At 40.9% G+C, this 129,111-nt stretch overlaps 2 protein-coding genes across 5 annotated transcripts; both read right to left on the minus strand.

Annotated features, from left to right (window-relative positions):
- Positions 1-25,404: 25,404 nt before the first annotated feature.
- Positions 25,405-81,054, minus strand: DERA (deoxyribose-phosphate aldolase). Of its 4 annotated transcripts, none has more exons than XM_065646528.1 (9): positions 80,988-81,054; positions 71,280-71,377; positions 67,739-67,886; positions 65,973-66,068; positions 64,521-64,655; positions 56,509-56,637; positions 33,252-33,364; positions 29,384-29,533; positions 25,405-27,656 (listed from the first exon to the last, which is right to left on the minus strand). In XM_065646528.1, exons 1-9 carry the CDS (start codon positions 81,016-81,018, stop codon positions 27,600-27,602), a joined length of 957 nt encoding a protein of 318 aa, XP_065502600.1. In that variant the 5' UTR covers positions 81,019-81,054; the 3' UTR covers positions 25,405-27,599. The 4 variants fall into 4 exon arrangements, with proteins under 4 accessions (XP_065502600.1, XP_065502609.1, XP_065502619.1 ...); XM_065646537.1 differs by lacking the exon at positions 25,405-27,656 and adding an exon at positions 28,725-28,857; XM_065646547.1 differs by lacking the exons at positions 25,405-27,656; positions 29,384-29,533 and adding an exon at positions 32,545-32,568.
- Positions 81,055-83,279: 2,225 nt separating this feature from the next.
- Positions 83,280-91,240, minus strand: STRAP (serine/threonine kinase receptor associated protein). The gene is made up of 10 exons (XM_065643259.1): positions 91,047-91,240; positions 89,778-89,913; positions 88,947-89,028; positions 88,624-88,696; positions 87,942-88,038; positions 86,404-86,541; positions 85,684-85,820; positions 84,791-84,940; positions 84,160-84,225; positions 83,280-83,835 (listed from the first exon to the last, which is right to left on the minus strand). The coding sequence occupies exons 1-10, from the start codon at positions 91,156-91,158 to the stop codon at positions 83,774-83,776; spliced, it is 1,053 nt and encodes a 350-aa protein (XP_065499331.1). The 5' UTR covers positions 91,159-91,240; the 3' UTR covers positions 83,280-83,773.
- Between the last annotated feature and the right edge of the window lie 37,871 nt (positions 91,241-129,111).

Here is a 129,111-nt window from a genome sequence, read left to right on the forward strand (position 1 = left end):
TACAGGGGGACAATCCCTTCCCTAGTCCTGCTGGCCACACTATTCCTCATACAAGCCAGGATGCTCTTGGCCTTTTTGGCCACCTGGGCACACTGCTGGATCATATCCAACTGCCTGTCAATCAGCACCCCCAGATCTTTTTCTGCCAGGCAGCTTCCCAGCCACTCTTCCCCAAGGCTGTAGCGCTGCCTGGGGTTGTTGTGACCCAAGTGCAGGACCCAGCACTTGGCCTTATTGAACCTCATACAATTGGCCTTGGCCCAAGGATCCAGCTGGTCCAGATCCCTCTGTATGGCCTTCCTACCCTGGAGCAGATGATCAACATTCCCATCCAACTTGGTGTTGTGCAAAAACTTATTAAGGGTGCACTCAATCCCCTCATCCAGATCATTGATAAAGAGATTAAACAGAACTGGCTCCAATACTGAGCCCTGGGGAACACCACTCGTGACCGGCCACCGACTGGATTTGGCTCCATTCACCACAACTCTTTGGCCCTGGCCCTCCAGCCAGTTCTTTATCCATTGAAGAGTACACCCATCCAGGCCATGAGCTGCCACCTTCTCCAGGAGAATGCTGTGGGTTACGGTGTCAAAGGACTTACTGAAGTCTAAGTGCACAACATCCACAGCCTTTTCCTCATCTACTAGGTGGGTCACCTTGTCATAGAAGGAGATCAGGTTGGTCAAACAGGACCTGCCTTTCATAAACCCATGTTGACTGGGCCTGATCGCATGGTTTTCTTGTATGTACCATCTGATGTCACTCAAGATGATCTGCTCCATGATGTTACCCAGCACCGAGATCAGCCTGACAGGTCTGTAGTTCCCCAGATCCTCCTTCTGGCCTTTCTTGTAGATGGACATCACATTAACCAACTTCCAGTCTACTGGGACCTTCCCAGTTAGCCAAGATTGCTGATAAATGATGGAAAGTGGCTTCGTGATCACATCTGCCAGCTTCCTCAGCACACTTGGGTGTATCCCATCTGGCCCAATAGACTTGCGGGTGTCCAAGTGGTGTAGCAGGTCACTAAGCATTTCCCCTTGGATTATTTGGCCTTCATTCTGTTCCCCATCCCTGTCTTCTGGCTCAGGGGGCTGGGTACCTGGAGCACAACTGTTCTGACTATTAAAGACTGAGGTGAAGAAGGCTTTTAGTACCTCAGCCTTTCCCTCATCTTCTGTCACTGTGTTTCCCTATGCATCCATCAAGGGATGGAGATTCTCCTTAGCCCTCCTCTTGTGGCTAATATATTTATAGAGACTTCTCTTGTTGCCTTTCACAGCAGTGGCCAGGCTCAGCTCTAGTTGGGCTTCGGCCCTTCTAATTTTCTCCCTGCATAACCTCACAGAATTCTTGTATTCCTCTTGAGTAGCCTGCCCCTCCTTCCAAAGCTTATAAATTCCCTTTTTATTCTTAAGTTCCAGCCACAGCTCTCTATTCAGCCAGGTAGGCCTTCTTCCCCACCAGCTTGCCTTCCAGCATACGGGGACAGCCTTCTCCTGCACCTCTACAATTACCTTCTTGAAGAGAGACCACCCTTTCTGGACTCCTTTGTCCTTCAGGACTACCTCCCGAGGGACTCCGCCAAACAGCCTTCTGAACAGGTCAAAGTCTGCCCTTCGGAAGTCCAAAGTAGAAGTTCTGCTGACCACCCTTCTAACTTCTCCAAGGATAGTAAACTCAATCATTTCATGGTTACTATACCCAAGGTGGCTTCCAGCCAACACATTGCCCATGAGTCCTCCTCTATTTTACAAACAGATGCAGTGGGGCTCCTTCCCTGGTAGGCTCACCAACCAGCTGTGTCAGGAAGTTGTCTTCCATGCACTCCAGGAATCTCCTAGACTGCTTCCTCTCTGCTATGCTGTACTTCCAGCAGACATCTGGTAGGCTGAAGTCCCTCATAAGAACAAGGGCTAATGATCAGGAGACTTCTCCCAGCTGCTTGCAAAATATTTCCTCTGCCTCTTTATCCGGGTTGGGTGGTCTGTAACAGAGTCCCACCAGGATGTCTGCCTTGTTGCCCTTCCCCTTGATTCTCATCCATAGACACTCAACCCTATCATCACCCTCATCAAGTTCCAGACAATCAAAATCCTCTCTAACATACATGGCTACCTCACCTCCTCTCCTTCCTCGCCTATCCCTTCTGAAGAGTTTATACACTTGACTTGCTGCCATTTCCCCTTGTTCCTGAAGTTGCTGCATTCCACATCCTGAGCCTCATGCCTGTTTGACAGAGGCACCTGGGAAGGTGGAGTGGGTAGGGGGGTGTTTCTCCTGCCACCCCGACTGTGGACTTTCTTCCATTCACCCCTTTCCCTTGACCTGCCTTCTTCAATCGGGCAACGGGAGAATACAGGAATCCCTTGATCTTCATTTCTTGCTGGTGGTCTTACCTGCCCCCAGGACGCCAGAGCTTGATCCCACCAGTCAATTTCCTTTTCCGGCTCCCTGATACTTTTCAACCTTTCCACCTCCTTTCTCAGCTCTACAACCAGGCTGAGCAGGTCATCCACCTGCTCACACCTCACACGACTGTTTTCTCTGCTGCCACTCCATACCAGTGAAAGGTTCTGACATTCTCTGCTGCCTGAGGTCTGGGTGGTAGCTGTGTCTGAGTTGCTGCCTCCTTCCCGTTGAGTGCAGAGTATTTACCTTTCCCCCGAGTGGATACCATAGTCGGCTCCTTCTGCGAGGGTGACAACAACCAAGTGAGGTAAATTACACGAGTGTGCCGAGCTTCCTTGCCCTGCCTGCACAGACTGCTGCGCTAACTGCTTCACCCCTGTTTGCTGGCCCTGTTCGCTGCGCTCCTGGTCGCCTGTGCTCCCTAGGAGGGTGCGTAAATCGCCTCTGGTTGCTCCTGGCAACGTCCCTGCCACATCAGCCCCTCTCACGGGATCAGCCGCTTTCACGGCAATTCTCTTGGCAGGACCATGGCTCCAGGATCTCCTCCTTGTCTCCTCAATCCGTGCCCAAGCTCAGCTCTTACTGTAGCCACTGCTGTGCACGTCGCTTCACCCCATTTAATCCTCCCTCAGTTGCTCATTAGCCACTGCTGTGCTTGTCACTCATCACTCGTCACTTCCTGTGGCAATAGCTCACCTTGATTTCTAATTAGAGTATATGACGTGAAATTTAAAAGTGGTTATTCTCTTTTCTTATATACGTTAAGCAAAATGATCATTGTATGAAATAAAAATACCTAGATAGTCATTCATATGTTCTAGACAATCATTTCTTCCATTTTTTTCAAGCCAAAAAAGGGATATTAATGTCCTGAAGATATAGGAGGAGCCATTTGTTTGATAAGAGTTTGAGGCCCTTTGCAAAATTTAGAACTAACTGCTAGTTTTAATTTTCAGTTCTCTGAAGGTGATCAACTGTTGCTGTGCCCTCCTAAGGAAGAGAAAGCCAGAGGAAGGTGTTGCTTACTGCTTCCCCAGGCTCCCAGGAAGTCACCAGTTAACTGGAAGGTGCGACCTGCTCGGATGGGAGGAGGAGGAGGTTGATCCATGGGCAGAGCATTGCCTGGCCAAAGGAGAGCGAAAGCCAAAGCTTCCTTGTATTTTTTCACACCGAAAAGGTAAATAGCTCCCACTACTTCCTGTTTAACTTGCGCACTCAAATTTGAAAGATGCTTTTCTTGATTTCACATTCTAATTTTTAGTATGAAATAAAGGCTAAATGCCTTTCATCTGTTCAAGGCATTTATAGTATCCTTAGCAAAAGGATTTTTTTACAGCAAAGGATAATTCTGGAATTGTTAAACTCGTCTCCCTTAAAATAAGTTACTTTTGTCCTCAGTTTGAACAGACATGTTTCTTGCTGGGTGTAATCAACAACTTAATTCTCTCCCTAAGCGAAGGAAAGAATGACTATCTGCAGAGACCTATCATTCTGTCTTCCATCCATAAAGGAATATAAAAAGCAGCTGTTGCATTTATCTTAAGAAGATGATAGCTGTAAATTGCCTTGTCTCACAGGTACTTCTCCTGCAGATGTCCATAATTCCTCCATCATGATGATGACCATGAAAAAGCAGGGAAAATCCCAAATATATGAGGCCAGACTCCTTTCACACAAGACTAGATTTCTCAGCCTCAGTGATGAGAATAGATTACTTAACGTCAGAGATATGTTAGGATCCTAGTATCTGAGAGTTTTTGGACCGAAATGTTTAAATTTACTTTTTAAAAAGGCCTAGCCACATATAGAAGAACTCATTTTATTCCTGAGAGGAGGTGATGGGGTGCTTTGTGATTTAGTCTCCTTATAGCCCACTCCATCTACCCGCAAGCTGGGTTTGATGGCTTCACTCTGATGGGAAATATGGCTGTGGCTCTCCAGTTACATGAGATGATGTAGGGAGTTATTATTTAATTATGACAACTACACACATACAAGACATTGCATTAAGAAACACACATACACCATCTGCTAGATACCATGATTTAGCTGTAGGCGTACAAGAGCAGAGTCTTATGAGCATTAACTTTATTCTAGGAGACTATAAATGTGGGTCTCCTTGCACAGCACTGCCAAGGGAGGCATTCAGGGGAAGAACATTCCTCGATGATATAGTCATTACTGTTTCAGCAAGACGCTAATTTTTACAATAAATAAGCTTAATCCTTTTATGCAGATCGTTTTAGAAAATAAACAGGCCATTTTTATGAGGTACTTAGAACTGGGGCTGGAATGGGATTTGCAGTAAGATCCTGCATATGCTACAAATTGTAAGCAATTTTTAATTCCTGGGGAACTACTGCAGATCATTATTTGTTGTTGTTTTTTAAATAACTTATAAATGCAACATTTTTGTGTGTTTCAAAGCATTTAGAAAGCAGAAACATTGCCTGGTGGAACTAAATTGCTGATTACTAAAGAAAGACAGCAACTGCGATCTATGTTCTGAGCAGGTAGTTTTAATGCACCACCTTTCTTTGATTTCTTCTAGAGAACTTATGTGAAAGACAGGGCATGTGCGAGCTGGCAGAGGAGAGCCTGACCACTGGCCTTGGAAGCACAAACCCCCTTGGGCTTCAGCCTGGTCCTCTCTGCTAGCCACCTTTATAATTTCAGCAGAGGTTAGCAAATGGCAGGCAATTCAATTCTGGTATCTTTAACCACTGACCTCATTTGTAGAAAGAAAGTAATAATGCAATTTGGACTCCCGAGAATATGACTATCCTGCCTTACATGTGCTGTGATTAGTAATGTAAAATGAATGCATGATTCTGATATGAACTGTTGATTAATGTTTGCTGGAGAAATAATGTGGCTGTTATCTAGAGGATGACAAAGATATCTTTGTGACGATATATTAAAGAAAGAATATTACCAGCCATAGTTAGTCATTTAATGTCTCAAGAGCAAATCTTGAGAGGGTACTGATTTTGACTTCTGGCCAGCCCTGAGATGAATGCATTTACATGACAGTCTCTATTTTGACACTGGATATGATATCTTGTCCTGGCCAGGAGGTTTCACAGGTTTGGTGAGATTCTGTGAAGGGTCCAAACCATTCCAGCCAAAACCAGCCTGGCCTGTGTTTTGGGATGCTGCTGTTGACGTGGTGCGATGTGGGCTCAGTTCACTATTCTGCCATGTGTTTGCCTGTGAGACTGGACAAGCCTGTGTAGCCTGAGCTTCCATTCCTTTCTTGTGAATAAGCTGATCTCATTTTCTTAGGAAATCTCATTTGCTCTTTAACTACAAAAACAATGCTTGGGCATCGTGAAAAAAGAGGATCAGTTAACTCCCAGAAGCATCCTCATTTCAACAGCTACAAGTTTATGTAAAATACTTCCATTCCCCATGGCACAAAATTTGCTGTGGGATTGTGTTCCTCTTCTCACTACCCACTGAGCCAAGCAGTTGTGTCTCACTATTACAGAAAAAAAAAGTAATGTAAAGTCTGGCTTTATTAGTGGAGCCTAAGGAAATTGCTGTGTGACCCCGACCTTCACCTGTCCCCTCCTGCCAGTGTCCCTTCTGCAAGATATGGGATCCCACATTACATCAGGCAGCAGCCCAAGTTTGCCTGTCTAGCTCTAGATACACCACCCCCTAACACAAGCACAAACATCAGGTAAGGAGTTGTGTTAGCAACCCAAGCCACGAAACCAGGGTTTGCATAAACTGGCAGCAAACTGAAGCCATTTCTGTGTCTACTGACCCCAGGGACATACCTGTTATGTGCTGAATGAACAATGCTCCCTCCACACCCTTGGGCAGAGTCATCCTGGGTTCTTTAAACTGTGCAACTGTCCAAAACACTTATTTTAAAACATTTGGTTTAAAACAAATCAAATTATAGGCAAAAGAACAAGCACATGAAAACATCGTCAGTTCTGTTTGGTAAGGTAGGTAGAACAGGGTTGTGGGGTTTTTTTAAAGCTTGTTTTATAATGTAAATATAACCTGGATGAGAAAGAGAAAAAATGTTTTCATCACAAAAGTGACTGTAATTTCCAATTAAACAACGCCTAATAAATGTTGGTATTGTTCAGTCGCGGTGGAGGCCACCACTAACATCACGCAGTGTATAGGGCCCCAAAGCTCTTGTTTGTTTCTAAAGCGATCAGGTCACACCACTCAGTTCCCCCCAATTTATTTAAATCTGTTACTTTATTTCAAGTGCTAATTATCTCTCACAACAAACAGAGCCTTGTCAGCTGCAATTACTGGCATTACAATAGATTATCAACAGAAAAGTGTATCTTGAAGCAAGAAGTGTTGCCTTGGTTACCAACCCAAAATGCTCCTGGTTTGCATCTGTAACCACAATTTCCTGATTATACCTGAAATATTTCATGAGCGAGGCCCCTCTTTTCCTCCTAAATTAGTACGGGGCATCATGAGCCAGATTTTACCCTACAGAATTGTGATTTAAATCAGCAGGCAGTGCAAGTTTGGAGCTGGCAGTAGATTATCCTAAAGGTGAAAGAAAGGGTCTATGTTTTGCATGAATAGAGGGGGATGTATTTTGCTCCTGGAGTTGGCATACAAAGGAATAATTCCTTTGTCTTCACAAGTGTTATGCCTGGCTCATAAATGAGAATAGGGTCTTGTCCAGTAAACCAAAGCAGGTGTGTTTCATATGTCTATTCTCCTTCTTACCAAACACTCTGAGGCATGTGAAGAACTGGCACCAGCTAAGGAGCCTTGGACTGGTTGTAAATGCAGTTTTCAGGATAGTTGCGAGATGGAGTTTTGACTTGACTTGGCAGAAGGAGAAATGTCAGCCGTGAAGGAAGTGTGAGTTCAGGCGAGAAGTTGGGAGGTTGGGTACATCTCTCATCCTGTGTCACACAGCCAACAGTTAAATGCCTCTGATTGCCTAAGAAATTTGTGCTTGTCTTTCGTTCCATGTACGGTTGCTTAAAATAGGAAGGAATCAAAGCCAGCAGAGATACGGTGCCGAAACTCTGTGACCTTGTCAGTTGAACGAGGTTTCAGGACTGCTCAAGGAGGTGTATCAGCCTCTAAAAGGGAAGACTGAAAAAGGAGTGGGATGCCTAAGTGGTACTTCCATTAAATGTAGTCAACTATATCCTAAAATGCATTCCTACAAAGCATCATTTGTTTGGACCCCCAGCTTGTCACTCATAATCTTTTATGGGTAGTTTTCTCTTTATAGGCTTTCCAAAAACTGACGATCAACTTTAATGCACAGGGAGTCTTGAAATGGCTGAACAGCTTGTTGCCTATCTTTATGCCTAAGCCTGATCACGATCTTCAAACAATATATTAGTAAATTTGCTGCTCACGGAGGAGTCTGAAAATTTTGGGAGTGCCTACCAGATTGGGTGAAATGTGGTAGAAACCACTGCTTTCATTTAAAATCTGTCTTAAGCTGGAGCTTTTCTGATCCTGTGCAGTGGCTCAGTGTTAGGTCATTTGGCCAGAAAGGAGGAGCTCTGAGTAAGTTACCTCCCCTGCCTGAACCATTCTCTCTCATCTCCCTGTGTGTGCCCATATTACCAGGAGAGGGGCTGAGCCTTCCAGCTTCCCCATGGGAGCTATGCCATGGCACAGAGAGGACGCAGCAATGATTTAGGCCACAGGAAAGGAGGGAGACCATAACCAGCTGTGTAGCTGTAGCGTTTAGTTTATAAGAGGGAGTCCTGAGTTCCAGTCCCAGCTCTTTCTGTATTTTATCTGTGTAAAATCCACGCAATGTAAAACGGATCACTTTCTGGGAGTGTGCACTGGGACCAAAGAATCTCACTTTCAGAGGAAAGATAGCAACAATAATCTGAAGAGTCATGGTCCCTCTTGCTTATGCACACTCTTCCTCCTCTCTCGCTGGCCCAGTTAGTACTGAAGCTCTGGCTTTTTGAAAGAGGACTCAAGTCCAAGCTCCCGCCTTCACTCCCAGCTCTGTTATGGCACACAAGCATGTACCCGTGCACCTGTATAGGCACGGTGACACTACTGGCCTGTTGCCTGGTAAATCTGAGTTCCCTTAGGGCAAGAAAAGATGCCTGGATGTGCTGGATCTCAACCAAGTACCGTAATGCTGCAAAACCCTACTGATGGTGTTGGCAAGTGAGGATAAGCCAAATTTGCCTCTTTCAGGCATGAGGTGGAGTTAGCAGAGCCCAGCTGTGCACTGCACGGAGGTCCGTGCTCCCCCGTATTGATGGTCCTCTGTCACCTAGCTCTTGGTTAGCTGCTCATCTAGGGTGCTGCTGGTGTTTTGTGGATAGTACTCTGATACATGTCACTCTTCTGGCCATGTTAAAGGGAGGATGGGTACGTAAGTGTCAGGCAGTTGAGGATGAGTTATGCAGCCTGAGAGACACTGTGTGCAGCTCCTTTTCCTGCAGCAGCCACACAAGCCAGGGAAATTAGTCCTATTTTGCTTAAATCCATGTATGCATGTGAGCCTCAAATTCTTAACACAGGTGGACTGGCACTGCCTTACATAGCTGATTTATTCCGTGTTCATAAGTAACGTCTCACCTGCCGAAATGAGTGTTGAAAGATAACCCTTTGTGTTCGTACTCCACTTAGTACTGCAGTGCCAACACAACTCAAAGAGAGCAAACATTGTTCAGCTCCCCCTTGTGTGCCACCACAGAAGCCATTTGGGATGCTCCAAGTGTGTTGCGTTGGATGACGGGAATGTGCAGCCATTGCTGGGAGCCGGCATGGCCAGCAGGTCTCCAGTGGCCGCACAAACACACAAGACTGAGACTGGGACTGGAACAGGAACTGGGACTGGGACTGGGACTGGGAAGGCAAAGCACAGCTGCTGGTCCAAGTCAGGTGAGGAGCTGTCATCATCAAGGGGCTGTTTATCGGCTCCGGCTGATGTTACAGAAATTATTTGTGCTATCTGGCACTTGCTTTGGTAATATCAGCAGAAACTGGAGGTTACATAGAGGCCAAGGCTATGCAGTTTCACAAGGCTATTTGGGTCTCTTTTCTCAAATTACACAGGTTTGGGGGCTCAGAGAATGGGTGTTATTTCTAAGGAAGGTTGGATCAGTGCAATGATTGAGAATAGTAAATCAGCACTGATGGAAATATCACCTTTGAACCAATCAAAAATTACTTTGAGGAATATGTTTTTATTTCAGCTTTGGAATCACTAGCTAGGAGTAAATAACGGGGTTGAGGAGGGTTCTGCAGATCACTGGGGAGCATACTCCAGAGTTCCCTCTTTGTTCGTGTTTTTCATCCAGTCAATTTTTACACCATGAGCACTGATCTGTACTCACAGCATGAGTAACTGGTTTCCGTTTATCCAAAACCAAACGTAATTATTTCCATAAAGATAAAATTTTAATGTAGGGCTTTATGACAAAGGCTGTTATTTCCAAGCTGCCATTAACAAATCCATGCTGCTGTGGTATAAATGGAAAATTTTAGAGCTGTTATAAAATGTTGAAAGCAGACACAGCTATGAAGACTTGATAACACCTCAACTGGAGCAAGAAGGTCCTATCAGGGACAAAAAAGCAGAGTGAAGGACTGGAAACCAAATACAAAAGGGCACAGCCAGTGTCCAGCATGGCAGCACCATCAGAAGAACATCATAATCAGTAGTGTAATAAGGCTTTCCCCCAGCACAATTTTCTTTGGGTTAGCCCAGGAAACGAATGGTATTGTAATACAACTCTTTCACAGATACGTTTTGGCTGCTTCAAAAATCAATAACTCGAAATAAACAGAAGTTTAAATAAAAATAGACTGCTTTAAGAGGAAGTACCCGGGATGGAGGGGGAGTGCTGGGGAGGAATAGTGGCACAGAGAGAAGCTCGGGCATCCAGACAGGGACAGGTTTAAGGTTAACCCATTACGCTCTTACTAAAATTAGATTTTTCTCACTTTTTCCTGACTTGGACTTGTTCATTGGTTTTGATAACACCCCCTCTGATATCCTAAATACATTCTTGAGAAGTAATATAGGTTAATTTCTACCAGTCCTTGATATTTTCTGTGCCTGGCAGTGCTCCACACCACAAAGGAGGAGGATAGCTGACCTCTGTGCGTGGTTTACAGGACTGCTCGCAGATGAAGTGGGCATAAGCAGGTTTGTGCGATTGTTTAGATGCGGTATTTGAGTGGTCTCTAATGCATTTTGTCTGCATGGAGCCACCCCTGGAATATGTCTAAAAGGCTCCCCTACCAGAGTGCAACAGGTTTTGACAGCCAGCAGTGCTCGAAGGAAGAGCAAATGTGTGATTTAGACCATTGTTAGGGACTTTTCTTTTGCAAAGAGAGTTGTCACAGTGCAAAATTGTGAAGCTACAGATAATAGGATGCTGACTGCAAAATATGTTACAGTCATGCTCTCCTATTATTTAACAATGTAACTATGGCTGTTTACCAATCCTAGATTGCCAAACCACAGATGAGAAAAACTACATGAAAAACTTGGCATGGCTGAAACAAAAATGTGTTCCTTCTGAGGCTGTGTTATTCTATTTTAAAATTTTATCAAGAAATAAATTTATCGTGCATTGTTTGCCTTAGAGGTGAGTGGCTCTGAAACTCTTATTTCTTGTTTCCATGTAACAATGCTTCAAAGAACTCTGAAGTTTTAAAAAGAGTTAAGGGTCAGTGTGGTCTTCTTGTAATCATACACCTAGCACCTAGCATGAGGTGGGGAAATTAGTCTGTGGTGCACCTTTAAAATAAATGGGTAAACAAACCCCAAAGAAATTAAAAGAAAGCCACAACTTTAGACTAATTCTAGAACTGCTTTTGTTTCCTGCCAACAATAGAAGTTTAGATGAGGAAGAGAGATAATAACCCTATTACAATGGACAGTTTTCCCGTCATAGACTAAAATTAAAAACATGGCACTGTGCAAGCACAGAACAAAGGGAGTTACTTTGCCCCACAGCCTTAGCAATAAGAAAAAATGCAACTAAAAATGCAGCAAGGCCTTTTGATTTTCTTATTTTTATACCCTTCTCTCAAAGTCCTTTATTTGTAATGCTTGCTTCCGCATTCCTTACAACCCCCAAATTCCTCAGCTCCAGGATTTGGGGGCACATGAGAGCTGTCAGGTCAGGCCTTCGCTCTACTTCCTATGGAATACACACTCTTCTCAGATGGGGAGCTCCTCCACAATAGAAATAACTAATGATAGTGTGACTACTTGAAAGCCACATAGAGGGAGAGAGGGAGGAAAGAGATGCTATTCACTTCAGCAGCACAAATAAAGTGAGAGCTTGCTTTCTGCAGGCATGTGTGGGAAGGGCAACAACAGAGCAATTACATAGTGGGTGGGAAAGGGGATTTTGTCACATTGGCAGTGCTGACAGACAGAAATAAACTGCTTCTAGGGGGATAGCAGGGTAAGAACTTGCACATCAAGAGCATAAGCAGAATTAAAATGGGCCCTTAAGGGGATTTATTGAGGGCTGGTTTTTTTTTTTCCCAGTGCCTAAGGCCCCTACTATTTCACTGCGAAGAATCAGGAGTGGGGAGAGAGAGTGAGCAAGTTGCATCCAAACTAGTAAGAAACAGTTTTGACTCAGAGAATATCATTGCAGCTCTTATCCAGCTGTTACAGATGTGGTGGAATGTCACATTCAGCGTGTAGGGCTGGTGAGGGAAGGACTCATGGTCAAGAAGCAGCATGGAAGAAACCCTCTCCACTTTTCAAACCAACAATGGAGTCCCTTTCCTCTTTTTTGTGTGTGAAACAATGGGACATATAGGCCATGGTGTACAGAGAGGTATAACACTGCCTTAGGGCACACCCCACATTGCCAGGATGAGGCAGTAAATTATTTGAATTAGTCTGAATTTAGATGCATGGGCACTTGACTTCCCTCTATCTGTGACAGACTTTTTCAGCAGGTGTAATTGTGCTGCTCTTACTTTTTCTTGTTCTCCCTGGAATTCTGTATTACTCGTATGAAGGCAGAAGGCAAAGTCTGCTCCAGTGCGACTGGAAGAGGGGAATGAAGCATAGCTGTTCTATGCCCACTACTGCAGGGTGCTGTTGGCCTTCTGCAGAAATAAGTAATAGTACTACCATGTGTCACAGTAACAACGGATTGTTGATATACACACTCTGGTCATGGAGGTGGTTTTGCATCTTTTCAATGTTTTTTCTCTCAAAAAGAAAGCAACTGGTGATGTCCACCAATGTAGATTGACATGGACAGATGCAATGCAATCATTCTGAACTGGAAATAGCAGGTTGCTGCAAAAGAAATATAAGAAATATGATATAAGTAATCCACAGGGAAGTGTTCATGCACCACAGGTTCATTCCATCCATCACTATCCCTTTTGCCCATCTCAGGTGGAGCCCTCTGATATAGCGAATCCAGCAACTTCCCTCTCCCTTTCCTTTCTGGAAGTGATGAAGGGGATGTCAACCTTCTCTTCGAGTACCGCAAAGGGCTGGGTAGTGGAGTTTCCCTTCACACCCGAAACATGCACTGCTATTTCACGGACCTTACGTTTCACCCAAGATGCCAACAACCCAATTTGAGTGGCTCATCGTTCAGCAGTGCCAAGACTGGGCAACTCATTACACTCATTTGGTGCAAGGCTGCTTGTAACAGCGGGCTGTGCTGCCACGCAGAGTGCTACAGCTAAAAGAGAATAAGCCTGCCTTCTGCAAGACAGTCTAGAGATTTTTTAGATGGTAGATGATTGGTGATGTCACATAAAATTGACAGCTCTTCAGACAAAAGGAAGAAGCTTGACTTAATGAGTGCTATGGGTGGGTGTATAAGCAAAGACTTTTCTAAGAATTATCACTACCTGGAAAGGCAATTTTCAGCTGAATTGACATTCCAGTAATTAAGGGCCAACGAAGAGAATCTTGGTCATTATAACTATTTAAATTTCCAAATTGCTTAGTTTAGAATTGCTTATGGTTGAACTGCTACTGACAGCTCCATCACTTTCTATTCTCAGCCTGCTTGATTGGCAAATTGATGAGGTCTGTACCACACAGTCACGGTTCCATCTTGGTGCCAAAAAGGACTACCCGGAGTAGAACAATGAATAGCAAACATGGTCAGATCAAATCACAACGAATCCAAATTTTATGTTCAGTTCTTGATAGCATATATGCATGTTAAAGGGTTCACTGGGTGGCAGATTCTTGAAAACCGTGGTGTTTTAGTTATCTAAATTTACCTTATCAGTGTATGCTTTTTATCAGGCTCATTGGAATCCACATTGCTGGGCTAATACCGAACTTAATTTTTTTTCTGGCTTCTTTCCTCTGTGTTGACAGCCTCGGGTAGACAATGCTTTTCAAATGGCAAATGCTATTTTGTGGTCATAGGAACTTTTTTCAGAGACATGGGTAAAAGAAACATCTGGACCTTCTGAGGAGATTGCATTACGTCTTGAAGCAACTTCCCTAATTTTGAAAGCGAACCATTATATGTTCTGTGTGCCAGTTGTTTTAATTTTCTTGTCATACCAAAGTCAAAGAGACTGAGAGAGAAACCATATTTTTATTTTAACAATTTAGAAGACTTCGTGCATTATTCTGCAAGAATGGTGGTGCTGGATGTCTTTTAGCTTTAGCATGTTACCCTCCTTTCTCTCCCTGTAAAAATGCATTAAGTTATCATGTACTTTGTTCTACTGACTTAGAGAGAGAAATTTTTTTTAGTCCTTCTTCCTCTGTACTGTCACTTTTGATTCACAGTTGCTAAGCATTGCAAAAGCTCACCAGAGGGACACTCTCATAGTGTGATTTGCAAACTTTGAAATAACACCCACCAGCAGAAGCACCATATGCTACGAAGTTGCACAGTAAACTGACAGCAGTATTTCATTTATAATTTGAATTTCCAAAAATGTCAGCATTTTTCACATCAACAAATGCCTCTCAGCTTGCTGTACATGACTCTTTCTTCTGAGTGGACATTAAATTATGCTAATTCTGCTTAAATTTCTACAGACTTTATTAATGACAGCCACATTAACATCAATTCAGTTTTATTATGGTAACTTGTGGTATTGAGACTAAATAAATCTGTGAATTTTCTGAATGCGTAGATAAGTCATTGGGCTTATATACTATATGAATGTGTGTGTAGTTTATGGCATGTGGACTTTGTGGCTTTCTGTAACATTGATAATCCAGTGCACCCTTTTTGATAATAAAATAAAGTACCAAGGAATATTTTTTAATCAATCAAAGGCAAACTTCACATAAAACACAAGCTGTTCCCTTTGTGGTTAATTTTCATCCAGCTGCACTTAAGTACAACAGAGCCAGCACAGAAAACTACTTGGCAACACTTCCTAATTAGGGGACGTTAATTACAGCTAAATACTATACAATTTCTATGTTATAAGAGTTCATCTAAATCAATGTTATTATGGTACTAAAGGAATTAATAATGATTTCATACTTAGAAGCTGTTGCCAAACTACCCATTAGTTCAGAGTTTAAAATGACTTTACAATGAAATCTCTAAATCTGCATTACATAAAACACTGGAGCAGTCACAGACAATCACACATGGCACTTCCATTGTGTATTAATAACTGCGCCTGATGGCATCCCGTTTTCATGCTGGAGTGTTGATGGGGTGGGTGAGAGAGAGAGGGAGGAAAAGGCCCCGCGAGACAAGGCGTACATCCCTACAAACTGTGAAAGTGAGATCTTTCTCCGAGAATGGAGATCAGTCCGCTGGGAGATTTGATGCAGGTTTCTTGGCAGGGGAACATGGGCAGAGCTGCTAACAAAACCACAGAGACTTTGTGCACAAGTGGTTCAGATTCTAATGTCGAAATACCAAACCGGGGGTGTGTAGGCTTCTGCAGTGGGATCACAGCCCCTGGGTTTGTTGAGGAACATGGCTGGCTCCCAGGCCACCGTTTCAGACATGCTCCTCCACTCAGGATGGAGAACTTGTTATGGAGCCGATACATGCTCATATTCTTGTTTTAAATAGAACACAATTATTAAATCACTTTTTGTTGCATTTTGCATTTCTAGCAGCATCTGCCTTGTTAAAATTATGGCTTAGCATTTCTATATCAATCCGAACTAGAAAAATAAGGAGGAACTTGAACCGACAAGGCAGATGAAGAATTTCTTATGGGTTATTTCTTATTATATAGGGATCTACAGGTGCATATTACTGTCATAGCAGGCACTATTCAGCAGTCAGTAAAATGGGAAGGGAGATCAAGACCAGACTAGATGCACAGAGCAAACTAACACCTGGTCTGTACAGAGTGGGGAAAGCTACCAAGCTACAAGTCTGCAGTATCTCAGCACAGGCTTTGCAAGGAGGAAGCCTGAATGGCTTAAAACCCTCCTTGTGCTCACTTGATTTGAGACGATTCCAGTCCCTCCAGTTTCCCTTGGCACAACTTGTACAACTTACAGTACTCTCCCTGTGCTGCAAGAGCGTGTTGGTCTTCTCCTCCACCCAGAGTTATCGCTAGCCTGGAAAACACTTAGCTGTGCCCTTCATTTCCAGTGCCACGGGGAACTTCTCCCTTAGTGTCCAGCTCCTTTTTATCTCATTCTACCTCTTTAGTTCAGTGTGGTGGATGAGGTATGGTACATGCAAAGAGATAGCTGCATTCAGGAGGCAGCTGTTTTATGACTTCATTGGTTTACTTCTGAGAAATGGACAGAGAAAGATTAGTGTTGTTGCAGGGAAAAGCTGCTCCATTCATATGTTTTAAAGCAAATCAGGATCAAAGCAGGTTATTGATTTATTAACGACATGTAATTAACTGGCAATCAGTGAACTATACACCCAGGGTCAATATCAGCAGTACAGCAGATAAACAATGATACTAAGATGCAAAATGTAAATAAACACTTGCAAATTCAAGAAAGGCCTTCCATAAGTAATCCCCAAAAGCCTTAAACCTCACGCCCTTCCATCACATCGACCCCACGTGAGGGTGAGAAGGGACCCCACAAGGTCACATATTCCCGCATGTGGTGCAAGTCCCCAGCGTCGTGTCCCATGCCATCAGTCACTGTCAGTGTCCTGGGCAGGAGGCACTGCCTAGCCTTTGATGGACATGGGGATGTGAGTGGGTCCAAGTGAGTGTGGGCCCCCCAAAAAGGGTGAAAGAACCTTGTGGGAGTTCAAAGCCCAGCAAAGGAAAAGTCACGTTTGGCAAACACATGCAGAATTTTATAAGACAGTTCCTCAGCTGCTGGCTTTGAAGAGCCAACCTCCAACTGAGTTATAAAAGTTGTTTTGCTGTGCTGCCCCAGGAGAGGAACATCATAAGGATCAGTAGACAGATGCAAAATCAACCCTTTCCAAGAAGTCAGCTGTGGGAACATGCAGAGGAAATGGTTTTAGATCAATACAGGTATCCGCAATCACCTAAAGAAGATAGGCAACACTGAGAGACATGTAAGCCTTTAACTGAAATAATCACCCATGCAGACGATGTTTTTAAAAATTTCGTTCCAGCTATGGACAGAAGCATTAATGATCAGGCAGGTTTGCTAACCCCGGTGTATCCAAACCAGCTGGCCCTGCTGGGTACATGTGCGTGGCACCCTGTGAGAGACACCCCAGTGCTACCCCAGAAGAACGAGAGGCACAAGGCCAAGCGCCTGAAGGCATGAGCAAAGTAGAAACCAGGAAGGCAGCAATGCTGCAGGTAGGTTTGTGTCCATAGCCCAGGGTATCACTGGCTTGAGGCAGGATTAATGGTCATGCCCGTATCTTGGATATACCAGATATCCAGGGCTTTCACTCACGTCATCACTGCTATCCTTTAGAAAGGCAACAGAGTACTCTGCCTGCAAACCACAATCTTTTGCCTTTCAGTTTATACAGAAAGCACTTTTTGCTTAAGAAAGCATATCTATATTAGTACTAAAATTGCATTTTTGTGAAACATTTAGTAATATTTAAACTAGAAGTACACTAACAGATAGTGCTGCATCTTTTTATGTATGGAGCAAAGGGTTGACTTGCAACAGACTATTTTGGTAAGAATACCTTCTGCTTAGGAACTATTCTGAAGTTTATTTTTCAAGCGTTATTCCAAATCCATGTTATAAAATGTTTATACGTGCACTTAAGAGCATGGTTATGGTACAGTTGTAAAAGAAAAAAAAAGAACACCCCATAACTGGTGTCTTTTCACATACTTAAAATGTCAGAACAGATTTGCAGTTCTCTCAGCCTTGGGCGGTGCAAAGCTAACCCTCACAACATAGGGGGGTGCTGCTGAAGTGCCCATATGCCCCCCTCCCACCCAGCATGTTCCCAGGGTGCTCACCTCCGCAGGGTAGCCCGAGAAATGCGGAGGGAAGCAGAGGGGGTCTGTCACCTTAAGGATGTGAAAGGAGATGTTCCTGTGACAATAAAAGCACTCCTAAGTGCACCTCCAATCATAAATCATTTTCAAAATTGCTCCTGGCTTTTTAATTTCTTTCATTTGGAGGATTTATAGTGTGCTGACGTGCCAGAATGTTTATTCCATGGGCTGCCTGTCACGTGGTGCCCCATTGGCAAGGTACCAGGCTCTGGTCCACGTTAATCTAAACCCCTGCAATGATCATCTGCGGTTTCTAATAAATGACTGATAACTCTCTATGTAACTCTTGCAGTGATTAAAGTTAACATCCGTACAGAGTGCAGGCTGTTTCAGCTGTTTTTTGACGGCTATTTGCCATTCTTCCTTTTTAGTATTGCCATCACTAAAACAAAAAGCTCCTTGTTTGAAAATTATTTATGGAGTGTTCCAGAGCTTTATAAGATTTTCATACACCACTCTGCGAGCTGGTATCCTTTTGGATTAGAGTGTACTCTCAATTTCAATCCATGGATGAGAACGACTTGATTTCTTTTCATAGTTTGCAGCTCCGGAAACGTCCATGAATATGTATTGCATCTTTCGACACTCCTTTGTGCCAGCTTTTGGGGAAGGCCGTGCAGAACCAGAGAAGTTTAAGGTGGAGTGGACCCATTAGACCATCCAGCCCATCTGCCTCCCCACACAGGCTCGTGATTTCTGAACGCAGCTGTCTTGTATTGGGTCAAGTCCCAGCTGAGGGGCTCCCGCTGCTTCCCCAGGGGGCTGTCAAACAGCATCACCTAACTACTTACAGAAAAACTTGTTGGTACTCATCCTAAATTTTCCACTTGTTATTTTTGTCTGGTGCACCTGATATAATCCCAGTACTTTGTATCAAACTATTCTCCTCCATTGCTGGAATTCTCATTTACCTCCATCAACATGCTATTGCCTGTTTACATTAGTGACATGGAAGGGCACCAGCCAGGAACCACAAGACATTGCAGTGAGTGCTGTATGAAAACAGAAAAAAAAAAATCAATCCCAATTGCTCAGATGAAGTAAATTTGCAAGATGCATGACAAGAAACAAGGAACAAACACTGAGGTCTGGAGGGCAAAGCACTTCAAAGTTACAAACCACTAAGTTTGCCCATGCCACTGTATCTCAACCTTTGTAAACGCCACTTTCAGTGACAATGTTGTTCCCTGGTCCATCTGTCTGTCTGTCTTCCAGCCATGCCCAAAATTAAATTCATGGATGGGAGATCCGGTCTGTGAGCCATTTTCTTTCGGTCTCAGCATTCCTCCTCTCCTGATGAGGCACCGTGTTTCTGGCAGGTCCACTCCCACTCTTCTTGCCCAGATCTCCTCACTCTTGCTGTGCAGCTGCCAGTTCTTCCTTCTGGTCTTCTGAGGCACCTTCCCCTCCAAGGCCTTTCCTTCCACTTTCCCTGCTCATGCTGGCACTCCCCGTTTCCTTGATTTCTCTATGCTGTGCCAGTATATTTCTCTCCCCCTAGTCCACCTTTTGCCTGCCGTGTCATTGCAGTCCTGCTGGCACCACGCGCCGCACTAACACCAGGAGAAGCAGGTGCGGACGATCAGGACCATTCTCCCCCTTGCCACAGGTTCACGCTCTGCAATGTGGGAATTTCACAGAGCTCAATTCGCAAAGTTTCTAGGTGTAGGCTAAAAACCCTCAGCCCACTCCATATTTTTATTCAGGTTTATTTTCTGACTCTTTTTTAGAATAAAGTTCAACTGAGGAAGATATCTACCTAGATAATTTCAGTCCAAGCAATTAGCTCGCCAACGCCACAATTGGAGCATAAAGGAGAATATAACGTTTATGACTCTTATTAAGTGCTAGAGACTCTAACTTCTGCCTAGAATAAGCATAGTTTCTAAGGAAGGATTTAAAGCTCTACTCGTGCTTTGCTCATTCACTTCACTACTCTTCTCTGTAACCGTACCCTATTGACCAATTACGCTGTGTTCAAACACACAAGCAGCAATTAACTTACTCATCTGCCTCACCTGTCACACGTGTATTTAAAATTCTGTCTTAGCAACTTGGCGTTTCTTAATCTCATCAGCAAAACCCAAGGCACTGATGTATTCCGAGGCACTGCACATTTTTTTCTCTCCGTGTGTTGCACCAGTTTTATACCCCATTGAGTTCAGGAAAGCTGCACAGTAGGAAATTAGGCCCAAAGTACATATACAGGTTTAAATCCGATTCTAAAACACTGTAACACACTGCTCTGCAGCCCTCTAATGGAGAAAATGGCAGACACGCTCAGCAAAATAAAATGGAATTAACGCTTAACAAAGAAATTTTCTCTGGAAGAGGCAGCTCTGAAAACACACACTCAATTAAGAGCAGATAGATATTTTCCTGCAGTTGAAGTGACTTTTATTTATGCGTTTATTTGTTTATCCAGAGCGGAAGGTCATGAGTTTTCTTTTTAGTGAGAAGCAGGGCTGGGGGGTGAATTGAATGAGACGGAACCTCCTGGAGACCTTCGCTGGGGAAGTCCTTGCTACTGCGGGTCGTCCGTGCTGCTCTGCTGTGTCTCTGAGCGGGAGCCTCTGGGCAGAGGCAGCACGTGTCCCGCCAGCGGCCACTGATACCTAGCGATCCTCTCTGATAATGTTACGTGTTGCTCACACCATCTCATTTTTACTGTGGTCTAATACAACACATTTAACAAGGGGAGTGCTCTCTCGTGTTGCTAACGTACCCGTTTCACCCTGACGGGCTCCATGGAGTTGCTTCGGGCTACATCTGCTCTTTCCTCTCCAGCAAATCCTAAACCACCACAGTGCCACGCTGGTCCTGCTTGTCAGTGGTTCTCGTTAGGAGGACTCTCCATTGGGATCTTATCTGGCATTTTCAGGACAAGCTTCAGAAAAGTTTCAGAAATTGTGAAACAGCTTTGCCTTCCATCTGCTGGGGACACCTTTTAGGATGCCTTTTACTTCTGTTTCTGCTGCCTCCTCCTTAGCTTAAGTATCTGGAAGAAATAGTAGCTGTGGGAATTTGCTCAAGATGATGGTAGGGAGAAGTAACAACATTTTTCTGAAATTGTGGAAATACGCCTGCTCTGGACCTCATTGAGTTTTTTGAGTATGTTGGACATTCACGTTGTAATGGCAGCCCAAGATATCTGCCATTTCTGACGCTTCCTGCAAGCTGAGACACTAGGCACAGAGACCTGTGCGTTTTTTCTTGGTTTTTTTTGTTGTTGTTTTTTTTTTTTTAAACCTCCATCTCAAACTCAGGAATAAAAGAGGAAGCCATATAAAGATTATTCTCATTTCGTTAGCTAACCTGAACAAGCCAAATGATCCATGCAACTCTGCAAGAAAGGTAGTGGTTCCCAGTCCAGCCTCAGTGTGTCTTCAAGGCATTTATTTAAAGCTCCTTGAGCTTTAAATGACCGCAGGGCATTTTTCAGACCATGAATTTCAAGGAGCCATTCTGGAGCACGTTTAGCAGAAGAGACCCGGGATGACACTGTTTTACCAAGTGGCATTTGTGAGTACTTGCCATCTCCAAGGACGGGTGTGGTCTGGCTGCCATGTGGCGAAGAACTATGTTTTTGTGCAGATGTTCCCCACTCTGCTGTCATCAAACACTGAAATAGCCCATTTAAAAGTGCTGAAGAAACTAGAATGAAGTCCCTGATGCCTAGATCTATAGTTAGAGGGGCATTACTGGATGATGAGATCCTACCAGATTGCAGGGTTTATTTTTTTTTTTTACGACATTAGAGGACTCGCCAACCCTGAAGGGACTAAGGGAGGGAGGATGGAGAGGATGAAACCACCTGGATGTGCAGCACTGCAGGTTTGAAGCTCCGAGTCCCAGGGCTCAGCATACACAGTGCATCTGTTTAACATCATTGCTGCTTCTAGGCTTCACCCTGAGGACTGCCCCAGCACCACGTGCCGCAGAGCACCCCCCTGCGCTCACATTAGCTTCTCTTAACGTTCAGAGGGAAACAACAGAAGTTCCCCTTTCCCTTTACAGCTCTTCTACTTCCTGCCTAATGAAGGTAAAATATAAAATGTTGAAGGAAAAAGCAGTTTTTCCCCTACAGTAGAATTTCCTTTTCAGTTATTTTTAATCTGACATCTGTTTTAACATGCACTCACACACTACATTTATTTTAATTTTTTCCCTCCCTTGTGTTTTATTATTTACCTCCTGTTCCAAAGAGATCACAAAAGATTACACTTCTGTGAAGCAATAACAGCAGTGGTGATGATCTCTCTTACTTCTTACAACTTCTCTTTTTACCCCTCTGTTTTTCCTTTATCTACATCCTCCTGTCACTGCCCTCCCAGAGGTCTCATTACAGTCGCTATCAGATGGGGTGACGGCATTCACTTTTTTTTTTTTTTAAATTGAACAGATTTGTGCTAACTAGAACACAAAGCACTTCTTGTTCAGAGCCCGGATAGTCGTTCTTTGCTCTGGTTCAATTCAGGCCTTTAAATAAGTCAGAGCAAGAAATCATGTCCTGGGTGAGATGGTGCCTGTACTTTGAAGAAAGCCCAGGAGTCTGCTGAAGGCAGCAGAAAGCAGCCAGTGCTGAGATGTGCCAGCCTTCAGCCAGAGCTCTGACGTGATGCCGGCTGAATGTTTCATTTCCCCTGGAAATGAAGATAACATCCCTAATCAATTCACGTGTAATTAAATTAAATCATGGAGAATATGCATTCTCCAGCTTCTCCTTAGAAGCTGTTTGCTCAGGTCTGAATGTTAGGGGGAGGAAATAAAAGTTCTCGATGAGGCAGTAATCACTTCAGGCAGTTTTAGCACCTTTCGCCCCCAGGCAACCCCTCAGGCAGTGAGGGCAGGCAGGACGCTAAGCCTTGGCAGGCTCTTCCGCTAGCCCACTTGCTCTCTGGTCCGTGACAGCGATGGGGACCCCTAACCCAGGGGATCGCCAAAACAGCCTTGTCACTGGCCTCAGCCCACACATCAGAAGTGAACTGTTTGGCTGCTTTGCTCATTTGTTACGAGTAGTAAATAGGTGAGAACTCGTGCCAATCATCGAATAAAAACAGAGCTCATGCTATTATCGAAATGGAAAAATCAGCTTACAAAGTTTTCCCTTGTTTTTCTGGGCAAACCATCATCCAGTTTGGGGTTTGGTTTCATACAACACTGTACTATTTAGGGATGATGCTAATCTTCACCAGCTGAGCCTGCAAAGCTGATTTCTCTGCTTCTCCCATATAGAATGCAAGACTTGAAAAAACAAGTGTAGTCAATCCCAGCATTGCATCCTCGGTTTGTTAACATTCTTTAAAAATTCCTTTGTTTTCATCTCAGCTAAGGAAGCAATTCTAAACTGATGCTTTCACAATTTAGTGTTTTCAAACACTCCCTGTGATCTGAGATCTGAAACTGTTATGCCTCAAGAAAGCTTTCCAGAAGGAAATGTGTTTCCAGAAGACCATGTATTCTGCATTTTCCAAGAATCAGCAATCCACAAGCTGTCCCCAGTGCTCAACGCAGAGCTGCTTGAAGTCACTATTCATTAGGAATGGCTAGAGCATCTTGTTGGCACTCTTTTGTTGCATCAATGTTAAATTTCATTAAAGGACATTAAAACAACTTTTTTGCGCTTTCTCTTGGTACGTGGTTACTGTAGGTCCTTACAGAAAGGGGAGGACCTGTAAATTGTCTAGAACAGAGGAAGGGTCTCAACAATAGAGCTGCCTAGGACCTGATGGTCACTTATCACTTGCTCTTTTTTTTTTTTTTTTTTAAGGAGTCGAAGGCTGCAGCCCTTCCTGATGCTTCTGTCTTTCAAAGTCTTATCATCTCTTAATTTAGCACAGTTGAGGCTTTTTAGGAAATTGGTAATTTGACCCATGATGTAGCTGCATATTAAGAATACTTTTATCCTCAGCTGCTCTATTAAATAAGGACTGACCAGATGGACAATTCCCTCTCTCTCCTGGGCAGGTTACATCTAATTAAAAGCAATTCCCTCCTTCTATTGCACACTACACATATCATCCAGATGTCAGGACTGGTAATTTCAGCAAAAGCTCAACAAGATTTCGATAAAACTTGCTGTTGTTGTTTTGTGCTGATTTTTTTTACCCCAGGGGAGGGAGGGAGCCAAAGTTCCAACTGAGCAAAATAAAATTAAAAGTAGATCAGTATTCTCTGTCTCAGTAGCATATGCTATGGTATATAATGTATGTTCCCTGCTTCACAAAGGAAATGAAAGAATGAACTTATACAACTGATGAAATAAAGATATCAAAGTATTACTTGCCCCAGCTGATATGTACACTTCACATATAATTACTCTTTAATATCTTTGTTTCCTACAAACCAGAAAAAAGCTTACTCTCTCTCCCAATTCCCTCTTCTTGTAAATAAGCTGATGCAGAATCTTCCAGATCTGCAGTTTCTACTCGACTTTCTTCTTGAATTTATTCTTCTTTGCAAAGTAATGTGGCCTACAAAATGAAGCTATTTAAAATCCTAAATGAATAAGTGTTAAAAAATAATAAATTAGTATACAAGACTGACTTGCACAAAACATATGTTATACTCTGAAATATATTTAGATGAGAGTGCATAATTGCCTGTTCCTTTTCTAATGGCCTGAAGCACAGTGCTAAATCTGAACTTTATTCCCAAAGTCTATGCAGTGACAGTGTGACACCCCCTCCCTGGTTCCCGACTGAGTTCAGGTCCCCATCATCTTTCACGTGCTGTCTGCAGGAGTGATGCAGCGGCTTCCATAAATCTCAGCTCCCACTTGACCACCAGAACTAAATAGCAGCAAATGGCCATCAGCGGTGGGAAAGATGGAAGAGAGGATGGTGGAAGTGCTGGCCAAGGCCAAGGGCCACAGCTCAGGAGACCACACCGAGAGTTCCAGTTCCCAGTGGGTAGGGGTGTAGGTCCTGCCATACCAGCCTCCCACCTGAGCTCAAAATGTGTGTCTGTCCTGTGTCTGGTTTTCTCACGAGGTCAGTGCTGGAACAAGCCCAGTGACTCTTCTGGCTCTGCCAAGCCTCCCCCTACCCAGGCCAGGGCCCCGGGAGCCCCACTCCAGCTCAGTCCAGGGCCCTCAGCTATGTTGAGCTACATTGCAGGAGTGCTGGTCTCCAGCCCTACCTCTGGGATGGACCTCGGACCCACGCTGTTGGCAGCTGTCTCCTGGATAGCTGTCTTGGACATGTCTGTCACAGGTCTCCAGCCCTGTCCCCTGCTGCTCCTAACAGGACCTTGTGGCCCTGGTTCATCTCACCCCATCCGGGCTCTCAACAGACCAGCACTTGGCTGGTACCAGCAGCTTGCCCTCACTGCTCCCCAACATTATCTTCTGTAGGAGGAGCAAGAGAAGAGGCTCCGGGTCATGCTAGAGGATTACACCACAGACAGTATGGATACAACTCCCTTAAGCCGCAGAGAAGTTAACAGTGATAAAAAGTCACATTCTGTAACACTGAGCCATCTGCTTATTCCTCAAAAACCACCACCCCAAAACCAGAATCATCTTTATTTGAATGTGTTCACAGATTCTGTTACTTTTACATTTTAATTTTTTTTCCAAAAAATCTTAAAAAAAATAAACAGAAAAATGTTAAAATTACTTTCCAAGGAATCCAGCTTCTTCCAAAACACTGGTTGCATGGAGTTGCACGATATTTCACATTGCTATGTTTGTAATGTTCATGGAAAAGAGAAGTGGCTTGACTTTCCAGGAATCCAAACCTCTCCACCTGCAAAGCCTATGTGCATATCAAAATGAAGGAGGACTGACAACAGAAATATAAATAATTCTTCCTGGAAAGTTCATTAACCAACACGTAGCTCCTAAGGAAAGAAGTTGTTCTCAAACAGAGGTACTCGTGTTGAAGAGCTCGGTGGCAAAGTTGGACCTTCATTATTTTTAAAGAACTAAACAGAGTCCTTCATCTAGAAACTGAAGCACCTCCAAAAATCAGTTTCTATCTTCGTGTTAAATGTCCAAAAACAACAAAAAAGTGTACTTTTTAAGTGAGGTGTATCTTTCTGTCATGGAAGAAATACACTCTTACATTTATACAGCTAGAGCCGAACAGCAGCAAAACCCAGTGTGCAGCTACTGGGAGGGCACAGCAGAGGGTCAGCCTGACAGGCACCTGGTGGGAGGTGACCTGCTACAGCAGGCTTTGTATTTCCGAAAGCTCAGCAGCAGAATTTTCCACTAAATACACAAACAGGCACTGGATTTTTCTTTCAAGAAACTGGCAGGGATATCAGAAGTAAAACCCGTGACAAAAACCTGCCACTTTCCAGGAAAACAAACGTGAAAATACAGTCACAGCTCAGCCTCATTTTCTGCGTTGAGACCTAAACCAGAAAAAGGCTGAGAGTCTTGGATGAACTACTTCCTGGGAAAATAGGGCCTATTTTTAGTATTGAGCACTGCAGATAGGATTTTGTTTTCTGTATATGTTGTTTCTCTGATTTTTTTTCCCTATTCCACTTTCCTATCCACCCAAGGTGTTTGGTAGAGCACTAGTGATTCAGATGGTATAACCACATAAATAACTGAGTTATTATATTTATGAAGCACAGATCTCTTTGTAATAAATGTACCTTGTAGCTTGATTTACAGCAAAATCCTCCTCCTCTTACTTCCCTGATGAGACCTACTTAAGTCAGTGAGACTAGTCATGATGATAAGACAATTAAGTTTTTAGTACAACTCTGGTTAGTGAGCAGAATGCAGTTCTGAAATAATGAATCTACTAGCTCCAGTCTGATACTCAAAAGGTGTTGATGATTTTGGTATTATTCTTAATGTGCTCTGAGAAAAGTACTTTTTACATTAAAGCTGTAAACCCTGCCTAGGACACAATTCCAATTACCCTTTAAATTAAAGAATTGCTTTTAGAATGGCAAAGTTGAAGTTCAACCAGCATAGCAGTGACACCTGGAAACTGACAGTCAAACTCCCCTAGACTAAAATGCAAAGATTTGCATGAATGTGTTTTAAAATGACAGGAGACAGGAACGGGAGCTTCTAAGCAACTTAGACTAAAATTTTAAGAGTGAAATGCCTAAAAATAGGCCCCTGAATGCATAGTTAGGCACCTAGATAGAGGCTGCTTGATTTTCAGTTGTTCTGATCACCCAGAGCTCCCATTAACTTCAGGAGCAACTGTGGATACTCAGCTGTTCTGGAAATCAAGCCACTTTTATTCAAGGGTCTAAATATGGATGTCTGTGCCCAAGTTTGGGGGAAAAAATACAGAAAAAATAAGTGGCTTTTTTGCTACAGAAACATTTTATAAAAGAAAGTAATAGCCAAGTTTCATTTTCTCAGGTTACAATGCTTGAAACTGAATCAACATAACAATTAATAGCGCAACACATTTGTGGCAGAAGACTTTGTCTGAGGTGAATAGAAAGCTATTCCAAGATCTGTAGCTCTTAATTAGCAATCTGAAACGTTTCATAGATATTTCACATACTGAAACTGCCAAGTGTTACCAGGCCACCTAAATCTTTTTCATAGTATTTCAGTGTTGCCATTAATAAGCTTTTCAGGCTGGTCTGGGGAAGACTTTGCAAGATTAACTTTGCAAATCTGTAACTATTAACTATTTAACTATTTCAGAATTACCATTTTTTCTGCTTTTGGATCAAGTACAACCAGCAGACTTGAGCATATTTTTAAACACTATAAAATATGAAGAAGGGGGAATTAGGCCTTTAATTCTGTCATATGCACTTGGTTGTCAGAAGACTTCTGAATGCTCTTTGCTTAAAGACCTATTTTGAAAAGTAATCCTGAGTTGATTTTGTGTCTAAACCGTTGCCAGGTCATGCGGAAGTGGATAAGTGCCAGTCACATGATAGAAAATCTGCAAGAAAAAAGAAAATTTATGATGGAATTATATATGACTATAAATCTGAGAGTGTCAAGGAAGTAACAAATTAAAGGCATGCCAGATGAAGACGATGGATATTTGTATGTGTGTGTGTGCATAGAATACGATGTAATATACCTTTATATAGTCGTTTATAGGATCTGAACTAAGGGTCCTTGCTGTTTTGTTTGGAAAAAAAGAAAAAAGCAAAGACTCTTGTTGGTTTTAACTAAGCTTTCAAAAAAAGCCAGGTAGAAGAAAATGCTTTACTCTCACTGTAATCTGATTTTGGTGATTTCAGTATTATTTTGTAATATTAAAAGTATCCAAAATTGCTTACAGTTTTATATGGCTCATTTCACACTATTCTTTTAACTGTACTGTCTTGGGGATGGGGGATTGTTCTCCTCATTTTCTGTGTTTGAGTCTTTCTATTTAAATACCTGTTTGTTTTATTGAATATAATGATTGGAATATTTTATCTTAGATGTTTTTCAATGGCACAGTATAGCAGAGCTTTGGTCATGACTGGGGCCTTTGTGCAATCCCGGGCAGATAGAAGGATGACACTGTTAAGAAATCAGAACAAATTGTGCAACACAATCACTGGCTGTGTTGTAAGACTTGGCAGCGACGGCAGTGGCAACAAGAAAGCTCATGCTGCTTTGTCATCGCCAGGGACATGATTTTAGGTCAAGAGTGAGGCAGAGGCAGTCTGGCAGTGAAACAAGCCAATATTATTCTCATTGCAGGAGGGAACCAGGGGTTTTCAACAGTCATATTCACCTGACATCTCTCAGCTGTTCTATATTTCTTAAGATATGTCAGTATTTTAGTTGCTAGGAAAGGTGGGAAAAGGGAACAGACTGATGCTTTTTTTTCTTCCCCCAAACCCTTTACATCTCATGTTCTCCTACCAGAAGCAACAGCACAAGGATTCTCAAACTATTTTCTTGGTTAAAGCTAATAATCTCCTCGCTTTAAGAATGTGAGAGTGAAGTTCAGCAGCCCTAATGGTTTAGTAGTTCCTGTGACACTACACTGTTCTCAGCTCTGCTGTATCCTCTGGGGTTGATCCCCTACAACAGTGGGGTAGGTTATGGGTAGGCAGGTCAGAACTCTTCTTCCCACCAGGAATACACATTGCCAGGGAACCTCATACACTATTTGTCTGTCAGGAAACACAGCGACCAGCCTGCACAAAAATAAAAACAATTAGAAAAATGAGGCTTTGTAGGGAGCAATTGCTTTTCTTCCCCAGGAAATAATCAATATGAAAAAACTTCCCTATCAGCAGTACCGTATGCAGGAGGAGACGTGCCCTTCTCCACAGCATGGAAATGTGTTGTGAACAGTTGCAGCACAGTGACACAAAGGGTCTGCGAGGGTCAGCCAAGCTGGCAACAGCTAGGAGTGCAAGAGAGCGGACTACCATGCATTTGCAAAAGACTCTGTATACGTACAAATGGAACCTCTTTGCTCTATCCATTGCAAACCTGGCCCAGGCTGCTGGAACACCAGAGTTCCAGATGCCTGCAATGACAGGCCAAATTTAAAGAAATACTGGGCTGGAAGTGAACCTGTCATTAATAATGACTTAGATGTATGTTCTATTATCTTTTAAACAGCACCTAAAAGCATGTTCTGCAAAACCAGTAAGCCAGCACATTTAGAAAGATAACTTCTTCTCTCCACAAAGCTGAAAACTGTTAACAACTAACCTGTTTTTCAATGTCTTCCAACAAAATACTGGCACCCAGGCGGAAGAGCTCTGGTTTTAGCCACTCCACTCCCAGTTCATCCTTCACCAGCATAAGCCAAGTAATAGCATCTTTTGCTGTCCGAATGCCCCCAGCAGGTTTAAATCCAACCTTTATAGAGAAAAAAAAAGAAGTGCAACACACATTTTCATTCATCAGCAACCCTGGAAGAGCAATCAGCATTTGCACACCTGCAGTCTCAAAGTGCCTGTGGTATATGTAACAGCTCTAGTCTAGGAAGTATCAGACTGCAAACAGTATACGCTCTGGACTAGTGCTGAGAGCTATCATGCCTCAGACATCACTGCAAAAGACAAATTTTTGTCCCGAGGGACAGCAAGTGAAGAAGTAACACTTTAAACCCCAGTGCACTTTCTCAGGAGCTGGGTTTGAGGCCCAATGGGAGTTCTTTGCCCTTTACATATTAGGCCAAGGGATCTCGGCAGGACATGGGATATCTGCCTATGATCTACTGCTCATGTCGCAATCTAATTCCAAAGAACAAATACATGTGCAATAACATACCACCAAAAATGCTGAAATAAAGCATGTGACACAGCTGACTCATGGGGAGGGCAGTGAGAGATGGTTGTACTTTATAAAAGCCTGTGCACCAGAGTTATACATGATCGGGCTGTACATTCAAACCTATCAGAGGTTTAATTTTCACTGAACTTTTCTAAATGGGGATTAAATTAGGTCTGTCTTTACCAAAAATTAAAAGTTTTGTGCTTCACAGGAACCGCCAAACTTCTCTCCCAACAATGCTGGATAAGCTTTCAGTCACTTGATATGAGATACAAGTCATATTTGGCCAGGTGAATTGCCATGTATGTAGAGGCACACACCCCAAGAAAAAATTGTCTTTGAGGTGAAGCATGTCTTGAATCCCATGGTAAACCTGCAGTGCAGAGCCAGCACTGAGGTGACTTGGCGTGCACCCCTAGTGCCAGTCTTTCAGTTACATGCCACTTAAACACATCTCATTCTGAGACAGAGCTTGTGACATGCATCTATCAGATCCCTCATCAAAAATTTTGTCACCTGCATTAGCCAAAATATTGGCCAGCAGCAGCTTACTAAACTCTTGAAAACCAAGCAGAATTCGGAAAAAAAAAAAATTGTACTGTAGCATACAGTGATTCTCTCTACATTCTCTCTGCCATAAACCTTTACCTCGGGTGCTCCTTCCTATCAGCCTCCTTCAGCAAGAATTACTGTTCTGATTTCTGTATATACATTCCTGAAACCTCACTGCATTGAGGATTTCTTTGTATCTTACAGATATAATAGTGGAAACAAAAAATCTGGTTTGAAATGTTTCTTTTTTTTTTTTTTTTTAATAGAGATTTCAGGACATACGAACACAGAATAAATCCTTCTCTCACACTGAAGCATTCTGATAACAGCATATTTCCAATAAGACAGGAAAAAGCTTGATAAATCCAAAACATGAAGACTGTGTTTTTTGTGGATGGATGCATGGATGGATGCATACATGCATGCATGACTGTATGCATAAATCTGTTAACATCAGATTTCCAAAAGGAATTTAAACCACAGCAATTGGAAAAGCATTTTCTAGACAATAAATTAAAATAGTGGGAATGTGTTTTCCCTCAGAAAGAAAAATTCTAAAAAAAAATCAAATTTAGATTTCTTCCTAGAAATATTACAACTCTCCGAGACAATCTATGGCAAACCCAAGCAAAATATAGTTAGTAAGAGAATTAAAAACACCATGCAGAATTCCTTGTTCTTTTAGCAAATTCTGAAAGCTTTTTTCTTCGCAAAAAAGCTGACAAAGACAAGCCTGTCCTCTCCTCCATTTACCAGCTTTCCAAACGGCACATCTGACTGCCACAAAAATGCAAAAAGGAAGGGGGGGGTTGGATTTAATTCAAGAGCAGTACAAAGTCCAGCTACCACTTTCCTGCTATTTCACAGCATTTCATTATTTTGCTTAATAAGTTCATCTCCTCAAGAATTTTCTCTTCACCTTATATTATTAAAAGTAATAAGTTTTTCTGGATTGGGGGTTTTCCCAACAGAAAAACCAATTTATGTATGTCCTTCAATAATGACAGGAAAAGATTATTTCCCATTATATTGCACACTTTTCATATCACCACCACAGCTTATCATTCAATAAATGTTACTCCGCAACTTGTTCCTTTCCTTGAAGAAGTTTAAATTCTATATTAAGCTGTTTTTCCCAGCCAATGCCTTGCTAGGCAGCACCCCTACAGCAGCAAAATTAGTTTGTTAAAGAAACCATTTAGAAATCTCATCACTGATAATATTGTCTTCAGTTAATACAAGCACATAAAGTCAGTTTACATCTAATTCACTGACACACACATGCACACAGACATAAGTACTCAATAACACATTCCATACAGTGAATGCATCCTTTTAAAGCAAAAGGTGAATTCAACATTTATATCCAATTATAGGTACAAAGCTGTGTTAATGCAGCAGAGCCCAACCTCCGGCGCACAGCTCGCTTTAGCAGCATTGGTGCCAAGGTGAGTCACCCGGCCCCAGGGATCTGCCTCAGGTTGGCAGCAGCCAGGATGCTCCTGCAGAAGCACAACTATCCAGGCTGCCTGAGCTGTTGTGTGGCAGAGGGACATGCAGGCTGGGGAAGGGAGGAGTCAGAACAGCTCAAGGATCCATGTTGGCCTCATCTGGATGACTACAGAGAGCAGACAGACACACGTCTAACCTGCTGTCACATCCTCCCCAAGCTCCAAAAGCCCCTGAAGCCATCTCAGATCCTATCCCACTGCTCATCCCATGCCCTAACGCCACACCTCAAAAGGCCACCTGCAGAAGGGACAGAAGGGTGAGCTGGAGAGGATGGAAAGGTGACCCAGAAACAGGGAGAGAGCGCCTTAGCTTAAGATACAGTCTCCTTGCCAGAGGCTGTAGGTGAGGACAAAGCCCACTGCTAAACACCAGCTCCAGATCTAACTGGCAGCTCCCACTTGCCAGTGGATAGAGGAGGTGAGGGGTGGCTTAAGCCTTCAGGGATGACCTTCTCACTGCTCCAGTGCAAGGATGGACAGACAGACAGCTCACCACTGGCTCTGTTGTATGCTCCGCGCTGTTCCTCACCTCCACCGACCTCACTTGACAGCAACCTGACGGATAAATGGTGTGTCCCAGGACATAACGTTCTCTTGGGCCCTGTCCCTCCCTCCCGCCACCCCAGACAATAGGATCCAACTGGATCTGCCTTCTTGTCCCCTTGGAAAGTCCCCCTGGCAAGGGAGGAAAGAACAGAATTTATCTCTTGTGTTGACAGAACAGAGTCAGAAAATACAGTTGTGTACACCGGACAGACTCTTGATGGCCATAAATTTGTACAGCTCCACCAAGGTTTATGCGAGTATGCCAATCACTGTCAGCTTGAGATCTGCGCTGGTACGGAGATAACCATGTAAATACCTTAAATGGTGAAACAAAACTCAAATCCAAATGCAGCAGGGTATGCATCAAGTTATTCAAGGGAAGAAAGCAGAAAGTGTTTACTTTTTGGGTTTGGTTTGGTTTTTGTGGGGTTTTTTTTTGGTTTTGTTTTTCATTTTTTGTTTGTTTGTTGGTTTTGGGGTTTTTGGAAGGTGTTTGTTTGTTTTTTTAAAGTATACAATTATTAGCAAATCAAGTGAGGAATACAAGAAAGAAGTCCCCTTATCTATTGCTCATACAGCCACAAAAGTTATATAAGTGGATTTATATGTTCTGCATTTTGAAACTTATTCCAGTCTTCCTTCCTTCTGAGTGAGCCTGTTTGGTTAATTTTTATAAAGGTAGCAAGAATTACCTTGTTGCCAGTTTGCCAGTAGTACTCTCTAATGGCTCGCATCATGACTACTCCTACTGGAAAGGTCGCATTTTCCACTTCCTTTCCCGTAGATGTCTTTATAAAATCAGAACCTGAAAGGAAGTAAAAAGCTTTATGGTAGTTTCAGAAGACAAGCCACTCTGCACATATATAAATCACATGCTCCAACAACGCCCTCATGTTTCATAGTAATTATGAAGCATTTCTATACACGTATGTCCCCTTGGTGTTGGTGCTGATCTTGCTTTGGTTGAGACTAGAGCAGGAAGGTGAGATACCCATTCAGTTTCAGAGCAAGTTCGACATCCCAGGGGCTAAATGAACACCCCAGCTCTTAATTCTTTGCTCTAGCTGTCAGACCAACAATCTCTTCTGGATAGTCCAATGTAATGTATGTTCCTGTATGGACACTGAATCTATGTGTAAATATACATTAATAGGAATGTGTCTGACTAACCACAACAATGGAAATTGTTTCCTCTGAACAAATTTTGCTTATAAATCAACATTTTAGTATTTCCACAATGATCCTTCTGAACGAAAAAAAATTTAATCAGTTTCTCTAATTTAACTTTGCATCCATTTAGTCTGGCATTTGACAGTCTAGTATTGTATTTCCCACAGCTGTTTAAAGTGAAAGGAAAAAAATCCCACATGTATTTATGAAACCAGCTGTGAAATACTGTAAACAGGGGAAAAACTCCCTCCTTATGCATTTTGCAATTGTAACATTGCAAATTACTATACTTAAAGCCATGGTATAATGCAGTAACAAGGTCAAAACATCTGTGTTATTTAAAGAAAGAGAGCCTTGGTCTTTTTTTTTTGCCTGTTTTCTCACTTGTGAACAATACTCTTCACCACCTATCACTTGTGTAGTGTTCTTGTGCATTCTTGCTCTTCTGAGTTGGCTTAAAACAAATCCTGCAGCACGATATAACAAAAAGCTAAGAAATTAACAAAAAAATTTGCTTTGCAGTGTCTGATCCTGCATTGACACCATACAATGACAAAATTTCTTCAATTGCACTAGGGCACACTTCATCCCTGGGAATCCACTTCTTAGAAAAGGTGTACTGTGGGATCATTAATTATCAAAAGTAATCGGGAGAAGGAGAGGGATAATTCAAACATCATGTAGTAGTGCATCATCCACTTAAGTCAATTGGAACTGCATCTGCTTCCACTTCAAATTTGGCGTAGGGTCCATTTTGTCTCTTACTTGAATGATGATGCCTCTGTAACATCTCCTAGAGGCAGCAAGGGAGGTTTCACTACTGGCCCAAATTAACGAGTAGCCCAGACTACTAATACATTTGGAGGGTGTGCGGCAGCACACTCCAGAGACCCATCTTCCTCATGAATGCTGGCACACAGGTAGGGCTCGGCCTGATGGGAAGTTAAGACAAAGCCAGGCGTGTTTCTGCATCCTGTAATTTAAACATAATCGAACAGTGCCACTAACACTGTGCCTTGTAAGATCACAATTTTCTCTGTAGGCTTCCTGTCTAGGCACTAAGGAAGCCATTTGTGATTCGACTGCACCATCCTATGACAATTCCCATTCTAAATGGAAAGAGTTATTCAAGGAAAAAAGTTCCAACTCCAGAGAAGGTGCAATGTGCAAAAGAGGCAATTAATAGTTGATTGAGCTTTGCAAAGAATGGAGCACATATAAGAGACAATTGAGTTACATATTTCAGAGCAACTCCCCTCTAGAGAGACGCTATGGACATCTGATAGTCACATTAAAACAAATAGCAGTGGAAGCGGAACTTTAACATTGCCAAATTATATTTTTAATTTCCTTTTCGAAATCTAGCACTTAAAGTCCTTCAGCGCAATACTTTTCATTTTTTCTAGTATAAGGTAAGTCAAAGCTTTTATAAGTCTTATAATTACAAGTCTCTATGGTACAGTTTCATTAAAAACTTTCATTAAACAACAGCTGCCCTTGTATATGGTCTTCTAATCAATTTGGTCAAACAGAATGACTTCTAATCAGCTGTTGATAAAAATAGAAGATGAAATTTTAATTCTAATAGATTAACCACAAACTCAAGATAGTCTTCAAAATCCATCTAGCTCTATTCTCCAGTGGATTTAACGACTATTCAGCAACTCATTACTAAATAGAACAAGATGAACATTTTCCAGTTCATTAAAGAAATGTACTATGTATTTTTGCATTGTCCTCATGATTCGTTACAGGGAGTCTTAATTACAAGATAATGGATAATGGTTATTAAATGCAGACTCCAGTAATGAAGCTCTATTCATTTGTGAGCCTCAGAGACTGCAAAGAGGGGAAAATAAAATTACTAGCTTCAAAAGATTAACGGATCAAATTATTATTCAATTTTGAAAATCTCATTCAGACTTCATAGAAACAAGAAGAGATTAAAAACTAGTATTAGTACAAAAGTAGTGCATTTATATATTTATTTTTAAATAATATCTTAAGGCTATTACCAGAATAATCAGCTTTAGATGTGATTATTAGACAAACATACAGCCAATTTAGTAGCATCCTCTAACAATGAAAACACTACATTTTTATTTCCTGAACAAATTCTATTTACGACACAAGATCTTGCTAGCAGGACTGCATGCAGCCTCTTGCTGAAGATGAAGATGCACACTAGCAGAGAGCGCCACAATGCAAGGCGCTATTAACGTTTAGATTTCAGGAGTGAAAAGGGGGATTCAAAAATCAACCACTGCCACAAAAAGCACCTCATTAAGTAGACTTTATGCCAACCTTGTAATAACAAAGGAGTTTCACCAAGTCTATTTCTTACGGAAGTTTTCAAAAACAAGTCTAAGGAATATTCAGCAGGAGTTTCATCTGGAAATTTATGCGATGATTTAGAAACTTATCACCCATCCTCCCATCTTCTTACAAATGTACACACTCGAAAAAGTAAAGGCTAGTGTTAAACAAATCCTGGATGGCTTTCTCCTTCCTCAGGGAGAATGACACAATTCAGTGAAACACTGACTTGAAAAAAAATGAGTTTGCCAGGGTAGATGTCTAGGCCCAGTGAGCCTGGAAGAGCTCACACCGCTCTTTTGCAGCGTGTAACCACAACACTACATTGCCTTTCAAGGCAGCAAGTCATGTAAGACTCATTGAATCAGTAAAGAGTGGAGACATCAAAGACTGTTTGAAACACAGAAGCATTAGAAGCCTGTTTCAGGTGGGCTTTCTGCCAACCTAGTAAGCTACCAAGGCCTAGCAAGCACAAATTGCATCATCTTACTTTAACCAGAGATGGAAACCCTGAGTAAAACTTAAGAAATGTGAACAGTGCCACAGTCTGTTGAGAACACCCAAGCTCTCAGTGCCACTGGGAGCCAGACCACTTGGGCTGCAGCCATCTGCCTTGTGAAATCAGGACGAGTTTTTTAAGATATTAAATTCCTTCTTCCCTAACTCTCGCCCTCCATACACACACAACCCTCAGTCATCAGACTACACCAAAGATCACTCAAAATAAGCCAGCTGAATGTGCACAGGCTAAAAAGAAAAGCGGTGTCTTCATGGCCTGTTGCCTGACTCCAGACCTAAAGGTTAAGATGAAGTCCATTAAATTACTTCTAGTCTAGATACCCACAGAGCCCTATTTACTGTGGCACCTGAGCAGAGGTGCGGAGCTGAGGTATACAGAAGCTGAGTGACTTGCCCAAATGCTCAGCAAATATGTGGCAGGGAAGGACCTGGATGTCCTGGTCTCCTGAAGGCCAGAAGCGCTGCCATGACTGGCCCACACTACTGCTACCCCCTACAACATCTCAAAACGCTACGAAGCTTCCCAGTCCATGTAACACTGAAGCGGAGCATGAGAACTGGAGAATCTTATTTAGATGACAGCATCCAACAAACACGCTCTGGTTCCATAATTAAGCAATAAGGAATAATAAGCAGTATAGCAGTCGTGGAATAATCACAACCTTTTGGTAGCGAAGTGCTTCAAATGCCCTTGGGGAATGATTATCTCCTGATAACTACAGACTGTGTTGCTGCCTTACTCTTAATAAAGAACAAAGACACGTCTGGCAGTTTTAAACAATAGTTTAGAGAGAGATGCTTGCAGAGGGACAATTACGCCATGCTACTTTGTAAGCACGTGCAATGAGCACAAATATATCTTTGTTGCTGCAACTCAGATGTAAGAATATGTGGCAACACAGAGCGAACACATACTCTTGCAAGAGTTCCAGGACTGGTGGCAAAAAGAAGGATGCTGCTGAGGGGACCTGCATAAGCCCCTGCTGCTTGTGCTGACAAGGTGGCAGTGATAAAATAGTACATTATCAAATGTGCATAAAGTTCCATGTGCAAGTCATCTTTCTATTTTATGAGTACCTAAAATAAGGGTCTTAAGATTCACACACAATTAGCCTGACTTGGGGTGACCAGGTTATCAACCCTCTGAAAATGAAAGGCAGGGCAAGATATAAAAGGCTAACGCGGTAGCTAATTCTTGTCAGTTGAGTCATCGTAATTGTTCACTTACATGTCGTTATCATACTTCAGTTGCAAGATAAAATATATTTCCTGGAGCTTAAATTTGCCATTGAGAAGGAGAAAAGAATACACAGCTGTGACAATTTACTTTAGCAGTAGCTCACCGAGCAGTTTTAACTCCATCCCACATGGCTATGTTGCCAGACCACTTGGTTATGTGCCTATGCCATGTTCTCACATGCCTGTGTCTGTCTGAAAAACACTGGCTTGCAACTTTGTCTTTTCTGAACTGCCTGGTTTTTGCAATTCTTTTCAGAACAGTGCCTCTATGGAGGAAAAAAAAAAAGGGGGGCGGGGAGCGGAATCATAAGGGTCCATGTTTAATGTCTGTTTACGAATAAGACAACTTTTCTAATGACCCATCCTATCATCTCAGCTTTGTTTTCAAGACTCAAAATGGATGCTTCCTCACTTGTACACCACCTTCAGTAATAGGTGTTCTGTGGGCCAAATGATGCCCTTAGGAACTCTTCTGCATGCACACAAAGGGACAAATTATGAAGTTCATACTTATGCAAAATTCCCTGTAGATGATGTTTGAAAGAATACAGCACTGCTGAATTATGCATAGCTTGCTAATGCACTATTATAGTGTCTACCACAGGTCTCCATAGGATACTATTACCTAATTAGTATTAGTTTCTTGTGTGTTCATTTGAAATGTGTTTCTCTAGAAGGTTCAACAGAAAGATCCTTACCACCTTCTGTTGCTCTGCTATATAACATGGGTGCTTGCTGTTTGTAGAGCATTCCTTCTAATCCAATCCCTATTTGATATGGCAAAGGAGAAGATGAGTAACTGACGTGTTGCAGGCTCAAGGGCCACAGCTGGAATCCCTGTCAATGCTGGCTCTTGTCTTTAGGCTTCAAACAACAGTAAAGTGCAGGAGAAAACATGCTCCCAGTCCCCTCCCATATTGCCAGGCAGAGCAGTGTTGGGAGATGCATGGATGCAGGAGCAGTTCAGGCAATTACGTGCTGCTGGAACAGCCATTTCTCTTCCTCTCCAAAGAGGAAACAGCAGGATATACTCCCAAGAGCAACTAGTAGGACCACAAGGAAGCATAAGGAATCTCTGTATTGTTATCTGCTGGTTAAATTTAATGTTTCTTCACCAAGATCTCATTTTCCTTTCTTAAAACTGTGTACCATGCATTACACTCAAGGGTTTTACAGTCTATGACCTATATTAACCTTTTTTAATTTTGCAGATGGCATTACTGAAACTGGTTAAACAGTTTGCCTAATGACATGACGAGCCAAGGGTAGAAAGAAGAAATGAATCAATGCATTCCAACACCTAATCCTAACCTTACTATAATCACTGAGAAAAAAATACAACTTTCCTCTCAGCTTATCCACTCAGAATGCTGTTTTCCTTTACAGGGTACTCTGAGGGCTACTTTTTGCCACTCCCCTCCTGACTCTGAGCAAGACCCAAAATACGAAGAGACACCAGTGCAGATCTCCTCCCTCCTCTAGCATCAGCTCAGCTTGAGAGTTCACCTCAGTGAACTCAGGGCAGGAAATAGTGCTGGTGACACAGCTCTGGCCCCAGATGCCCAAACCCATGGCCTCCTCCAGCATGATACCTATGACAAAACAGAAGCTTTAAGATGTGGCTGTTCCATCAGCTACCAAAATACCTGGGGAAGGGAGTAGAAGAACCACAAACAACTGAAAAAAGCATGGATAGTGTGCTAGTGGTAAGAGTAGCCGCAGCACCTGCATAAAAATCTAGTGGAAGTGCTCCAGAGCATGCTTGGAGGCACAAAGCAGCAGACCTGCTCCCCCTCATAGCCCCAACCACCACCATCTCCACAATTACACAGTGGCTATGTACAAAAAAAGGCAGTCACATCTTTCAACACCTCACCCCGACTCTTCGCTGCAAAGATAGTGAAGGCTGAATTCTGCAGATTGCCCTGATGTCCAAATGTCATCATTTGCATAAAAAAAGCTAAACGTTATAAAATAACACGTTGTTTCTGTACATGGTTATGGATGTGGCCAGGGGCTAAGAGGGGGGTGGTGGCTTTCCCTGCTTTGGCAGAGCGTTAGTGTCCCACATACAACAGCCAAAGGCATGCTGGGTGTTTGAGAAGGAACCACGACACTCATTCTCTTCACTTTACCAGTAACACACAGGTTGCTGCTACAACAGGTTGTTGCTCCTTTCTGGAGCAACATAAAGGTTCGTCTCTCCTTTCAGATTAGATGCAGGCACTCAGGTTCTCAGCACTGAGCCACGTGCTCCTGCTGGGCTGGGTGAAAAAGCAAAATGTTGTTGGAGAAACTAAACTCGATTTCAAAATCCCACCCATTAAGCTTCCTTTACAGACACTCAATTGCATTGCATTGTTTACTTGTTCACACTTGAAGTAATCTAAACAATGATAAACCATCCTAAACTATAAAATAATTAAAACAGCACTGATCTAGGTCAGGCTTCTTCCCTCTTGGCATTCTTGGTTTTGGATCAATACATCTCAGTCTATCAAAGTGTTGTCCAGTGCATGACATATTACAGACCGAGGCTAAAACTCTGCTATATCTAGCAGTAATGGAGCTGCAATTTGGAAGAAAATAATAAATATGCATGACTGCTTAGAATCACAGCACTACATGCATATTGCATATCATATTTTAGCAAACATTTAGCTTTGTGCATTTTAATGTTGATAGCAACTTCGAAACAAATACGGTAACACTAAAACTCAGGTATGCTTATGTATTTTCTATTAGCTTGTAACAAAATTACTCAAATTGAAGAAATAGCTGTTTAAAATCCATCTGGAAAAACTCCACACTGAACAAAGCAAGTAGAAAATCAGTCTACTTTATCAAGAAGGTGCTATGAATTTTAAAGGTTTTTTTTTTAAAAATACATAATACAGCCAAAATCATGACACTTCAATATAATTTTGAGTGTTTTTCAACACTCCGTGATAAAAGCATTTTAAGATTCTATTCTGACTCTAACCCAGAGAAAGACAGGATTGATTTTTGAGATTTAAAATCATGTCTTAATGCCACAGTCACAATCTGTCCAGCATCCAGCCTCTTTGTCATGCAGAGGACAAACAGCCAGAACTAGCCCCTCTTCCACACTGTTCCCTACGCATAAGAAGGCAGCTGGCACAGGTGGAGGCTTCAGCACTGGGAGGATTTCCAGTATCAAAGGCATTTCCCAAAAACACTTTGTGGCATTGTCAAGCTTTTGGCTTTGTCTGAAAAAAAAAAAAAAAAAAAAAATCTCACCAGACTCATCTGTGATGTGTTTGGTGTTTGTCTCCTCCTGGCTTTTACAAATCAGCTAGAACAGGTTCCTTAGGGGCTTGCATAGAGGGCTAAATATTCCACTTCCAGTAATCATGTGATTACCAGGAAAATGTTAGGGACTTTTAATTTTTATCATACTTGAAAGCCTTCAATACAATCAACTTACATAGATTCTATCACGGACTTCCTGGGTGCAGGTGTTGGGCATTCTCTTGATACAACAAATATCCAAAGGGTAACACCCTGGAAGGCCTTACCTACACATAAAGCAGCATAGTAAAATGGCAAGCTATGGTTGGTTTTGAAAGGTACTGATCTTACTTGCAGCTCCTACTTCCCAGAAGTTTTTGGCCCTCAGAGTGTTTCCTTCTTTCCCCACCTTGATAATTTGACATCTGGCAAAACTGTAAAAGTCCATGTGTGTAAGCTGCAATGTGGGCAAGAACTTCCAGGTACTGACAGATATTTTCACCACTGCCAGTAGGGTTGTTTTAAAAATGTTTCTTAGCTCTTCAGGTAGCCTGAATACCAAAAAGCCTACCAGTCTCCTTCAATAAAAAACCAAGCAAAACCCCTGACTGTGCAGCCACACTGCAAGCAGGAGGCACCTCTCTGCTGGGGGTCAGGGAAAGACACACTTCAGGTTTTTTAAAAAAATCTTTTTTCCTCCCCTACTGTATTATTAATGATGCTTACATGGCAAAACTAACAATTTTATTTCAAAGGGATGCTTTATGAAGGCGTGTTGCTGATAAATTCAGTCAGACTTTTCTGGCATAACAATCTACTGAGCACTACTTTAAAAAAAGAAAGCAAATCAAAAAGACCCTTAAGCGCTGTCAGAAATAGGCAGCAACTCATAAAAAGGTATATAATAGGCTGGGGCACTGTTTCTCTACGTCCATTTGTCAACAGCCTCTGTGCTGCTCTGGTCATGGACTGCAATCACAGTGAGCATCTCAAACCAAGAGTACTAACAATCTGATTAAACAAATGCCCCTGTTTTGGTTAAAAATAATTGAAACATATAGAAATGCACATTTGGTTAGCCTACTGGCAGAATTAAGACATTATTTCAATCTTCGAATCTACATTTTATATTTAGGTTTTATATTTTTAAAACCTACACTAAATATATATTATCATTTTGTACTTTGGCATTCCACTCTTTTTAGTGAAATACTGTGAATGAAAGAAATTGAGTATCAAACTCTCTTTGTGTTCGATGTGTATATATATCTTCATAGGTATTTAGTGGCAAGTTACTAAATGTCACTATTCATTGAGACAGTACATTTTATGTCTATCTTACAGAAAAAAATTTTAAAACTTGTCTGAAGTTTGTAGTTTTGCGTGGCAATATTTCAGCACCTCACTTGGGTATCAATGGCTTCTTCATCCACACTTACGCATTCAGAAATAGATGTGGTCAAGCAAAACATTAGCTGTGTTTTACTGACTTGTCACTTGTCAAACTGAAGTGGTAGTGACGGTGTCACCATGACAGCCTGGTCTATACCTTTCCTTCTGTAATCCTAAACTTCTGCCAAAAAGAGTAAAAAGTTGCAGTCCTGCCTCTCCATTTGAGCTGGGTCCTAAGCATGCTCTGTTTAGGTCATATAGAGCATAACAGTAAGCAAAGTTGCACCCTAAAGAAACAGGTGTTTGATGCGGACAGACCCCACCCTGATAAAAGTAAAGGCTTGCAAAATCCACGCTTCTAACTATGACTTCTAACAATATCTAAATTGGTATTAATATTTTCTGTAGCGAGCATTATGAGTGGGATCATGAGACATACTCCCACGTTTTGTGCTTCATACGTGATCCAAAAGAAAACTATGAAGTTTAAACACAATCTGTGGGGTTTTTGTTTTTAATAGCAGTCAGTTTTAATTTAGTAAACCTTGATCAGGCCATGGGACTAAAAATCAGGAAGTTTAAAAACCTGTAATTTGGCTCTTATCTCTCCAACCCAATAGCAATGTGTACACTTCAATAAAGCAGCTGATTCAGATACTGAATCACAGCAAAAGTTATGAGGAATTAAGTGTTCAGCATTTATCTACATGTAATCAGAAGCAAAGGTATCTAATAAGTATTTACATTGGAAAACAGTGGACTGAAGTGGAGTCTAGCAGTGTTGCATATCCCTTATCTATCAACTAAGCACAGTATCCACTTTGCTAGACATCTGCTGCAGAGTGCTCTAAGGCCCCCAGCCATTAGCTCAAAGCAAAAAAAAGGCATTGTCTCCATTTAATCACCTATCTTTTCAAACTTACTCTGATCTAAATGACAGAGTTAAACAAAATGGTTACTAGCAACAGGAGACAGTTGTTAACCAGCAAGCTAAGGTGGGTGTGTGTGCATAGAGTTCAGGAGGAAAACATGCTGCTGCATGCTGTTTGCTTCTACAATGTGAATTTATAAAGAGGAGTGAAAGTGCAGTACCAAGTGAATTAACAAGAATTAAAGGATTAAAATCCCGGGAACCAATCAAGACAAAGAGAAATGGAAAATGGATTCAGCCCTAAAAAGATAAAATTATTTAACAACTTATTAAAACAGTTCATCATTGTAATTAAAATCCAAGTGCCTAGAAAAAAGTGGCACAAGAAAGGTAATTATTTATGAGGAGACTTTAAAAAGCCATTTATTGTGAACTTGAAGAAGAATCAGCCTGAAAGAGCTGGTAGTAAAAAGAAATTGTTTGTTTATTCATAAAACTTATTTTGGGTCTAGCATACCACTAAGAATCCCTAACATCTGCTCAATGGCAGCTGTAAGTAACATTAGGAACACTCAGCCAATGTATATCTTTCTTTTTTATTAAAAAATAAACAGATCTTTTTAAATTATTCACTAGTAAATTAACATAAAAATCAGTGCTGTAGCAACTCACATTTTGTGGAAAAGTGTCTGCAAGATTTGTATGATCATGATGATCTAAACCTTTCTGTGTTTTACTGACTAGTATTCTCTTTATGCGATGTCTCACCTAATTGGGCAAATGAAAACGTAGAAAACCTACAGGCCACACTGGAGTAACAGCTGTGAATAATACAGAACATATCACTGGTACCTCAAATGCCGCATTAGTTGCCTCCTTCCAGCTTGAACGGATTCTGTTCTTTCCTTCCACCATTTAAAAATTCCACTCAAATAATCTCAGATTCTCTCCTGCTTCTGTCTTTCGTGAACCAGACATTAGACAATAACCCCAACCGGCAGAAACCCTCTCCAAATTACTTCTGAGTAACCAAATGCAGTGGTGTTACTAATTAATAATTATTTGTACTCATCTGCAGCCTTTTCATACATATAACAGATTGCAAAGTGCTCTGCATAATTCTGTATTTCACTCCAAAATTGTGTTCTTAAAATAGTAAAAAAGGCACAGGAACCCTTCAAACCTAAAGGCTTCTCTTCACTCTCACTAACACTGTTTTTTTTACTTAATCTCTTGAACATTTTGGCAGAAAAATATATTAATTTCTTCCTAGGTTTCTCTCCTGCCTACAGTTCTTACTCACTAATACAGGCAACTCCCTGCAAATGAACTTGCTAAGAAGTTGTTCAAAAGCATAGAGTAGCTCTGTTTATTTTACTAGGGTTTTTGTGGGGTTTTTTGCTTTATTTCTAAGCAACAAACCAGCATTTTTGCAGTACGCTCCGGAGACAGTTAAAGCTGAGCTGTAATTCTAACCCAGGTGCTGGAAATCGCTGGAAATGGCATTGCTACAATAGCACAGGGTCCCTCCAGCTGAAGCTCCTGGAGGAACCTGCCTTGAAGCCCCAACCGTGCTGCAACTGACAACCAAGGAAACCGCTGTGAATTTGCTTACATCCAGAGAAGCTGCAAACACAGTACCTGATGACAACACAAACATAACCAGTTAGCTATCAACAGCATGTTATCGCATTATCAGAGCATCACCTGAAAATGCTACCCATCCTCTCACTGGGGACCAGAAGCCATGAGAAATGTGGCACCCCCTTCCATCACACCTTAACAAGGTGCTTTCTCATGCTGGGGCTTGGGCTCACTTCAAATCTCCATTTATGTATAAAGCTTTCTGTTTCCTTTGAGCTCTCTACACATCCATTTTCCAAGACCTGTGGGAGGCAGGCTTTTGAAGATATATGATTCATAATTTTGCATTGCATAATTCAAGTTTAATGTGCTGCACAGAATATGGAACAGCATCATCTGTTTCCTTTTTGGTCCATTAGAGATGAATTAACAAATCTTCTTGATAACTACAAGATTTCACCTCTGCAGTTTTTGGGATACACTCATAAGCTGGATATTGGATTGGCAGTGTAACTGTAAAGGTGATGGAAGGAAGACTTTTTGCTTACAAAAAAGTCCTGGCATCATTGAGGAGGAAGTTTTTCTACATCTTAGATTTAAGAACTCAACTTGAGAAATCAGCTGCAGTTGTACACTGCAGGGAAATCACTTTATAGCACAAATGCTAGAGGGGAAGAAACATGAAAGGTGCAAATGACAATCAGATGTCAGATCCCTGTTGACTTGCAGTGAAGACCATGGACTTTGCTGTCATCTTTGCCTTTGAAAAAACCCTCTCAAAAGCAGGACTATTACAGGCAGCTCTGGGGAAGCTATTGTCTCTGGTAACTATAAAGTAAGCAAAGTCAGAAACTAGAAATTGTCTTATCTGAGAGATGCTGAAATTAGTTTCAGAAAAGGAATTAAAAATATATACAAATCAGGAACATTTCCCAGGGTTATAGTATCAAAGAAGGGGATATCTTCCATTCTTTTCAATATCTTCCCAACACAGTTTGCACCTTGGCAACATGAATCAAAGGAGCTGGGAAAGCGTGGGAGATGAGCTTCAGGTACCTACCAAGGAAGTTCAAGTCCTGCGTGCAACTCACCAAAAATACAGCAAGCAACCATAAAGGCAAGCTGGGAAAAGCCATGAAGCTCAACTTCCAAACACTGCTAAAATGAGCACATTCCTGAAGAATACTGCTGCATCGCATGGTAATATTCTGACAGAAATATTTTACTTCGAGAAAAGACTGGCAGTCTAATACGAAGACATTTTCAATTCTGCTTAAAAACTTAGATTTATAAAGAAGCAAAAATGTTAAACACAAGCTTAAATGTTTGCATTTGAGTAGTCTGTCTGGTTTACTCAGTGAGGAATGTGTTTGTAGCACCATGAACTCAACAGCTAGCTTGGGTATCCAGCCTGTTTCTCTGCCATTAATGAAGTACTACTTTGAAATACAGTGTGAGCATCATTAGGATATGAGCTGTTAAAAGCTAGTAGATATCTTTATATTGATCTCAGTGTGTTTTAAGATTCAGTTTATCAGTAAACTATCCATAACCTCCTTTATGACTAACTTGTTTCATAGGACTAATTTTTGTCCCACTTTTATGTCTCAATATGTATTTCACTTATGTTTGTGGCCATCTTGTTATGCTTCTTTGTTTTCTACTGCATTCCTGTTCCTTATGATTAAGTGAGTTTATTCAAATGAGTGCCCAGAGTGTTCTAAAATAACCTACTGATGTTCAAGATCACGTATTCCTAGTGTATTTTTCCATTCAACATCTTTCTCTTTAGAAGTATAATTTCACATTTCTGCTGTAATTACCATATACCTTTAAATTAGATAGGCAAGATCACTAGGCTGTGCCACCTTAAAAAGCAACCAAAAAAATCCCAGGACCTAGAATCCTAAAAGTATTCTTAGTTTATTTCCACATTTAGATTAAGTTTCTGTTAAGGGATTGCATTTTCTAACTAGCATTCCTACTTGCTATCTCTTAAAAGATACTTTAATATTTCATAAGCCAATTTTGTATAATTGATAGATCCAGTAAATTAAATATTTATTTCTATTTTTCACTAGTTTAGTAGAATTTAACACCTGCTGCTAACACAATAAAAAAACAACCTGAAATATTAGAGAAATAAATAGTACTCTGTACATCTATTGATTTTACATAATATTTCCATGTTTTAAAATTGCATTCTCTCAAACCATTACCTTCAATACCAGAGCTTCACAGATGCAAAGTTTTTTGCTAGGAAGCTGTGTTATTTTGATGGTATGTTTGACTAAAACTATGCACTGTGCAATGATTTCTGAGTCTGAGGTGATAGGAAACTTCAGAAGTTTTAACTCAAATTCTACCAAATTATTTAACATAGAAACAAGGTTTCATTCATGGGGAAAATTAACGCAACAAGGGTGCTTTCTCACTTCTCTGCATCAGTTGTTATAAATTGAAAGTATACCTTTTAGATATTCTTTAATTAACATGCTTTGCAAAGATCTCAAATATCAGCAAAAGAAAAATGCTACTCAGGCATTTAGGGTAGTTTGTTAATAGACGGTTGACCCCTCTCAACCGTATGTTATACTGTCAGTACATGCCTACTCATGCAACCTACTATTTTACAATTAGTTTCAAAGGTTGAAGCATAAAGAATAGCCACTTTCTTACATGTCAAGAAACAGAAATCGGAAGATCAGGATTCAAACCCTCCTCTGAGATCCAGAGATGAGGCCTGGGATTTCTGGAGAGTTATCACACGCCTTCCTCTCCATGACTTCTTGTAGGGGCATTCTGCTCGTTCCATTTTGCTCAGCACAGGGAGAACACCAGAGCACAGCAATACAGGCACAGGGGCGGCACGGCAAAACTCTCTCATTTAAAATAACATTTTGGGTGGAGTGCTATGAAACAGCTGAAGGGAGGTGACCTCCCTGCTACTATGGGCAGTACCGGTCAATTTTGCAGTTCATGATACCATCAGCCTCAAGTACCACAGCAAGCTGTGCCTGCTCCCATCACCACTGTTGCTCCCAGGCTTGGTTGTACTGGTAAATCAGAGTCAGCAGCTCCCACTAGAAAATTTCCAGACTTTCTCTCGCTCCGTTTCCCAATTTCGATCGTGACCAACAGCATTCCATCTTCATGCACAGGCAGGGAAAATTTCTGCCTTCTAATAAGAGGAATACATTTCTGCTTATTTCTTAATTTACTAGACCTCGCAAAGGTCCTATAAAATGTGCAATTTTAATACTATATAAGGAAAAGCAGAGAAGCTAACTGTTGTCAAAGGTGATGACAAGTTAGGAGTCATTCTGCTACCTCAAATAATCCTACCCACCTTCTGGCTTCCTGACTTCGTATTCTTCTGGTGAGAAGTGCTTGGAAATAGCACTGTTTCTGTTAGTAAATGGGGCTGGTGGAAGGAGAAAGTCAAGCAATGCTGTGTATAACACAAAATCAAACAAACAGGTACAGAGCTAACAAATGCCATCTGTTTTACACTGGTATTTCTTCTTTGACATGAGTAGCGGGTGTATATTGCTATTTTCTGATTACAGTAGGATACCATTAATAGAATAGACCTTTGAGAAAACTAGCAAACTGAGTTGCCAGGCATCCTGGTATGACAAATATGAACAGCCCCAGATAACTATCTCCCCTCAGATATGGCTGTATAGGCTAGAACACAGTTCAGTAAGCACACAAATAAATGCATAACAAAGTGTGGCATCGCATGCACATCTGAGCTTCTAGCTTGACAAACTGCAAACAAATGAGGTTTTACTGTATACACTGTAACTCTGTTCTCCCTTCGCAGACACTTTGTTTCGGTTTTTTTCCCCCCCCAAAAAAATCTCTGTTTCTCTTACATATTACTTCTGTCATCTACCTTACCCATACAAGGTTCTGTTGCTTTTTTGACTCTACTGAAGAGATTTTTCATTAGAGCCTGCCCTAGTGTTTCTCAACCGCTTTCTGTTCCTTCATTCCTGATTCCCTATACATACATTATCGATTTCCAGAAAGATTTTTAAGTCTCGTTTTGCATTCCTTCAAGGTCTGCTTTACTCAAGCCCAACATTGGTTTTTGCATTACTGCCCTTTGTATGGACTCTCATCAGTAATTCAAACCTGAGGATATTGTGATTGCATTGTTAGAACTTTTCAACTCCAAGCTTATCTGTCATGCCTACATTATTTCTAGTGATTAGCTGCAGTATCACTGTTAAGCTTATAGGCAATTACACCATTTAAGGAAGCAGCCTTGTACTGCCTTACTAAACATGCAGTTATCGGCATTTTTATACCATTGGCTTTTTTATTCCCCCTCCGCCCTGTAGGAGAAGTCATTTCTTCCTGTAGAGGCCTTTTTTACGACGATTGTATTTAAAGACTCTCCACCTTTTGACGTAACTCCTAATTCAAAAACTTTTTTAGTCCATAATATCATTCAAAATTTTGAGACAGACTGTGTCACTCTGACCTGCTCTATATCTTGTTTTTCAAAAGCATGTTTTGTACTTGTTCCTTGCACTAAACTTTTCAGTGATGTCAACCAGAGCTCTGAATATGCAGAACAACCGCAGACTATGCAGAATGCAGGACATCTGCTGCAGCAAACAGACAGGAAAGTTATCAACTACTAATATAATTCCATAGCGTTAATTACTGTCCTGATGAGCCTCTTACAGCAGCCAACTGCAACCACTTCTACATATTCAAGACAGTAACCAAGGCTATGTTCCTAAAATGACACACAACACTGCATCTGCGTGATGCAAAGTGCTGAAGTAGTACAAACTCTGCAAGTTCAAATTTATCTAAAAATTCTGAAGGAATGGGCAAATCTTTGGACAAATGAGGTATTGTCTGCATGTATGCAGACAGAAGAGCTGACATAAACATCATTTTATGTGCTCTTGATAAACAGACAGACATTCAGAAATGTGCTTATGCTATATCTAATCTGCACTGCCAGAAGATCACAAAGAAAATTTGGATTATTCTCTGCCATTTGACAACACAGGTGGGAGAAGTCTCTCTGCACTGTGCTTTGTTCTCTGAAGATAAGCAGTCAGATGCAAGAATATGTCATGTTTCAACATCTACCTTCCTCCGCTGGCGAGCGCAGCCCAGCCAGGCTGGAACAGCAAATAATCCCCCCCACACCTGGGACTCACTTTGACTCCTGCTGGGTTGGAGGGAGAGAGGGAACGGCCACCAGACTGTGATGAGAAAGCCTTAGTCACCAGTCATGCGTGAGTCCTCTTCCTACACATTCAGAGGAGTAAGGACTTAGTATTATAGTTTGTCCCCAGCCCTAAACTGGACCTCCAGACCAGAGCTTAACATCACCTGTCACCCTGGAAAGCACCGAGCGACAGTTCACATCTGTAGAAAGGAGCTGCCACTTTTGACCCAGTCTGCTTTTAGATGGCAGCCATGCCTTGCCCCTCATTTCTGAAGGATGTTTACAGGGTAAAGTGTACCCTTTACAGATAAACTGTAAACTCAATTTCAGACGCATAAAACAAGACACAGATTAAAATCTTGTTTTATGTGTTACCAAGCCTCCTTCCTTGGTTTGCCTTTCATCTGCAAATGCTCTGGGCTCTACTAACTGGATGACAGTATCAAATTACAGCTGAAGTTGTCAACACATAATTAAATCAAACTTTTCTTTAAACATAATACGACTCACGTGCTATTGAGGGGACCCTCAATTTTTGGTTTGAGTGTGGGAATCAAAGCCTGGAACTCACAACTGATCTCAGCTTGACTCTTGACTTGGCTGTTATTATCTTTGACTCATACTTTACTGGGAAATTGTAAGACTTATTCTGCTAATGTCAGTACGTGCTTTAAAGACATAAAGTGCAATCTAAGTGCCAAATATTATTACTTATTCAGTAGTCTTGTCTCCTATGTTAGTCACATTTGCGCAAAGCATGCCTAGCTTTTCAGTCAAATTTTGCTAGTTTGGTTTCCTTTTTTCTCTTTCATTTTTCATGGAGCATTTGTTTGGTAGAAGTTCTGGATCATGGCAGTCCACATCCAGCAGTAGGAAAGTCATGCCTTGCTCCCAGACAGCTGCATGCAGGTTTTCAGACACACCACCTAACTCTGCTCAAAACAAATCTTTGCAAGACACTACTCAAAACAACAACAGCTATTGGCACCTTAGAATTTTTCTTCCAATTATTCATACTAAAAATGGATCCGCACCAATACTAAGAACACTTTAAAAACCTTATTTGGAGCTGGGGTAAAAGCTTTGTGTAGCAAAGGCATTATCCTGTGATGTTTCAAACCGCATTTCTTGGACTCCCTCTTCTTTTAATCATTAAACTATTATACCTTTTCTTAATTCAGCACTAGGCTTTTGTGTAGTTAGATGTTCCAGCCCTTGGGATTTTTGAGGAAATCTCTTCACGTAGCACTCCCATGCCCTGAGCTTTTTTTAGAGGAACTTTGTGGCACTGGTCTCTGCCTTTAGAGACAAAGACTGGATCCTACAGCCTATTTGTGCCTTTAAGTTTTGGTAGGGTTTGCTATGAAAATGATAAGTGTGTACTAACTGGAACCACTCCTGTAAAGCAGGATGAAGCCTGGAAGGATTGATAGTGGACTCTCCTGAGAACCGCAAGACACAGCTTTTCTTCACCATTTAGATATATTATTAATATGTCTGTTCACTTTGGAATTGAACAGTATAAAAGCATCTAAAAACACTTCTGCTCACACATTTAATATGTTTTAATTTTCTTCTTCTAGACTACCAATATCAGAGACCTTATTCCCTCAGCCATCTTCTGCTACTTTTTGCAGGGGTTTTTGTGCTAGAGACTTAAGAAATTATTTTGTTTCAGAACTTATTCCCTCTCTAAATTCAAATTTTACATTAGTCAGTATCTCGACATACAATTTATTTGACTAACTGCTTAATGACCTATGACAAAATTGTTTTAAACCATATGTTTCATAGAGCTGCAGAATAACATACATCACTCCCTCCTGATCTTTCCACAGGTACTTGTTTAGATATATATATAATGAAAGCAAATAACTTTCACATGTCACCGTTGTGTCTCCCTTAGCTTCCCAAGGAGTGACATGAAAAGAGCTGTACTATCAAGACCAACTTTCAGTCAAAATGGCACAGATGGAGTTTCCACTTTTAAAGTAAAGTACATTTACTTAATCTCTTCCTCCACGTCTCCCTTGGTCTGCATATCTTAATACGAATTGTTACACAGAACAAGAAAGATTTTGTAATTAGTATAGTTAAAATGTAATTTTACAAAATAAAAACCTTATACATGACTGAAATATGCAATTAAGTCATTCATAACTTTACTGAAGAATTCCTTTCCCACTGCAAGTTCATAATCTTTCCCTTCCTTGTCAGTTTCTGATCTTCGTGCCAAAAAATAAAAGTTAAAAAAATGGCCTACCTCTCACAAGAGAACTGTGTATAAGACCTGGGGCTTTTTAAGACACCATGATGAAGACACATAGAATAGTTTCCACTGGTATGGGGGAATCAGGCACTCCCATTTGTGTTCCTTAGGACTGTTTATGCCAAGAGGCTACGAAGACAGATTGGAGTATCTCCTATAGAAACAGACGTGACTTGCACAAGTATATACCAGGCAGTGAAAACCATGGATTAGTTTGCTCTATTCATTGTCCGGAAGCTGTCTGGTCGAGGCAAAGATGCAGTCAGTTTCCCTTGAGAAGCTCATATACTCAAACCACCATAGACTTCAAGAACCTCAAGAAATGGCCATGGACATTATAAACCAATGACCAAAAATTCCGTGATTCAATGCTGAGATTTTCTTTCAGTCAGCTTTCTGAAAACCATGTGCTCTGTCAGTACTGACACAGAGCCACTGATGTGCAATCCTACCTGCCATTATGTTCTCCTTAGTGCTGCAAGGATTATTCTTGCTAGGTGAGTCACTGTCCTTAGAGGGCTGTCAGCCTCTTTCACGCAGAAATAGGTTCTTAAATATTCCGTAAGAATTTATCGCGTGTCAGTCAAGGCTGTAAAGGTACAGTTAAAAGAATTTAAAAGAACTGAGTGCCTGCTCCCATTCTGACGGCTTTTTCCTTATGTGCTGTGCTAGAGAAGGAAGAAAAAGTAGTCATGGTGCTTTGGAGATAGGATTTCAGACACAGGAGGAGCCAAGAGCCACTTCTTCAAACAGAGGCAAATTATTGTCATAACTCGCTGTGAAGCAACACTTTTCCCAATTTCTTGCAGGTGCAAGCATTAATATCTCGTACACTGGCATGTTGTGCAAAGCACCGTTTCTACAACTGGCTTCCACCTCTAGCACACTGCTGGGATCTGCATGTCTCACTGGGCTCAGCCTCACCCACTGGTGTGTGGTGAGTAGCATCCGCTGAGTCCTACAAGGGCTGCGATTCAGAGTACAGATGTTTGCCTACAGAGGCAGCCAATGCAATCTGCTTTGAATATAAAAGTGCGTGGGCATACCATCCCAGCCTGAGAGTTCTTTTAAGATCCTACTCAATGTGGAGATGCACATTTTTTGGCCTTTCATCATCCCTTTTCAAGCCAGTGATCTGTGCAGTTGGCCTCACGTCCAGTGGCTGAGCCTCCATCTGCTAGCTGAATCAAACTGCATGTAACATGATGTAGAACCCAGCACACACCAAGAATTCCTCAAGCCCACACCAGGAAGACTGTATACAAATTTTGGAAAGTTATTTGGCAGAGGAGGCATCTGGGTTGTAGTCCCTGTTCAGTTAATTGCTTTACGGAAAGCAGAGCAACTTTATTGGGAGGGACTGAGATCCTTCCCAGCAAATACACTGTAAAATTGACCTCTGTGTGGGAAAAGAACCTCAGTCACAGCAACAAAGTCCCAGACATCTCAGGCAAGCTTTTTAACTACAGAGCTACTGATAAATCAGCATTGCGTCTCTCTCAGCCTTCCGAGTCTCACAAACGAGTCGCATGTGAAATACATATATTTTGTGTACATCTTGCAACACATCTAGTGGTTTTGTGCGTCAGGACCTAGGTGAATACGTGCATGCTCAGCAAGGGCAATGTAAACATCTGTAAGTCTAGAATTCTGTGCTCCCTACATGACAGGCTTTCATTACACAAAATGAAGTGAAAACACCTTAAGGACTGCAGAGCACGTCCTCAGTTGCACTGATACAATCGTGTGCAAGCCAAGGCTTTAAACCAGATTGTTGAGGCTGTGACCATTTGAAAAACAAACAAACAAACAACATTGCCAACCAATCACAAAAAAAAGACAGAGCAAACTAATAAACCTATTTCTGGAATAATTTTCAACTGTATTACTTTGAAAACTCAGCTTACAATGCAGCATGATGAGCACTTCCAACAGCACAGCTCAAGGAGCAGGAAATTTTTGTGTAAAGGACAGAAGCAACTGGCCAGAGGCAGCAAAAACTTCTAAAGCCAGTGTTGCAGTTGAATCCACTATATTGTGTAACTAAATTCCCCATATAAAACTAATTAAGTTTATCAGAGTTGTTGCTTTTTTATTTTCAGATTAAAGTTGCCAAGGCCTGCCATATCCACAAGATCATCGCTTTTTTTCTTTCTTTCTTTTAAATTATGGCACCAGATGAAAAAAAAAGATATGGATACTAAAGCTAGCATTTAAAACTACTGTGCCAAATTACTTTCTCCCACAAATGCTACAAATATACAAATCAAACAAAGTTCAAATGGAATCTGAGGTTCTCAGCAGTGCTAACAAAGTCAGACCCTGAAAATCTGGCCCCCAATACATGTATGTAGGGCACCAATAAATTCTTATTTTTACGTCTACTCACAATGAAAAAGCAAGAGACTGAAATAAGGAAATTACTGCATATATTCAGAGGGATAAGTATCTTGTAAAATGAATAACTATGCAAGGAAAATCATTAACAATAGAGCCATCTGCTGTATTTCAAAAAAACTACACCAGAAAAAATCTGAAAATGTGAAAATGCTTTACAACCTGACTTTTTCACTACTACATGTTACAAAAAGTGATCATAATGATTAGTACATCAGTTTAAATGTCAGGAAATGTGTATTTCTTACACCCCTTCTAATTAAAAGCAATATTTACTGGCATAATACTGATTCTCTGTATCTAATGGTACTAATTGACCTTGTAGCTGAGTACATAAAAAGCCTGAAATGCTTCCCATGCCATTTGAAGTAGGCAAGCAGAGTGTTGTGTAAGTAAACAAGAGGTCAGCAGCAAGTTTAATATTTATTTAAATACTGAAAAAACACTTGGATGACTATTTCTTGCTCTGAAATAAGAAGAAATACCAGATCCAAAGAGCTTACAGTAGAGAAAAAAAAAAAAGGAAAAAAAACACCGACAAAACAAAATCAAAAACCCCACAAAAACCCCACAAACAAAACCCAACGAAACAACAAAGCAAACGAAAAACCCAAACAAACAAAAAACAACAACAAAAAACACACCAAAAAAACCCACCACACACAAACCACAAAAATTAGAGACAGCTTAGAAGACATACTAACCCAAGTGGTTCTTACTATATTTTACACTTCTCTCTGTCAATACACTTGAAAAGTCCTCTTCTTTCAAGCATGGTAGAACTCAGCTTTAGCAGCCAGTTCCCAGTTTTGCATCTTAAAGATGGCAGTAAAACACAACCCTAAAATCCTGGTTAAACTAGGGAAAACTGTACCAGTGCATACCCAAAGCTGCAGAGAGTCTACTGCTGTAAATCTGGGCTCAAATGGGTGCTTCGTTACATTCAGTCCGCGATGGCTACGGCTGTGCAAAAAAGTAATACCTACAGTATATACATAGCCCCTAAAAACTCCATACTGCTCACAGGAGTGTGTTTCTTACCGGAAAGGTTCAGAATAAAAGACAGACTTCTAAACATCAGGTCAGATGTAATCGAGTTTTCAATGACAGGGAAAACTGAACATCTTTTGAAGTGCCAGTTAATTGCCAGCAGTGAGCACCACTGCTTCTGAGCATGCTAATTAAAACCAGTTATAACAGAGCCCATCCCAGCACCTGCTGGAGTGTTCAGCGTTCTTCCCCTCGCTGCGTCTCCAGTACAGTTGATTTCCTGAATCGCACTCTCATTGAGGTGGTTAGAAGAAGTGATCGCAAACCAGTAATGAGAGCTGTCAGCATGAATCTTCACAGGAAAATTCCCCCTGCATTTAAAATAAGCTTACGAGCCATCTTCCTATACCACATCTGTAGCTCAACACAATTGCCTGAATGTCTATCTGCCCCGATGTAATTGTCCTTATTAAATATACCAAGGCTCAGACATTTGACAACAAATATTTGTTCCTACAAATTTTGTCCTTTAGCATTTTTAAGTGGTATTTAACATTTCATGCAGTTTTTCTAGATTATACAAAGCAAGTGACACTTCATTACTACACCTGCAACTTCAGTAATTGCAGCATAATAGTTTTTGCCTACTATTGGCAAAACTAAACTTTCACAATTTGAATTTTTTAAGCTTCATAAATAATACAGCAAAAATATTCTTAGCTTAAAAAGAAAACCACAGATATTTACCTGCCATCATAGCTATCATACTGGCTTTGTAGACATTAGGAAGGGACCCCAGTTCACCTGTTGCCAAGATTGTTTTCATATGAGCTTCTCCGCAAGCCTCACGGCACTGACGAATCTCTTCATAGAGACCTGGGGATAAAAGCATGTGAAAATGATCAAAGTTGCCCAAGAGACATTTTCAAGTATGGCTGTAATTTCCACTTCTGGATTAATTTCCAATCTTATAATTAGTCATAGCACTCAAGAACTTAGTTTTGTAAGTTCAATAAATTACATGACTGGAGGTAATTAACAATGCCACACAGTTTCAGACTTAACTTAATAGCTATTAATGTCGATTCTCTCAAAACTAAGAATGTGCACAGTATGCCAAACACTCATGAATACATCAGGAGTAAAAAATGCTACGATAGTCAAGATTGATTTTAAAACAGTTTTTCCAGCAACACATATGGTCCTGTCCACATCGTATTACCACTATCCCCGTCCCCTTCAGCCCCATTTGCCAAAGGGTTCAGCCTAAAAGACACAAAAGGTGTGAACAAGTTGTCAAATTACAGACCTTTGTGTGACCTGAGATATCGTGACATATCTCCCTTGGCTTCCAGCTGCCACTCCTGGAGGTTCCACATCTCCCTTCGGTCTCCTGCCAAACACCATGGTACCACAGGACTACCTATCTTGGGAAGTCTGATATGCAGCTTAAGCTTGTGTTTAGGCATCTGAATCCCACTTAAAGCTCCTTGCAAATAAAAATTTCCTGAAAACATGCAGCCAAATCAATACGGTCTGCTAGGATCCCTGGTGAGGAGAGACCAAGGCCTGGCATAGAACCTCAGGGACCACTGAATCCACATGGATCTGCATTTACAAAGCAGCTCAAGTGGTTGCATTGCCCACGAGGTTACCGAGGACTTAGACCATTCCCTGTCGTGACCTCAAATGGCCCCAAGAAGGGTGGAGGGAGCACGATGGCAGGAGGGCCAGTGGGACATCTGCCCAGCGTTCTGTGGAGCTACAGCTCCCAAACCTGAACTCTGCTCCCAGGTGTGCCAGCCTTTTGGATTGCTTTTCTCCCTCTGCTGCTTGATAATCTGAATTGCTCTTTTAATGGCAGACATCCAAGGGCACAGCCGGACCCCTGCTCCTGATGCCCACGCTCACTGAGGAAGACGGCTGGAGTTCTGGAAGGACTTTCAGCTCTCCTTAGCTCTCATCTCCAAGCAGTCAGCGTGTCCCTGAGACAAACTGGCACACATCCCACCTGCTCCACGCACTGCCACTCAACCTGCTGGCCACCGGCTGCAGACAGGGGCAAGCAGGGACAGCGAGGACAGGCCAGTATTTGGCTGCTCACGGATGTCACCTAGAGCAGACCACTCCCTCAAACTCCTGCAGTGTTGTGGCCGGAGGCCATGCTTAACTTTCTAACAGTTTTATATTTTCACACACTCAGTAAGGACTAGAATAAATTTGGACATAACTGACTGCATTTTTTAAAAAGGGCTAGAACTTGCAGACCTGGTCAGGCAACACGACACAGGGAGCACGGGGAAACCCTCCCACTCTTTTTTTTTTTTGTAAAATTCAGCAGTGCTCCCAAAAAATTTTAAACATAGTGAGATTAAAAGAGCTAGACATTATCAAAATGTAGCTGTTAGAAGCTGGCCACTTGGGGATGATTAAGACTCATCCAGTGTTAATGGTGGGGATAAAAGCAGCTCTTACAGTGTACAGTCTCTATTTCTGGGATTGGAATTAAAAAAAAAAAAAAGACACAAAATAAGCAAAGAGGAGCTCTTGCAAGAGAGACATTTTCACAAATTCTGTTGAATCTTCAAACACATAACTGAGAAGTTTGTTTATGGAAGGCTAAAACACAGTTTTTAACAAATCTTTTTCGCTAATGAAATCCAGGATATGGCTACAGGGACTAGATTTTTTCAGCAACACTAGCTTTCTTTTCCTCTCAGTCTTAAAGCACGACCTGGAAATGTACAGCAGGGTTTGCCAGCTGCCGTAGAGCAGGACCTCCCCTCCACCCGCAACGCTGCTGCATCCTATTGATGCCATCGGCACACCAGGCAGCCGGGGCTGGGACCACTGGGCTGCTCCTCTGAGACACGCTACACGCATTAGTAGACAACTGGCTAATGCACTTAGCAAGTCCCTTTATAGACACCAGGCTTCACCTTGTTTCTTACTGTGTACCAAAGGTGTGAATTAATCAGTACTAGCATGCAGTCTAACATGTTTTATTGATCAATTGACGATACTCCAGAAACCTACATGAAATCGAGACTCAAAAAGGAAATACAAAGAACTTGTGCTATTTTCTTGTGCATTTGATAACACCGCTCCTGTTAGATCCAAATGCAGTCCCTTTTTGTGGAGTGATTCTTTCCTGAAGCTTTTGGAAAGCCAGAGAAAGTGGCTTTCATTTTCTTCTAGTTTCAGAAACAAGAAGAAAAGACTTGAGTTTTCTCTACCTTTAAGATACACCACCAAAAATGTCAAAATAAAATCAACAAAATGTACATTTAGGTTGGATTCCAGGAAAAGAAACTATATCCTCATAGCTGTTTTTCACTGGAGTTGGTAACACAGCTACAGCATCCTCCCTATTGTTGGAAGGTACTTTTATATGCAATTAGTGCCAAGATCATTTGAACAGTCTCACTATCTGACAGCCATGCATCAGCCCACAGACAGGAACAACTGAGGATCTTCAGTCATCCATGTCTATCAGGTTAACTGAGGTGGTGGAAAAGTGGGCATACTTTAATGGGGCAGGTGTGTAGGTAATAAATACTGCTCTTTATTCAGAGACCAATTATTGCAGACAATGGCTGGCATTCATAGCACATTCTCAACCCTACAGTAAAAGCACAAATAGAAATGCAACTACCTCTGGGACAGAGAAGATTAACCGGAGCACCCCAGCCCCAGTGCAAGCAGGGAGTGCGTTGATACAGAACAAGTCCAAAAACTCCTACTCTTTTTCAAAAATAAAGAGGTTTTGGTACTCAGACAGATTTAAATCAAGGCACAAATAACTTGATTATCTTGAAACTTCCTGGCAAGTGTCTAAAGTATGGGTGGGGTTAATCATACTTGAAAATGCACCCAGTGTTTCAAGGAGTCCTGGGCTTCTCCTGGGACAGTCTGTCCTGCCAAAAAGTCCATCTCTTAGCTACTCAGTTCCATCAAGCCAACCAGTAGCAGGAGCAGAGCCGGATGCTGCGGTTCTGGGAACATCTGCAACCTGTGCAGGAACCAGTAACTGACACAGCAGATAGAGCTCCTCTGGTTAGCACTTGTAGCAGACAGCTTTGGGAAAACACCTCTATATTACAGAAAACCCCACTGGAATAGTTTCAGCTGTGAGCTAAGACCTCCGTTAAGAGGCTGCAAGAGATTCTCCTGACTGCTAAAAACAGGAAAAAGATAATCAAGGGCTCTCAAAGAAAATGGCCAATACTGTGTAGCATCTTGAACACAGCACCAAAGAACCAAAAGTATCAATTCTAAAACAAGCCTAAGTCTTAAGCCAGGAAAAACAAGCAAACAAACAAACAAAACAGAAGCCAAAGCAAGGCAACTTACATAGAATATATTTGGAGCCAGATGCTCACTGATGTAATCTGTAGTAGCTCCACTGGCTTACTGTTAAAATGCATGTGACATAAGAACTCATCTACTTTGCACCCACTTACTTAAAATACCATACTGCTTTTATGAACTTTAGATCTGTGCTTTTAGTGGATGCATTTATAGAAGTCAGAAAAATTCAGATTTTATAGGAAATTAAAAAATACTTTATTTTTTGTTTTAATTCCACTGTTATAAAAGGGAAGTGTTGGAAGGTGGCTTTTTTTTAATATTCCTAAAATTCTAACTATTCGGTACAAACACTACATTGATTTTTAACAGCTATTAAATACACCAAAGAAAATGGTTCCCCTCCCTACACATCTCTCAAGCAAACATCCCTGACAATTACTGCTGGCTATAATCTGCCCTGGACTGTCTACACATCGTTTTGCTTTGGTATAATACATTTGTCCTAAAAATCACATAATAAGGGGGATAATCCATTTGTCCTACACAGGAAATGAAAATATTAAGGGGGAGAAAAACACAGCTTAAATTTTTACAAAACAGCTCTTCTCTAAAAACATGATGATAAAAAACCACAAATAAGCTGAATTAAAAAAAAAAATAAAGTGTTTTTATCTAGTCAGTCACATTGACTGATGTTAAGGGTAGAAACTGAAACGAGGAGGGAAGATGTTTCAATTTCTGTTAGACCAAAAGATCAAGGTAATCATGATGGGAAACTGGAAAATGATCTGGAATTCCTTCTGTCTTGCACGTTACTGGCAGGTTTGTTAACAAAATGACAAGCACACGGCTATCGGCACAACACGACTCTTTCAGTTCTGCTCTCAGCCACATATGTGCCACTCCAGGCTCCCGTGATTCACATGACACTGAAAACAGAGCTTGACTTCAGGAGTTTGAGCTGCTGCTGACAATGTAAGAAAGAAATTGTGCAACTAGACTTTGAGGTCCCAAGTCAGCTTGCACGTCTAGAAAATGTAAGTCCAACTATAATATTTCTGAACAACATGGGGAGTCTTTTCCAAGTCTCAGGTGCAGGGAGTGTGTTTCCTCTGAGCCATTTATAAAGTATGCAACACAGCTTCAGAAGGTACAGCAACTCGAACATTTTCAACAGAAAAAAAAAAGAAGAAAAATAAAACTGTTTTCTTTCAACAACTTGTTGGTGAGCTTCATCACTCTTTACATACAAGCTCCACATTCTGTGCCTAGAAACAGTATTTAAATCGTGATTTTTAGGCATAATCCATACTTTGACAAGCAATACAAGACAATGGTTGAGTAAACTATTGTAAAGTAGTATTGCTTTCAAAGCTAATAGATTGTAAAAGATATATAAGTTCACAAACTTAAATCTCATTTAATGTTATTTCCCAATGTAAATTAGCTGTCCAATGAAGTTGCTTTCATGTTCAGCACTATTAAAAAGATCTTAACAATTACTTCGTAAACACCTAGAATATATATTCTGAGTATCATAAAGAGCTCCAACAATATTTAAGAACTACTTTAAAATAACTGGACATAATTGGACATACACTAAAATATGTAATAACTAAACAAGCCTCTGAAACAAATCACAAAGCAACACTATTCTATCATGGTGACCCCAATTATTCCACAGGTTAGAAGATAAAAATATATGAATGGTAAGATAAAGCACTCCACCACATACATATTTTTGTCTATAACTCCTGAAGTTGTGAAGACAGGCAGCATGAGAAGATAACAATAAAAAATTATTAGTGTTGTAAGCATAAGCAAAGGTTCAGTCATAACTGCAAGGCAGCTCAAGCTGATGAAGCACCTTGAACATAGGCACAGTTACTGCACTAGACTTTTCAATTTTATGTAATATAGGGATCCAACATAAAAAAGACTTCTTCATCGCTTCCTTAAATGTACTTTATACATTGCTGTGTATCACATTTAATCATTAGATAGAGTTGGAAACCTGCAAGTTCACACAGGTAACATACACCTATTGAAAGCTAAAGAACAAGTCAGAACACTAGATTTTCATCAAAACATTCAAATCACCTGCTGAAGTAATTTTTTTGGATGGGCAAGTTAAATATAATTTTTCACCCTGTAGCATCATTATCTGGATGGCAAGTCAATTCTGTTCCTGAGGTAGTTTTTTTCAAGACCATGTAAATATGTGCCATACATAGATTCTTGAATAAACTTTCAGAAAACATTTGGAAATAATTTCAGTTCTGCCCTCAGTAAAAAATTGTACACTAACCAGTGCCAAAAAAAAGGATGGTGTTCAAACTTGTCATGACTTCAGCTCTAGATAAAAGAATATGGAGACCAAATCAAAAGTCATCCCTAATTTACTTATTTAGTAAACTGACAGCTTTATACTGCATCCCTTATCACTACATCTGTGTACTTATCCCCTGTAACTTGTGATCATGAAAAACACTTCATTTCCCATAAAGAAAAACCTATCAACGTATGTCCAGTTCATTTGAATCACCAATACAAACTTCCTCTCTGAATCTAGCTCTGTATTTCTACTCTGAATTCTCCTTCATGTAATCCTGGGCAATATAACATCAAGCACACATTTGCAATTGTCTGCATGCACTAACGTTCTGATCTCTGTTCTGTGCAACTTGAACTTAACAGCAGTTTGTATTAATACCATGAAGTCTGAAGCCTGGAGAAAAGGAGGCTGAGGGGAGACCTTATTGCTGTCTACAATTACCTGAAAGGAGGTTGTAGAATGGAGGGTGTTGGTCTCTTCTCCCAAGTAGCAAGTGATAGGACAAGAGGAAATGGCCTCAAGTCACACCAGGGGTGGTTTAGATTGGATATTAGGAAAAAATTCTTCATGGAAAGGGTTGTAAAGCACTGGAACAGGCTGCCCAGGGAAGTGGTTGAGTGACCATCCCTGGAGGTGTTTAAAAGCCGTATAGACAAAGTTCTTAGGGACATGGTTTAGTGTCAGATTTAGGCTACAGTTGGACTTAATGATCTTGAGGGTGTGTTCTAACCAAAATGATTCTATGATTCTGTGGTAACCAGAGTTATGTCAGAACTTGCTACCAGACAGACTTTTTCACACACAATTGCAAGTTGCTGCTCAAGTCCACTTTAGTGGTAATTTTTTAGCCTTACTGACAGATCACTGAATCAGTTCACCTTGTATCCATGCCTAATACGTGTTCCCAGTAGAATGCAGCTCCTGAAGGGGGCACCTGCTTTGTAGATCATGGTGTAGACCCTAACAAAGATACAGCATATGAAGGTGTGTGTACAGCCTTGCCACCAGCTGGTACAGAACTTGATCCATCATTCTGTATAATTTAAAACCGCTGAATCACCCAGTCTCCATATTCCAGTGATTTCCGAGGCCATACCTGAACTTAAAATAGCCACCCTGAAAGAAACAAATGTCTGCAACAACACCAATCCTTGAGAAGTCAAACATTTGTAAAGCTGCATATATTTAAGAGCAGAAGGATGGAAATGCTAAATACAACAAAAGAGGTCAAGATGTTACAGCAAGTGGAACCCAGAATATCAGTCCTGAAGACACATATGCAGAAACAAGTGCGGTTTTAGGTTCAAGTCTAACTGCTAATTGAAGCAAGGCCAAAATCAGAAAATACGATCTGTTACCACACTAATTTTATTTCCTTAACCAAACTCAGGTACCAGAGGTCCTTTATGAAGTCTTCCAAGCAAACAGGCTATTACTGCGCTGCATCATACAACTAAATGGAAAATTCATTCCAAGACAATGATGTGTTTACCTTCACATGGAGATTAGTTATAGGAGAATTGTCAACACAATGCAAATCATTAAGGAGGCAATTAGAGCAAAAACCATCTTCAGCATTATTGTTCTTACTAATTAGTAGTAGTCTACAGACACAAGAACATCAACAATAATATGAACAGTCAATTTGTACCCGCAACTTTCAGGAAAAAGAAAACAACTATAATACATATTTTTTTCAAGAATTGAAGCATGTATATTTAACAAGGTATCATCTACATCAGCAGCTCCTTGGGGGTTTTAACAAAACTGTTCAAAGAATCAGGCATCCACTTCCATTGCACTTGCTATTTTTTTAATCCTGTACACAAAATCCTCTAAAGGCATCAAAGGAATAGCCCTGAATTTTTAAAACACAAAGTCATTCTGCATGCCTGGCCTGACAGGACTTGTAACAGCATTATTTAAAAAAAACGCAACCATTCATCGTAAATTAGTAAAATAGTTTTTATTTAGTTCACTGCCCCAGATTATCAGATACTCTTAGGAGAGGGATCAAACTCTTCAAAGACTGATGTGGAGATTTGGAGAAAAGACAGAGCTTGCAGGTGCATATACAGAGGTGTAAGTTCCTTGCCAAAGGGTGGGCACTCACCTTCCCACTGGCCAGCCAGCACCAGACTCCTGCTAATGACAATGTCAATCTCTCTGGCACCATATTCCACAGCTAGCCTTATTTCAGCCAGTTTGGTTTCTAGAGGAGTTTGTCCAGATGGAAACCCAGCAGCCACTAGGAGGAAGGAAGATTCAGGCAGAGGGAAGAAATTATAAATTGACCATAAAATTACAAATACATCAAATACTCTAATACACCAAAGAGTTTGAATGTTATTCTTTTCTTATTCCTAACATGATTAAAAAAATCTAAAGGCAATTTACCCTACCCTCCATCCACAAGAAGCATTAGCTCTTCCCTCAAGAATCAATGTCCAGCAAGATACTAAGTGCATCTTGTGAAAGGGTCTCTTTCGCATGCTGCATTTTTTTTTCCAAAGCAGCCTACATAAGAAAGCACAGTATCTATTGCTTCCAGCAGAACTGAGTAAACAAGGAGTGAACTCATACAAGAAGCAATACATACATTTTTAATTCTTCCCATTTTTTTTAAGTAGTATTTCAAGTTGAATCCTAGTAATATGTTTAACAGCTAAATCACAATATAGCAAAAATTGCTTTCAATGAGATCTGCTTAAGATTACATTTATGATGTTTAAGTGCAAAACCCAAAGGTAACTCTGGAAATGGAAAAAAATAATGGCTTTGTCAGAGATCCTCTTTCTCTCTGACATATAAATGTATTTAGTATGTATTTTTCCCCTACACAACAATGAAAAATCGACAAAAAACCCCACCAGAGAACACAGATCTTAGCATTAAACACCTGATCTACCTTCAAAGTTGGACTCTGCTTTGAGTAGGAAGTTGGACCAGATGACATCCAGAGGTCCCTTCCAACCTGCATAATTCTTTGATTCTACTTGCTTATTGTAGATTCAGGACTTGTCTCTTGCATATAGTGACTGGAGAAGAGCTGGCACTATGAGATTTGTAAGTACGAGTCCTGAACCTGCAGACTGCTCAGCAGGCAATAACCTCTGCCTCTGCACACAGCTTCATTGCATTCAGCTTGTAGGATTACACTTAAACGCCAACAACTGATAGTGAAAAAAACCCTTGTATTAGAACTCCTAAAGTTCATATTGCATTATTATTATTAATATTATTATTACCATATATTTCATCTCTACTGATACTTTGTCTAGCATGCTATCTCAATTTGTTCTATTCAAGTAAAGAAAACAGTGATATATCTTAAGGATGTCTTTGAAGAGCTTCGAGCAAAACAGAATTGGCATTCCTGATTAGCTTGAAGTTGGAAAAAACCAAAAGATTATACCAGAAGCAAATCCTTCCCTCCATTCCCTTCTTTCCCCCTGCTACCTTTTTACCTTACTCTCTGAAACAAAAGCAAGTCCAGACTTCTGGATTCTTCTACATACTTTATAGTATCAAAATATTTAATTGGATATTTTTGAATAAAGCTCACCTGAAGCTACTGGTATGTCACAACCAGCAGCCATTAAGGTATTAACAGCATCGATGACTCTTGCGGGATAAACACAAACCGCTGCAACAGTAATACCTGCAAAAGCCACAGTTCACTTTTTCATATATAGATTTCCACCTTCTCAAGTACAATTCATATTATGAGCACATGTGCATCACTCTCACCTCCTGCTTCTGCATTCTCACAAGGATCTTAAGCACCTACACTAGGGATGTCTGTTATATTGCTCAAAATGTTCAGGCATTTCTCCATGATGTTACCTCCCTCATGTTCTTTCACCTGACCTTGGGAGCAAGTTTGCATTAAGAGGAGTTAAAATGCCAAGACTTTTATCAACAGCTTTCACTGGTTAATGCCAACATGTACAGTTAAGATATGCTTAGTCAGCAAATTACTGTGAGAGAAACTGCACTGCCAAGTTCTGACCTGACTTGTTGAGCCAGACTGAGCCCTACAGCAACTGAACAGTCTTTATGTTAATGCAGTCCTACTGCATTTCTAGTTAAAATGCTATTCTCTTCTAGTCTCAGATAATTGACACCATATTTAATACTTCAACTGTCAAATAGTCCATAAATCCAGGTTTTAAAAAAAGACTCATCTTCAGTATATGTATGGATTAAAACCAGAGGCCTGATTCCCCCTTTTGTTCTAAATCATGTGACTTCAATCAGTGCCCAATGCCCATGTAAAACTGAAATATTTCAACAGTAAAAGTATGCCCCAAATGTCACTGAGATTTTCTTTTTGTTAGATCATCACAAGGCCAACATGACAGGATAAAAGCCAAATGGTATTCAGTAACACATCTGGGAGCATATCTGGAAAAAATTGGAAATGCTACTTAGTTATAAAGAGGTTTTATTGATAGTTACATTGACTGTTTCAATTTGCTCCGAAGTTTTACCATGTTCAGTCTTGGGTGTAACATTGGGACTTCAGATGGAGCCTGCTTGAGTAATGTCAATGAAAGTTTTACCACTAGTTCTTAAGGGCTGTCTTCTGCCCCTTCACCTCTGTTGACTTAGCTGGGAACTCTGTGTGTGTATATGTGATACGTGCACGGCCACATACACTTACTACAAGACTGGTTCCTTGAAGTAGACTGGGCTGTAAAGACATCTCCTACCTCAACTACTGAAACAAGCAGGTAATGTTTTCAGAAGGAAAAATAACATGCTTAGCACTGTGGAATGCATCTTTTCTGACAGGCAAAGTGGCAGGCTCGGTAGTTACATACAGAAACAGTACCTAAGCATGAAATCCGAAGGAGTCATACGAACGCTGCTCCCTTTTCCAATTTACTAAGGACATCAGCAGATTAACAGAACACTCAATTACTTCCACCTTAGTGCACTGTTATTAAAAGACATACACTGAGGTTACACAACTGTGGCTTCCACATCAAATTTGCTCATTAGGTATCATAAATTACAGCATCGCCCTGAGTCCATCCTTCACTTTGGTTGCCAAACTGAGAATGGATATTTTCTCCTTGTATTCTTAGATTAACTCAAAGAAACAGATATTTTGCAGTTAGAAGTTCAGACAGTTACTTTGAATAAGACCATATAGGACCTCGTATGTTCTCACAAGACTATTAATTCTGCAACACTGCCTACCATAACTGCTTCCATTAAAGGGAGAAGAAGCCATTTTTATACCTTTCTGAAAATCGAAAAAAAAAATAATGAGGAAATGCAAACATTTTCTCTACAAAATCCACACAACAAAAACTATCATACCTTTATCATGCATGTCCAAGGCTTTCAGCAGATCCTCTCTGATGGGATGCTTTGCTTTAAAACACAGTCTGTGAACATTTGAAGGAGTATCATCGCCTGAAAGAGTGGTAAGGTCTATGCAGGTGACAGCTTTCAGCAGCCAAGCAGCCTACAAAGGGAGTGAAGCAAGGAAGACAGCGTTTCAATTTATATTTCCAAAGCCAAACTGAATTAGAAGATGCACAAAGCAGAAGCCTGGCTCTCACTCTAAGAATGAGGAAACGTATGCGATATAACATGGAGGATATGCAAAGAATGGCTAATGACAGGCAGGATTGGAAGATACTTATTCATGTTTTGAGCAGTATCTAATGGTACAGAAAGGATTTGGAATCAAAAGTCCGCTCTTTCAGAATCAAAGGATCAAATTCCAGTTTTTGTTGCAAATGCTTACAATCAAACATTTTTATCCAGACAAAAAGCAAAATTTCAAATTTAATTCTGTAAAACAAAGATAAAGACATCACTTATGTGAGGACCCTCACTGTTATAATATGCTATATAATTACAACACATGCATCGAGAGGTGCACAGGCTTGCAACTGCCAGTAACCAGATGAGTCTACACACCAGCAATTTGCACACTTGCACGTTTGCTGTGAGAGTGAAACATGGAATCAGTGGGGGGTAACAACACAGACTTCTTAAAACTTAGGGTCTAGACTCCAGATGTTTCCACTTTCTTTTGTGTGAATCAAGACTAAAAAACCAGCTGTAATTATTTCATGCAAAAACAATAGCAAGAGCTAAGTGTCAAGGCTAAAGCATTCTTTAGATGAAAATGCTAAAGAATTGCAAGAGACTTATTAAGCAGAGAATGGAACAGAAGCAGAACTAAAGTTTTTTTGAGCTTTTTTGCTGAACAAAAATTGAGCTTAAGACGTTATTTTGAAATTTTTGTTGAAGGTCTTCCAGCAAATTGTCATTCAAAGTGATGGCTTCACTAAAAGGAGACATCTCTTAGTGGGCACTTGTTCAAGAAAGTGAGAGTTTGCAACGGCAAAGTCCATTTGAGTCCATAAAGTGCCTCTCTGACTGCTCTGCTCTGTGACACAATTTGTCAGTATAGACAGCAAAACTTGTTGTATCTGCATGGAGGTATTACTCTGCAAATCTTAAGTGGCTGGCCAGCCTACTAACCTTTCACACTTTGCTGATGGGAATCTCCTTTCTGAACTTGCAGTAAATGTTACACCAAAAGCTGCCTTGGGGTGACCGAACAGAGTAATGAACCGTTACTGGCCTCTGTTACTCTAAGCTTGACTGCTTGTTTCTAACTGATTTACACTTTCACCCTATAATACCTCAAAAGGGTTCTTCACTTTAAATGGTTTTAAGGTTTTTTTACATTGATTTTTTTATCCTTAATTTGAGAGAATTTTTGTCTCATCTCTTATGACATGAATCATAAAGTCATCAAGACAGATGTAGTCATGGAGTTCTAAGAACTGCTATGAACTTCCTTTTTTAAAGGATTTTTCAAATGTGTATTTTGGGAAATGGGCTTCAAAGTTTGAGTCTGTGGTGTTACTTACATCCAAACACGTAAAGGTTCAAAATAATCTCTGTGCAATAAACAGCACATGACTGTTCTGCAATAACAGTGTTCAAATACAGGAGAGATGCTTCTGGCATTCTTCAAAGTAAAACCTTATTTGAGTAGCTCAGTACCAATGTTACTACACAGGAGAGGGGAGAAGTTTTAGTAAAAATCAAACTTTGTCCTACAGCGATGTTGAGGGAGTGACACTAAATCCCTTTCTTCCTGATGATTCTTTGTAATCAAGGCCTGTGGCTCTCTATGTCTTAGTTCTTCATACAGCAACTTCGGTCAAATCAGAAGACTTACTTTTTACATTACTGCACCTGCAGTATCTGAAGATGGCCAAGGTTCTGGAATACCCTCTGGATTTTCCCACTAACGCTATTTACCAACCCTGGGCCACTGGACTGCCAAACTTGGTATCAAGTGGCTTTCCATGCATAAGAAGCTCTTGATAAATGCTGAGCTGGTGTCTAACTTTTCTCAGTTTATGTCTATTTTTAATTCATTCATAACGTTCAAAGCACAAACTTCCAGGTTCATGTAGCAGGCAGAAAGTTGTGTTCTACCACCTTCCAGTAGGATCTTACACATCTACATCAAATTATCCCCAAACTCTCATCTGCAAGACCTGTGCTCATTGTGAACACAGCTTGAGCCACCCCAGAATGGTTGCCTGATACGCTAAGCTCAGGATGTCAAATACTTTGACCAGTTTTTTTGAAGAATTAAGTATAATTAAATTATTCTTGCTTTGTTCTACTATGTTGCACTGTTAGGATTTATCCTTTATTGTCTCCTTCCTCCCACTTCCAGGTTTTCAGTTATTCCTGCAAGCAAACGACTTATTTGGCGTACAGAGGGGAGGAATCACACACATTTGCTTGCAGAACAGTTGTCTGGTGAATGAAGAATCAATTTGTCCTTTGGACACCAGTTACAGCCCCACGGCTGAGAGCTCACCTGGACCTCTGGGTCTGCTCCACAGCATTTTTTCAGACCTTGCCCTTGGCTGAACGCCAGCAAAAACACCGGCAGCATCCTGCCGCCAGCTCTGCCCGCCGCCCCCTCTCAGCGCTTCCCCAGCGCGTGGCCGAGCCTCACCTGCTCTGCTCTGCAGAACAGATCGGCTTATGTCGCTGACCTGATGGCTTCACGTTACGATTCTCGTCTACAAACTGGAGAAACCAACTTGTATACTGGGCCAGTATCTGTCAATTCTGACAGGGGGGCTGTAACCGCAGAGGTTGAGGGTAAAGACAGTCTAAACGTTTGTGTTAAACGAATAAAAGACAGCCTTGAAGAAAAGTTCATTTGTGCCACTGGCTTTAGTAGTAGCTTACTTAAACCTATTTTATACCAAGATGGACAATAACTGATCATTTACCTTATTTCAGGACTTAAGAAATCAGTCCCCTTAACATTAATGGGCTCTTTCTTTTTTTTTCCTTTTCTTTTTCCTTTCTGTCCCCCAGTCCCATAGCCAGTGAGAATTTTTCAGTTTTAGGTAAGATCTAGTTAAGCAAAGAAATCACACATGTTGGTGATGTTTAAGTACAGAAAAATCATCCAGGTAGGTCAAACTTGACAGGGACCATGATCATATCTTACAGCTTTAAAATTAAAAAATGAGAAGGCAGCATGCAGAGAAGTCTGTCTGGGAAACAGAATAAATGTGGTGGGATAGTAACATACAATTTAATCCACTCATGAATAAAGATGACTTAAATTCATTTGCAGTTTTGCCACTCATGAGTTATAAGGTTTTTAACTTGTTTGGATAAAGGCGTCACCTTATTCCATCCCATCATCATCAAATACAAATTATTAAAATAAGACATGGACAAGCACATCTTTTAAGTTTACATGCATCTTGAAAAAAATTCAATATTGCAGCGTGGAGAGGGAGAGTGACTGCTTTAAGAATACAGGAACAGAATGCATAAAAAGAGCACTTACTTGCCAATTACCTTTCACAGTTCTCCACTTTTTAATTTGTTCTGCATGCCTCACAACCGCAGGTCGATTCACATGCACTTTTGAGATCCAGCCAAGTTCTGAGGTGGGAAAATAAGATTAAAAAAAAGTCTCATCTATTTCTGTGTTCTTTTAATAGATGGTGTGGGACTTCAGAAGAAAGGGTGGTGAGATACTGGCACAGGCTGCCCAGAGAAGCTGTGGATGCCCCATCCCTGGAAGTGTTCAAGGCCAGGCTGGACGGGGCTTTGGACAACCTGGTCTAGTGGAAGGTGTCCCTGCCCATGGCAGGGGGGTTGGAACTAGATGATCTTTAAGGTCACTTCCAACCAAAACCATTCTATGACTCTATGACTGCAGCTTGGTTTGGGATCTCTGAAGTGCATGTTGTGCTTTTATGTCCTTTTAAGGGCTTGCATATTTATCACTAGTCCAAAATATCATAATAGCATTAACTTCTGTTATGGTATGATCTGTGAACTGGATGTTTCACACAGCATGTTTTGTTTGCCATTACAGCTGGATTAATTTACTACTGATGACAGACACTGTGTTGCCAGTCCCGGACTATGAAGTTTATTACACATGTAGCATACTAAAAACCCCCACAAAACAGCCTTCTGCCATTGCTTGCACCCCACACAGTCACCAAAACCTCTGGACAGACCCTTGAAGAGCAAAAATTTGAGTTGTTATTGTCTAGAGCTAATTTTACTGAACTTGCTACTATGGCCCGACTAATTGCAAGTTTCCAAAGGCAATGAATTCCTAGGTAACATATCTGCCTGGAAGTTGCTGAGATGCACGTCTGCCTGAGAAGTGCTCACCTTCCCAAGCACACTGGAGGACTCAGGGCAACATCTTCAACGTGTGAATTCCTTCAGATGCCCACTGCAGACAGCCTGGCTCACAATTTCAAAGAGTTTCAGTATCCATAAATAATAACCAGACCCAAAGAGAAGCAGATACTCAACATTTACTAAAATAATGTAACTGTCTAAAAACAGAAGCACAAAAATTGGACACTGCTTAAGGAAGGGTGACTGATAAAGGAGAACTGAGAGTTCGGGCCCTTGAATCTTTAAATTTCTGCTTAGTATGATAAACCAAAACTGTATTTTTGAATGTTAGTAAACACAGACTGCTCACAGAAGTACACAGGAAAAAGAAATCAGAAGATGCTTAAAATCTCTCATATCCCAAAGCATAAATAATTCTTCTTAATACTAATTATATAAGCAATCCATTAAAATACTCTGAAAACAACATCAACAATCATTCACCACCAAACATCAGCAAATTACCACCATCGATCATCAAATACCATCATCAGTTTAGGTCAGTATACGGACACGGGCTCAGATACTAAGAGATAATAATTCTGGGTGACTTAATTTGTTAAGAGCATCTCATCTATATGAGTCTTCTTCACTACTGTATTAAACTTGCATTTCCCTCAAGCACATTGATTTTAAAAAGTTTAAAACTTTAAAAAAAGCCGATAGCCCAAATCACTAATTCTGTACAGAAATCTCATCCTCAAATTCTTTTCTTCCTACTTTATAGTTTTAATAGCTAAAAAAAAGTGCAGAACTAATATACTAGCTAAAGTATTTGTAAATACAAGCTTGTTTTCCTAATTAGACTTACAAAAAGCCCTGGAGAAACCAATTTAGGTAAAGATGACTCAGTGGAAATGCAGGACAAAGGCATGAAACACAGCTAAACAAAATGTTGTTCCAAGCACAGTTAAGGCACCTTGCTACCGCTTTCCTATCACCCCATACAAGTAATCGGATGAACAGTATCTGCAAGGTCAAAATGTTGGCCAAAAGCAAAAAAAGTTAAACCAAAGAAGGAATTGCAAGGGAATCCTAAGGAATTTAAGGATTTATTTAAGACTTCAGCATCAGTCTCACTATATGGTGAAAAAGTAAAGCAGGCGCTTGCAAAGTTGCAAACCATTTGAACAACAAACTCTCGTTACTTCTCTCCCCTTTCAAAGCCATGGGCTTATTCATTCTGCCCCAAAAGCAAGAAGCTCAACTGACATGTAGAAAGCAGGTGAGAAAAGCTACTGCTACAAAACTCATTGCTAGAACTTTCCTTCTTTTTGAGTATCAATAAATGCAAACCATATAAACACAGACAGCTGAAATATAATATAAGCTACCGAAACCTCTACATCCTCCGCAGTTGCTTTAAGGTTGAGGCTCCTATGTGAGCAGCAGAGACCATATATCTCTTCCCATGGGGCCATTATAGGCAACACTTGACAAAGTCCAGGAAAACACAAACAGATAGATAGATAGATAGATAGACAGACAGACAGATAGAAAGATAGAAAGAACACAAACTGTTGTGATTCTCCTACTATATGCCACATGCTCAAGTGGAATAATTTAATCATAATCCAATTTACCAAGATAACTTTTGAACCCTATTGGATGCATGGTGACGTTTTGGCCCCTTTGGAAACCACAATAAAAGCAAAACAAGCAGTTTAGATGAGGTACTCAGCTTCTTGCTCTCTAATAAGGATCCTGAAGCTTTGCCCAAAGTTACCTGGGAGAGTTACCATATACCCGCTGATCAGCAATAGCTGATTCAATGTTCTTAGCTATTTGCAAATATGATGAAATTCATTGGCATAAGCCCTTTTCACTGTATAACATGTTTTACCTTCTGTTTTTAATAGCTCAAGACTAGTCATGAAGGCAACTCACACCTGGCAACTCAATAAGGTGCAATATCTAATTTTTGTGCCTGAAACGCAAGTTTCCTTGAAAGACCATAGAATTTGGATCTTTAGGTATATTTTTGAATGTGGGATATTGAACCACTGTGCCCAGCAAAGGCAGAAAACTTTAAAAATATATAAAAATAATTAAAAAAAAATCAGAACTCCATCCTGTCTGTCCAACTTCATGTGATACATTACGCAGCTTACTAAAGGAAATAAAATGGTGTAATAAAAAAACCACACGGCAAGGAAGGACAAAGGTTCTGGTGATACGTAGCAGCAGATGGAGACTTCTATCTAACACCGACCTTTTATTCAAGCCCACTTCTCCATTAATTAAAGCAGTGGGCAAGTGAAAACAAATATGTCTCAGCGTAATTGTCTCTAAATAGACTTTCAAAGTTTGCCATGTGAGGTCTCACCAAACTGCTAAATGTGTCTCTATTCAGAAAAATCACTCACAATTCCAGGGTTTTTTTTTTCTTGCATTAAAAATCAGAATAAAACCATTATTTGAAATAGAACTGACTGCCTTTGGATTCTCCTCCTCCCCCACCCCTCCAAGCTTTATGATTTAGTATCTGGCTAAGGAAAACGATATTTAATTAGGCTCATTAACCTTGCAGTGTGAACATGTCTTTTTTTTTTTTTTAAATAAGTCATCTGCTAGTCATCTGCACAGTCATGTAGCTTCAGGGATAAAAGTAATTAAAGCAGTTACACTATAGCTAATTAGCCAATATTCTGTAATCACTCTTCAAGTTTAGTTTTTCCTCTGAAGACATTTGAAAAAATCATATTCAAAAATCTAACAGGAAATTCATCTCCTCTCTTTGAAGGACATGAATCCAAAAATACCAGCCATTTCCTCAGAATACAATAAATAAAACCACTTCATTAGTATAATTACATAAATGCCTAAGATACCTAATACATTCCTCATAAAACAGACTAAGCTTTTCAGAAGATTTTTAAAAAACTGTGTAGATGGCATCCCTTCAGATGGTGAAACAGAAAGCTCAAGAATGCCTGAGGCTGTAGTTTCACAAGTATTTTAAGGCAGCACAGTCCCCAAAAGAAGCTGCCCCCTCAAATGGTTATTTCCTCCTCTGTGCCAGAAACAGCATGTGTGCTCCTGCTCTTACCATGAACACACGATAAAATGGGAAAGGGAAGTGATGAAAGGTGTTATTTCTGGAGAAGCGAGTGAAACTGTGCCCTGAACCTTTGGTGGAGAACGGAAACATTCGGCTGGCCACAGGCTGACCCCAGCTGGCCATGCACGGCCAAGCAAAACCACTGAAGAGAGAGTAAAGGCTTCAGCGATCACACCATGTAAGCTCTCTAGAGGTTTGGGGGTTATTCAGTTTCTTGAGACAGACGCTGTAGTTATTACCCCATAGTGACTCTTGCTATGGACCTATTTTGACTTCAGATGGGTCTTCTTTATATGAGAGAAGTTCAATCCCCAAGTCATCAGCATTCAGATACTCAAAGCAGGACACTAAGGCATGAGCCCTGAACTAGAAATCAGCTCTACTATCTTGTGACATTAGTGAAATCATACAACATTGACCATGGATTGTATGAAATGGACCACAGTATCCTCCAAAGCACTTTGAAAACCCCTGACAAGCCCTCCCTCAGAAAGTGAGCTGCAGAACAACAGGAGCTTGGTTTCCTGCAGGTCCAACTCCTTTGCTGCTCCCTCTCTTCTTCCCTGGCTCCAGAGACGTCTCCTCACCCCAAAAACGCAGCTCTGATGTTATGGTCCTTACAACCATGGAGTAAAATAGGTTGTTGTTACATGCATAAAGCCCTCCTAAAAAAAGATGTAATGAAAAGTCGTAATTGTTGAGCTGTGCCTGCCTTACCCTCAACAGAGGGACTAATCTGGTCACTAATTTGGTCAGTGACTGACTTATTTCTGAGACATCTATCTGTCCTTCAAATTTGACTAAAATTATCCAGCAGATTCAAAAGGTGTTGGAAAGGAACAGTGAAGAAACGAAGCCACAGTACAGGCTAAAACCAGCTATTAATATATTAGAACAGAATTATGCTGTCTTGAAAAGGGATGCAACACTTCATTATCTAAATGCCACTTACCAAGAGGCTAGCTCTCACATGTAAATGGCTCAGAAATATCAACTATAATTAAAAATACCAATTGAAACATAATGAACATATTTCTGGCCCTCCAACTAGAGGGGCTGAGCAACACAGATGTTTTTTAAGAATCCAAGAACACACTTTGCAAAACAACTGTAACTAATTATTCATTACTCTAAATACATGTGTGTGTGTGTATACATATATATACACACATACCTAAACAGACAAACACAGGTAAAAAAAAACATATAATCATAGAATAATTTGGTTTGGAAGATCTCCAAAGGTCATTTGTCCAACCTCTTGTGCAAAGCAGGGTCAGCTCTGAGCTCAGACCAGGCTGCTGAGGGCTTTATTCACTTGTGTTTTGAGAGTCCCCAAGGATGGAGACTACACAGCATCTCGGAGAAACCTGCCCCATCACCTGACTGTCCTGCATCAAGATGTTTTTCTTATATCCAGTCTGAACGTCTCTCAAGACAAGCCTGTTGTCTTGTTTCATCTTACCATGCAATGAAGAGCCTGGCTCTGCTTCCTGGATACACTGCCCGTGATGAGCAGGGATGAGGGATGAGCAGGCTGCTGTTACGACTCCCAAAGCCATCTCTTCCCCAGGCTGAACCACCCCAGATGCCTCAGTGTCTCCTGACCAGGCAGGTGCTCCAGCCCCTGACCATCTTGGTGTCCCTCTGCTGAACTTGTGACACTTTATCAATCTCCTTATTCTATTGGGGGGCAACAAAACTGGACACAGTCTTCCAGAGACAGTCTAGCAAGTGCTGAGCAGAGGGGACGATCCCAGGAGCTGCTGGCCGTGTCCCCGCTGGTACAGCCCAGGAGGCCACCGGCCGTCTCTGCTGCCAGGGCACTGCTGGTGGTGCCCAGCTCGCTGCCCACCAGGCCCCGGGGCCTTTCGGCAGAGCTGCTCCCCAGGCAGGCAGGGCCCAGCCTGGGGCTGCCGGGGCTCGTCCTCCCGGGGCAGGGCTCTGCCTTCGGCCCTGCTGAGCATCACTGGGCTCCTGTTGACCCATTTTCCCAGCCAGTTTGTGCCCCTCTGATCTGGCTAATTTAGTGTGATCTGGAAAGCTTATGAGCAAGTAGTCTTTCACCTCCTCCAGGTCATTGAAAAAAAGCATTAAACAGGATGGGTTCCAAGCCAGACCCCTGCATTACTCTACTCGGTACCAGCCTCAAAGTAGAATACGCTATCTGCTGGGTTTTAAACATCTCACTTGCCATTTTCTGGGTCTACCCAAGGTTACCGAATGTCTTTCTTCCTCTATGAGTTCTGAAGTTGTTGCATCAAAATTCCACCTGCAGGGCACAGAAAACCCATGTGGCAGATGTCTGGATCCCCACAGTTAAACCAAAGGAGTATGCTACTAGCCTACGCTACAAAATGGATGCTCATTGATACGCTTCACTATTTTGTTGTGAAGTGGCATGTGATGCTTTTCTGAAAAGTGACAAAACATGAAGCACCTGGTCCATTATACTCCAGAGTCTCTGGGAGCAGAGCAGGAGAGGCAGACTCCTTTCAGCCCCTGCAGGCATTGTGGTGAACCTGAGTACCCAGGAATGACTCCACAAACAGTTTCTGTGGAATGACAAACTTGTAAAATTCCTTATGCACCTTCTTTACAGGACTCTTTGATGGCAAATGTGTCCATGTATTAGACTAGTGACCCTCTGACTGGTTGATGTAAATCACTAGGGTTTTTTTATCTGTACCTGTTCTTTATTCCATGTAAACACCTTGTTCTTAAGGAAGGAAGGGTTTTTGTAAAAACATATTTATTTTACCAAAAAAAAAAAAAATCACAAAGAAAAGCATTATATGCCATGATTTGAGAAGAGTTTGGCTTGTTATTGATAAACAAATAAATGCTCTCTAATGGCAGCATCAGAAATTTACTGCTTAAATAATGACATTGGGTAGCAATCACAGCAATAGAAGATACAGAGAAAAAAGGAGTCCAATAATAGATTTTTAAGTATAAGATATTTTACCACTAGGTGTCCCCGTTAGAAAACTGTAGTCCTACAGAATGCTCTGAGATACAGGGCAAATCATTTGAATTACTGCTAAAGCTGCTCGCACAAGCTGGCAAAACCTTCAAAAGCCAAAGTGCCTAAGTCACAGAAGCAGCGTGTATCATTAGCAACCATGAAAGATAAAGAAAAGGATTTAACATGTCCTTTTGAGTACTGCAAACAGCTAAGATACAGCAACTTACTTAAATACAGCACTTAATATATTTCAGATGTGTTATTTGGTGGGAGAACAAATGGCAGTGAGATTGAGGTCTCCCTTTAAAGTAGCCACCATAATGCAGCTGTTAAAACCAGACACAGTGGATATGCTGCCACTTAATACAAACATTCCCCCACTACACCTGCCCTGTGCATCTAATTCAGCTCATTTTGACTGCAATTGATTTAAACAAAGATCACTGGGAAGTGATGGCAACAAGTACCTACAAATAAGCTGAGGGCAGTGGCCTTTCCAGGTAAATCAGTTGCAGTTGGAAGAGGTCACATGGCGCAGCCCAGAAGACATCCATCTCTGTGCTTTCCGTGAATAATCTTGAGCATTAGTTGACTGCATCTTGGGTAGGGGAGGGCTACTTATGGGAGGAGAAAGAGTTATAGAAAATATTTAGAATATACTCAAAGATGGTTTTAGTGGGTGCAAAAAAAATAATTATCTTGTGCTGGTCAGCTGCACATTGAATACTTTCCCCTTGACTACATTTGTACAGCAAGAACCAGACAAATGTGAGGTTGCCTGTCTCTGCCAATAATTTCCCTACTCAGCAGCATAGCCTTCCTTACATGTAAGCTTGTCTGTCAGAGGATGACTGTTTGATAGGAACTGAACTGACTTCACAATCAAATTTCTGGACTGCCCACACATACTGACAATTAATTATAAGATTAAATTTACAGTAAGAAAAAGCATAACACATGCCTAGTTTAAAGTAACAGGGCTGCATTTGCAAACTTCTGTGCTCACCTTTTTCCTAACAGACACTGAAGTTTTGCTGCTATGTTATTATCATGTTTGTTTCAGCAAAAAGATGCAGTTCAGATGGCTACAGCGGAAACTCACCTGTCCCTGTAAGCAGCCCACAGGATAAGCACATCAGAGAGTAACTTGACAGCTCACGTTTAGGAGTTACATGTCAGTCATTTTCGAGAATGAAAACAGAGTCAAATTTCAGTTGTTCACAGGCTAATTGTTTAAACTGCATGTTAACTCTGCAAAAATGCCTATGCTTGTGCTAGAGATGGGGCACATGACACTACACAGTGTGGCCTGCTGAACTCTGCTCATGCTAAATTCCAGATCTCCCCGTTCCACACCAGCTGTCCTTTGCTTCCTGTCTTCCATGACACCATCCCTACATCTCCACCCCTTAATTGCCCACCTGCTCGCATTGACCAAATTATCATAACTTAGAGGCAGACTGTAGGAAGGCCAATCACCTTAACTCATTCCACTACTGCAGTTGGGGTTTTCTGGGTGAAGTCAGAGACCTGTAGCCATTTCTCCATCCCTACCCCCTGCCATCAGCAGAAGAGGAGCTCCATTCAGGAAATGGTAGAGAAACCCTTTCTTGGCTGCTCTCTGCCTTACCTAGGGCACAGCCACCTTTCAGGCCCAGACGCCACCTGCAAAGTCCTTATCAGCCTTCAGAGAGCAAGCGACAAAGAGAACAGCAAGAAAAGTCCTGAGTTTACAAATCAGATTTCAACTGATTAAAAATGTTTTGAACACCTTGGGGAAAAGGGAGCGGGGGAAGGTTTATCCAGTGAGAACCAGAAAGGTGCACAAGAGGGGGCCGGGCACAGCTTTGTGACAGGACTAGCGCTGCCAAGTCCCTGGAGCACCAAAGGGAAAACAAGCCTCCTACAGCCCTCCCAGCTGAAGAGAGAGCCTGAATAATATGTCATGAGTATATGCTAAAGGATCTATGGGAATCATGAGTCTATTTCCATTTTGGCTTTTTGGAAACACAAGGGTTTGCAGCAGCCTGGCTCATACACCCTGAGGCGGGTCAGCCAGGGCCGGAGAAGAGGCGAGGCCGGGCGGGCGGAGACCGCATCTGGAATATTGTGTTCAGTTCTGGGCCCCTCAGCTCAAGAAGGGCAGGGAGCTGCTGGAGAGAGTCCAGCGCAGAGCCACGAAGATCATGAAGGGTGGGGAGCACCTGCCTTATGAGGAAAGGCTGAGAGAGCTGGGTTTCTTGAGCTTGGAGGAGACTGAGGGGTGACCTCATTAATGTTTATAAATATGTAAAGGTGAGTGTCAGGAGGATGGAGCCAGGCTCTTCTCGGTGACAACCAGTGATAGGACAAGGGGCAATGGGTGCAAACTGGAACACAGGAGGTTCCACTTAAATTTGAGAAGAAACTTCTTCCCAGTGAGGGTGACGGAGCACTGGAACAGGCTGCCCAGGGAGGTTGTGGAGTCTCCTTCTCTGGAGACATTCCAAACCTGCCTGGACGCCTTCCTGTGTAGCCTCATCTGGGTGTTCCTGCTCCGGCGGGGGGATTGGACTGGATGATCTTTCGAGGTCCCTTCCAATCCCTAACATGCTGTGATTCTGTGAGTCCGGCCGCACCGCCGGGAGCCACCGGGCCCCGCCACTCACCTGCGCTCTTCCGCCCGCTCCCGGGGCGGCCGGCCCTCCCCGAGCAGCGCTGCCCGCTTTGCCGCCTGGGGAACCCTCACGCCACGGCTCCGCAGCGAACGGCGCTCGCCGCAACAGCCGGGCCCAGGCCCGCCTCCACGGCCCCGGCCCTCCCCGCAGGCCGCCGCCCCTTACCCAGCTTGGTGCCCGGGTTTCGTCCCGCCATGGTCGGCGCTGCCGCCGGCTCTCCGCCCCCCTGCGGCCGACCCGGGCGGGGCGGGCAGGCTTCGGCCTTGCCGGTCCCGCCCCGCGTGGGCGGGGAGCTCCAGCCCCGCCGCCACCATCGCGCCAGCCCCGCGCCCATCGCACCGCGGCTGCCGGTAACGACGCAGCCAAGGCCGACCCCCGCCCCTCAGCCTCCGCTGGGTAAGACACCACAGCCGTTTTGTGGCGGGAACTAGTGCGTATATTCCGTTCCTTCAGTGACAAATAACACCTCACTTCGCTGTCTTGATGGTAATGAGTCCAGGCAACTTCCAGTTTCTTCAAGTTGGATCTTCACGTAGAAACTAGTGTCTTGTATACGCAATGGGCTCTATAAACTTAGGGACTTGGAACATCTCCCTTATGAGGAAAGGCTGAGGGAGCTGGGTCTCTTTAGTTTGGAGGAGACTGAGGGGTGACCTTATTAATGTTTATAAATACATAAAGGGTGAGTGTCAGGAGGATGGAGCCAGGCTCTTCTCGGTGACAACCAGTGATAAGACAAGGGGCAATGGGTGCAAACTGGAACACAGGAGGTTCCACTTAAATATGAGAAGAAACTTCTTCACAATGACGGTGACACGGCACTGGAACAGGCTGCCCAGGGAGGTTGTGGAGTCTCCTTCTCTGGAGACATTCCAAACCCGCCTGGACGCCTTCCTGTGTAGCCTCATCTGGGTGTTCCTGCTCCGGCGGGGGGATTGGACTGGATGATCTTTATAGGTCCCTTCCAATCCCTGACATTCTGTGATTCTGTGACTTTGTAAAGCTTTCTAGTAACACCCGCAAAATGAAAGTCTGGTAACAAAGCCACAGACAACAGCCTGTACTTTTTTCCAGAGTTCTAATGATGCAAACTCACATGAAAAATGTGTTAAACATTGTTAATATGTTCATTTAGATGAGACATCTTGAAACTTTAGCCCTATTTGCTCAGTGCTAGCAAAGAAACCACAAACTCCCAACAGCACCATGTAAAGCAGCAAAGGGGCACAGCTCTGAGATCTGAGGACACTATTCCAGACTTTTTATGAAATGCTACACAACCTGCTTGAAAATACAACACAGAGACCACAGCCTGCCAGAAGTTTCACCATGGGCTGGGGTGTGTGAGTTACTTGTTTTAAACGCATCCTTCAGCTTGTAAAATGAACAGCTTTCTACGCTGAATTACTACATTTGGAGATGTTATAAGCCTTAACAGATTTAATACGGCTTAAACAATAGGTCTAAATCAGAGCGTTACAACTTGCTTGTTTTTAAATTGAAATACACAACTGCAAAAGTAATTTTAGGGTAAACTCTGAAATAACATATCCTTAGTGCTACTATTGCACTAAGAAACCATGATTTGTGATACCATTCTCTGTTTTCCTTCTTAGTTTCCCCTCGCAGCAGCTGAAGCTGGAAGGGACCTCTGTCAACCACTTGAGTTCAACCACCTGCTCCAGCAGGCTCAGCTATGGCTGCATCCAGCTGGGTTTTAAGTATCTTCAAGAATGGAGACATCACAACCTTTCCAGGCAGGCTGTTGCAGTGTTTGACTGCCCTTCACAATGGAAGTGTTTTCTAATGTTCAGACAGAATTGCCCATATTTTAATTTATACCCAAGTTTTCAAATGTTAAGCTTCAACTTTCTAAGATGATAGCATTACTGTACTCCTGGGAAAAAAGTCCTGAAGAACAGCAAGGACAAGTGTGAACATGAAAAAAAAAAAAAGTAAAAAGGTATATGAATATATATGTACACCTCTGTTTAACTTTTCCCCCTTCCATACAGAGTGCATTATGTAAACCTTTCAGCATAACATTAAAGGGAGTGACAAGTGAAAGAATGGCAATATTTTCTTTAATGAAGAAAATACTATTTGTAACCTTGAAAGAGTAACTTTTTAATCCAGTCTGGAGAACTAAACCCAAGCCTTATACATATTAATAGCCAACCTCTGAGATTTTCATGTACAATCAAATATTTCAGGCAGCACGTTTAATTTAGGAGTTTTCACTGGTTTTGATTTTAGAGACTCACATTTACATTTAAACTTTAAAGAATAAAAAGACACAAAGCTTACATATCAAAGAACTTGCCAGCCTCTGTACCAACACTAAAACATTCTTATTACTTTCCCTCTGTATAGTACAAAACCAAGATGCTAGAAAGGCTTATGTAATTAACTTGGTTGCTTTTCTATTCCACGAACCCAACACTCAACAGTAAGATACAAGTTTTGAGAGGCATTTTATTTTGACAACTAAAAACAGTTAAACATTCAGAAGCAGTGTACAATGAAACAAAACCTGAACCAAATACTTGTAGTACATAATCCCATATTTTCAACTGAGGCCACATTTTCCAACTTTCAAGAAAAAAAAAAAAATGGGTAAAAGCCATTGTATCTCTTCTCTCTAATAAAGAAAACACACTACAATGAGTCTAACTGAAATTGGAGAGACTGGATCTTGGCTTGTACACTTCTTTGAAAAGACATGAGGCAGTTATGCTAAAAAGATAGCAAAACTCTACTACTTGTCTTTTTTTTTTTTTTTTTGGATAGTCAGTTCTCTTACAGACAACACCTAGCCAGTTCCACCGCATTCTCATCAATTACTGCCCATCTTTGCCTTACGTAGAGAGCGCACTCTGGAAGGCTGCTGTTTATCACTGTTCACTTGATTTAGTCTTGTATGTCCATATGCTGTGTAACAGTTGCAATAATCAGGCCTTAACTTCAGGAGTTGAGCTGTACACTGAATCTGAGTTTTCAGAGGCAAGATCTTCTGCAATTAAATAAAAAGGGTGTTATTTAACTTCACCTTAGATATATAAACCAAAGACATGTTGCAGAGATTGCTTAAAGACCAGGTCAGTTTGTTTTCCAATTTAACCTGATCCAATTATTCCATGCCATCTGTTCAGCTCTAGTCACTAGTGTGACACCACATGGTCATCTTCAGGAAAGTGCATTCAACAATCTTTTCAGAAGAGTGAAAAATGCCAGAAGGTACTTGGGGAAAAGCACCTCGTCCATACTAAAGAATGCTACCATCTCAGCTGATCTTTTAACGCTCAGCTGAGTTGAAGCTGGCAGTTCAGTGCATTACCTATTTCCTCCTCTGCAGTTCCTGGAAGGGTGGTCCTGGCTTTTGCCACTTCTGCATTCTCCTCTTCTGTAGAGAGGAGGAGGAAAAAAATAACAAAAACCAAAAAACAGTCAGTACCTTCAGTTCCCCTCACCCACCCCAATAGAAAAAATAAAATTTTCCACTGAATTTAGTGTTGAGGAGACTTGGGTAAGGTATGCCATTAATGGATACTCACTTGCAGTCTTCTAGACATCGCTTTCACCCACCACCCCCAAATTTACACAACCTAAGTACAACATAAAATAAACCTATAATTCACACTTTTTCTAGAGATTCTTATATCCCTAAAATTTATAAAAGTGGTGTTTTTCATTTCTTCCTCTATAACATAAAAATACATCAGACTATTTGCTTAATTATCCACAAAGCATCTACATTCAACAAGCTTATAGGTTTGAAGTTAATTGCTTAAATGATGGATACAAAAGTAAATCCTTAAATCTAACAGACTTCAAGTGGATATAGAGACCCTTGGAAGACAGTACTGTTAGTATATGAAATACAGATGATGTTTAGCATGTATGACAGATGCTACTTAAAAAGAACAGGTGAAGCAGCCAAGTTTCACCAGGAACAAGCACACACTTACCAGGAACTACACACTTCCAAAGACCATAGGTTTTCCCTACTGTTGTCTGCCACAGCCTTAGTGTACCATCCTCAGAGCCACTTGCATATAACTCTCCATCAGGGCTAAACCTCACACAGTGAATGGGACCAAAGTGTCCTTTGTAAGATTCTATAAAAGAACATATCAAGACCATTAATTTCAAATTTCAGTCAACAACTGAAATTCACTGGTAAACACTGATCAGAAGATGACAAAAAATACTGATGGGGGCCACCTACTCAGTATTTAACTTCTGATGCAAAACAAAGCTTCTATTGCTATCTCAGCAATCTCAAATTTAGGTAACATATTAATGTTTTATTAACTGCAAGAAAACAGGTGCTTATTTGCTCCAGGCAAAACTACAAAGCAAGCCAGTAGCATGGAATATGCACGCTTTGTTCCTTCAACCACTCACTCCACAATATAAAATTTTAAATGAGGACAGTATCCATGAACAAACTTCAAAATACACTTTTTTTTTTAAAATATGTTTGGCCAACATGAGCAAGAACACAAACATTGCATTTTTCATAAAAGTAGCTGCAACTCATTAGACATATCTGATGAATGCTGTAGTATGACACTGCAGTTAACATACAGCTTGCTATTGCAGCAATACAGAATGACTTTTTGTTTTTTAAATATGTGCAAAGTGCTGTTTGATGGAGGCTTTAATTAGTTCTAGAGAATAACATTAGGTATACTGCAAAAGGAAAAAATGCTGAACTGATAATATGCCTTTTCATCCTCTTGCACAGCCTGCTGTTCTAAGACCTTATTTGAGTACAATGTTTTCATTTATTAGTCATTATTTCATTAATCTAATACCCATTTCAGAACTAATTTTTATTATGGAAGAAAAAACATACCTAATTCTTCTCCTGTATTATAGTCATATTTATAGAGTTTAAAATCTTCACCACCTGCAACCAAACATTCTTTTGCAGGGTGAAGTGATGCAGAATTGATTGTAGCAGGTGCCTCAAATGACTTAATTTGCTCTAGACTGAGAGGGAAAAGTTTGTTAACAAAGTTCATTAAAAAAAAAAAAATCCTGAGAACAAAGAAACTGATTCTACTAGTCACAACTGCTTTTAAGAAAATCAGAAGACACCCACACACAGTTTCTGAAACAAGTTCTAATACTTGCAAATCACACTCACCAAGTTAAAAACGAGTTCAGAATAAGCAAAACAAAAGGCTCGCACATTCAGAACTACTTAACTACTTCCTGTAATATACTTAAGTGTGTTAACTTGCTTTCTTAAAGTATCAGAGATGTAGAAATAATCTGTTCTCTGAAAAGCACTGAACAGAACCCTGGCTGAAACTTATTTAACCACAATTACAGTTAATGTGAAATATGAAAATGGCTCTGAACCTTTACAGTCTAGCATCTGATACATAATTAGGGTTCACTATTTTAGAAAAAGGTAGTTGTTTCACACTCTACCTCTGACGAGATGGCAAGCGAAGATGTCCACTAATGCCAATTCTCACAACTTGTCAATTTTGGCCTCGTACAGTCATTTTTGACACACAACCAAGCCCATTACTCAACCTGCGAAAATTCTGTGTTTCGGACTCACGTTTCTGCACTATGAAAAGCAATAGTCTTCCCATAGGTTATCACAAGTATCTGTCCTTCTGGAACATACTCCATGCTGCTCACTGACATGGCAACATTTAGTGCCTTCACTTCAGTCATGGTACTCCGGTCCCAGAGGCTTAAGAGGAAACAAAATGGCAAGAAAGACTCTCAGATTATTTCAGCGAATCAAACGGTTGTCACCTCCCATCCATGGCAAGATTTTGATTAAAAAAGCCACCTAACAAAGAACATGGTTTGATTCCACAGGTACTTCAGATTTTCAGTGGCATCCTTACCATAAAACTTTGCATAGGTGAGAATGAAGACACGCTTACTTTAAAATACTGCTACTTTTAAAGCTTAATGCAACAACATTAAATGGTTGACATATCACTTTAACTACTCAGAGATTCTCTTAGATATTAAAAACCTTGTTATAACTTCTAGAAGCAAGGCTTAAAGATCCTATTCTGCCTTTTTACCTCACAAGGTAAAGACGTACTAATGCCAAAAACCAGATTCATTTAAGATAATATGGTTTTCTATGTAGAGGTGCAAGGGGTATCTAAACAGAAAGGAAATTGTTTTGCTATGACAACTAAGAATCTTCATTCATTAGCTGACTGCTGCATTTCTGTTTCTACAATTCAGAGAAGACAAACAAGACTAGGTTCTTGCCTAACTTGAACACTAGGAAAATGAAAAGAACAGGAGCTGAAAAGAAGGCTACAGGGAAATTGCACCAGCAACTTCACCCTCCTATCCTTCCTTTCACAAAACAGAAAAGACCATTCTATTTCTCTCCCCTTTGTCCGTAAATACAAGAATGGTGAGACAGCAAGGCATGAGATGACACTGGTCAGATCAACCAAAAAGCTGAAGAAGCAGGAAGGCACATCAGCCATCCTTTCTTGACAGCTTAGTTTGAGCTTTGTCAATTCATCTCCCCAGCAGCTACATTGTCTAGGTTTCAGCACATCTACCAATTGGGCATGAAGTAAACAAAACACTTTAACAGTAACTGGATGAGCCATCTTATAAAAACAGTAAAGCCCACTGAACTTATCAGCATGGCAGAGAAAGAGGGCTATGTCTATCAACAGGGAATTGATTCCAGATACTCTTCCCAGTCTTTTATCCCAGTCCCTGGCTAGTCCATGCCTTGTGTATATTTCAAGACTGGATTGCAGAAGACATGGCAACAATACCTCAGCACAACATGCATTTACAAGACCTTATTCTATAAATTCATTTCTATAAATATTAAAGGCATAAATTTATTCTACTATGCAGTTTCTCAAAGACCATCTGTTCTTATCAGGGAGGACATGTTTATGGGGTAAATTAGAATTATTACAAAAGTTATGTCTCTAACTGCAGAAGAGAACTGTATTAGGCATGCAGCTATAATAATCTAGGATCAAATAACCTCTGTTACTTATACCCTTTACCAAAAACCATAACTATCTTCTCACATAGATTATAACAACAAATAAAAGTGAAATTCTCAGAAAACTGAAAGTTACTTTTTCTTACCGGACAGTTTTATCATCAGCTGAAAGAATCTGTTTGTCATCACTGCTCCATAAAGCCTTTTTAATGCCAGAAGTATGTCCACTGACAACATCAGGTTCTTAAAATAAAGCCAAATGTTTTAATATATGTAAGAAAATGAAATAATATCATGCAGCAGTTTGGGAACTTTCTTAAGCTCTATGGATTTCCATTTACTAGAAACTGTAAAATTACTTCAAGTGCTTGTGAATTTGTCGACTTATTCCAGCAACAAAATAAATGTAAACTGGATCTCTGATTCCCTAAATTTAAAAAGCTTCACTAGTTGAACATCAAGGATCTCTAGCTTCATATCAATCATCAGTAGTTCAGTATGGACATGAATTTAAATATACTTAAATATGTGGCACCTTCTTTCTTTCAGATGACTAAATTTTAATTAATTAGACCTATTCCTAATGAAGCTGCATTTAATTGAAATACCCTATCTTTGAAGTCCGTTACAAATAAACCCTAATCCACTTGTTAAAAGCATAAACTTTAAACATACATATTATCCCACTAGAGCAAAAGGTTATAGACACTGCACTTGTAAAACAATCCTCAACTTTATCTTCTGTGATTCTAAACAGAAAGTTGCTCATAATTTCAGAATTTTCATTTAACTCCAGGAAACAAGAATCATTTCTAAAAGCAGACTCACCTGCTTCTGGCTTGCTCAAGTCGTAGATACGCAACAGTTTATCTTGTCCACCTGTTAACAGATAATTGCTATCCTGAAACAGAAGTTATAAAGGGTCAACTCTATTTTGAATCAAAATACCAGTCTTCATCCGTGAGTCTTAAAATAACAGTTCTTTCTCTCAGACAGCCTCTAACATGCATATTGCATTTAAGTTATCATCTTAAAAACTGTAAGTTACTTGCCTGTTAAGATATACACATAAAAAGCAGAAAAGTAAGTAACAGCAAAACATACTCAAGAGCTTACTTCCCTTGTGAATGAAGTATAAAGCTTTACCATACCTGTGTAAAATCCACACTTTTGACAATGTGTTTGTGAGCCAATGTGATTAGTTCATCGCCTGTCACAGCATCCCACACTTTGCTAAATGGGAAGAGAAAACATTTATATTTTAGTAGCACCAGGACAAATCAACCTGAACAGTCGGATTAGTTTGCAAGCAATCTTTCCTGACACCACCATAGCATTTTATCATAAATGCTACATCCCTATGTTATAAACCATTTAGTCAATTAGAATACTTTATATGCTTTCACTAAAGCTTTTTTTTTTTTTTAACTATCCCACCATTTTCCTTTGTCCTCTCCTTCAGGATAACACAGACTAATTAGCATTTAGTTTTAAGACACAGATAGTTCTTCTTTGCAACTTAGTAGAGATTTCCCTCTACTAAGAGGATTCAACCTACTGAATATTAAATATGCTGCAAACAGCACAAGCAACAAAAAACAAAGAGGTAATTCACTAGAATTTTCATAAGAGTTTTATTGTAATGAAAAGAGTCTAAGCAGTGGAAGCAAAATAAAAATCACTCAATTCTTCTATAAGTACAGTGCCAGAGATTAGAGCCACATAGAAATGTTATTCTAGCAAACTGGTACAGTAATTAAGTATATTTATCAAGAAACAATCATAGTTGTTCACCATGATGGAATTAACTGTAGCTGCTTTCAAGAACTTAGAAGTCTAGGCTTTAATTTGGCTAACCACACACAAGCTAACAATTACTACAGAGAAATACAAGAATCAGTAATTTACTACAGCTGTACATCACCAAAGAGCACTATAGACTAAAATAAAAATACAGACTTCAAAGACAGTCAATCACTTACGCTGTAAAATCTGCTGCTGCTGTAGCTGCTTTAGTGGCATCCGTGTTCAAAGTGGCACCCCAAACAGCACCTTTATGACCTAGGAATGTGCCGATCCAGTCTCCTGTGTCACCCTGACGCAGCATAGGCTTACCATCTTCACAAAAACAAAACCAACATTCAGGTTACATTATAAAAAAAAAGGAAGCTGTTTAAAAAAAAAAAAAAATTCCCTTGCACCAGCATATGGAAATACCACATACTTTATGAAACTACTCTTTTCAAAAGAGTTTACCTGAAGAGCTTAGATGTGCAGCTGTACATGCTACACGCATCTAAAACTGTATAGACATTAAAATGATACTCCAAATGAGACAAGAAGTTTTCTTCAGGTTTGTGTTAAGGAAGAAGGGAGACTGAAAGGAGCACTACGTTGAGGTTTTATTTTTACTCACATTTTCTTCAGGCAGGACATGTTTGGTATTTTTTTTTTCCTTTGGAACAACATTTTCAATCTAACAGCACCCAGAAATAAGTATTGTCTTTGTAATCAGATACGTTTAAAACACATACAGAGGTGTTGTAAAAATAAAAGAGAAAACCTTTCCTGTGATTATTTTTCCTGGGAGGCTAACAAAAAGTTGTTCACACAAGATCTAGAACTGAACTGGAAGCACTCCAAGACAACAAGAAATGCTCTTTTAAACTTATGAATGTATACGTAAGATTAACATACGCATATGAAAGGGGAAAGGCTATTCACACAATGACAGCTCTCATGGGAAAGGAGGGGGACGCCACCATTCTACGTCCAGCCAGGCTGCTGCCTTGGTTAAACGGAATCTCGCTTTAACATCCACAGCATATATGCACAAGCGGTAAAAACGGGCAGTTTTAGAAATAAATATTTTCAAGGCTTCCTCCCCCGCCCCCAGTTTCGCTCCAAAGGCGGTCTTGGACACTCCCCCTCAAGGGCCAAACTGGTAATTAAGCACCACGGCAATCAGCTGCCCGCCCCCTTTTTCATTCGGTGACGCCGGCAGCCGGTGTGACCCGACGAGTACCAGCGTTTCGCGGGACGAACATGGCACTCCGGTACAACCGCCCCCCGTCCCGCCCCACAAACACCCCCTCGGAAAGCGACACGCGGCCTGCGAGCGGCGGGGCGGAGGCGCAGCCCAGCCCACCCCCCGCAACCCCACCGGGGGCGAGGGCAGCTCCGCCGGGCAGAGTACAACTAAGGGACCGGCCGCACGGGCGCAACAGCCGCCGCCTCCCGTCCCCGCTCACCCTTGCAGGCGCTGATGAGGAAATAGCCGTAGGGGGTGACGCCGCTGAAGGCCAAGTCCACCACGGGCCGCGTGTGGCCGGAGCAGGTCAGCGGGGTTTGCCTCATGGCCATGGCGGCGGCGGGGACGGGGCGCGCACGGGGCCTGGGAAACAGACACGAGTCCCCGCCGGCCGGGCAGGAAACGGCGATCGCGGTGGCGGAAGAGGAAATGACGGCACGGAAACGCTTCGGAGCGGAAGCTACGTCAGGCGGCGGCCCGGCCCGCCGCGCCTTGACCCCTTTTGCCCCCACAGCCCTGCCGGCCGGTGCTGGGCGCCTCATAACGGGCTCTGCCGCCGCGGCCTGCCCCGCCACTGGGGTAACCGCGCTCCCTCGTCCCCCTTCCTGAAGGGATAACATGGGCCAACAGTGTCCAGGGGTGCATCAAGTACAGCATTGCCAGCCGGGCGAGGGAGGTGATTGTCCCGCTCTGCTCTGCCCTGGTGCGGCCTCACCTGGGGCACTGTGTGCAGTTCTGGGTGCCACAGGATAAAAAGGATATAAAGCTACTGGAGAGTGTCCAGAGGAGGGCTACGAGGTTGGTGAAGGGTTTGGAGAGGAAGCCATATAAGGAGCAGCTAAAGTCACTTGGCTTGTTCAGCCTGGAGAAGAGGAGACTGAGGGGAGACCTCATGGCAGCTACAGCTTCCTCACAAGGGGAGCAGAAGGGGCAGGTGCTGATCTCCTCTCTGGTGACCAACGACAGAACCCAAGGGAACGGCAGGAAGATGTGCCAGGGGAGGTTTAGGTTGGACATGAGGAAAAGGTTCTTCACCCAGAGGGTGGTGGACACTGGAACAGGCTCCCCAGGGAGGTGTCACGGCCCCAAGCCTGACAGTGTTCAAGAAGAGACTGGACAATGCTCTCAGACACATGGTGTGAACTATGGGGTTGTCATATGCAGGGTCAAGAGTTGGACTCAATGATCCTTGTAGGTCCCTTCCAACTCAGGACATTCTGTGATTCTATAATGCTCTGCTGACCGCAGGATGGGGTCTCAGGCTCCTCAGTGTGCCTTCATTTTGACTAGTAGCTCTTCCACAGCAGCTCCCAGCATGCCCCAGCCCCGTACTTGCTTTTTAGTAGTTGGGGTTTTGCGTAAATTGATGCCAGCGCTGGCGTGGGCCTGCCCAGCTTCCCATGCCCAGCTCCTTCCCAGCTTGTTCTTTCTTCCCGTGTGGGTGCACACTTGGTCCCTTTTGGCTCCTAAACCAGCAGCAAATTAATTCTACCAAAAGGAAGCACTTTTTTTTTTTTTTTTTTTTTCCTGCAGGGTTGCCTCCCATCATGACTCACTGGAGGACCTGAGAAGCCTTTTCAGCCATGGAGGTGGTGGGAAGACAGATTGATGAGGTTGCAGGAGCGTCAGGATATGTAGCGGCATCCACCTGGGTCTGCATAAAAGATGAGGGAGTCATGCTGATGTGTCTAAGAAGTGTCTAGACGTGTCATCACATGTATCTAAAGATGGCATTTGAAGATGTATCAACAGCTTTACTTAAAAATTAAGAAAGTAGCATTGTCTCTTCTTTCAACAGGCTAAAAAGTCAGAATGGTGTGTCTGTTACTCCTTTTTATCTTTCAAGTCTTAGAACTAGAAAAAAACATTTAAATCATCAACAGATAATTGAAGTTTAAGGTTTAAACTTCAGTCTTTCACAGCTTCTCTTTACAGGATTGACACTCAGTCTCTGACCTTCTGATGTTTCTTTTACTGTTCCAGAGTTCTCAAAAGTAACTCCTAATGATTTTGTAATTTCATGACCCATTTTCGTGCATATTGCCACTGTAACTGACATTTCCAATTTTTCCACAAACAGCCACAGACTACCACATAGACCTTCTCAGTATCTTTAAGGTTTTCCAGATTTTTTCCTAGCAGTGATGCCATACTTCGACATAGGCCTCTAGCTGAATCTAGCAAGTGTCAGACTACAGATTATAATCATGGGGAATTCAAATGCACCAGTGAAAGCTTTTGAAGTAACATTAGAAGTCATACTTAAATAGAATTCCTGAAAGGTATGTTTCCCTTGATGAAGCTGTTCGTGACTGAGGAATTTTATATATTTTATCCCATTCTTAGAAATACTTAGAGAGCTTAATATAAAATATTTTTATTGAGTAGAATGGCTGAAACTTCAGAGTGCAACAGCCAAACGCTGGTTTATTCTACTTTATTTTATAGCAACATTTCCAAAATTTCATGGTATATTAGTGTTCTAAACCTTGCGTGTATGTTCTCTGTGCTATTCCTTGTAATTTTTTTTCTTCATTCCTAACTGTGTGTCTGGTTTTGTCCCCAGAAGAGCCATTGCACACCAAAAGGTACATTTATAGGAACAGGGCAGAGCTTAGGTGGACGGACAAAGATCCCGTGTCTGAGTTTATATTTAAAACAGGACTAAACAAAAGATTTATCACTTCGACATTTACTTTTTTCAAAGCCTAATATACATGTAGAATTACGTCTCCTAGTTAGCATTGCTGTTTGGGTTTACATTTTAAAACCTGTTCTGGTAACTGATGTTACCAACTTTTTTAGTGAGTGGAAAAAAAGAAAAAAAACTAGAGGTCAGTAAATATAGAAACTTAGCATTAAATTTAAGTTACCTGCTTAAAATTCAGTATCGAGGAATGGAAAGGAAAGATTGTGTTTAGGGAAGTTTATTTTTAATGATTGCATAGCTTTGATTGATTTTTGTCTTCTATTGAATTGGAGCGTGATTTTCCACCTGCATAAAGCAACAATATGACATCCACTTAGAAAGACACAAAATCTATAACAGGCAAAGGCAAAAATATTTCCAATTTACTGGTAGGTAACTGAAAATCAGAAAAGGGGAAAAATCATGGCAATATGAAACCTATAAAATCTAGACTACGTTAAGAATCTCACTAGGTGCAGCAAAACTATAGCGTGGTATAATGAATTAAGTTTTTCATATGCTGCAGGAACATGAAGAGTCTAGTAAGGACATGTTGGGTGTCACTAAAGGCAAATCCTTCAAAAGAGACTTTAATACCTACTGTGGGATCTGGGCAGACATTAGGCATCGTGCTGCTGACTGCTGTGTTTCATCCTGAGAAAAATAATGGTACTGGGTAGAAAGCTGTGTATTGATTGTTATCAGCCACAGCCCAGTTTTGTAAAAGTTATAACTCTGCTGGTAGATGGACTTAGTGTAAGCACGGAGGTGATTATGTGAACATGGATCCTACATGGTGCCAGTATCTGCTTCCAGCAATAGGTACTTTGATTCCCAGTTTGAGCCTGGCACTTCCCGCCTGCCCCAGCCACAACCTCTCTGGCCTCATTTCCCACCCACTAGCTCCCTTGTACTGTACCAGGCAGCAGCTTCCAGAAACTCACTGATTTTTGCTTTCTGCACTAAAGATGTTTCTGTTCCTACATGCAGAATAGTACAGCCACATGGCTAGATGAGAAGTACAGGAATTAGGTGTTTAGAGTCTAGGTTTAACAGTGATACAGAAGGATGAGACTTCTTAAATTGCAATTCTGTGAAGCAGGGGGGACCTTTATTACCTTTGGGAAACAGGATTAAAGACATACAGAAATAATACTGAAAATAAAGCTATCTACATTTTTTCTTAAATCTTTAATACAAAGACAGAACATAGTAATTTAGTCTCTGAAGTTTGTCCTGTACCTAACTCAGGATATATCATGCATAATTCAGACAGCCAGTTTGTTTAGCTGAAGTCTCAGACTTTTTTCCTTCAACACTCCAAGGTACGTTCTACATCTCTAGCCCAACTCCAGCAGGAAATTTCTAATGCAGCATTTCTTAAACCGAGCATGGGGAGGGGAGGGGAAGTACTACCATGAAGCACATTTGCAGTTGGGGAAGGAGAAACACTTTGCCATGGAGCTGCTACAAGTGGAATGAAAAGTGTGTTCAGGAGGAAGTGTTTCAAACAGAAGCAAGAACAAGGATGAGAAGGGGGCAAATACACCTAGAGCAGGAGCAAAGAGATGCTGAACTAATCTGGCCTTGTCAGCAAGCTCTTGCTGAGCATCAACGTCCTAATGCCGTCATTTCTATCAGATGTGCTTCCTCTGCTTCTGTTCAGAGCTGTTGTTTTCCTCTCTTGGAGCCTGACAGCCTTTGGCCCCAGCTGCAACTCCTCTGGCATTTGCCCCACCATTGCCCTCCTCTTATTTCCCAAAGAGCACCTCCATTTAAATATGTTTATTCCCCACAGTTTGAGAAACTTTGATTTAGAAATGCACTAATTCTGTGTACTCAGGCTAGCCTACTTTTAATACAGAGATTGTTAGAGAAGCTGGGAGCTGTGAAACAGGCCACAGTTTTTCTAGAAAGACTAGAGAAGGTAAGAGAAAAAAAGAAAAGATGGAAAAAACAGTTACTTACAAATGAAAGCCTAGCAAGCTTAAAATAAAAATACTGAGCTTTTTTTGTTTTAGCTAAGGTGCTTATTATATCAGACTCCAATAACATTATGAAGAAAATAAGTGTTATAACATTTTTTACTCAAAGTTTTGTATTTATCAAAATAACTGTCTTGTGGTGTTAAATAAGTATTTGTCAACCCAAACTTATCAGGAAGTAATCAGGGCCTTGTAATCGTAGAGTAATTCACACCATTACTGCATCGAATGACAAGTATGCCAATCAGTTTATAAAGCACCTGGGCAAGACTCTCTTACTTAACATTTACAATTCAGAGTGTCTGCTTGATTAAACGTATTTCCATAGCTAGTGATTGAATTTTCTCAGAAATTGTCGCTGAAAATGAATAAAGCTATCTTAGTGAAAGGTCATGATTCTAGTGCTTTGATTAAAATAAATCAAGCAAAGACTGAATTAAGTAGAGTGCGTTTAGTATACGTATTTAAATTTCCAAAGACTCTTAATGTTGTGGTAATTATCATAGATGGAAACACATTCTCTTGCCACTAGGTGGAGCTCCTTACATATTAGTACAATCAACTGTCCCGCTGAGAACTGCTGTGAAATGACTTATACTGATGGTTATTTCAGCTTGTACCTGGCAGCTTTGTGGACATAGCACTCAAGATGTTACTAGATGCTTAGTTCTCTAAAATGAATTGGCTAAATGGGTAAATGGAAATCTCTGGGTGCCACAAGAGACAGCAGCATGGCAGCCCCTTTGTTAGTGAACCTTGAATATGAGTTATTTTAATGTAAGTTTGAAACATTCCATGTAATCTGTAGGCATGTTGATGCTCTTTACCTCTGTTAAGTCTTTTTGTGGAGAAGTGTTCCCTACTAATTTGTACAGCTGTTTGCTGAAGGATGATGTGTTACAGATGCTGTTTGCAGATATGCGAGAGCGATTGTAGAAAATGTTGCTGTATTTTCACTGGGGGAATAATTACAACTGAGTGCCAGCCTTGAACAGTCAATTATCACTGAGTAACAAGATAAAAGATAAAAAGCAGATCTAATTGTATTTCACAAATAGTATAACAATGTGCTTCAAGTTGAGGAGTCCTTTCCAAGATCAGCCTTTCACAACAGGTGACCATTTCTTTTCTATTTTCATGCAACTTCTTATGACAAAGATCTAGGGAGTGTAAGGGCTGGACCACAGACGCTCTTCAGTTAGGTGTGCATGGTACTATAGTTTGTGTGTGAATAGAGGCCAAGGGGATTAAACACAGAAATGGGCTGTAGGGGAATCAGGAAGAGTGTGAAGAGGAGTGTGAGCCAGCAGCAAGGAAGAGATGAGAAGCAGCTTAGTAGGAGAAATGTAACACATGGAAGCTGGATAATAGGAGAAGTAGGAGACTTACATCAGAGTTAACTGTGTGCCTTGTAGTGGGATTTGTACCTTTTTTTCTCTTGTCTCTTTAGGTGAGCTCAGATGTAAGATCACTTCTTTAGTCACCACCTTAGTGCTAGGATCTCAAAAAGGTTTACTTTTCTGAGAGGAATGTTGTTCCTAATGTTTTCTGCATGCCAGTTAGACCATCAGGAGCCTTTGCATGTGTCTGGAGAGCAGGGGTCGGGCACATTCAGAACATGCACCCACCATAGACTGATGAAACCAAGAAGGAATTTTAAAAACTATTTTATCTTTACTTCATGTCCCATTCTGTCTTTTTAAAAGAAAAAGTTGACAGTGATGGCCAGATAGAGAGGAATCATAGAATAGTTTTGTTTGGAAGGGACGTTCAAAGGTCACCTAGTCCAACCCTGCTGCAATGAGCAGGGACATCTTTGACTACATCAGGTTGCTCAGAGCCCCATCCAGCCTGGCCTTGAATGTCTCTAGGGATGGGGCATCTACCACCTCTCTGGTCAACCTGTTCCAGTGTTTTACAACCCTCATAGTAAAAAATTTCTTCCTCATGTCTAGCCTGAGTCTCCCCTCTTTAGTTTAAAACCGTTACCCTTTGTCCTGTCACTACAGGCCCTGCTAAAAGGTCTGTCCCCATCTTTCTTACAAGCCCCCTTTAAGTTCTAAAGGCCACAATAAGGTCTCCCCAGAGCCTTCTCCAGGATGAGCAGACCCAACTCTCTCAGCCTTTCCTCACAGGAGAGGTGTTCCAGCCCTCTGATCATTTTCGTGGCCCTCTTCTGGATCTGCTCCAGCAGGTCAATGTCCTTCTTATGGTGGGGGCTCCAGGTCTGAACACCAGGTGAATGCGAGAGCAAGTAGAGGGGCAGAGCCACCTGCCTCAACCTGCTGGCTACACTACTTTTTATGTAGGTGAGGATATGGTTGGTCTTCTGGGCTGCAAGCACACATTGCTGGCTCATGTCTAGCTTTTTATCCACCAGTACCTCCAGGTCCTTTACTGCAGAGCTGCTCTCAATCCCTTAATCCCCCAGCCTGTATTGATACCAGGGGTTGTCCTAACCCAGGTGCAGGACCTTGCACTTGGCCCTGTTGAACCTAATGATGTCCACATGGGCCATTTCTTGAGCTTGTCCAGGTGCCTCTGGAGGGCATCACATCCCTCAGGCATGTCAACTGCACCACTCAGCTTGATGTCATCTGCAAACTTGCTGAAGGTGCACTTAATCCCACTGTCTATGTCATTGATGAAGATGTCAAACAGTAGTGGTCCCAAAACAGACTCCTGAGGGACATCACTTATCACTGAAGAGACTTATAAGAAAAAGAAATTACAAACTTTGAGTAGGCAGTGTTTTCACTGAAAAGCTGAGCCACTGCAAAACCAAAGGGGGACAATTGAATAAATTAAAACAAAAAAAAAATCCAAGGAAGGGAAATGCTTCCCTAAATTCTAGCCAAATATTCTCACAATACAGTTGCTAAAGTTAACTCTCAGAAAATAAAGGAACATAAGCATATACATATTAAGGTTTAGGCTGAAAGATGTAAAGACATAGCTGGGGAAGCCCTGACAGGTTCAATACAGGGAACTCACCTAAAGAGGAAAGTATACTGTGCATATATTCCACAATCCTCTACTAGGACTGTGCTCAGTCAATCTATTTAAGACTATAGAATGTTGCAGTAAACCAATGCCTATGATATGCATATATAGAAGGAAAAAAGGTCAATGAACAGTGTTATAGCAGCTCACACAAGGCTTGGTAGGATGGAAGTGGATAGATTATCTTGCAGTGTTAAGAGAGGAGATGGGAAGGAAAAATGGAGAGAGAGATACACAAGTCTGTTCTCGTGCTTAAAGTTCTTGTAACCAAGACCAAGTAAAACAGATAAGTTATGAGTATTATGGGTGTAAGTTCTGGGTGAAATAAGCCATTTCTGTGTTTTCTTTCTCAGTCAGCAACTTTGCTCTCTAGGCTGTTCAAAGCATGACTGCACTGTAAACAACATAGAAGTGACATAAATATTCTTTTCCTATCTCTTTTCAAGCTTCATATTAGAACCACTTGATAGTTCAGGCTAGCTAAATAAGTATCTACCTCTGCAAAAAGAATTTCCATTCGCAATAAAAATTAATCAGACTGTAAAAGCTTTGCTAAAGGAGAATTAAAATTGTCTGGCAGTTCACTTACTTTCCAGGAAACAGTTCAGCAAAATTCTTATTCTCTAAGTATCATCACATCTGTAATACCTCTCTCTGAGTGTACTGTACTGTAAGAAGCAGTAATACAAATTCTCAGGAACAAGCTTTAGCTGAGTTGTTTCATAATTGTAGGCTGCTTTGATGTTTTCACTTGGAAGGTGCTCTTCACAGTGCAAGACGTTTACTGTTCTAAAAGTCTAGAATAATTAAAACATCAGCCTTTGAAAATCAACCATAGCATGCAGCCTTAGTCCTACTATCCTTGGAGTACTTAAGCTGATTGGACATACACAAGTCCATGGGACTAGACAGAACCCTTCCAAGAGTAGCAAGCTTATGCCATTACACAGCTTCTATCACATTTAGAAGTCATGGGGATCGGGGGAGGTTCTTCATAACTGGAAAAAGGTAAACACACTCATCTTCAAGAAGGACAAGAGAAGGATCCAGAGAACTGCTGGCTAGTTGACCTCATCTGTGCTCCTGAGAAGGCAGTAGAGCTGTTTCCATACCAAGGACACATTCTGCCTGACCAGCCACATTGCCTTCTATAATGAGATAGCTGGCTGTGTGGATGAGGGGAAGGTGATGGATGATACATACCTTGACTTTGGCAAGGCTTTAGATATGGTCTCTTATAGTATCCTCCAAGCCAAAATGATAAGAACTGATTAAGTGGATAGGTAGGTAGGAAATCAGCTGGAGTGCTGGGCTCAAGGGATTGTGATCAATGGGACAAGTTGAGCTGGCAACTGGTTACCAGTGGCACCCCTCAGTAGTTGTTGTGGCCAGTAACATGTACTGTCTTTATTGACGGTCTGGATGAAGGGATAGAGTACACTTTCAGTGAGTTTGCAAGTGATCCCACATGAGGGATCCTAAGGGGGAGAGCAGGGCTGTTGAAGGCTGGGGAAATGGGCTGAAGGGAACCTCATGAAGTTCAGCAAAGGCACGTGCAAAAGTCCCACACTCTGCATACCAGGTTTATTCAGGCATAAGAAGATAAAGCAAAGGTGGAGAACCTTATTAGTATGTATAACTACCTATAAAAGGATGTAAAGAAGACAGAAAAAGACTATTTTCTCAGAGGTGCACAGTGGAAGAATGATGAGCAATAGACACAAGCCAGAATAGGGGAAATTCCAAGTAAATGTAAGCATAAAAAAAAAAAATCACTACAGCAGCAATCAAATGCTGGAAGAGGTGCCTTTTCTTGGAAGTACTCAAAACTTGACTGTACAAGTCCCTGAGCAACTTGATCTACATTGTCTCTCCTTTGAGTAGAAGGTTGGATGAGGTTAACACTGGAGTTTCTTTTTAGCTTATGTGGTTTTATTTCCTTTTCCGTTCCCTTTGAATGATGATTTCTTATGCCTTCACTACACGTATTTGCCCTCAGCCTTTGAAGATGAGTCAGAATAGCTTCCAAAATTGTTGTTTTGTTTAAGGCAAAACATTATGTCTTAAAGGACTGACAGGAGTCTCCTATACATACTTTATACTCAAGCATTGACCTGATTCCTCAGAAGCATATCCCATTCCACTGCTTTATTTTACAAGTCCTTCACCTTCATCCACAGGACATCATCAAACATATGCTTCCTATGCATTATTAAGTCTGTATATCAGAGACACAATGCTGACTGATGCAGGATTGCTATAACTCAGTATTAAATTGGATCATTCAAAAGATCCATACATCTGCTTCCTTTAGTCATGCAAGTAGACATGGCAGAGAGAAGACCAGTGATACTCCTTAAGTGAACAACCTACATGGCAATAATGCCAGGCTAGTGCAGTGAATGCTCCCAGCAATGAAAAAAGCTAGACCAAACGGAAAGAACACAGTGAAATGTATTTATATAATCCATGGCAGCTATAAAGACCTTTACAGGGCAGCAGATACAGAATTAAATTTATGTTGGCATGTACTGCATTTTTTTTCTTGTTTTCAGAGGTATAAGCTTAGCAGAGTTCAACAGTTTGAAAAAAAAAAAAAAGTTAAACGGTGTAACATCAGTCAGGCTTGTTGATAAGCCTTTTCTAATCGCTTTTTGAACAATCACGCAGATTTTCTTTAGATTCCATTTTTTAGCAGTCACAGTCCAGTTGTCGTATCATTAATATTAGTGGTACAGGGCCAGGATGTAAAAGGTTATTATCTCTGATAAATAAAGCTTAGTTTGTAATTTGACTGTAAGCAGCTCTTCAGGCAAATAACATTTGCTGGTTTATCAGAACAAGTTGTGCATTGCAGAGAACTAGAACACAGCAATGTTGTTCTGCTACTACTTGTACGATAAATTAGATTTGAAAAAGTATAACTTTTTGTTTTTAATGGTGGAGAGTACTATGTATTAGACTGTCTTTACTTTTTAGAACACATCAGAAAAATGGGTGAACTTGAAAATAGAGGACAGTAAGAAAAATATAAGAGAAACTACTCATATGCAGCGTATATTTGTGTTATTTAGAAAAATTACTGGATAAAATTTCTTTGCATAGAAAACAATTTCATATTATTATCTCTGCCCTAAGAGCATAAACTCCCTCAACTTTTAAATAAATATTATTGCTGTTTGGGGATGTGAAAGTATGTTCCATTTCAAAACAACTTAAAGCTACATTTGTCCCTGGACTGAATCCACCAATGTCATCAGTATTAGATCATGGATTCATTTGGCTCACAGTATTATGCCTGGAGTAACTACAGTTGTGGGGGGTTGTTTTTTTGCCAGGATCAAACTTTGAAAGAAGTTAATAGCACTGATGGTAGAAGACAGTGATTGTGCATTTACAGGTATGAGATATGACAGGGAGATTTGCAAAGGTTTCCATTTTATTGAGATTTGGGGGAACACAGGTTGTTGTCCAAGATGCCTAATGGTTGTATATGATATAACTCCAAGGAACTGAAAATATGGAACAGTGGAGTGAGTAAAAAAGATAAGCACCATCATTATTCTTGATTATAACTTTGTTCATGAAGCTTATACAAATATTTGGAAATTTATTAGTGCAGTGCAGATACTTGCCAGTCAGGTTTCTGTGAGACTTGCAGGTTTGGTGCTGCACATCATGTAATTGCGCCATGCAAAATACAGACAGAGATTCCTAAAAGTGTAATTATTGTTTCTTGATGCTGATAAAGGAACAGCTTGACAAGCTAGAGGGAGGCATTAGTTCATCTCACAGTCATGTCCAAGCTAATCTATACTTGTAACAAATCATCTGCAATCACTACAGGATGCTAAAATCAAGAATCTTACTTGCATGCGGGTGTTAGTGTGGCCCTGGTTTTATGTAAAACAGTTAATGTGGATGTATTACTAGTTTTAAATGAAAGAGTAGTTTAGATTTAGGCTAGAAGTGGCTAGCTGTCAGAATGGATAAAAATAGAAGAAGAAATAATCTTTAGACACCCGTACTGCTTGATTCCAGGTGAAACCCTCATCTTTGCTTACACTATTATAGGTTCATCAGCTGACTGAGCATGAACCAGGAAGAAATGGCTAGTTCCCAAGATAACTAGGTCCCTTCACACCCATCAAGAGCCTTTGAAGTTTAACAACAAAGCCTGACTCTAGGGGAATTAGTATAGGACCATGTAAGGAAAAATCATTAAGTAGTTAATCTTGGGCCTTATCTGGAAAGTACTCTATTTCTATGGAAACTGAGTACTTGGCTCTGAACGCTGGAGCACATAATAGGAACTCATTGTAAGTGTGTTGGAGCAAACAGAGGTATCCAGTTAATGTGTCAGCTAGAATAGCATTCTCTAGTTGTTCCACTTGTCATTTTTCCCCCTGGTTTTATGCCTCATCCTTTCTCTCAATTGCTGTCCTTTTGTTTTACAGACTTGGCTTGCCCTATCTTTGTGGGGGCAGTAAAACCAAAGGAAGCAGTTTATTCAGGCATCTCAGAGGCATTCCGTGAGACAGTTAAGGCACTCTTGGTTTGCTAAAGTACAGAGGACCAATGTGGGAATACTGCCAAGTGTAGGCTTTTGGGAAGGAATTTTTCCGGCAGACAAAAAAAGTTGGTTTACAGAACTAGTAACACTACAGCTCCTGCAAATCCCTTGAACATTGTGACCACCTAAGACCTGACAGCTGCAAACAGATTACAGATGAAATCCCATATCACACTAGCATATCTGGAGACTTCAGCAAGTCTATTTACATGAATAATGAAGCAACACTAAATTCACATGAATCTAGTACTATAAACAATATGCATCTAGTATCCCACCTGCTCAAGGCACTGAACAAATAACCATATGTGAAACAAGAAATGGGAGCAGAATTTGAAAAGTAATAACTGATAACCTACAGGAATTATATGAGTAATTTAACTTATCATGTTACATTGTACTGTATCAGCCAAAAAAAAATCCATTAAAAATCTGCCCAGCACCTGGGAATGGGCTGTTACTACAGCTGGCAAGAACTACAGAGATTTCCATCTGTGGATGATTAATCCAATCTGTGCCAACTTGAAAGGCCAAAACCTGCTAGCAGTTAGCGTGTCATCTTTAAAAAAAAAAAATCTAAAGTATCAGAAAGCGCTCTTGTTGACAGCATCACTTGAAAGGCCAAAGACAGTCTAATCGTATCAGCTGAACAATTTACCTTCTTGTGAGAGTTAAAATACATTGGTGGACTATTATAAAGTTTTGTATTAATACATTTGTTTCATTCTACTGAAAAATGGATTTATTCTACATATTCTGTTAAACAGCTGTCAGATCCCTATCTTATCTGTCAGATCACCAGCACTCATAGGCACTGCTGACTGTAGCTGAGTGTGAATCAGTTAGCTGGAAGTGAAATATTTTGTTCACTGTGACAACTGAAGTAGCACGTACCCTCCTGAAGGCCTTCAGGCTTTTGCCCTGTGGCTTCTAACCAGGCTTTGATACCTCTCTTTGCCTTTTCTGTTAGCTGTCTATTCTGCCTCTTATCAGCTCCTCCATCAAAGCCACAGTTAGTTTGCTGGACATTCTTATCGCTTTACAAATGTTTTGCCAACTAAATGAATGTATTCTCTTCACCTGTTTTCCACCACAGAACTTGATGACAATGCAGAAGACTCCAGGTGAAAGCCACTTTTGTGGCTTTCTGTGCAAACTTTCAGTTCACTGCATACCAGTCTCTGGGTCTCAGGAGTGCCAGCTGCTGGTTTGATTCCACTTGCAAAACCTGGAATTTAAGTACTTGAAGCGATGCGAGTTTGAGGGGAGACATAGTTACTGGATGGTTGTTCAGAGCTATAATGCGAATGAGTAGATAAAACCAAAAATACCGGTTTCAAATGCTCTTCATCTCACTGCAAGTACTGTGGAAAATGGTGACAGGAAGCACAAAGGCTTTAGGAATGAAACCTGTATTAGTTCCTTTGCTGAGAATCTTTATACATCTAGGAAAAAAACAATGCTATGCTTTTATCTCAATGGATGTCACTGAAAATAGCTCAAATTCCACACCTAGATGCCACATGACTTGGAATTAAGCTTGTAGTTAGAAAATTTTTCAGAAGTAGGTCCCCACTTTTATTATGCCTTAAACCAAAATTTAAACTGCCAACCCTAGACTTTCAAGCCTATATGTGGATTGTTTTCACAAAACAAGTTAAATGAGTCTAACATTACTTTAAAAATATTTTCCAGAAAACTAAATTTAGCTTTTAAAAAACATCTTAACTAGAAAATGTAGATAAAATATTTTTGCTTTGAGATCTGGGTTCATTGAACCCTCCCAAAGTCCTAATACAGACATGAGCCAAAAACCCATGAAACACCCGTTCACACAAACTCCTGAGAACCAAATCAGCTGACTCTGGCAGAGCACAAATGTTTTCAAACTCATTTCAGCTTCTTTTATGAAGATAATCCAAGCAGTACCAACTTGCTCATTCCACAAGCATCTTTTCTGTTTCTCCCATGACAAAATGATAACATAGCAGTCAAAGACTTGCACCATCACAGAGTCATGGCTTTGATTTTTTTGTACTGTAGCAACAGATCTTCAGGAGAGCAAATATTTGTTTTATAATGTGGAAAAGGATGCTGGAAAATAACAGAAATCATCTCTTTAAGAAGCCACAGTGAAGGCTGGAATGCCGTGTGTCTGATGTAAATGTACAGTACTCCATTTACTATCTTTTCTTTATTCTGTCTCAGTAATCAGCTGCTGCCTTTGAGAGGATAACAAAATTGGGTTTTATTCCCACACACAAACATGCACATACAATATAATGTCTTGCAATCAATTTACTTTTTTTAGAGAAGCTAAAAAGGGGAAATACACAAGAGCACCCTTGTTTGAATAAATACTGAGCTGTCTGTATGGAATAACAATTATATGCTGAAGCTAGAGCAGATGTATGGGTGTGAATCACATAAGGGTAGGTTGGGGAATTATAATCAGCCAAACAGACCTAGGAATCAATCAGCAGTGGAAATTTTTCTGTGGTTAAACAGTGGATTTTTCTAATTGTTACGGAGCAAGACAGGGAAAGTGATTTTCAGCCCATGCTTTGCTGCAAGTCTAATATGGATGTTCCCAAAGTGTAGTACATGCATTTGTGGTACAGAAATGCAAAATGACATGAGAACTGGCACTGCTGCTGAAGAAAAGTTTTCAGACTACTTACTCTGCAAGAAGAACAACTCTATAGTAAAGACTAGAGACGTGAATGCTATTTTTCCTCGGTTCGCCATACACTCTGACCTGGGTCAGATTTGGACTGATTTGCGCTGCCACTGGGTATCCAGCTGTTAGTGTAGTCAGTAGAAGGACTCAATGAAGTCACCTTCTTTGAAGGACGAGGTCAGCTTCTGTGTTGCAAATCATGCAATTGAATTGTATGTCTTCATTCACATTTGTGATGCTGCTTTGATATTTTCATATACAGACTAGTCTCAAAGCACTGTTAAAAACAGATGCCTGTTTGCCTACTTTTCTCCATAATTTCTGCATTATCATACAAAAAAGTTAATTCAATGAGCTCGTTCAATGTCTTTCCCAGTAGTGTGTTTTTTACCCACTTACTCTCTTGCTTATAAAACAGCTTTAACTGAAGCATCGACATAGGCACACTCCAAAAGAGGGTTGACCAGGAAAAGTTACACTGCAAATTTTGTCTTCTACCAAGTACTTTCTTCTATTTGTTTTGCATTTCACATGGTGTCTTGCATTAGACTGTCGGAATTGAACAAAGGCATCTGTAAACTAGGGGGTGTAAAGCATCCTCCAGAAATCAGTCAGAAACATCTGTCAACTTCAAGTAGTAAACAAATGGGCTTAAGTTCATTCTTTCGTTGTCAACCTAGGGTACACTGTGGCCTAGGAGGACCAAGAACAATGAGCAATTAGTAACAATTATACAACATTACCATTTGACATTTGCGTGGCATTTATTTGGTGACTCAGCAGGGTTTTTTTTGTCCACCCACCCGTCTAAGATGTCTGCTGATTAAAAAAAAGTAATTTTAGCTAGGTGCTTTGTGGGCAGTCTCAGCTGAGAGTCGAGACATGAAGGCAAAGGAACAACCAAAGTCATTGCTGGGGCACTGCAGATAATGTGGAGTCCTGCAGTCACTGATTTTGCTGCTCTCATACCTGCTGTCACGGAGGCACCCCAAAAATCAATTTAGGCAGGCAATAAACTCCAAACAGACTTTATTCTAAATGGAACTATTCAGTGGAAAAGCCAACTAGAAATGGGGATTATAAAAAATTATTCAGCACTCTGACAACATTATAAAACACTGGTTCGGATACCGGTTAGGAGTTCAATTACTACACAGCTGATTCAGACTCAAGTGATCCCAAAGCTCTAGAATGATGATTCAAAATGCACATCTTCCCACTCACAAAAAGCGAGGACTCTCAAGGGTACCCAGAAGATAGCTTACCAATAAGGCAAGGTGTCTCAGTCCTCCAGGAACTTCCTTTAGATGGCATCCCAACCTAAGGAGAAGAGCTTTCCATTGCAGACCCACTGCTCCAAAGAAGAACAAGTCAATAGTAGGTCTCTGGTGGGCTCCATTTATACCCTAGGTGAATCTGAGCTGTGATCATTTATGGTAGTGGTCTAGAAACTTCTCTCAACTGAGGTGCTTCATTGGTCAAGGGCCCTTTCTATTGACCAAGGGACGTGTGCATGACCATAGTGGTCTATTGGTCTAGAAGTTTCTGGTGCTTTCAGGGAGCAGGGTGGGAGGAGGAGGGAGCAATGGGGGTGCATCTGCCACACCTGCTCTGGGTGGGGAGATGACAGTAATGTTTGTCATTTCATCACAAATACATTCGTCTACTAAAAGTAAAAAGCTTATATTTTAGTGTATTCAGTGTAGAATTTAAAGATGTTTCTCCTCTATTATCTCCTCTACAGAAATTTAATGTGCATCACCTGCTTCCCAAAAAACATGTAGCTGGCCCTGGCATTTAAGTGTTTTCTAACCACTGCATTAAAATAACACAAAATAATTTGGAAAATATATGATATTCCAGATTTTTTAACAACTTACCACAGAAATATGAGTATTTTCCGATAAGCTTGGATATGGTTATGGAACCAGTGCCCAAAATATCGAGGCCTTCTATTTCTAGTGATAACTGAAATGCGTCCAGACTTGTTTCCGGTCAAGCCAGTAGGCATTTGTACAATGATTTTAGTGAAAGTAGATTGAGTACTTTATTCTTTTTTCCACATCTTTATTAAGTAAACTTAAACACAATGTAGAACCTAGTTAATTGAAAGAATGATCGTGCATTAAAAGCAGAAGACAAACCTACTGATTTAGCATTTTGCTCAAAGATGTAAGAAGATTGCCTGTCTAAGTATGACTGAAGTTTGGGTTTGGGTGGTCATTTTTGTGGGGGTTTTTTTGTTTGTTGGTTTGGGTTTTTGGGTGTTTTGGGGTTTTTTGTTTGTTTGTTTGTTTGTTTTCTGCAGTTGCAAGAAGCCACCATTAAAATATATACCATCGCCTCTATAGCCCCTTTTTTGCAGAAACTAGCGATCCTTTCTTCCAGAAGCCTGAGAAACTCATTTGGTAATATATATATATGGAAATAATTACAAAGCAGTACACTAGAGAGAAGATGTAGGGTAGTTAAATCAATAGTAGATACAAGGAGTGTTAAGACAGTTGAAGATGTTATAGTGGATTCATACAACCATGGACTGCAGTTTCAGTTTGTGTTCAGCTTTTCTTTTTCTTTTGTTAGAATAAATGAAAGATACACAGTATGTTTATTTCAAATAACATTTTTTGCAAATCGATGTCCCCTAATGCCCCTTCTTGTTTAAGCAGATCTCTTAGCTTTTTATCCTGTTGTACTAACTGTGTAATCCAACCATAGCAGTGATATCTGGGATGACTACCCATCCTATTTTAGAGGCAATATTAGCCAAGTAGGAGTGGTACTCCCAAGGGACAGAGGATTCCCACCTTTCTGAATTAGTTTTACACACACATGAGCCTCTCACAACATTTAGGCTCCAAAATATGACCACCTGCAAATCTAGCCTGGTGTGTCTTCTGTCTGCTAAAGAAGCATTTATTTATTAATGGAAATTATGAGCTTCCTTCTGGGTGCAAACTGGAACATAGGAGGTTCCACTTAAATATGAGAAGAAACTTCTTCACAGTGAAGGTGACAGAACACTGAAACAGGCTGCCCAGGGAGGTTGTGGAGTCTCCTTCTCTGGAGACATTCCAGACCCGCCTGGACGCCTTCCTGTGTAGCCTCATCTGGGTGTTCCTGCTCCGGCAGGGGGATTGGACTAGATGATCTTTCGAGGTCCCTTCCAATCCCTAACATTCTCTGATTCTGTGATTCTGTGATTCAAAGAAATAAGACCACCGTGGACTTTGTGAAAGCAACAGGAGCATCAGGGTAACAATGGATACTTGAACCCTCTTCATTTAGCACGCTCTTTTCATCCTCTTATTTCTTAGACAAAAATCATTGTCCACAAGTAGTAAGGCTTGCAAAAGTTCCTGCTGCTGGATTAACTGGATATCTGCAAGATATAGAGAGACTAGCAATGATCCAAAGAAAGGGCAAGACTTTCTTGTGGCACTGGATAGAAACTGTATTTGAATATTTAGTCTTTTGATGGTGTTTTGATGGCATGTCTGACCATCAATGCAGAAAACCTGTTTACATTACAAAGTGGAACAGAAAAAATGTACAATTTGGCCACTCAGTATTATATGGGAGTCAGTCATTCCCTATCGACAGCATTGTAAGTTCAGTAAGGAGCAAGAAGTCCTTTTCTGCTAAGCTGCCCTGGACAGAAATCCTGCTTCAATAGATATATGATACCACTTGGGAAAATGGAGTGATAGCAACCATACATCACTATAATTGTTTGGATATATAGTTTTCCACAGAAGAATTCAGCATCAAAAATTCCACACTGTTTTATGTTTGAATGAGGAGCCAGTAATTCAGCCTGATGGTGTGCCATGCCAAAATAGCAGTAGCTGCCTCCCAGAGCTGACCTGTATAGCTAGAATATATTTTCTTCCTTCCATCCGGATGTTAACATGATCAGAAACATCAGCCTATTCATTAGTTCATAGGTAGCGTGGCAAAAGTTCATCCTTAAACTTGATCCATTTCCCTTTGTCCTGTCAGAAGAGATCTCGACTAGAGTAGCCCATCAGTTAGAGAGGTTGTCCAAAGGTAAAGACAACATCGGGGCTTCTGCTGCTGAAGAATGCAACTGTCTTATTTTCAGGGGGATTAAGAACTGGAGCCATTCTATATGGTTCCTTTACACTGATCTTTGTTAGCTTTAAGTGTGCTCTGCCTGCCAGTTTGAGGGTCAGATCCTAATCTTCAAAGCCATCCTCAAGTTTTAATCTATTCATATTGGCAAGGCATCGCTGTCTGCACTACAGCTACAGAGCTGCATCCTTCTCAGAAAAGCTGGGCCAGGACTAAGTACACCAAAGCTGAAGGCAGATATTTGTGGCAGAGGGTCTTCACTTGTGAGTAATCTCAAGATTACACACTCAGCAGTCCTAAACCATAAAATGAGTCCTCATATCCTTTCCAGAATTACCTGTCTTCCCTGTATTATGTTCCCCTCGTTTTTATGGTACAAAATCATTTATGTCGAAAATACAGAACTGTGAAACTAAGATTACAGACATTTATTTACAATCTAGAATGAACAAACCCACAATCACTGAAAAGTTATTGTACCAAAAAAAAATGCTGCTCATTTTGGGACCCTTATGACATTCTGGATTCTGACTTTGGAGTTTGCATTTGAAGAGATTTGGAAAGAGATGCTGTTAGTTCCCAGATTTGAGCAATTTTAGATACACCTTCAGACCTTTATTGAGAAAGACTTTTTTCCACTAGAACTGAGTTGATTCAAATTATAAAGCAAATCTTTCCTAAGAGAGAAAGGTTTAAGTTACATATTCAGCTCTCTTCAGAAATAACTGCTTCTGCTTTTCTGTGTCCTGATGGAGATAATCCCCTGCAGCTGCTGATTCATGCTGAGATTGCTCAAGCAACAGTTTGATGCAAGATTTACATTTGCCAATAGAGTGCCTATCATTGTGTGAAGGGACTCTTGCAGAAAACTAGATTTATTTTTCCTTTATAAGCAATCAGCTGTGTTCTAGGTGGTGATTCAATGCTAGGAATCACGTCCCAGCTTGAAGATCACCTGATTTATATGGCAGCCTACAATTTGCTCCATTTTTTTAGTGAGTAGCCGGAAAGAAAGGGGAAGCATAGCATTGAGCAAACAAAAAACCTGACAACTGATCCCACAAGTCTTGATTCTTTTATTTAGCTTTGATTTTTCTGCCTTGTAGTGGGCCAACAAGAGAACTCTGCCTGTTGATATTTTTATGATAATTTAAGAGAGAAAGCAAACACTGCCTTTTTTATCCAATGGCTTTCATACCCACCCTCCTATCTGGCTAGCGAGGGTGAACTAGCACTACCGATTGTGGCAGCTTCATTTTCAAATCTTCAGTATCTCATGCTTTTACTTGGTACTTCAGATCTTGAAGAAGCTCAGAGTTCATTTTTGTAAAGTTTTTAGGTGTCATTGAAAAAAAATGAACCCAAGTGCACCCTAAGAGCTCAAAGTTAAAGGGAAAATAAAAATATCTTCATTTAATATTTCACAGCTAGACTGCACTGAGGTGCTGGAGCATGTCTAAAAAGGGCAACAAAGCTGGTGTGGGGCCTGGAGCACAAGTCTGATGAGGAGCGGCTGAGGGAACTGGGGCTATTCAGCCTGGAGAAAAGGAGGCTGCGGGGAGACCTTATCGCTGTCTACAACTACCTGAAAGGAGGTTGTAGCATGGAGGGTGTTGGTCTCTTCTCCCAAGTAGCAAGTGATAGGACAAGAGGAAATGGCCTCAAGTTGCACCAGAGGATGTTTAGATTGGATATTAGGAAAAAATTATTCACTGGAAGGGTTGTCAGGCATTGGAACAGGCTGCCCAGGGAAGTGGTTGAGTCACCATCCCTGGAGGTGTTTAAAAGATGCATAGATGATGTTCTTAGGGACATGATTTAGTGGTGGGCTTGGCAGTGCTAGGTAACAGTTGGACTTGATGATCTTAAAGGGCTTTTCCAACAAAAATTATTCCATGATTCTATGGTTTTATAATTTGCAATGTTTACAACTATCAATTTTGCCAAAGATTCTGTTCTAGATCTCAATTTTTTCTGAGATAACTTTTTGTAATTTAAATATAAAATGGCCTACCCTCAGAGACATTTTGAAGATTCCAGTTTTGTGATTCACTTGTGAAGGCAGTTATTTTCAATCTTTCCCATGATCTCAGTGTCATGGGATTTTTATTCTCCAGGACCTGTGATGCCACAAATAACATTAACAATAACAAATGCATTATCCATTTTGAACTTATGATAAGAAAGAAAATCACCACTTCTGATAATTTGTTAGTGGGCAGCAGCTTTTGTTACTTGCCATCAGTACAAACCCAGCTGTCATCAGTTGTGCAGGGCTGCATAGACTCAACTAGATGCTAGTAGGACTGCTGTTTATTTTCACCTTTTTCTTGTGTTCTCTGTGCAATTTGTCAAATCACATCTGCCTCATATAGCATCTGTAAAATGGGATTCTTTAGGTTTTATTCTATTTGACTATAAACATATAGCTACAGGGGGACAGATTCTGTCATCTTTGCTCTTGTAGTAGAAAACTTTGCAAAGGAAAATAAGAGGAGTGAGAGTGCATATTGAGTGTTTATCAGAAGGAAAGCCTGATTTTGAAGCCTGTAGATTTATTCATTTATCTGCATATAATGAATAAAGTTCTTAATAAAGCGCTAAACCTTTCAAATGGTATGGAGGCTTATCTACTGTGCAAATTCTAGATAATGCAGGACAATTTTATTAGTATACTTGCTGGTAGTTTCTCTATGATTCAATGCATACAGAAAGAGAAATCTCTATCCCTTCAACACATTTCCCTTACTTTAGGGAGACCCTGTGTCCATTTTGTTTCTGTTTTGTGGTTAAATTAAGGACATCAGTTTCTTGGAACATCCCATACTAAACTGATATAGTAAAATAAATAACATTTGAAAGAACTCTGAAGACAGTACCAATGAGCCTACAAATGTCTGTCCTCCTGTACCATCGTTTTGCAGTACTGACCTAAACCTGGGGCACAGTGTGCTCGGTCTGGCTGCTGTAAGATGATGTTTTGGTGAAGTGTGCCACATGTGCCGCAGCATCGCAGAGTGCCACAAGGTCCCTTTGAACCTCCAGCTTGTTCTTCTGCAACCAAAAATACTGCTCTTGTGTACAAGCTTCTGTTTCAATGTTATCTCTTTGGAATTAGGTATCAAATGCCTCTGGCTGTTCCAGACAGATCACACACTGTGTTTGCGAATCACCGACTTGGGCTACATTGGATTAAGTTCTTATGGTAGCTAATTAATGGCTGTCCTATGTTAAAAGAGGAACAACTAGGAAAATGTGGCCATATATATTGATATTCATACTATGTTTTGGCAAATGATGTTATGATTTATTGCAGAATTTAACCCCCAAATTTATCACAATAACTACCTGAAATATAGACACCAGATCAGCTATGAATTTGGCATATGATGTTTTCATTTATTTTTGTGGCAGGAATAAATATTTGAGGGATGTGTGATATCTGTCTTTCTATTTCCTGCTATGGAATGGGATAGATAATTGCTGTCTCTTTCATTAAGTTTTGAATGTAGTTAAAAGATATTTGTAAGGCACTGTATTATATGAGAACAAAATAGGATTAATTTTGTTTGGTTTGTTTTGTTTGGGGTTTTTTTTAATGTTTTAATCTAGATTTATTTCAAATCAATTTGATTTTTGTCTAGCCAAGAGAACACAGCACCACCTTACCTATATAAGCTACTTTTGTTAATTTGAAACATTTTTTTCTTGTTTCATACTCTGTCCAACTGAAGTTCTAATACTCTTGATGAGACCCTTATTTATCCAGAAACTTTTTAGACTTTGAACAATTCGATTTAAATAATATGGTGTAAGTTATCTCTAGACTAGATGTGTGATTTTATTTTGGACACTGTTATGGTTTATACTCAGCATAGTCCAGGATAAGAAATCCTATTGCAAAAGGGTATGAAAATTCTGATATTGATAAGGATATATGTTTACACATTTATTTCCAAGGGGGTCTGTTTCAAATCGTTCTAAATGAAGAGCAAAAGGACAGTTTTCTTCTAACACTGTTTTGGTTTTGTTTGCATTCTCACAGAAATTGGATGAAAAACTGTTATAGTCTCTTGGGCATCTGTTGCTTTGCTGCCAAGGTCAGTTCTGCAAGCTAACTTCGTATTTTTCACATGGCTGTTTTGCGCTTCAGTTATTCCTCTGGTGTATTCAAACAGGCTCTTCTCCAACATCAAATGTTCACATCTTCTGTTTATTCTTCTGCCTCCATTTTAACCCTTGCAACTGTTTAAGCCCTAGGAAGAAGCCCCCACCCTGTCCTTAAGCTGCCTCTTCTCCAGCTGCCTGACTGCTGTCCTGAGCCAGAGCTGAAGGTCTGTCTGGGGAGAGAGGGCTTAGGCTGTACTAAGCTGAAACCACTAATAAGCAGGAACTATTATGGATCCCAAAGCGGCAATGACTCAGGTCAAGGATGCATAAAGATTTGCTCCTCTGGACAGCCATGTGGTTCCAGAATTGGGTAGAAGAATGGTGGTGGCAGTTGTAGTAGCAGAGTGCTGGGTTTTGTTTTGTTCTGGACCTACAGTGGCCCTTTTGCACCTACAGCAGTTTTTTTCCCTGTGGATATAGGAACCAAATGTTGAATATACATTAGGAGATTTTTTAAATGAACTGGGAAATTGCAATGTATCAGATAATGGCAAAATGCAAATGTTCTGAGCTCACTAGTTAAGTCTTTACTGTTTTGGCTAATTCATCCTCAGTGCTGTAGTTATGAGTGAGCTTTGGTTAAAGTGTTTGTATCTTTGAGAAACTGATCTGGTGATCGATATCTATATACTGATACCCACTGATAGCTAATGTCAATGTCCCTCCTATGCATATAAAGTCCCTTAAAGAGCTAGCTGGAAAGAGCACTGTCACTGAAATACGGGAAAATAAATCTTGACTTGTGAGTGCATAACACTAGTGTCTGTGTTTTGCACTTCTGTGTGATATTATCAGGGCTCCGTACTGCATGGGGTAGCGTGTAAGCCGTCAGGAAAACTTGCTTAGACTGAGAGGACTCTGCTGTAGTGGTGCTGGTCTCCCTCTGATCCCCTTGTGTAAAGAAAGCCAAAAAGCACTTGAAGAGGCTGGAAGAGAAATCTCCCTGTCCAGGAGCTGTAATGCCAATGTGGGTAGGTATGACAGGCAACCTCACAAGCCTCAGTATAGTCACCATACAAGTGACTATACAGTATCCATACAGGGCTGGAAGTGAAGAAGGTAGCTTTGAAAAATGCAAAACAGCTGAGCTTCTGTATATGAGAGCATCCTCTGGACAGCTCAATCACCAAATTCCTCTATACTGCGCTGTTGTGTGCTTGTCATACTTTAAAAGTACAGATGATATTTCAGTTTAGAAGCTCAATACTTTCTGGCTTTATAACTCTGTAAACTAAATAAGTTCTTTTCTGTTTTATATGTCTAACTTAATGACAAACTTCCTACTGTAATAAGTGTAGCTATGACAACATGGGCCCCGAATCCACAGGATGCTAGAACAACTCTTGGGCAAACAAAGCGTTGGCTGTTGGTAGAAAGAAAGAGGTATCTGAAGATCTTCATATGAGTCCAAAAGATGACTCAGTTGTAGAAAAGGCAATGCTACATTATCCCCTGTCGTGACCTATAAAAACACACCTGACAGCCAACTTTTTCTGTTTCCAAGTATCAATACAGGGCTCCAAACAAAACAAACCCAAACCCAAGAATGAGCCCAAATGACGTGAAATAAAACATACTAAAATTTAAGCAACTTAATGAGAAATCAAGTGCAATTTCTTTGGCATATTCCCACAAGTTAGGTTAATGCAAACAGTAATCCTGTAAGTAGTTAGCTGTTAGAGTTTATTGCTGTCCTCCTGGGATCCAGGAGGAGACCTGTACCTCATTTTTATTACTATATGGTCAAAACTGCCTACAAGTGAGAAATAATTTAAAATGCAGGTCATTAAAATCACATTCCTCTAGTATAAAATAAAACCTCTGAAGAGAAATATCTACTGCAATAACTCTAAAGATTTAGTATCCTTTAATATCTTAGGGATAGAAATTGATGACTAGAACAAGGATAAGGTCAACATAACATTGTAAACTCAATGAAATATATCAATGAGGATGAAAAATGTAGCAAATCACTTGCTGACAAATGATGATGAGAGACAGTGAGCTATTTATTTGCAATGTATTATGAGATCCACAGTCAAAAACTTCAATCTTGCCATCGATTAATTGAGTTCTGTCTCAATTTGCTCCAATTCTTAGCCCATAAAGTCTTGTTTAGTAGCAGCAATGAAATCTTCCTAATATGAAAATAAAACTTTATGAAAAGATGTTAATAAGAGGAAAAGCCTTCCTGTTGAAAAACAGGCCTACTACTAGAGCCCTTCATTCTGTTATAGCTGTTAGTCAGAAAAATGAATATGTTTTCACTAGGATAAACATACTTTGAACAATACTCTGTTTCTGTGTCTGGCAGGAAAATAATTTTATTCATACCCACAGAATCAAGTTCATTCTAAACTATCCAATTAATTCCGTCATATTTCATAAAAAGACAGTTAAGCTACCATGCTTCCACACAGTCCTGCATTACAGTTATGCACTCCTGCAACATAACTTAACTTGTCAACGTAAACTTTTGTGTTGAATAAGGATGTATGGTAAGCCAGATTTCAGAGCCAGCAGAGTTCAAAAATCTGGTGATTTGAAAATAAAAAGATATTTCAATCCTTGGGATTTATTTCTGAACTGCAAAAGAAGGTTTCAGTCATAAAGCTGTTGGAATATGAGGAGAGAGAGGTCTGGTGGGAATGGTCAGGGAGAAGGCCACTCAGATCAGTGTTGGTGGTCTTACAAGGCAGCTTATGGATGAGGGAGAAAAAGGTTAGACATGAAGGTGAATTCACCATATTTGCATTTTACATCAATATGTTTACTACATCTTGGATGTATATTTTAAATAAAGGAGATAGAAAGCTGGAAGAGTTACAGTTAAGTGGACGCAATAGTCAGTGAAACTCAAGTCTGAAACATCTTACATTGATATGAATACTTTTAGCTCCCAAAGATTTCTATGAATTGATTTCTTACACTGCTGAGTTCTTTATTAGAATTATAGTGTTACTGTAATAATAATAGACAGTATAAGTGATAATCATAATGTATAAGTAACAAGAATATTTGATGTATTGTCTTTTTCTGGTTATTTGTCTTTTACTCACTCCCAGATTTTCCAGACATTACCATATTATCACTGCTATTATTTTGTAGGACAGAGATGCTTGAAAGCACTCAAACCAGGGTTGTGCAGCACCTAGACTGAAGCAATGGAGACACGTTGACCTCACTGCAGGTTGCTTAAAATCAAATGCAAAACAACAGCTGAATTTAATGTACAAATTATTGAAAAATATGACCAAACATGAAACAGCTCTTGGGCTATAGAGCTGGGAACAAAGCTGGGGACTAACTGGGACATGGAGCAGCTTTGCCACAAAGGATTTGGGGGTCCTGGTAGACAGTCAGGTTTGAACATATATCAGGAGTGTGCCCCAGGAAAATGGAGGCTGAGCACATACTAGGCAGTAGTAAAAAGAAGGTAGCTGCAGATCACAATAAGTGATTCTGCTTCTCCAGCAGTGCTTGTGAAGCTATGTCTAGAGCAGTGTGTCTGGTTTTGGTTCCCTGAGTACAAGAGCAAGATGGACAAACAGAAGTGAATCTAGTGAAAGGGCATTAAGGTGATTTATTAGGGTGATATGATGTACAAAGAAAGTCTGAGAAAGCTGTGTTTCTTCAGCCTTCAGAATAGAAAGCTTAGAGGAGATCTTATTTCTGTCCATAACTACCTAAAAAAAGTGCGCAGAGAAGACAAGGTCAGGCATGCTTCAGAGGTGCACAAGGGAAGGATGAGAAGTGATGGGCACAGGCTGGAACACAGGAAATTCCAGGTGGATGAAAGAAGAAAAAAAATCACCATGAAGTTGGTCAGCATGGGTGTATTGCCAGAAATAGGTTGTGGATTTTTCATTTCTTGGAGACACTCAAAGCTCAACTCTATGAGTTCCTGAGCAACCTGACCTAACTTAGAAGTTAGCCTTGCTTTGAGGTGCAGGTTGTACCAGATGACCTCTAGAGGTCCCTTCCAAGCTGAATTATTATCTGAATCTGTAATTTTCTGGTTCTCATATATATGAAAGCCTCCTTTACTCCAATTCTTGCAGTTTTACAGGGCTTTCAAGTAAATCTAAATAAATAAATATAATATCCATAGAAGTAAATGAACCAGTTAAACTACACTGCTGTAGCAGAGTAAACAAGAATTGGGTCCATCAAATCTCAGATTTGGCCATGAGTGGCCATCAGCTACAGTCACTGTACTGGGCAAACTGCTGTCTGGAGAAAACAGCCCACAGTCTGAACGGAAGAAGTTTGTACCTGCTCGAAATGGGAAAATTCGCTCAGCCCACATGCTGGAGTATATGCCACTGCTCGTCACATCAGTGTCATGCAGGAGTTAACCCCATATTGAGATTCACTCATAAACACAACATTTTCTTTAAAACCTTCTTCTTTCTTGGACAGTAGCTCCTCAAGGGAACTGCACGGGGAATTGCATGAAAACTCCCGGTCGCCATTAGGACAACCTGACCTATTGTGTGTCTTCAATTGCTAGTGAATGGAGACTGCTGACAAGACTGGGTAACATAACATGTCTGTCTGTCTTTCCACTAAAGAAATAAGCTGTCAAACTGTCTCTCCCTGCTCTTCCTGGGAGAAGCAGATTGAATAGAGCACACAAGAGAATTTTTCATTTACCACTAAGCTTTTGGATTCCTTCAGAACTGCTCTAACATCTACCTCGTAAATGAGGAAAGATAATTGAAAGTTGGTCTCAGCGCACAGAGCCTGACACTGGGGGAGTATTGTCTCTTTGTACTATAGTGATTCCATTGGGGCTGCTGTCACATGTTATATATGTTATGTTCAACTCAGCACTGAAAAACAGTCTTTGCCATTTGCCCTGTTCTCACAGACGGAGAAGCTCAAGCCATTGTTCCTGATTTGTTTTCAGTTGTTGCAGTCTTCAGGCTGATAATTTAACAGCCTATAACTTAGATGAGGATAGCAAGAATACCTCTTTGGGATAATACAGAACAAAGGCACATGAAAATAGAATTAATTTTAGTTTTGTAGTACTGTGCACATCATGATTTATCTGTTGCAACAGTCATTTATACTGTAAAGTTCAGTAGTAATTTTGCAGTATGTGTGGGTCTGCTCCAATGTCCCATAAATTGAAAATATCCTTTTGACTTCACCGGACTTCGGGTTCAGTTTTATCACAACTCTCATCTTGGGATCTCAGAGTGTTTTGTAATTGCAGCTGAATAAATCTTCACTGTGTCTCACTCTCCTCCACATAACTATTCACTTTCTCCAGAGGGCAGGGTAGAATTTGGAGGCAGAGAACAAGAGAGAAATACAAAGCTGGCCATAGTGCCTTGCTAGGGAAGAGCAGCCTCTCCTGTGGGTGCCTGTGCAAAACCAGAGCCTGTCTACTTACACGCCCTTGTGAGGGACCTGTACTTTCTTTTAGGACTATAAAAGTCTGTGTTGATTTAAAAAGAAAAAATCTGAGATATGCTTATTCTTACTCTTACTCCATTTGGCTATGCCATGAATATAATACACCTTAGAAAGAGAGCTTCTTTTCTAATGCAGATACAGCACCATTTTCAAGTGTCATGGAGCTTCTATTTTGAGAGAACATTTGGAGCAGTGTTACAACAAAATTATTGCTGTTTCCTGCAGCCTGTGCAATATGTGAATGCACTTAAAAGAAAGGAAGCAAAATAATTTGTACAACTGCTACCAAAACAAATTAGGAATAAGTTTTACTTTGGAACAAAGACAAAAAGAAAAGGACCAGAAGTGTAAAGAAGTAAAAACACTTTAGGGGTTTTATTTTCAAAAGAGATTTGGGATCTTAGAGTGGAAATCCCTTGGACTGTCTCATTTGTGTTGGCTTTGCTTTTGTTTTCAGACTGAGAAAGAGGGATGTTCTGGACATCCAAGGTTCACTTTCCTCACCTCCACCAAAAAAAATACACCCCCAAGTCTTAAATGCAAAGAAAAAAGAGCAATGTCTTATTTTTTTTTTTCAGATCCCACAAATCCACAAATACTTTGTGGGTTACAAATCCTTGAAATAGCTTTCTGTTAGACCAGGTAGGCTATCAATGCCTTGCTGTGTACATTTCTGGCATGTATGTCTGTCTTATGGTTGTGATTCTGAAAGCCCTTACGGTCCCTCCAGGGACTTTCCCAGATTATCTATTCAGTTATTTCCACTAAGTGTTTGTTTGTTTATTTTACTTTGGGATTCACTAAATTCTTTCTCTTCCTATTTTTCTTATAGCCCAAAAATATCTGTATCACAAGTGTGTTCCCAATCCTTTGTTTGTTTGTTCTAGGGTTTAAGTCATCCATGTCACTTTATAAGAGTTTCAGTCCTCAGTTTTTCCTTTTGTCTCTATACAGCTGCACCAGCCACAAGCATCGCCTGATCAAGACCATTCAAGCCCCCTTTTTTAAATTCAACAGCAGTCTGGGTGTCTCTGCCCTTTGGAGTGGTGAATTCTGCTGGCTGACACCACTCCAGAGGAAGAAGAAATTATTCTCTTGGCCAAGTGCTTGCTTATTCTTTCAACATAAGATCATGTAAAGAGGAAGGGCTGACATTATTTTTGTTATAATTTAGCTTGATCTGTTAGGATACAGAGTCTCTTCTCAGCATGAAGCCCTGGCTGTGCTAGGCACTGTATAATTATATTTGTGAGGACAAGTAGCAGCCTTGAAAATCTCACTCTTTTAAAAACCAAAACAAATGGGGTGATTATCATTGTGTTTAATCTCAGTTTCTCCCTTCAGCTCGTTGAAAAGCACCCTGTGAAGGTCAGGGGGAAGGCAGCTCAGGTTTCTCCCACTTTCGGTGGTGATCGGGTACAGAGGCAGGGATGGACCATGATGCTGTCGTGCTGCATGGGAACCTTTCCACTGATGTGCCTGTCACCTACAGCCCGGCATGATGGTTTTCCCCCACCCTCCAGCCCTTCCCCTTGTCACCCTCGTCTGTCTCTTGTATAGGGTCATGGAGGGAGAAAGAGGCCCCGGTCCTGCCTGGCTTCATAGCAGGGTGTGTGCGGGGGAATCAGCTCTGCAAGTCTCATCTTCATGGTATGTCATGATGGGCATATCAAGGTCAGGGGCTGTCAGTCTTGAAGAACACAGCTTTGTTTTTTAGACCTCTCGTACCTGAGAGGTCGAACACCTGGCATCTTACTGCCACTACGAAGGACAAAAATGCTATTGGCCTGTGAATCACTGTGTCAGTGAGTACTGATGAGTGCATTTAGTTACAAAGAGGTGGGAAAAGCGATGGGGCATCACATAAAAAGGAGGAAGAAGAGGGAAAGACTGATGGATAGGGCTTTGTGTGCAGAATCTTGTTATTGGCAAAGGGGTAACACACAAGCTAAGAAGTTTTTAGCCCAGATAAAATCTTAACAGACTAGCTAATATACAACATGCCGTTAATTAGTAGTATTACAGTTACAATACACAAATATTCACAGTCCAAATTATCTAAGTCCTATTAATTAAATGGTTAAACATTGCCATACAAGAAAACCAACCTCATGAATCTACCCCTTACTCTGCAGTGTTATGTTCCTTTTCACTGCCCCCTGGGGCGATGGCATGTCTTCCTCATGAACAAAGCAAGCAGCAAGTTTGCAGCAAGACATCAGTGCCCCATGTGTCATGGCCCTGGGAGCACCACCAGCCCTCATTGTCCTTGCCCAGCCCACAGCCCAGCACCCCATTTCAGCCCCCCGGGGCCACCAGTCCTTATGTCAGAAACGCTGTGGCAGGGCTGCTCTCCAGCTCCCCACAGCCCTGCCCTGTCTGGCCATGGGTCCCTGGAGCCAGGCCTACCCATGGGCCCACATCCTGACCAGTCCCCATTCCAATGGCCCTGCCTGGGCTGTGTCTGACCCTGGTTTGTTTGCCACAGGTGAATGGTTTATCACCCTGAAGTCTCCGGTATCATCCTGTGCCTGTACTTCTCTGGGCTGCATCCCGTGTCCACAGTTTGGTGGCTTCTGCTGTCCTCCTACATCATTATACTAGGGTTATAAATGTGTCATAATACACAGACTATTAGCCCGTTACCATTATCTATATAAAAATTAGCGTGCCATATGGTTATAACATATGATTCTGCCATGAGATTTTGTTCAGCTCCAGAGCTATGCAATAAGTTAAGCAAATTAGGAAATAGCCACCTGGATGTTAGAAAATTGCTGTTACAGCTAAGCAAGCTAAAACGCTCTTCCAGGAGGGCCAAAACAAGTCCAGTGTCTGGCATGTCCTGAGGTGTTGCTATGTTAGTACAAAGCCTGCAGACTGTCCCCTCCGATGGAAGCACCGTGCTTCCCAGGCTAGGAGGCTCAGTTGGGAGCACAGGGCTGGGGAGGAGGGAAAGACACTTCTGGGAGAGTGAAAGAAGAGCTGAGGTTCAGCAAATGGACAACCAGTGAAAGCAAAACATCCCTTGCCTGAAGGCAACCTGATGCCCAAGAGACATAGGAGTGGAGCATATGGTGGGATCCTGGTGTCAATTCTCCAGCTACGGCTGAAAAAGCTGAACAAGCTGATGGTAGGATGGCCATTATGGGGATGGTGCTCTCAAAGACCTCTCCACCATCTGGGTCTGGTGAGAGGCAGTGACCTCCAGCCAGGAGTTTTCCTGAGTACTTTTTCCATGCCCAAGCCATTTCTGTTCAGTGCTTCCTGAGATGTGTGTCACACAGCTGGTGGTGCTGCCTCTCAAGTGCTGCATCCGTGAGAGAGAGGGTGCCAAATGCTATTAACTTTAGTAAGCTCTTGGGTTAAAAACCACATCTTTGCAATGTTTCTCCCCAAAAATGTTCATATGAAAAATATGCATATGGTGGAGGTCCTCTGAAATATCTCAACCCCTCATCAGACAGGATTATTTTGGAGTACAAAAGGTCTTTCAGACCTCTGGAAGGACATCCTTCAGTACTGTCTGAAAACCTCGTAACAAACCTTTGTTTATTTATTTAGTAAAAGGGGAAAAATTTTTTTTTTAATACATACATCTTTGGTCAACTTCCAAGGTGAGGAAGCCTGAGAGATTTTATCAAGCTGATGGTAAAAAACAGTAACTAGAAGAATGGATTTAAAATTAAAAACTCTTCACAGGGTGGAGGAAGGAGAATGGCACACAAGAACAGTGATATGCTGTAAACTGTACAGGATGCTTCCCACTTTGTAGATATATGCACACTATGTCCCATGGTTTTGGGGTTATTTTAGTGAGTTAGAATGTAGACTCACTGTCCTCAACTCCTTCAGTTTACTTAAAGTTGTCTGAGAAGAAGAAACATCTCATAGAGGTTCATAGGCCTTTGAGAAAGGTGATAAAATCAGGAATGGGCCATGGGATGTGTGAAGCAATTAAAATAGAAAATTGTCCCAGGCATCCATAATATAGGGTCCAAAATGGCTTTAATAGTGTGTGTTGACTGGCACATCCTTGGTATTATGTTTTCTCAGTATCTCACCTATTTCCCTGCAGTTATTTCTGTAGCATGCATGGAGTTTGGGTGAAATTCAACCCAAGTAATTGAACACTGCCTTTTAAAGCATGTTTTTCTTTGTTTGTAGTTATTTTCTCACTTTGCCTTATACTGTTGTGTAGTGTGCTAGTAAACTGTTAAGAATCCATGACAGTCCACCTGATGAGGTTTGTGGGGTTAATTGCTTTTTCTAGGCAGACTCAATACCTGACGGTAGCTGTTAGACTGCTTGTTCAGTGTCAGACTGCATCAGAGGGCCTTCAGCCATATTTTGGTGTGCTCCAGGAGGGCTGCATAAGGTCTCCTATGTTAGGTGGCTTCTCCTTGTGGGCACACGTCTAAGCAACCTGTTGTGACCACCTTAGTATGAAATCCAACACTGGCTGACTAATGATCATAATAAAGGTAGGATTTAGCCTCCCTTTTAATTATTATTAGCCTTCCCTGACCTGACTTGTGATGAGCTCAGGGAAGGTCCTCTCTTATTTGGTAGTATGTGTACTCCAAATGCTGGTATTACTACAGGGTTTTCAGGTGTCTCAAGGCAAATTAATAGTTTCAAGTAATGCAGCTGTAAATCTGCCTCATCTCTCACAGACTTATGCAATTATGAACTTGGACATTACATATGTTTATCTGAAAAGTGTATGAAAATGAAACAATCTCATGGGCACCTTCCTTGGGAAAGAAAAAGCCTGTTGAGTTTAGTTGCATTTGTGACTATATGTGCTGCCTTTCAACCGTGCCATAACCTTCTCAGTCACAACTCCCAGGACTGCAATTGTGACTCGGTGTGAAATAAAATTCAGAGGCATTGTCCCATTTTTGTATAAGGCACTGTAATGGTAAGAGCACCACGCTGGGAGCTTGGGTTCCTGGGTCCCACCATAGCCCTACTTCCATGGACACTGGATGCAACTTCCTCGTGTTACTGAGTCTCTTCAGCTTTGTCAATGCAGTGTGACCAGAAAAAATGAATCATATTCCTCCACCCAAAACTCATGAGGTGCACCTAAAATGTAGTTAAATCTACACATGTACACACACGGAGTTGCTTTATATGCATTTATTGTTATTTTATTTATTATCCCACATGATTAGATGGTACCATCTTTTAAATTCTGTGATTTTGGTCTTTAATAGAAACACAACTTATCCAAGTTCCAGGCTACAACTCTAAGGTTTTTCAGTACGAGCTGAGCCTTGGCTGCTCCTCTGTACGATGAAGCTTGTCTCTCCAGATTCATTAATGCTGATAGACAATTTTGAGGTCTGTGGTGAGAGCTATGTAACCACAAATTGGCATCAGCATTATTAATTACTTCCCTCAGATAATGAAATAATTATGCAATCATGACTAAGCATGTGTGTGCTGAAATAATGCGGATTTTTTTCCACATATGCAAATGCAGAATTTCAGATGACCTACATATTCTCTAAACAGATCAGAAAGCTGAACTGGGCCCTTCTGTCCTTAAAAACAAGAACTAAGACTACTGTTTTCAAAATTAGAATTAAACATAATTAACAATAAAAATATTTTTTACAAGGTAATTCTGGCCAATCTAGTGGGTTTAGTATTGTGTAATATTTGGTCTATTTCTTAAGGGCTTAATTGGCTATAGGCTTGTGAAATGCAGCAAATTCTTGTCATTTGTTAGAAAAAGCCTCTCCTGACACTTCTGCTAGGAAATATGAAATCTATGGACCCCAAACCCAAATAAAAATGTCAGCATCTTTTTAATCAACACCTTGTGATTATTAATGTCTTGATTTTAGGCACTTGACTCAAGAATTCTGAAGGCTTGGGATGAGCGATGTGGTTATGGAGGGGTTGTTCCCCCTTCTCCACCAGAGAAGTATAGTTCAAAACCCTATAAGGCAAAAGGAAAACCAAAAACTACTATAATTCCTGGCAAAACAGATTTTTTTTTTTCAGTTATATGTTTTTCTTTCTGCCTGCCCTCCTTCTTTCGTCAAGAAAAGCAGGTATAAGGAAAATGAAATATCTGAGGTTTAATGCTCTATCTCTCTCCCAATAAACATACAATTGTAATAAAAAACATCTGTCATGTGTCCCTATAAGGAGCAGTGCATAGATACAAAAAGATGCATTTTCTGTGTCTTATTTCATTTTTGTCTCCATAAGATAGGGATGTGGAGGCACAAAATGCATAACAACATTCGAGTTTGCTTTGTAAGATGCAATTTATTTGCTTAAATTCAATTAATGTCTCATCCATCAAACACAATGTAGCTCTTGAGAGCGGACAGATCAAAATCCAGTAATCACAAATGTGCTGAGCCCTGCCCACATGATGTCAGTGGTTCTCATGTGGCTTTTCTTATGCTTCATGTCTCTTCGAGGACAGGGTCCTTGACTTCCAAATCCAAGTGTCAGCCAACTCAGTGCAGAGATTGAGTAATGTGCAAATTAAGGATCTGGGTCTGATTGTATTCCTTCTGAAGTAAATGGCAACACTCCACATGGCTCCAGTGGGAGAAAGGTCCTCTTGGCTGATCCCCATGAGCTGATGCGATCCACAAAGGATGGTGCAGAAAAGACTGGCAGATAATTCATAATGTCAGAGAGCCTTTGTTTTACTGGAAGGCTTTTTATCATCATGCATTCAACTTTAATCCTAGACGTAAATGTATATGACTTGTAATTGATGCATTAGTAACTGGAATGGCTGGATGACAAGTCTGTAAGTCATCAATGGTGGCAGCTTAAAGCTGAAGAATTTTGGGCTCAGGATAAATGGCTGGTTCATTTATCCTAGTCAGCTTGCTCAAATAATTTTCCTCATGGATCTAACAATAATTAGGAGCAAGGAATAAAAATCTGATAACCCCTGGCAGCTAGACTAAGGGACAAATAGAGAAAGTGTGTATTTACTGATGCAAGCTCCAAATTAAGCAAAACAGAGACCAGAACATCCAGGAGGTGTGACTCCACATTGTCTGACTTTGAGGTGCAGGTGTCACAAGGACCACAAGCAAATGATTGTGCCTTTTCTTCTTTTTAAGATGCCAAACTTTCCTGCAGCACAGAGTGGTCCCTCGTATAACCTAGGGAAACTGATTCATGATGATTCTTTGAAGCACTCTTATCCATCACAGTCATTGTGTGTCTCCGTGGAGTTCGATGCTGTGACTGTACTCTGACAGACACCTTGTTCACACCTGATATATTCTCTGCTGTATCCTTGAGCACTTCAGAAGAATAATTTAGTAGTGGAGATGAGGCTTCTGGGAATTCTTTCTGCTGCTCTGGCTCTGTACCTGGGAAAAAGGGTATGAGTCAGCCAGGAGCAGTCCAGATGTTTTCCGTCTAGTTCAGAACTGAGTCTGGAGTTTGGTTTCCGCAAGGAGAGGGTTACAGACATGCTGGGTTCCTCCTTCCTTTTTATGTTTAGATCATGAGTAGCTCTCTGGTCTGCTTTTTGTTGTTTACCTGAACCAACCTTCTCTAGAAAGTTTATTAAAGAAAAGGCAAGCAGCTTCTGTAATTTTATATAAGTCAACTAAGCACAGCTCTCCAATGGAGGACCTGACTTACTACTTGTTGATGTTCCAAAGCTTATGAGGAGAGAGGAGGTTTTTAATAATTTTGGTTTACATTCCGTTTTCAGAAGGGAAGGGAACAAAACCAAACCCGAACACATTAGAGGGTTTGCCCAAAGCTAACTTTTGGGTAGCAGACCCTGGGTTCCTAATTAATTTAGAAGTTTATAGAATGTCCCAAACATGTTTAGACCAAATCTAACTTGCCAGTTTCGAGGCCATAATTTTATTCATAGATGTAGTACTCAAATAGTAAATCCGAGTTTAGAACAATTGCATTCACTTAGTTTCTACTGAAAATTGTCTAAAAATATATATCTTGTAGCACAAAGGATGACAAATTAAGCAGTATATTTTAAAACCAGACACACCCCAAAGAAACTTCCAATGAGACTACAAATTACATTGAGACTAGAAGAATCTCTATGCTTATTCTTCAGATCATCTGGTCCGCATTGTTTTCTAGATAGACCATGTTTAGCCGTTACGCAAAATGCTTTCTATAATTTTACCTAAGCAGAAAATAAATACTTTCCATATTTGGGATTTCTTTTTTTCTTTTTCATAGCATAAAGAATGGAGGAGGATGGACCAATAGCCAGTCTTGTGTATCTCTCATTTGCTGTGGATTCCTCTGGATTAACCTCACATTTCTCTGGTCCTAAATCAGGAACAATTCTGCTGTTTCTCCCTGTAGCTGCACATGCCTTAAAATCATGAGAAGAATCAGGCTTGCTTTGTATATATTTCTCTCAAAAACTCTATGGATACGGTAGTGTCTGTTTTCAACGAGAATGGAAATTCCAGTATCAAGCAGTTAATCTTAAATCCCCAGGGTCGCTGCAGCTAATACTGTACAAATTGAATGCTTGCCCATCTATTTTCAATACAGCCTGAACAATGGCACTCCCCATGAATCTGCGGGTTTGTTCCCCGCACTGTGCCTTCCATCGCGTGTACACCTGCAAAGGAGATTGCAAGTGGCTGGGGCCACGATGTTTGGCTGAATTCCACGCAGGAAGGGGGGCCGGTCAGCCAGACAGTTGTGCAAGTCATTCTTTGTAAGTTATTCTGCAGGTTCCCAACAAGGAAAGTATCTTTCGGCTATTTTACAACAGAAGGAAATTCCTTGGTGTATTTCAACTTTTCTCCAAACAGAAAGCCACTGATGAAATGTCTTCTTCATCTGCTGTGTTACAATGTTCTGATTTCCTATCTGCAGCGATATTAGCTTCAAGCAATATAAAAATAATTTAATAAATGTCCATACCTAATGTACACATCCTGAAGAAAAGTTGATAAAGCACAGAGAGATAATTTATTCTTTCACAAATCTTTCTCACTCCCATGTATTCTTCTGGTTTCCCTTTTCTCATCCTCATGTCCCACTTTCTTTTTGTGTTCCTCTTTATTATTCTGTTACTTTTAAATATTTTCTTCCCAAATAAAAACACACAAGCAAACAAAACCCCTAAAGGTCTTCTGCATTTGTCTCCTGTCCTTTGTTAAAGGGAACTGGAGCAGGGGGTGGTCTTGGGCTGCTATCCAGGAAAGAAGGGGGAAGAGAAGCACTCTTCATCCCTGCCAACGACTGAAGCAGTCCCCAGCCTTTTCTTTAATAGCAGCTATCAGATTCCTTTCCGCCTCTCATGAGGTAAGCACTTTTATGTATAAATTCCAATGATTATTTACCTGCGGAGTGTGTGTAGGGCAACCGGCACGAATGGTTTGGAAAAGTCAGTTTAGATGTCAGTGTTCCTGCAAGTGTTCATTCACACGAATGACCTAGGTGACCTCTCCATGACCTGATTCTTTAAGGTTTGAAGGTTTGTTGGAAACAAACTTCCTGTTGACAAGATTAAGTGTATGGTCTCTGCCAATTTTCTCACTTGTTTAGGTACACAAAAGTGGACTCACGCTCCCCCCGCCCATTATATCACGAATTTTTGGGGCTTTCCTGTTTCGTGGAGGATCCTGCAGAACAGGAAAAGTAGCAGAGACAGAAGCATTAGAAGAA

Source organism: Caloenas nicobarica, chromosome 1 (genome assembly GCF_036013445.1).
Source record: "Caloenas nicobarica isolate bCalNic1 chromosome 1, bCalNic1.hap1, whole genome shotgun sequence".
NCBI classification, from domain to species: Eukaryota; Metazoa; Chordata; class Aves; order Columbiformes; family Columbidae; genus Caloenas; species Caloenas nicobarica.

Excerpts from the sequence above, each read along its gene's own strand:
- STRAP (XM_065643259.1), bottom strand. The coding sequence starts at position 91,158 with ATGGCCATGAGGCAAACCCCGCTGACCTGCTCCGGCCACACGCGGCCC. Across the intron at positions 88,039-88,623 it reads CTTGAGCAAGCCAGAAGCAG|AACCTGATGTTGTCAGTGGA; the intron begins GTGAGTCTGCTT and ends CTTTATTTTAAG. Across the intron at positions 86,542-87,941 it reads GCTGATGATAAAACTGTCCG|CCTCTGGGACCGGAGTACCA; the intron begins GTAAGAAAAAGT and ends TTTCCTCTTAAG.
- DERA (XM_065646528.1), bottom strand. The coding sequence starts at position 81,018 with ATGGCGGGACGAAACCCGGGCACCAAGCTGG. Across the intron at positions 33,365-56,508 it reads TATGATAGCTATGATGGCAG|GTTCTGATTTTATAAAGACA; the intron begins GTAAATATCTGT and ends ACTTCCTTTCAG. Across the intron at positions 29,534-33,251 it reads ACTGGCAAACTGGCAACAAG|GTTGGATTTAAACCTGCTGG; the intron begins GTAATTCTTGCT and ends TTCTCTATAAAG.